This window comes from Acipenser ruthenus, chromosome 16 (genome assembly GCF_902713425.1).
Source record: "Acipenser ruthenus chromosome 16, fAciRut3.2 maternal haplotype, whole genome shotgun sequence".
Taxonomy (NCBI): domain Eukaryota; kingdom Metazoa; phylum Chordata; class Actinopteri; order Acipenseriformes; family Acipenseridae; genus Acipenser; species Acipenser ruthenus.
In genome coordinates, this window is record NC_081204.1 from 6,755,021 (window position 1) to 6,879,356 (window position 124,336).

The window sequence follows — 124,336 nt, forward strand, 5'->3', positions numbered from 1 at the left end:
ATTAGCTCAAAGAGTCAGCTGCCCAACGTTTGTTGTACATAGCTTTCTCATTTTGGGTAACTGGGTAAATCACACTTTTAATGACACCTGGTTCCTAAACAGAGCAAATTAAGCTATTTAATTTAGGTTTAAACATATTTAGTTTCCCATATATTGTAGACCAAATACAACATAAACTTGGAGAGCTGTGTTTGTTTCACCATAAAAACCCACTCACCCGCCTTGAACAATCATGTAGTACCCTTTCTTTGTAACATAATTCATATCACCCTCTAAATGGTGTTCATCACATCCTTTATACCACTTTAATAGATGTATTATTAAATATGTATAAATCAACAACTCAATTAAAGTGTGTATCCTTTCACCAACTTAGTGTTCTATAAATCTAGCACATGGAAATGAACATCATTAGCATACTGTAATAAGCCACTAATCCTGCAGGGAGTGTAGTTTGCACTTTGTCAGCATGCTGTAACAAAGCTACAGCACCCTCAAGGAAAGGACAGTGTGCGTGTTCTAGCTCAGTACTGTCAGTACTGCAGTTTTGCATTCTCTAGCATCTTGTGTGGCTCTCAAATAGAGGCACTGAAATGAACGAAAGCTTTATTTATAACCCAAGAAAGAAAACACAGGGGGCAGCATTACTCTAAAAAAATGATGCTCCATTTACTTTGCAAAGCAAAATGTAAGCTACAGTGTGTGTATGTGTTCACTATAAATCATACCTGCAGTATATATTTATATATCATTAAATGCATTTTTTTTCTATCATATGGCATTGCATTCGTGAGCAAATGTTCATTTTGTTTGTTTTGTTGCTATACATTAAAGAAAAATGAATTTTAGATAGCTAGCACCAAACAGTTTTGACTACATTTTCTTTTGACACATTATTATAGCTACTTTGCCACTTTTCTTGTCCCGAGGGGATTTGGCAGATTCTGTTCATGCATTCATTTCACTTTATATTACAGGCAGAATTCAGATTAATTCAGATACAGTTCGACGACTCTTGGAACTGCTTGTTTAAAGGCACACTACACTGTATAACAAGTGAGGAATAATAACATTTTGAATTGCAAAAAAAAAAAAGAGAATAACTGTAAGGCAACGTAAAATACATTGACAAAGCCTTCTCATTGAAATGCATTTGTACATTGCATCTATGATATATTAATATTATTCAACTATTTTTCTCTTTTCCACAAATTCATCAAGCTTCCTGAGGTTTCAAATTTGTATTAATGTATTCATAATAAATGCTGACTCAAAACAGCATTTATCATCCACCCTCCAATTAATTACTATGAATACAAAAGAAAGGTAGAATCGTATTTTAAACAGTAAGCCACTATTGGAACACACCATAATTAACAAATATTGTAAGTTGCCTTGGGTTTCCATTTTCACTCGTTTAAATGTACAGAATTCCCTGTAGCCTTTCAAATGAAATTTTCACGTATTAGACAGGCAGTGATACACCTGCTGTATCACTTTATAGTTATATGCTTCAGGAGGTGGCAACATCTAATTATCAGCCAACCTTAAACAAATTAATGTTTGCTTGTGTTTTTATTTTAATTGGAAAGACTGAAAGGTCACAAGCAACTTTTAATTCGTGTGTCAACCAGCAATATGAATTTGTTTTTCTGATCCTTTCTACTTCCTCTTTTTATAATGAATTTCTTTAAGAGGCATTAAAACATTACACGACAAACACTGTGGCATAGGCCAGTCACTGAATTATCGGTGATAGCTGTTGTAAAATATAACAAACCCATCTTTACAAGTGAGCTGTAACTACATATATAACATTAATATACTGTAGATCATATCTGAGCGAACATAGCATTGTCTTGCAATTGAAAGGAGGCGTATATACTGCTTTCCTGCTTGGTTAGTAATTGTCTTATGGGCATCTGTAGTCAATAAATGTGTGCTGGATTCCTACCAGTCAGTAGAATTCCTAGTTTAAGGATCTTGGTGTTGTCTATTTAAATTTTTCTTTCCTGTCTGCTTCTGATTTTAATTTATTTGTTCAGATACAGAGAGCCAGAAGTGTCTCTCTGTAAGAGTTTGCAAACTGTGGTAAGATAGGTCACCAAGGTATCTCCGACCGTCTCTCAGTTCCTTATCTCATTTATTCTTTCATATAAAATGTTATACAATAGCCTCTCGAAAGACGGTCGATGAATAAAAGGAGTAATTGGCTAAAACGTGTGTTCCTAAAATAAGTTTCTTTTGCAAACACCAATTCCGACCAAATTTAAACAAGAAGAAATCGTTTTTCATATATGCTGTTTTGACAAAAAGTACAGACTGCAGTATTCCCAAACATGATGTCTGTATTTTAAAACTAGAAGTGATATAATAGGTTACGTGCTGTAACATCTTTTTGAGACACTTGTTGGGATTACTATTGATTAACAAAGGTTTCTTTTATTACTAACATGGAGTAGCATAAAAAACCTCAAATGTAAGTATGGCGTTGGGAGAACAAATATATTAGCCAAGGAAGCATGTTTAGCGAAGTGTCTACCTTTCCAATTACTAAACGCGTTTGAAGCCAATACTTATTTGTTCAATTTCTTGTTAGGGATGCACAGGAGGTGATTCAAATAGATTTTTAAGTCTTTCAATTGCAAGTAATCCAGCCAACTGTGGTCTTATTAAATGGTTACAGATCTTGAAATTATATTGAATTTTTACTTCAGTGAAAATGTTCAAGCACTTAACCACATCCAAGTGATAAACAGGTTTGTAAGAACAGTGAAAACTGGCTCAGTAAATAGTTAACTTAAGTTATTTCAGCAAAAAAAGATATTTTTAATCAAAAATAGCTTTGTTTTCCAGGTACAAGTATAATAAACAAAGTTATCTGTCCTCCCTACTCAAACATTCCCAAAATGGAATTTTCCCAAACGGTTAAAAATTCTCGGAATTGTTTCTAAAAGGGTATACCCTGTGCCGAATGTTTCCAGGTCACGCCCTTCAGTATGACAATCTTGCTTCCTATAAACAACAGTACAGTACACAAAAACACCAGATACGGTGATTTATATATAAAACACACTTGTGCCATTCAGCAACGAACATGGACATTAAAGGTCTATAGAGCAGATCGTTCTTGCCACAGAACAAAATGGTTCTGATTGGTAGTTACAAGAAGAAACTGGTTAATAAAACTCAAGGCTGCCCACAATAGTTGCTAATTAAAGCAAAATTAATTTAACTTCATGCCACCACTGTGTTTTTGCTTCAGTGTGGTTTTACATTTTCTACAATGGGCATTGCTGTATTTTACAGCATACCCCATCCATGGAAACAAATAAAATAATACTTAACTTCTTAAAATTCAGGTTAAAATGGTCATTTCATGTTTGTATATGGAATATATTGCTGCTCACAGACCATGAAATATCCAATTATCTGGTCATTTGTCTTATTTAAATGGCTATTATGCTGCCAGAGATAGACATAAATATTTATCTGATGTTCTGGTATAAATATCTGATGATGGCTGTGGCTGTGTGTGTGTGTGTGTGTGTTAGAGGTAGATTGTGCACTTTGTTTGCCTTTTGTTATTTTATGTGTAGAAAAAGTTGCTTCTGTCAACTTATTTGTGCACTTGTAATAGTTATAACTATTATTTATTTCAAACCGAAGACCATCAAATTCTTGAACAACAAAGATACAATGATCTGCTCTTCCTTTCTTGTATTCTCTAGTGAATGACACAGAGCTTTATGCACTGGATCCTTCTGAGCCCTCCTCTCTCAGATACTGTAACACATCATTTATCAAAATGTTAGCTTTCTGACAACAGTCTATTTTTGCATGCAAACTCGCAAAAGTCAGGTTGGTTAATGTGTTTTTGAAGGATTGCAGTTCTCCACTGTACCCATCTCAAAGGCCAGCCCTTCAGGTGTCCGCCTGAACTCACTAGGCTGGCCGGTTGGGTCCGCTGTTGCACGATGAGTAGAAACAGTCCCTGATGGTTTTGCCTCCCTAACCTGCAGGAGCGCCAGAGCCAATGTGATGCACCCTCTGGAGTCCACAGCAAAGACCTGCGACTTTGCACAGCCAGGATGCAAACTTGTGCTCCCCTGACTGTATGACTCACCCTGCACATCACACAGCAGTGCTTTTACCAGGGGAGTCACCCAATTAAAACCTTTTCAAGTCATTTAGAATCAGCCTTGGTTTGAATTACCACATGGCAATTATATTATGATTTCACTCTGCTCTTTTCTGTTAATTGAAATTGATTTACATCATGTTTTTTTTGGTTTCCCTTTTTCTCTCAACACACTGCTATGTAGCTCAACTCTACATAACAAATCAATCCTTCAATCAACACTATACAGAGATGAGAGTATGGATTTACAAAAAAAATCGTGACAGCAAGGAGAAACAACAATGAAAGGAAAACAAATCCAAATTAAATCTGTGACAATAACAAGAAAGGTGTGAAATCAGGAAAAAAATCTGAACACTGCCATGTCTGAAAATAATAGATGGCATTCTTCCATGTATGGGACTTCCCCTGCCCCACACAGGCAAAAATGTACAGGAAGTGACATCACTTACCGTATTTATTTTGCTACATGTATTGGAGGAGCTGCACCTAGCCCAAATGGACCCAAGAATGTCAAATTATTCAAGGTGTTGCACTTTACCCATTTCAAGGGACACTTATCTCTTAAAGAACAGCAGTAGAGCTGACAAAAAAATATATTGTTTTGAAGTGTAAACTGCTGTTTTTTTTTCTGAGCTGCTCTGACAGATGGCCAGTACACAAGAAAATGTTAAATATCCCTCCTTGAAACAAGCAGACAGACGCATCAAAATGGTTTACCTTCTGATTGACTTGCAAGGAACAGCATGCGGCCTGAGATAAATGGAAAACCAGCCAGGAAAGACCAGTGAAGCATTCACGCAACAAATAACAGAACTGGGTCTCATTTATTTTTCAAAACAGGTTCCTGAATTATTCAGTCCTTTATTTTTCTCTTTGAAATATAACAGAAGATGATTAGCTTTTTCCTTAAGTGATATGGACTTCAAAAACACATTCATGATTAATACAAAGTTAACACCATGGATTAAACTGCTATTGTGGAAAATAAATCCCCCCAAAACACATTGTGTAAATACAAATCAAGATGGCAAACTCCAATGAGAATAAAGATGAGACCATAGATTTAAATTGGCACCACATCATACAAGGATAACATCTGAATAGGAATCTAAATGGCACTTTCTTTTCAGTTGTATAAAGTGTTTTCTTTAATAATAAAAAGGTTAAACTACAGACTGTCAACCGTTTATAATATTAGCTTTTTATTTATAATCAGAGAAGACTATAAAAAAGGTTTCTTTCCTTTTAAAAAAAGTTGGATAAAGGATTGCAATTTATCCATTTTAAGGCAAGAGCATCTTGTTACTTCTATTATTGTTGAAGATTTGAAAATAATGGGAAAATTACTTACGACCGCAAAGATAAACATTATATTATAGCGTGAAAGGATTTTAATTCAACTTGGTAAAAAATGAATTAGGGCTTGATATACTGTAACTGTTCTTCCAATGCAATCATCTATAAGACCATCAATGAAAATATTAGACTGATTTAGTCACAGTGACAAACAAGACACATGTATATTAAAACAATAGTTAAAAATTAGGAAAAAGAAAACAAAACAAAAATGTGTATGTATTATGCAGCTTTAACTGTGCTGAATTTACTTTGTCTCATGTGCCCAACAATGTCATTTGACCGATACAGAGTAAGTACCAATATTTGACAGAGCGAACGGTATTACAGTGCGGCATGTGAAATCCTGGTCTGGTTGGTTAAAATATTACAGTAACTTCGGGAAGTAAGTGGTGGTTTAGCTGTTGAGAATTCTTTTGGTAAAACAAAATGAAGGATACATTAAGCATTAAATGCGCACACTTCTTCTATAAAGTAATATTTGCAGACAAAAAAAATAGGGAAGGGATTATATGATTAGAACAATGATGCTAGTGGGAATTTCCACTTGAGGTACAGAGGGTATCACAGGCAATCTTCTTCTGCACAGCTACTTCCTGGTAATACTGGCCACTGCCTTCCGTGCAGCATCGTCTAGGTCACTAGCAGCAGTGATCGGCAGTCCACTCTCACTCAGAATGCGCTGGGCTTCCTGGACGTTGGTTCCTAGAGAGGAAAAAAATGAATACCGATACTCTAAAACAAAGGAAACACAAATCGCAAGATTTATCTTTTTGCTCCATTTTGGCAAAACATAAATGACTCTGTAAGGCAATGTACCCTACATGATATATTGAAGCTGTATGTATGTATTCGATTATGTAGGTTTGAAGCTGAAATTGTTTGTATTTCCGTCACACAACAATGACCTGTTTAGCATAACATGTTCTATTTCCAGCAGCGGGCTTTCTAAAATTGGCCAAAAAGGACATTGCCAATCACAAGGATGACTGTAAATCATAAGAGACATGGCAGGGAGTAAAGAGTTTCACACCATCAAACTGCTGAGTGGTTCTCATAATGGAGAAACACACAATAAAATGAGGATAGATTAATTGAAAGAGATGGTCAATTGTCAATCACATTCCCAACCTATCAGTTTGATAGCACTATAACGAGACAGGTTGACCAAAATGTGATTTTATGTTTTTAACCTATAATATATAACATAAACCGTCAACACGGAAATACAGAACAATACATATGTATAACTCATTCCTCCAACAAAACATTAATGCCAAAATATATATATATAAATTATTTCTATTAAAATCAGACAGTTTAGACAGATTAACCCCTTAAGGTACACAAAAATGGTTTCTTCTTAAAATCCATTTGAGAGTGACTCGAGAATCACGAGGAAACTGAGTATTTGGATGACCAGATCCAACCTGTCACTACATTATAAACCAGCTTTTTGCACCTCATTGCAAAAATAAGAAAGTCAGCATACTTTTTATTTGTAGGACACCTATGACCTTGTACGTACCTTAAAGGGTTAAAAGAATAAGGGGTAGATGTACTAAGATGGGCCAGTCGCAGCGCAAACATACCATAATTTGCATTTTCATTGCGACAATTCGCAATGTATACATTTTGTCGTATGAACTAAGAGAAATTATGTTAATGAAGAGAGTCGCAATATACTAATTTAAATATTTGTTGTTTTCTAAGTGAGATCTCTAGCATTATACACTGTGAGAGTCCTGCAACATTGTTCAAATAAACAGCAGGAAGTGAGTTGTGGTTTGCTGCAGCAGAGGGTGCCCAAAGGATAACATCTATACATGCAAGGGTGCAAGAATTAAACGTCATCTGTAGAATGCATTCTGTTCCGTCTTCATTTCCCCAAAAGTTTTTCATAATCATAGAGTAGCCCCTCGCTAAACCGGACATGCTTGTCAGACATAAGGAGGTGTCGGGTTTAAAATCAATACAGTACAATAAAATCGCACGCACATACATTTATAGTAAATCATTGCACTGAAATAACAGTAATGTGTTTTGGGTTTGCTACATATTACATTATGTACATTTTTTACAGTAGGACTATACACTATAAATGTTTGCGAATTAATGCAGGAACGCCCATAATTACATATTCATCTAAGGTTGAACCACAAAGAAAAACTGCTGCCGCAAAGCATTCCCTAAAAAGTCGCTAACAGCATTGCGCATGCTTAGTACATTTCACTCTAGACTTCCGACTTGTTTGCGACAGGAGCAACACTTTAGTACATCTACCCCTAAATGTTTTAATTATTCTCTGAATAGTCATACATTTTCTTATATATGACTCATTACTGCCAACAAAGGTTCAGAAAATAAACACACACGTGTCTTATGACTGTACATGAAACAAGTGTTTTCATTATTATTATTATTAGATACAATTATAAATCATTAGTGAAGGTTAAAGTGGCCACAGCAATGTATTCATTCTTCTACTGTAATCTTTAACCGATACATTGTTCTACATCGTTTTCATTGCAAACACAGCATAATCTACTGGGTTATAAATAATTAATCTCTCTACTTATGAAACAATGAATAACCACCAGGGCTTTTATTTAATGATCTATGCAGATGAACAATTCTGGAATTATTACTATTATTTTTTTTCTTTACTTTATGCAGTCTCATGAGCCGGCAGTATTCTCAAGACAGATGAAAGCTTCAATCTTTTTGCTATATTTTTGTCCGGCTGCCACCAGAGTGTAATTAACTATGTGTACAATAATTTAAATTCTCAAGAGTCCTGGTTCGTTAATCAATAACAGTATCAAATGGGATCAGATTAATGCCAGCACTGAAGGACTGCTAATAGGTCATATTTTGTTATGCAAGTGGAAACTAAGGGGGCATTTTAAAACGTGACACATCATAGAAATAATCAATTGCCAGTACTTCTTTGTACCATCTACCACGACCATTTATGGAAACTCACCTGAGATCTCAAAATTAAAAAAAGTCAATACTTTTCTGCCTCCTTCGTCACTTCAAGATGTTAATTATGTGGCTGGTTCACCAGTTGTCAGATTTGTACTCTGCCCACCATATACAGTGTTGGTAATGGTACCGTAACTTACTGTTTTTCAGACTGGGTGATGGCCACACTTGAATGACACAAGTTAAAATGCTAAATGCATGATGTATTCCTCCAAAGAGGATTACTTTTTTTATTTTACATAAATCAAAACTGTGCTGCCATTCTTTGTTAACAAGCAATATATCTGCAACTGGCATGTTCTGTAAGCATAAGCTTTGAATTAATATCATTTGGCACACACCAAATGATTGAAATGAAGCCTGTATGTGATACACAGTACAAGAAAGAAAAAAAAAAAAAAAAAAATGATTGACATTCCCGGCAAATGCCATTTTACATAATTTTAATAAGCAAAGCCTTCCACAAAATGGCAAAATTAAAAAGCAGATTTTTGAAGCAGGCTGAATTTTCAGAACAAAGATCACAATTTACATGTTAAATGTAGCCTCGGTATAGCAATTTTGCAAATTTGAAACAATAAGGCTTAAGGTAATATATTAGAATTTATTTCAAGCACTGGAGTTCTTTTTCCAAGAGAACATGCAAAGTCTGCAGCAATAGACCATTGACTTCCTACCACTGGGTGGTGGCAAATACCAACAGAATATACTGAATACTGTTCTTAAGGATTAGAATGGTTACTTTTAGGTTAAGGATTCAGAGATGCCTGCCTTATATACAGGCTGTGTATTTGGCTTCTTTATAAATAGATACCTCTAATGTTGCTTAAAAAATGCTTATAAAGCCTTTAAATAGGTTTTGACCAACATTTTCTTAATTGCCAAATCTTCAATTGAATAACCAGTAGCTGAACATACCTAGGCAATCTTCCTTTTAAATAATATTGCATGTTATATACATGTCCAACTATATATATATATATATATATATATATATATATATATATATATATATATATATATATATATACAGTGCCTTGCGAAAGTATTCGGCCCCCTTGAACTTTGCGACCTTTTGCCACATTTCAGGCTTCAAACATAAAGATATGAAACTGTAATTTTTTGTGAAGAATCAACAAGTGGGACACAATCATGAAGTGGAACGAAATTTATTGGATATTTCAAACTTTTTTAACAAATAAAAAACTGAAAAATTGGGCGTGCAAAATTATTCAGCCCCCTTAAGTTAATACTTTGTAGCGCCACCTTTTGCTGCGATTACAGCTGTAAGTCGCTCGGGGTATGTCTCTATCAGTTTTGCACATCGAGAGACTGAAATTTTTGCCCATTCCTCCTTGCAAAACAGCTCGAGCTCAGTGAGGTTGGATGGAAAGCATTTGTGAACAGCAGTTTTCAGTTCTTTACACAGATTCTCGATTGGATTCAGGTCTGGACTTTGACTTGGCCATTCTAACACCTGGATATGTTTATTTGTGAACCATTCCATTGTAGATTTTGCTTTATGTTTTGGATCATTGTCTTGTTGGAAGACAAATCTCCGTCCCAGTCTCAGGTCTTTTGCAGACTCCATCAGGTTTTCTTCCAGAATGGTCCTGTATTTGGCTCCATCCATCTTCCCATCAATTTTAACCATCTTCCCTGTCCCTGCTGAAGAAAAGCAGGCCCAAACCATGATGCTGCCACCACCATGTTTGACAGTGGGGATGGTGTGTTCAGGGTGATGAGCTGTGTTGCTTTTACACCAAACATAACGTTTTGCATTGTTGCCAAAAAGTTCGATTTTGGTTTCATCTGACCAGAGCACCTTCTTCCACATGTTTGGTGTGTCTCCCAGGTGGCTTGTGGCAAACTGTAAACGACACTTTTTATGGATATCTTTAAGAAATGGCTTTCTTCTTGCCACTCTTCCATAAAGGCCAGATTTGTGCAGTATACGACTGATTGTTGTCCTATGGACAGAGTCTCCCACTTCAGCTGTAGATCTCTGCAGTTCATCCAGAGTGATCATGGGCCTCTTGGCTGCATCTCTGATCAGTCTTCTCCTTGTATGAGCTGAAAGTTTAGAGGGACGGCCAGGTCTTGGTAGATTTGCAGTGGTCTGATACTCCTTCCATTTCAATATTATCGCTTGCACAGTGCTCCTTGGGATGTTTAAAGCTTGGGAAATCTTTTTGTATCCAAATCCGGCTTTAAACTTCTCCACAACAGTATCTCGGACCTGCCTGGTGTGTTCCTTGTTCTTCATGATGCTCTCTGCGCTTTAAACGGACCTCTGAGACTATCACAGTGCAGGTGCATTTATACGGAGACTTGATTACACACAGGTGGATTCTATTTATCATCATTAGTCATTTAGGTCAACATTGGATCATTCAGAGATCCTCACTGAACTTCTGGAGAGGGTTTGCTGCACTGAAAGTAAAGGGGCTGAATAATTTTGCACGCCCAATTTTTCAGTTTTTTATTTGTTAAAAAAGTTTGAAATATCCAATAAATTTCGTTCCACTTCATGATTGTGTCCCACTTGTTGTTGATTCTTCACAAAAAATTACAGTTTCATATCTTTATGTTTGAAGCCTGAAATGTGGCAAAAGGTCGCAAAGTTCAAGGGGGCCGAATACTTTCGCAAGGCACTGTATATATATATATATATACATACATACACACAAGTAAAAAAACAGTATGAAAAACTTCTTCCATTCCAACATATTCCTTTTTATTCAAACTATGTAAATCCTGTATAAGCAATATGCGTGTCTCTGGAGCACTTTATCAATAACTGGTTAGAAGTAGATTGGAAATTCCTGCTATCACTTGTTTGATTTTGCCTTTACAAATCAAAACTGGAATTCTATAGTAGAATATGATTTTCGATTCATCTTTTGGATAAACAGAACTTTATTCATAAAAATGAAATGTATTCTGCACAAAGACTTCTCAGACAAAGGGAATCCTCTACCTGCGAACGTTTTTCAACTTTCAGCAGCTTGAAGCCCACAGGCAACGTGCCACCACCTTCCCTTTTCCTTGATGTATGGCTTGCAGTTTTAGCCTGAATGAACACCCTCTGTGCTCTTGCCCACAGATACCTCAATTACAGCCATAATGATTTAGTCAGCGGACTCGAAGTCATCATGGATTGACCTCAAGAGCGACCCAATTTTAACCATTTTTAAAAAATGGTGATATCTGGAAAATTTCTCTAAAGACAACGCACAGAAACTTGAGAAGACAGCACTACAGCACATGAGTTAATAATTACAAACCAGATGGAAAGCTCATCCTTTCAAATAAAACAAACTCATATTTCCATATCCAAGCACTCATCCCTCTTGCAGTTTTGCTGACACAGAGCACATCACTTCCAACATCTTAAAAGCACACCTCTTATGCAATTAGACGTATACATTGACTTGCGTGATGTATTTTTTGAATTGCTGGATAGGTCTTTTTCATAAAGATGCAGGTTCCCACAATCTTTTTATAGTAAAATATGGTTACTTGGCATCTGCTGTCATTCCTCCACACTCATTGGTTGACCGTCTCTTTTGTTAACATTCATGAAAGGTAGCTTCAGCTGCAGGGACAGAAGTTTGCTCTGCCACCCCCCTCCCCAAACTTTCTTTCCATGACAGTACAGTCAGTACCATCTGTAGTTTTTTTTGTTACAGTCAGTAACTACAGTACTGAACTGTGTAAGTTGCCTACTGATATTTTTTAATTTGTTAAGAAACTGAATAGTTAAAAGTTAAAAGTTTCAGTACTGTATCATTTGATAAAGTAAAACATAAAAACAAGTACTAGGCACAGTGCTGCTGCTCTCATAAGTGGATTTGTTCTTCATATTGTAAGTGCAATACAGTCTTTATATATATATATTTTTTCATTACTGTAGGTTTGTGTTGCAAACTGTAGGTTGGTTGTTTTTCACTGCTTGCAATGCCATCAAAATACAACACAATACAGAACTGGCGTTTTCCAGTACTGTCATTCAGTATGTCATTCCGTCAGCAAAAAAAAACAAAAAAAACATCCAGGTTAATACAGTCCCACTACCATTAGGAGAATTTTAATGTTCTGAAAGAAACCTAATGCCCCAAATTCTCAAGCTATTTACTGAACTTGTTGCTTGCACAATTGTTTTCAGACTTTTCATTTAGTAGCTTGATTGTAGTGTTACAATTTATTTTTAGTTCACTGATATGCCTCAAAAATATTTTGTAACTATTCTTAAAATCGTAAGGGGGCACCTTATCTTTAGGGCACAAACATGTGTCTGCCCAGTATAACCGATTTTGTTACTAAGAGTTTTATCTCAGGAGTTTTGGATTGGGTGTTAATGCTTTGGATGCTTGGAAAATTAGTTATTTGTATGAAATTACCATATAACATGAGTTGACTGACATGCTGCAAGGCTAAAATGATTTAAAGCACAGTAATCTGATTCTTACTAGTGAGTACAAATGAACCAAGTGGCGGTTTGTAATTAATAACAGACAATTTTCACACAGCAGGGTAATCCCTCCTTTATCCTCTTGCAGAACAGCTTGCAATTATTACATCACTTGAACACAGAGACTTGTCTGGAAATCCTTCTTACAGCCAAGCAGATTTGATTGATTCAAAGTGATTTCTGATTCACAAACAGCACACATAATGACTGGAGCAAGACCTGTCCCAAATACTGTAGTTGAGGACTGATGAAGTTTGTAACAGACTAAACTCTTCTCATTTGCTGTAATTCCATAAGGCATTGCACTTGTGAAACCTGAGAAGTATTTACAACATCAGTAACCTCGGATTTTGGCATTACATTTCAGTTTTTATTCACTGTACAGGATGTGTATGGCTATCCTGCCAGTAAAGCCTTCCACCTTGATAAAATCCTGAGCGCTTACGAGCTGCCATTTTGCAGACAGGTTCATGTACCAATCAATATGTAGTAAAGACATTAAACACTTCCAGATGAATAACCTGATAGCCAATATTGCTGTTGTGATTCAGTTGCAAGTGAGGAAAGAAAATACTTTATTGATTAGCCTCACATCTTAACCTTTAAATGTAATACTTTAAGATTGGCAACGGCTTGCACTCTGCAAATGCTATGGTTTTTTTTTTAAATTCTTTTGGAAAACAAGCCTGTCTTAACAACTGCTTGAAAACCACACAACCTACTTAAAAAAAAGACATTCATCAACATCCACACAGCCACGTCCTTCTTCAGATTCTTCCCACCTTGCATCGGACAGAACAGGATTGTCATTTTAAATTGTTAGTTATCTGGCTCCAGTATACGTCTAGTATAAGTCTAGTATAAGTCTAGTATCTCAGTGCCCTAATTTGTAGAGTATACATGGGGCACTTATCTTAGGAATCAAAAGTTTGCTAAAAAAAAAAACTATACAAATACATTTGACTGTTTTAAAGAACAGAAAGTAGTCGGTGCCAATTGCTGAGAAATAATTTGTCCAGAAATTAAATGGACATTTCCAATGTCAGGTTTCGTACTGACATTTAGAAAGTAATTTGTTTTTTTACTATCAAGGAAACATTGCTCTCCCGGAAGAGAGATTCTCTGGTGATTAGTACAGTACTGGAAGGAGCAATTGCTCCTGACAGTAGGAAACAGAAGAACAGTTATAGTATTGTATTAGTATTTACTATAGAATGTGCCTGTACTCCTCTATATCTCTGCCAAGCTTTGGCTTTTAAAAGCTCTGGCTCATGACCGAGACCCATTTGCAGACAATTTGTCTCTGTATGCCCTCTCATTTGAAATGATATAGGTTTCTATGCTTTAGCAATCGTGAAAGCATGCAGAACCCTGTTCAGATACCACCGATACATTTGTAACATGATAACTGGACTGCATCTCTAGATCTGGACTGCAATCTGTGCAACAAATATATAGGTAAACAAATATAAATATTTTAAGCACTGTATATACATAACAAATAGAAAACTTGGGTAGATGTTTTCAGCAGCATCCACATGACACAGTCTCATCCAAATCCTACAAATAATTCACCATCATCTACAGGGCCAGTAGCCAGAAAACACATGTTTCATCAAATGCTGGTGAGTGAAAGAGCAGATTCTTGCACTTACCTTCAAGTCTGACCACTAATGGCACCTTCAACCCAAGTTCCCTGCATGCCTTGGTGATACCATTTGCAATGATCGCACAGTTTACTATTCCACCGAAAATGTTCACAAGGATTGCCTCAACCTAAGAGAAGACAAAGCCAGATGATTAATTCCACAAGATACGCAAACATGAAGAATCAGCATGAAGAACCTACCAAGAAAACTTAGTAGGACGTTGGAGGCAATTGGCCGTTAACATTTAAGATGCATCTTCTAGACTAGCCTTGAAATAAAGTCATCATGATGAGTTAAATATTAGTAAATTACATTCTGCTTTGGTTTTCCAGATTCATGTGATCAGTGCTTCTGTGTCATTTTCCCAGGGCATTTAGGGTTATTACCTTTAAAAATTCCTGCAGGGTCAGACACAGATATTACTGTATGCCATATTTGCCATATTTCTCGATTCAGAAAAACTATGCAATTCCGTTTTGCAAAATGTTCCTAATAGTAAAGTATATATTTTTTAGATATGCTTTATTACATAAAGCGTCTGTACAGTTTTAGCTATGTAAGAAGTGCTTGGGAAATTAATTTAGACACATTAATAACACCTGATATTATTTTGGAAAACTGGTAGCAGCTTCATTCATACTGCAAATGTAACACACCATCCACTTCATACTTAGTTTAAGAGCTTTTAATTTTCTCTCTCCTGCAGGTGTCAAGAGAGGCAATCTGCACCAATAACACTGTACTGTGCAATCAGGTTTTTATATTCTTAGTTCTTCGTAAGTATGTCAGCAGATGATAGAATGAGAGCAGAACTTTTGGCAGCATATGAAAAGCAGACCCATGTAGGGTAAGCATTCAGCACACATGCAGATTGTGTATCAGGGGAGTGTTGAAGAGCAGTACAAATAAAGTCAAAATCCTCCATGAAGAACTGCAAGACCAGATAAACTGAAAACCTGGATTCTGCTCATATAGTCGTTCCCTAACCCATATAAAACTGTGACGGCAACAAACGCCCGGAGGAACCTTGCACCACTAAATGATAAAAAAAAAAAAAGTCATGAAAAGAAAAACATATCTTTCCAAATGCAGCTCACTGTTTTATCAAAGAGCTTAACTGTATATTGTACAATTAGTCGGTTTATGAATTAGCATGTGGAAAAACAAAACAAAAAAAAGACGATTCCTTAGAGCAGTTCAAATATATTGATGACTGCAGCTGCATTCTCCTCAGCTGATACGTCTTCACTCTTGCATGTAACATTGAACAGATGGACAATTAAGTACCATCAGACTAATTTTTGGAAGTGTTAGAACTGCTGAGGCTTATCTGCGGTTAAGCACCTTTAACTTCTGTAATTGTCTATTTCCTAGACCTTCATTATATCCCCTGCAATAGGAATCATCTGTTTCTATAATGCACACTGGTGTCTTCAAAACCACAATATCAAATGAATGCCATCATTCATCTGTATATAATGTAGTGTGTTAAATTGCAGGAGGCTATGGGGTCATCAGCACATGATGGGGTTCTAGGGTCAAAGCTAGCAGGCATCCTTTTAAAGGAGTGTGAGCTGTTCTGGTAGACGTGGCCAGCTGTCAGGGTTCAGGAGGGGTTAATGGGTAAAGTAGGTGTGCAGGTTAAAAACTTCTATTATCTTTACAGTCATGCCCACATTGAAAGTTGAAACACAGCAGTGACAAACTTTGTCTCGTTCTTGTCTTACATGAATTCAGACCATACCGAAGTGTGGAAGGCTGCTGTTTCTATCAGCTACTATCTTAGCATTTGGCATACAAGTAAAGGGTTTGACAACTGACAGGGGAGAGCAGGATTCTGGAGTCCAGGCAAAAAGAAAAGATAAACTCATCTGTAGTCAAGGCACAAGCTACACTGCAATACATATATCAAAAGCAACTAGACCATCTACTGTACAAAAACACTGAATTCTGTTCAGGGTTTAATACCTAAATATGTTTGTAATATTGGGGCATTCCTTTACATGCATTCACTCAGTATTACCAGACTGCAATGGAGATGCGGATCCCAATTTTCCTGGCATTTGGAAGGGATCTTCAGTAAAATGTATGAATACGTATCATTTCAAATAATGCTCACATATTGGTATTACGGCTACATCTCACAAGGCACCTCAATCGAGTCAATGGCTGTGTTGCAAAATCCTGATATGCTACTATACCTCTGCTGGCTATTTAAAATACACGGTATGTTGGCAGTGTCTACAGTTTTGATCCTTTGGCATTTTTTGGACACAAATTCTAGGTTGCTGTTCACATCACAGGTCTGTCCATCACATACTGTAACTACTGAGTGCAGTCGTCTACAGAGCAAAGATTAATATCCTATGTTTTTTTATAATCTCTGCTAATCCAGCAGACACACTACACAAGACATGTGCCAGTAATTATGTTTACATTTTTAAGGAGAAGAGTGCGGATTTTAAGATAAGCATATGGACATCTTAATTTAGTCTACATCCATATCTATGAAACAGACCATTTCTATTTATCTTTTCAAAGCTACTGTATGCTGTAATATTGAATAAAATCTATTCCTGGCTACTAGAGAAAAAAAAAAGTATTTGAGGAAAGTTAAATGTTATACAGCCAAGTCGAGTGAGTGTGTCATCTTTTAACTGTAAAGTTTTGTGTGTAACAGAATGGGCTTAAAAATCAGGACTGCTTCACCTCACCACGCTACAGTGGCCCCTACTGGCCAGGCACTGGGTGAACTTGAGGGGACACCTACAGGGCTGGCCTTTGTCTCACAGGGGCTGGTAGCTCGCCAACATCTGCTGTTGAGCTCCCAGGTGTAGAGAGCTGAATGACTTGGAGCTGGAATTGGAGGACACCCACTGACCTTCAATTCTCCTGAGAGGATGTGGGGAGCTGCTGCGGTGTGGGAACATACAAATCTGACTTTAAATACTTGTACAATCTAAAAATCCAAAAAAGACACAAACTACTTGGGTACAATAGCTTGTATCATATTACCAGGTAGATATTGATCTCGATATAATTCACTGTCCCATCATTGCTCTTATGCTGCATTCAATGAAGTTTCACAGGGCTCACTATCCATTTATAAAATCGATAAACCAGACGTCAAGCTGTCTACAATCCATATAGAGTGACCTATTGAGCCTTCCAGGGGAGGAAAATAAAGAAAAAATGCTGCTACTTTGAGAAAGGTCTACAAAACTTTGTTCTGTCTGCACAAGAGTCATTGAATTGATCATATATATTACACTGTCCATTTCCTACCGTAGACAGGATTTAGTCAACAAAAAGGGGAAAAATAGTCAGCATTTCCAATGCTCCCACATGAATACAGAATAGGGTCTCTCAGTGCTACCTTTAAATGGCTGAACAATCCTTTATCAATACCGTGATTTGAGAGAATATTAAAGGGTACATAAGGACCTTTTTATTTTATTGTGTTACATGTTCCCATGTGTTGCTACAACTGTGTACATAAGGTGTGTGTATTGTTTTAATTTTTTTTTATTTTTTTTTACATTTTGACCACTTTTTTAAACTTTTAAATTGCATTCCCTCCCTCTAGAGGATGATGGGAAATGTAGTTCTGAGAGGTCCATACGGGGTACATGGGAAGCCATCTTGAGGCAGGGAATGCAATTTAAAAGTTTAAAAAGTGGTCAAAATGTAAAAAAATAATAATAATTTAAACAATACACACACCTTACGTAAACAGTTGTAGTAACACATGGGAACATGTAACACAATAAAATAAAAAGGTCCTTATGTACCCTTTAAAGTAACCTGTAAAAGCAAAAAACAAAAAACAAAATGTGTTGCTACAATATTCTGGATGAATTTTGACATTGTCTGCCCTTTATACAGGACTGGTGCTGAAATACAGAGTTTGTAGGTTACTTTTAACACAGTCGTGTGTTATTCCATTTCACCTGTCAGAACTCAAGACAAATGACAAAGGTTTAAAGAAAGAATCACCTTCATCACTGTCATGAATGATATCAGCTGCTTTACCTCAGCGACATGTCACAAGTTATATTTATAAGAATCGTTACACAATTAAACAGTGCTTGCATCCTGTTATTCATCGTGACCTCACATTTTCAAATATGTCAGAATATTAATATAGATTTTTAGTTTCTGTGTATTTATTGAACTCTTCTCTTGTTCTTTATACACAAGAGTTGATTGTCTTTCTGTTGATTCTCATCTGGGAAAGGTACAGTAATAGAATTCAGCAAGGTTCAAAGTCGTTGTGCCTATTGGCTTCTGTCAACTGTTCTATTCCTTCCGTTGTCATTGATTGAGATGAGCATAAGCTTTGATAGATCCTAGTTTAATGACAGTAAAGATTACTTCTGATCTTTATAAAGACACCATCACAATAAGGTTTCTTGGTCCACTATGTTTTATCAATCTTAATGCAAAAATGTTCAGACAAAGCAAAAACTTATTGAATACATATTGATGTTTTTGACTAAAATGAAATGAAGGCAATGTCACAGTGAATCCTTCATGTATCAGTGACTTTAGTTTTCTTTTTCTGTATTATTTTAACTACTTGAATAAGCATTTGAGCTAGTGAGTGGTTTTCAAATTATTTCAGTGACATCGGTACATATTCCACTGATCCTTCAAAAAAACAGAGTATGATCAAAGACTAATAACATGAAATACACTATTGCGCACTACAACCAATTTGATATATCAGTACATAATGAATTCAATTCCAAGCATGAACAGCTTAAAACTGTAAATGTATTTTCAGCTCAAAGCATATGCTCAAGCACATGACAGACAGTAACAGAATCTAATAACACTTGTTTTAAGAGTCTGACAATCAAAGCTTTTACTAACCCGACTGTAACTAAAAACTTCAAATCTAGCCCATATTAACATTATCTAATCTTACGGCCAATGGAGAAAGAAATCTGAGGGATTCATTTTCAGGCTGCAATCATAGTCTCGCAATGGACCATGTTCTTAAAATCACTGATATCAGTGGCTGACCCTGATGTAATCCGCTGCTCCGAGGCCTGATCCGTTTAGTCTCCAGAAACAAGCTCCTCAGCAAATGTCACTAAACCCTGTCTGCTGCGAATTAAAAAGCAACATCGGCAAATAACTCTTCCGAGGCTTACAGTGATTAAAATCTGACAAAACCCTTACCACAAAGTACCAGAGTGGATTGATTGACCTTCTTCTTATAGGAAAGGAAACCTACTTTTGCCTTTTCAATCATGTTCAAATTAAAGTGTTATGCTTTGCAGAACAATTTCAGCAGTCAAATTAGGAGTCGCTTTGCAAAGTATTTCATTACCACTAAGTAGGAAGATAAGAAAAGGCAACTGTAATTTTAGATTAGAAGGTGCACATTTTTTTTATATATATACTGTAATAAACCCTCGATTTAATGGTACCACAATGATACATTATGTACACTCTTTAGAAACCCTATTAAATATTGTATTGATAATTCTGTGCAGCTTTAACATCAGTCAACAATATTCATTTATATCCTCATAACAGGAAAAAAATAAAACATGGGCATGCTTTGTCTTACACATTTAAACATTATACTTAGGATGTAAGTCTTATACTAATGGTAACTAAAACAAGACAGGCATATTTCACTCAAAAGCAGCTTTTTTCATGCCTGCTGTAGTCTTTATTTGGTTCCCATACATATCCACTAGAGGGCAGAACAGATCAACATGCAGGAGCAGTGACCGAAGAGCCATATTTAAGGCATACTGTCAACCCTAAATGTCTACTTCTTCAATCGCAAATTTCATTGATTTCTATTTTCAGCTTTTACAGATACTGTTTTCTGTTTCACAAACCCTGATTACCACTAATCTTGGACAAACTTATCTAAGGTAAAATTCGTTTTGAGATGAATGCTAATCGTGGTCTGCGAAACTAGCTGTCAATATAAGTAATTATAGTTCATTTAAATTGCGAGGGTGTGTTTTGTGCAAATATTTGTTGTTTCTAGTTTTACATTAGGAAAACTAGAGGGGATATGGTAGGGAATACAAAGGCCATCTATGACAATGGTTTTAAACATCTTTAACTATCCAGTAACACTGCAAGCGATTTATATTCCTGAATATGAAATGTTAGGGGAAACATATTGATATCCAACATTTCAATTAACTTAACGGAAACTTCAATTGGAATTACAGAGATACAGTGTTATGCACAAAATGAATGGGATTGATTTGAAGGAAAAGAATATTGAAATTCCATAAAATAAATATTAACAACACTCCATATAAACTATAATGAAGCAAGATCAACGGTAATTACAGAAAACACTGCATGGAGAAATCATTTGTACTTTACCATAAACTTCAGAATAACATATGCCTTGTAAATATGTATAAACAGCAAGGCCTTTTCACAGAGTGGCCTAAAGTAAAATACTAAAAGTGTGCATGTTACACATATATATAGTACAGAATAATTATTTTGCATCTAGAATGTGTAGGATCTTCTTAGTAATTGGTACATTTACTGTAAAAACAGATGACAAAAAAGTTACAATAATTGAACGCCAACTACATCAGATGCAAAGCATGTCCCTGAAGACACCAGTAATTTACCATCAATCAAAAATGTATCTCACACTTGCTCACATGGTAAATAAGTTCACTCCCCCCTCCCCTAACCAGCAGCTGTAAGACTACCCGTGAATCATGTTTTCCCATAAGTAGCATTATCTGTTGCATATGACCTTAGGAGGAATGATGCACCACTGAAACAACAGACATTCACCTGCCACCCTGCTAACAGTCTTGGGAGTCCTTCACTTTTTACTGTGTAAAAACTGACAAGAATTCCCATGTGCTTCTAAAACAACAATTCTTGTATAGTCCTGGCTAGATTACTATTTTGTACCACAGTGTCACTTTTCTTGTCATAAAAAAAAACCTGAAGTGAAGCACCAGAACTATAACACAAACACAAAGAAGCTGAAGGTTATTTTAACACTGGAACAGATTGAACCCCCCCATCAAGAAAATAAAGCACTACTCTATACAATATTTAAATGGTCCTTCAGAAAGAATTGTCTGAACGCTTCTATAAATCACTTTTACAATGGGTGAAAAATTAAAAACTCAGTCATGTCGCTCCCATTGTCTTATGTATTAACCAGTTTCAGGTATTGACATCTGAAATAATGTATGTCTGTTCAGACAGAGAATAATGGCACCAGAGAATACTGGCACAAGCAAATCTGAAAACCTGTAGGCAAATGCCGCTAGTGTGATGGACAGTGAATATCATCACAGCAAGTACACATCTGCAATCACAAAGTGCACTTATTTATACATTCACACAGTTTCATTGTTATTGGAGACCTGCTTTTAATATCCAGTAGAAATACTTTAAATCCAAACTGCATCTGAAATGCAGAGGAACAACAACACTCAAACAAGAGTGCAGTTGGGGAAGGGGGGGGGGGGGGGTATTTAGTCTTCAATCTTTAAAAAATAGTAAAGGATTTATACAATGTGTGTTTAGAAAAGGACACTTGCATATTAAAGTTGGAGGTCTGGAATTCAAGTGCTTCCAGGTTAGGAGCAAAAGAATCAACCGAAGATAAATCCTTCTGTAGAGATGTGAAAGCTGTGATTAAAAATGCAAACATCAAAGGCAAGCTCAGATTGCAGCACTCGTACAATTAAAATGTTCAAAAACTATTATAATCTACTACACTCTACAGATGAAAGGACAATCTGCATCACAATGGAAGTAATGTGATGCATTACATTTTCTTTGTTAAAGAAAAAACGGAGAAGGTTGTAATAGTCAGTAATTTCCAAGCAACCATTCTCAGCACTAAATATGTTTACTGAGAAGTCGCCATGGAGCAGCACAGCAATGTAATTAATCATTTCCCTATCTAGTCAAAACAATAGGAAATAAAAACTTGTCTTTTATTTTACAGTGATGCCTATGAATGACTATCTGAATTATCGTCCAAGTACACATTTACTGCTGCCATTCACGCTTAACAATACCATACCCTTGACGCATGTTTGTAATCTGTCTCAAAATTCATGTATCCTTTGTAATAACTAATACAATTTGCTAAGGCATTAAATGCACACGCTCCATGGCCTATTAAAAGCATTGTTCAAGTTTATCTATTAATTGCAGGCTTCAGTTAAAGTATTCACTTTCTAGAATGCTAATCCTGTATTTACTACAAATGGTTAGAAGAAAGCGATACAGGTCAAGGGTTAAGATCAGCTCTTAGAAAAAGCAGATGCATTCCAGTCTAATATTCATGCCTCATAAACACAGGTTACGAGATGCCCCATGTCTTTATGTATATGTGGTCTGCACCCTATAGAATTAACTCATTTTGCTTCATAAAGTCGAATGAAACCTGATGACGAATGTTACATTAACATATTGAATTGGATACTGCTTGGTAGTTCGCCATATAGTTAACGAAAAACTGACAAAAATTGAAAAATATGACATTTCGAAATCTATCATGAAATACTGTACTAGTATTATGGTTTACGGCAGACTTTTGCGATATCATTTTGAGGTTTCGTTGATTACATGATATTAAATAAAAGATCAAAATTATGTTCATATTATTATTATTAGTATTGTCTCAATCCTAAACCTATAGATGATGCAAAAGTTTTTATTACTCAATAAAAACTGTTCCTAGCTCGCCCCCCCCCCCAACTGCCCCCCACAGAATCTTATCACATCTCTTATGTTTTTTGAGATATATTTCAAATTCTAACAGCACACATGCTTTCAAAGTGAGGAAAGGCCCCAGCTTTTTGTTGAAACTTTTGATTTGGCCTGGAAGAGGGGATAAGAGAGAAATAATTATCCAGCCTGTTGAAGCATGACAGCTCTTCCTTGCTGAAAGTAAGAAAGATGAAGCATTATGTCTCAGATCAGCTGCAAGAGAGAAACCTCTACACAGCGTGGCCTTACATTTCTGCCAATGCTGCCTTCCTGTTGATAACAATGGCAAGAAAATATGTTAAATGCAGGTGCATCATTAAAAAAATGGCAGAACCTACGATGGCTCATCCATTTGACTCACAAAACCAGTGACTAAGAAATCACTTTGGACCCCTAAGCTTGTACTACAATAAAATATAAACCTTGCATCAGGAGGCAGCAGACAATGACCACCAAGACTCCAGTACTGGTCAAAGGTCATGTAACTGTGTTATTCCATTAAATGCCCACCTATTGTCTCAAGGTGTGCTTCCATCATCTGCAGTCAATCACAAAATAGGTAAAGTGGGTGAGCTCCTCTGTATAACAGTGCATCTAAATGTGAATACTCATCACCCAATGAAGTGGCTTTCATTGTAAACACTTTCCATTGCAGACTCACAATTCATTCCATTTAAAAGTACAAGTGGATGGAAAAAAAAAAAAAAACTCCCCTTGTATAACTGTTTTATCCAGGCTTTTACCATAAGCTTAATTCTTCATAATAAGCTCAGATGGGTCTAATTTAGCTCAAAGTAAAACCTGGAATGGCTCACATTGGTATACAATGGGAGTCTTGCTGTACAGAAGACATGTATTCAAGGTGGCTTTTGAAGACTGCCATGAAATTACTTGAACACTGTACCATGCAAGTGTCTGATTTGATGATATTCATTAAGTTCAACCTCCCTTCAGGTGTTCCATTCTGGTTACAACTTGTAAATGCATTTCATTTGTAGCGGAAGTAAAGGAATTAATCAACTAGAAACAAAAACACCCTAAATTAAGAAGATGGAGTGCATCACAAACACACAAGACTGAATGAATGACACTCAAGTGGTTCATGCTGCATCAAGGTCTGCATGTCTTGTAGGGCACCACAAGGATATGAACTGTGTCAGCTGCCTTTACTTGCCCATCAAGGGGGAGTAAAGCTTTTTTTTTCCACTGAAGAACTATTAATTTCCAGAAATCATGTCGGCAATACAAAAGAGCTTCACAGATTTCTAATGAAGTACATTCAAAGTCACACTGTTTTATATTGCTTTAGACCGAACTAGCACTTTGTCATCTCCATGCCTACTCCACCTACACACCAAGAAAAAAAAAATCAATAAATAAAGAATAACATTAACTGAAATTGTCTTGCAAGTTTTTCTTTACTGTAAGAACAATTGTTATCTATGTTAAAATAGCAGGCTATTCAAACAGTAAAAGGACAACTATTGTACACCGAGGTCATTATTGAAAGGGACTCTGGTTCTTACTGTTTTTGTATATCTTATCCTCATCCCATTCAAGCAAGGCCTTCTAAGGAGCAATTCACTGACAACTGTAAATTCGTCAACATTGTCACCAAGGCTTTGTAGTTCGGTTTAGTGGTTATTTAAAGTTACATTATTCATTACATGACACTGCATTCCCTTCTTCCTTCTGCACTTGCAGTCTTTCATTTTCCATTCAGTTCAGTTTCCATGATTATTAATTAGATTAAAACATTCAAAGGTAAATTCAGTAGCTACCTCTCAAGTGCCTCCTAGGATTTCACATTTTGCTTAAGGGTTATCTTTCCTTCTACACAGTTTTTTTTTGTTTGTTTGTTTTTTTTATAAGATCAAGACAGGCCACAGCTGACGCAGTTCTGCCTTTCTTTTTCAGGACAGTAAAAAGAGCAGCTTTCACTTTTGATAAACATGTTCTACTATTGAACATTATATGACAAGTAGAATCTCTTTGCCATTGACTTTCAGTCTATTAAAAGTGAACTACACTCAACCAGATGATAACTTACCCAGTCCCAGGTATGCCACTATATGGTTGTGTATATATATATATTTTTTAATGCATAACACACTTAAACTATTTACTGAGAATAGCAAAAGGTGTCTTTAAGAGTAATTGCTGAAAGAAGTCCAACAAGACAATGCTACATTTGCCTTGATACAGATTGTGAGTTGTTTTTCCCCCCCTCATAAAACTAGATATCTGTATTACTCATTCTCACAAAATGTATGACCATTCACTAAACTGTTACTCAAATAGCATTCCCAAGCACTCAACACTTTTCAATCACCTCAGGAAACTTGCATTCTAAAACTCTGCTTTTCCGTTCTTTACACTAATTATTTTATCAGATTTGAGGAATTTATAAAACACTAAATGGAATACATAATCACCTCTGAGACTCAACATAACAAACTAGAGTTGAATATAAAACACTCAAATTTTACTTTGTTCATAATGTTACATGGCCAATCAAATTTAATTTATTCTAATTTATTCACACAGAAGGTCAATTATCCAAATGATTTTAATTCAGATTGCACCTGATCTTGGAAGCCAATGAGCCATTTAAAGGGCATCTGTTTTTTTTTTTTTTTTTTTGTTTCCTAGGTATCATTTTCTATTCCTCCCCTCTCCCCTTTTGCATGAACAAACAAAATAGGTAACTAGTAATGAAAAAGTGATACGAGGGGTGCTAACTACTATAAAGAGCAACTTGAAAATAACATTTTAAATAAGACTGTGTTTCACTTAAAACATTAAATCAAACTTTACTGTTTTACATAAACAAGTGACGAGTAGTCCCAGCTCAAAGTACATGCTAACTCAGCTGTATTTACTCATGTAATACAAGGCTGGTACAATTACTCTCCCTGGATTCATTAAATGTGTGTTTTTTTTTTTTTTTTTGAAGACAGGCACCTGGATGCAACTGTCACAGTTCACTAAGGACTTTTAAAATAGCTGGGGCAGGAATCTCTCTCTATCCACCTGCAAGCATCAACAAATACTGTACAGGGCTACGATAAACCAGCAATTGACATTAAATAAAGCTATGCCTCAATGTAAATGTCTGCAACAATATCACAGTCCTGGAACATCTCACTAGTCGCAGCAGTCCTAAGAATTATGTTTGTCTACAAGAGGAAATAGATGGTCTTTAACTGCATCGCTTACTTCTGGTCCTTGGACTCATACATGACAGTTGTTTAATGTGTATCTCAATACTGATACTACAGTACTAGACAGCTGTATTAAGTATTGGCCTGGATTTCAATTTCAAACCTACCAATTTGATCTAAACATAATTGATCCCAAAGCTACTGAAAAACGAATTGTTCTACTGTCTTGAAATAGCAGACCACAATGAAAAAAAAAAAAAAAAAATCCTCATGTTCAACACTTTGAATTCAATAATGTAACAATTTCACATAGCAAAGCGATGTTTAAACAAGTAGATGTGTCCCCCTTTTGATATCCTCTTGATTGAGACCAAACATACGGTAACACAAACTGTAACATGTTTACACGACAGCTTTATTGCAGTGAATGTGCTGCAACTTGGAGCTTGCCATTCAAAATAAATTACACCTTTAGAAAATGTAAGTCGGCTAAAACACAATTAAATGACTCTCTTTTCCCAGGGTAGATAGAATGACGAGTTCTGCAGTGCTGTGGAACAATTGCCAATTACAGTTACATATAGCACTAAAATCATTTGATTCTCAACACTGTGCCGCCACATTGTGTAATACAGTACATGACTTACTGTAGCAGACGACAGAAGAAAGACCGAGGAACAGTTGACAAAAACTAGTTCATTTCATTCTTCGTTATTTATAGTTACGGAGGAAAAATAAATAACGAAACTGCAAATAATGACTGAAAAATAAACATTACATTTTAATAGGAAAAGTTACAAACCCCCTTTCCAGTCTTTCTCACATGCTATTTGGTAACTTTGGTAAAACATCATTAAACCCTACAGTATGTGCCACAGCCCTCTGAATGTATTTGCTTAATTAAGTCACTTATTAAGAGACCCACAAGGACTCAGTAAAGGGTAAACGGATTAGTAATTTACTGAACTGGAAGCAGTCAGGGATACTCTTTCATAGCAAGTTTCAATTCATTTTCTTTCCTGCCATCCAATATTTGTCCAGGTGAACATTTAACCCTCAAGCTTTTGACAGGACGCATTTGGTGTAAGAACCCTTCTTGAACACAAATCCCAGTGATTACAGTGTGACAGTTTTCTAATTATTCTGTCAAACATCAATCTCAGAATGTTTCAGGTTCTTCAGAGCTGTGACTGACAGTCTAATCACTGATATACTTAAAATGTAAGTATCAGTACTCGGTGGCAGACAGGTGGTGACGGGCATTGAAAAAAATGTAATTGTAAAGGCACTATTAACTGACACTCGGAAACTCTGGGTAAGGTTTACAAACCCACAAACTGTGTAAACATTTTGGTTTTACAAGTGTTGGCTTATTACATTTGTTCAAAACCCTACTCTCTCTTAGGTATAACAAGAAGGTTCACAGATTCACACAACACGTTTTTTATGTCACAAAGTGACACAGTATGTGGTGTCAACAACAAGCATAAAAATAAATCGACTCAAAACTTGATTGAATTACTTTAACAGCTGTTATTTTACAGTGCAAGGTGCACCTGTGATATGTAGCACACAATTCTCTAAATGACCATTTGTTACATCAGTGATTCTTTTATCCTAACAATATTATGTCAGCAAACCTAATATACTTGCAAAAGAGAGCACGTAGCAGGCAGTAATCATGCAGGGTGTTCTACGTCCTGGACTTCACAACTTACTGCGTAGAACACAGCTGCATATTTCCAGTCCCAGCATCCCTGAATATATTTGGGGCAGTAGTATAAAGAAAGGCATTGTCAAGTAAAAGTGCCCAAGGAAAGAATACACATTCCCTGATTGATTTGTTCTGTGCATATGGCGTTTATTTTATTATTATTATTTAAACTAAAACAAAGAAAAACATGGTAAAAACAAATCTAAAACATTTGTGTTTATTTCACATATTTTTTTTTTCCCAAATGAATACATCATTCCCTGTGGCTTCTTGTTTCTGTTATATAGGTATGCATACATCATACAACTGTTTCATAGCAAATCAGGTTTAGAATAGCCAATTATAGTTACAGTAATCTCTATGAACAGCAGCCATTGTGGTTTAGCATACAAAATACATCACTGGGGAGAAATGCTCCCACCTGGATGGAAATTACAGAAGCCTGTGGGCAGGAAGTACATTGTTCAGTTCACCAAAAATAAATACAAATACACAAGTTGCTGCTTAACACTAAGAAATATTCATTACAGAATGTCTTCCTGTGGTGAAAGCCAATATTACAAAACAATTTGGCAGTACCACCTCTATAGATGAAATAAAGTAAAGAAAAAATGGGAAGTAAAGAAAAAAAATCTGGCTGTGACATAACTCATAGCTTTCTGAGCTAAAATGTTTTGGTTCTAACATGTGTGTATATCACCAAAGTTTCGAAATCGGTAGGTTACACTTCAAGTCCGAGTAAAGATTCTGGACAGAATCCTGGATGGAAGAGAGTCATAATTCAGTATTCAGTTGCAGATGTCAGATTTGACTTGGTCAGACAGGACATCCAGTACCATATCAATGTGATTATGGAGATTCTATCTCAAATCACAACCACAGGAAAAGTAGAAAACAGTTATGTGGCAGAGCAAAGTTTAATACCAGAGGTGGATGTTAATCATTTTCAACCACAAGCAAGTGCTGCAAACCCTTTGTGAACTTTCAAAGACATTGATGGCAGTTTCATCCAGTATTTTAATTTGGATGTATTCCACGTTGGTTTGGTACCCTAGAGATAGAGGATGTTTGTGCTCTGATAACGACACTCGTGTTTCACCTCTTTGACCTGGATTTGAATCCAACAACTTCTAGAATGTCTGAATCTCGTTTCTATATGACAGCAAACAGGAAGCGTATGACAGTCTCAGTCCAGATCCTAGTGGAAGGGGTTGTAAAGTATGTCAAACAATCAGGCTAACAAGTGGAATCCACACAAAGTCTGAGTTCACAGAGGGCAAAATGCGATGAAAGGGAATCTTGGGTAGCCTATTGGAATTGAAGACTTGGCAAACATGAACAAATTAGTACAAGTTACTTCTGACACTAAGCAGGATTCTTTCATTTGACAAATAAATACACACCATGTTGCTGACATTAAAGCACATTTGTAGAGTGCACTAAAGAAATGAAGATATGAACAGCTTTTTTGTTTTTACCAAATACTGTTGAGCAAGTGAGGGAAACATAAACATGACAAATTCCCCACAAGTGCTGCTTGGAAATGATAAGTCAAATCAAGCTAATACGTGGAACTGGATTCTAGTTTAATGAAATAAGGCCCAAGTCAAACTGACGTATGCAAATGATTTCCATTCACACGGAACATCTGTAGCTAACTTAGAATTTTAAAATATCTATGCTTTTGATTAGAGCAGATCGATGTTCACTTTTATGGTGTACCACATGTATTTCTAGGATTCATTGTCCCTTTAGGAAAATGACTCAGTTTTGGAATATGTTATGTGTAGTGTGGGAGTGTTGGGGTTTATGTGTTGGTTGGCAGGGATGGGGTTAATTCCTTGCCTTGTCAAAATACATTTGAAAATGTGGGTTTTGTGCACAGCCACAGGTTTAATTGGTTAATTGTTGTATTAATTTAATTAGCAACACCTGCTAGTAATTTAGGCAAGTGTATATAAGCAGGGCAACACATGGAGAGGAAGCATGGGTGGTCAGACCTGAAGATATGTGTTTTTGGTACCGGTAAACAGCTTCGCTGTCCAATTATAGGAAAAACTTGAAATGTTTAGTTAGTACTCCTGGGTGGAGCTAGGTTTTGTTTCGTTTATTTTGTTTTTGTGTAAATAAATAAATATACAGGCCCCACCCTGTTAAAAAACCTACATGTGATTTTGAGTGCTGTTCCTTTTATAAGAAAATGACAAACTTACCCCGGTTTGTCACAGTAGTCATACACATGTAATCTATTCATGTTCCAGAATGACTTTCATAAATAAAACAAATAAAAAATAAAAATAAAAATCTACTTCTTGTGACATTTATTTATTTATTTAGTAAATCCTTCACAATCCAGAGAACACATTCTCAATCACCAGTTGAGGAAGAATACCTCCAGAGAGCAGCAGGAACTAAACCATTCTGATCAGGTTTCTGTGACTTTGAGGCAAAAGGTAATTTGTTCTTTTATAGTCTTCAATGAAGAGTCATGCTTTGTGGTCCCAACCCTTTCAATCGAATGATTTGCTGGATATCCGACTTTAAAGATTCATCACATACCTATTAGATATCAGATTGGTCATGGAGTTGTAATTGCATTATTTGTTTATTTTCACTCCTGGAAGCTCCTGCGATGACAAATAAAACAATGCCCCATATAAAAAATTTAAAAAAACAGATACATTTTATGCCAGTATGAACCATTAAGACCATTCTGCACACCAAATCTGTTAAGTCACTACCCTTTAACGCACAAAAAAATAGTTTTGATTCCAAATCACAATGTACAATAAGAAATGCATGTTTGATCATATTTGTTGTGAGTCGAAGATGATGATGATGAAGGTATTACCCACATGCATACTCTCTGTTTCCAATATACATTTTTTTTTACATACTGCAGGGTAACATCTTCTTTTGACAGGGAATCCTTACCTACATTTGAAATTCAAAGGCCTGTGATTTTAATCTACTCCTTGCACTTTGCATTTAACACTATAGCATCGGGCGTCTCCCTTTATTTTGTAGCACTGTGAGAACTTCAAGATTTGACCAGACTTGTCTCCAGGACTATTTGCATACAAACACAACATTCAATTGTTATTTTATAGTGAGGTGGCCAAGGAACATGCTTGTGGCATTCATTAATTGGAAAGGCTGTAACAGTTATGAATTATGATAAACCTAACGAACCTCCAGTGGTCATTACCAGTATCAAGACCACTGCATTTGTTAACTAATTGGGGGAAGCTATAGGTACAAGTAAAGTCTGTCATACAGTACATATATTTTTGTAGAATAAGAATACAACAGAGTGATACAGGATAACAAAAAAGGCTACCTGTATATTAGTGTTTTATACAAAATCCAATTTTGGCGAGTTACGTATTCATTTCTTAAATGTAGTGTTCCCGTAAGATGTGAACATGCAGCCACCAAGGGAAAAAGACGTGATGATAAAGTTACCCGCTGTTCAACACATTGGGCTAGTTTCTCAAAGCCATATACTCCAAATTGTCATTGGCATGAATTTTCAGATAGCAGAAATGCATCCAATAAAGTTACCAACTCAGAAATAGACAACTCTGGCATTTAATGAGGGCTTGTAGTTAGTCTAAAATGGTTTATTAATTGTTTTCTTGTTCTGTCAGACAAAAAAAATGTGTTAATGGCGATTTGGGCTAAAACAGTTTGAGAATGTAATTCTTTGTGTAGATCTGCACGGTTTACCTTTTTACCAGCTGAATGCAAGGCCAATCCAGCTGCGTCCAATTTTTAACAAAACCACCACAGCAAAAAACCTCTTCATAGATTAGGGAGGGGCACTGCAAGATCCATCGATAGAGAGTTCAGTACAATTTTGGGTTTTTTGTAGTACTATTGAATATTCATACAAGATCTGTGTTTGGTTGAATGGTACTAAACAGCTCAGTTTAAAACGGTTCACCTGGTTAGTCATCTCACTGTGGACTGTGGATTGAATTACACCCTCTGGAAAAAGTCTCACTCTTTTAGATAATCTCTGGCTTTACAGTTTTATAATTCGTATGAAGGCCCAATGCCAGTCTTACAGTGGTACCTGTCTTGCAGTTAAATGGAACACATAGAGTACATCTTAAATGTGCAGTTTTGAAAGAAATGACATTGCAAACAGGCGTTTTTTTTTTTTTTAAAGAAAACAGCTGGTACTACACAAGGTAAAAGAAAGTTCTCCGTTTGTTTTCCTTCCCTTCCAGAAAATCTGTTAGACTTGCACAACCTGGGTGCACAGCCATGAATATATACTAAAAAAAAAAACCTCAGATTTATCACAGGCCATAAAATGAAGTTGTAAACCTACTTGTGTCAAAGTAATATCATAAAGGCATGTCAATTACTTCACACCTAACACCAGTGCAACCAATGAGACAAATAGCTCCTCTGGCAGCGAGTTACTTTCCAGCAATGTGGTGCCAGAACTCATGGTAGTTGTCACAGAAGTCTGAAAGAGCTCAACTTGAAATACAGAGGAAAATGAGTCTGGTGCCCCCGGGTGCCTCTTTTCACTACTAGAGAAATATAAAGCATAAATGACATTCCAGATGCAGTGTACAAGCAGAAAACAACATAGCACTGAAACGTTGCTCTCATTTATTCGATGATGATTCCCAGTGTGTGGTAAAGTACCAAATTGTCTCAAACTATAGTCTTACCCACAGATAACATACACAATGGGAATATTAGTGTGTGTGTGCCACAATAATTCTTTGAAATGAGTTGGTAAAGAGTTGGTCAGCAACGTAAATCTTATGTAATACATGCTTCATACAATAACATAAAGCAGGATTACAGCACATGGAATGTGTCTTTAATGTGTTGCACTACAAACTAATTATATGTGTGCCCATTTGAGGCTGTTGAAATCAATACACTTTGCTTAACATCAATCAGTTCAGTTCAGCTTGACTCATGTTCAGTCATGGATTGTGTATGACCACTGCAAGCATCTGAGACATTTTGAGTTAATTATTAAAACTGTACTTCATAAAAATACACCCTTGGTTAAATCTGAACCACCATTAGATGGACCACACTCAAGGGTGGTTATGTAAAACCATTATTAATGGATGCTATTGAACGAATCAAAAGAACGGAAAATTATTAACTGATAAGGAACCTGAAATCTCCTAAATGACGATACTGAAGAGATATTTAAACTGAATTTGACAATTGATTTCAGTTAATGATTTAGATTTATTTTGTACAGATTACATACATACAGTTGGATTATTGATCTTTTTCAAAGAGTGTGCAATTCATTTCTAGAGTCAACAGTAACCCTCTGTATTCCTGGAGGCAGACAGACCACTTTATTAATCTAATACTTTTTTTTAGCGCCACTGACAAAGCAGTGTTAAGCTTTCCACCTGTATGTACCCCTGCTTGTCCCAGACGGGCTGTTGTGATTCTATAGAAATAGATTCAATATTATCAATAGAAAGTATTTGAGTATTTGTATTGCATTTAAACACGTTCAATATTGCAAACAGGCAGAAGTCATGGACAGAATACTGTTATCAAAACTGCTATCACAGTCTACACATGAGAACCGCACAAATCAAACTAGTCTTAGGTATGCAATCATATACAAGTTTAATTACTAGTGCTGAAAAGATTACATTCCTAAAATAGCAACTGAACAGCTGATCTTTATTACACCCTCCAGTGTTAATGTATTAAAGAAGAAAAAAGAGTGATATTCTGAACTTTAGTTAATTAAGTCTGTGTGTTCCTTATTTTATTTTAGACATTTGTAATTAAAACATAGAGGACATCGGTTTAACAACCCCAATGTGTGCTTTAAAAAACCAAAAAACAAATGAAAAAAACAAAAAGAAAACACCTAAAAGGAGAAGACTTGACTACATTGTAGTACATTTTGGAAAGGCAGTGGAAACCAGTAATTTTACTATACACAATGTCTTTATGGGACTGTACTATCTCTGTATAGCAGAGGTCTAAAAAGTCATCAAAATGGCAGTCATGTTAGGCCAGAGGTTAATGTCATCATCATCAACACATGTGGGTGACTCATTCTTAAACATTTACAGCAACTTGTGTGGTTAGTGCGAGTTAATAAAACCAAGCAGATATGAAGTCCCTGTCTAAAATGGTGCAGTTTTGACAGCATTTGTTTATCTTGTACATTGTAACTAATAAAATCATAGTTTTAAGATATGAGCATTTAACGTTTTAATAGTCATGGTACATAAAGTGAATTTTGTAGTCATGTTGTTCAAGCACTGTCCTCGTTTTCTAATCCACTGCACATATTAGACATATTAAGCTATCATTTAAAATTGAAAAGATGTACTGTTCTTCTGTAAAGATGGAAGCAAATGCAATATTGTGTTGCGAAAATAATTAGTTGTGGAAATGCTTTTTAGTCCTCGTCATGTACTTAGCAACATCCCATTGTTCCTGTAAGGAAATAAAAATGAACCAATCAAGTATAATCATACTAATTAAAGTCAGTTCATTCAAATTACGTAACTAAATTGGATGGTTAACAGCCCTCACCTAATCTAATTCATTATAATAAAGCCAAACATGACTGAAGACTAAGTACAAGAGAAGATATTTGCCAAGGAATAAAAAAGGACCCTTTAAAATTAAAGGTATTGCCATTTGTTTGCTGTTGACAGCTGTTGACTCACCAACATGATAAACATGTTTCTCTAATAATACTATTTTCAGCTTAGATATGATTTTGCAATTAGATAAAATAGCTCATTGCCAAAAACTGACACGAGTCAGACATGGATGTGTTTCTTTTATAGTAGCAAAGGGAATCTTTATCCTGGATTTCTCCTACTCACTATATAAATAATTTGGTACTGAATGTCAGTGCTTGTGACAGGTATGGGGGCTAGACCATCACTGCATCGCAATTACAACAATGACAGGTGAAACCACAGTGTGAATCTTCCAGTGCACCTCAACCTTATTATCAATCTCTTTTTATCAGAATTTGTGTCTGTTTTTATCTTAAAAAACACGTGACATAACTTACATTCCAGCATGCTATGAGAAAAACAATGTTACGAGTGCACAGTACACTGATTCTGTACAGCCTGATATAGAGATGGCTCTGCTGTATAACTCATTTTAGTATTTGTATTTTATTAATGCAGACACTTTTCATGGAACTCACATTTATCAAGGGTGCATATGCTAATATTATCTACTGTCACTCACAGTGCATATACCTCAGGAACACAGCACAGGCTAGCAGGCAAAATACTTTAGGGGTTTTATTTATTCATTTTCTTTATTACTGTACATCGAAATACCCAAGGGTTGTGAAAAACAGCTTAATGCATCACACCACTTTTTTTTTTGTACACTAATGCTAAAAAATGACACATGTTAACAGAATTGATTTAACTGTTCCACCTGAGTTAGAATAAGGTTGATTTTTTATATACTTCTAGTGCTAATAAACATCAGTGAATATGTGCGGTTAGTTAACTGTTCATAATGTACCATCATTGATTTTTATCACCTACACTTTTTTTGCTACTACACCCATGCCACCAGCTTCACAAAATGTACTGCTGAAAAATGTAATGCATAGTCCATATGTTAAGTAATTAATTCCAGATCATTTAATATTTGTAGGTGTGCCTTTACTTTGTGAGTGTCAAAAATATGGATACAGTATTTGGAAGCAGCACTAAAGTTAATGAAGCTATGTTCCAAATCACAGTTATCCTATAATTATCAATATGGCAAAGGCTGGGAGTATGTAGTTTAAAAAAATAATGAATGCTCCTGATTAGCTAGCAGCTTCTGACTCCCACTTTCCATTGGTCAGCACAAATGGAATTCTGCCTGTGCCCTGCTTAAACTCCCTTTAACATCAACGGAAAGGAGCAATCCCATGCAAACATAAAGTACTTTGCCCTTGCGTTTGTAATTTTACCATGTATCACCAAAATTGTGACCTCAGCCTCTGAATGAGTATGTCTTCAACAAACTTAAACCCTTTCGACAGCCAGAAGTGTGACATACAATAGCACAAGAATGAGGCAGAACCTCAGGCACTTCCATACTGTAAATTTTCAAGATAGATTTCTGCTAGCTGACACTGATTTCTCCCATCAGTGCTATATTATCTACCTGTCAGTCAAAATGCTGGTCAAAGACCAAGAGAAGCTGCGGTTCAAGTATCCACATCCCTAAGCTGCTTCTGATTACAGGTTTTATACATAATTCACAAACCACTATTATGTCTGTAATAACAGTTCCTTGACCTGTAAGTCATATCCACAGAAGCACTTACTGTGACAGTATTACACTTAAGAGCTTCTTTGAGACATACGGTTTTCCAATATCTACTATAAATTCAAAGTTTAGTTTATTTTTAACACATTTTTAAGCTTTGTTATGTACGTTTCCCCGGAAGGACATTATTAACTCACGAGTGGCCGTTTTTTTTTTTTTTTTAACTGTAATCAACACTGACTGAACCATAAGATAACACAATGTGTTGTACAACAATGTCCTAAAGCATGTACTTTTCTTGGCTGTCACAAGATGATGGCATCAACCGGCAAACTGGCGACCCCGCACACTGCAAGCGAGCATCTTCACCTCCTCATCTCATCTCACCGACAGGGGACAGAAACCGTAACGGCAGTGTATCACACAACACTGCCCTTTATACCTATCTTTGCCTATCATAGTGTAGTTTTAGATATGTTTACATTAGTAAGCCGTGAACCTTAGGGAAGTAAGGGGTACAAATGGAAAATAAGCTAGTTAAGAATAAAGAGGGTTGTACGCAAGACAAAAATTAAGCTGGGACCATGATGGTTATGACTTATAATTTATCTCCCCCAAAAATTGGAAGAATCTCATATCAAACCTTATGGATTTATAGATGCAGTCTGTGAAGTACACTAAGCATTTGTATTACATGAAAGAAAACTCAATGAAAATATAGGAATATTAAGATACTATATTTGTGGAAAAAACTATCTGATCTAAATGTAGACATGTTTGGAAGAAGCCTTTCTTGTTACCCTCCACAACTCCCAATCAAAAGACATATCGTCTGGTTAATAAGCAAAACAAAACACATCATCAAAACAAATGTTTCAACAAAAAGCCTTTGGCCATGTCTCCTTTGGCTTCAACACATTTTCTCTGATGCTCCCAAGGATTTTTCAAACAGATCCTGAAAACCACCTTTTACCTCGGACCTAATCTAGTTCAATGAAAAGGTGACCTTTGGAATACCTTATAGTTAAGATCAGGGAATAAATGTTCTTATATTCTCTGTAGGCAATCTCTATAGTCTGTTTGAAGATGTTGTAAGAATGCATTGAGCCCAGACCCAAGAAATATGCCTCATTTCCATCTACCAAGTTGGAAGGAACACTTCTCCAGCATCAAGCCATTCTTGACTGTGTGCCCTGAGTGGCCATGACATTAGTACCACAGAAAACTTCATAGTAATGCACAGCACGTAAACTGAAAGAAAGAGGAACCAGGATATTTTTTACCTCCACTGGGGAAGGTGTGTCAGAGCCCAAGGGGAGCACATGTCATTGTTCCGGTGTTTTTCTGGAACTTTTTGAATAATCCATGTATCTGCCACTTAGTTTCTGGCATGTGCTCCTCCTAGTCTCTCAAGTAGTGCTTATAGGGGAAGAAGCTCATTAATAATCACTTTGATGGATTTAGAGGAGTAAGACATCCAGAGTCGGATAGTAAAGAAGTGTTAATATTTTTCCCTTAAAAACACTTAACAAGGAAGAGCTGCGTTTTAGTATAATCTATATTAAGGGCTTCTGTTTTTCATTTGTTATTAATTTCATTTTTCAGTGCTTTATTTTTAGTTATTTTCGAGTTTTATGTAAATCGTTTCTTTTTTCGGCGCTTTCACTTTTTATATATTGTATGAAATTATTGTTTTTGGTTACTTTCCAAAATTCTTGAGGGTTTTTTTGCTGACACAATATATATTAACTCGACAGTATTTGCACACCTCATGTATCTTCTTTCCTTTGCTGTCTTCCACAACAAAATCTTTATGGTCACGTGCATATTCTTCTGGGGTTCTTGTGTGTTTAGGCATTTTTTTGCCAGAATTTCACCAGAATTTACAATTCTGTTTTAAGTTCTTTAAAATCAGAAGCCCTATCTATATTTCATACATTTTTAAGGTTTGAGGAGACAAGTCTTTTATCTTAAAAAACGGGTCACAGACTTCAGTCCCCTAGGTGTTTTATTTATTTATTTATTTTTACGACTTTTTGTTATCCAATACTGTATGTCATTAAATTTCAGACTGCATTTTCATTTTGACTGACAAATGATTTGCCAAAACTATAAAGTCACGTAGACAAATGTTTCAGCTAATGCTTTCATCAATGTTATGAAGTATGCTTTGTATCAATACTGCAGCATTCTGACTTTAGAGACCTGCAGACATTTTGCTGCACAGCAAAAAGATGCAGCTGCGCGTGTGTCACGGATTGCTTGTGTGGTGATGTCAGACCAGGAACTGAATGACACAGAGTTATGCAGTGAACGCGCTGCTTGTGCCAGTTTATTAAATGAACAAATAAAACATTTAAACAAAACACTGAACACAAATGGCATGTTGGCCAAAATAAACAGACAGACAAAACAGACAGTGGACGAACCCCAAACAAGTATCATGCTGGTTCTCTCTCTCTCTCTCTCTCTCTACTGCAAACACACCAACCCGAGTGAGTGATTTGTGCATCTATATATACAGCTGTGCTGGGATTCAACTGCTAATTAATCATACTATTACATATTTTAATCTGCACGTGAAGTGATTGTGCAATCCCCTTGCCTAAATACAAATCTATAGTTTACATCACTCGTGCTAAATATCCCACATTATATCCCGTGCACCGATATATATATACACATCAACAATAACACATCACATACAGCATAAAACACAAAATCAGCACAGGGGCGGAGCATCCTGCCACAACGTGTCAGATAGTATGAGATGATACTGTACAGGCTGTCCTTACAAAGGCAACACAAAATTATCCTGTCAGGACACTGCACTCTGATTGGCTATCATATTATTGTTAATAAAACAATGAATAATCCTCCCACTACACCGAAACTCTATCCTTAAGGTCAGTATCCTATACTGCAGTCATTACATATCTAAAGTAGTTCAAGTTTGGCAGTGAATAAGTGGTTTTGTTACTTTAAAGAAAAGATACTGGAGGTGCTGACTTCCTCAGTTGTCCTGACAGGAACATTTCGTGGTGCCTTTGTAAGCACTGCACTGTACAGAGCTTTGTAGACAACCCTGATCTGAAATGAATTATTTTATATACAAATTGAAACGCTATCCCATATTTTTGTAAAGCACTAGTACAGGCATGAGTTTACTGAAGCGCTGTAAAATTAGCATTCTAATATAAGCTATGGGATTATATAATAAACCCAGTTCTTGACTTATTAAACTGAGCTGACATTATAAGTTATTCTCAAACACTGTAGAAAAAAACATATTAAACAGCGATTTTTAATAAATAAGAGCTACACGAGTCTTCTAAGACATTTCATTTTGCCATTTCTTAGATATGATTTAGAGGTATAAGCTCAGACTAATGGTGGAATGTAGTCTCTTGGGTTACCCAAATAAATAATAATAATAATAATAATAATAATAATAATAATAATAATAATATAGAATGTTTAAAGGGACATTTTAGTCTCTTTTTTTCACTAATTTACACCTTAAGATGTTTGAAATCATTCTGAGAGATTCTATATTCGTATTTTCCCTATGGCTGTTTGTAACTTTTATCTAAATTAACTGCCAGATCCAACCTTTCTCTAACAATTTTATAGAATAAAACAAGTAGAGCAAACTTAGTTGAAAGGTCATACAGTCACTTGAAATGTCCTTTGACTCACCAGACCAGACCAGACTTGTTTATGAGTGCATGCCACAGAGAAAACACACTATATTACACAGGAAATACATTGTTTAAGGTTTTTTTTTTGTTTTTTTTTATCAAAAGATTTATATCAAGTCCCAACGGGTTAGAAATCAGGTGCAGGTTTATTAGCAGAGCATGACAAAGACAGAAGCCACTTTAGAAAGTGTGGATTTAGACTTTGGCTTCAACCTCCAGAGAAATAAGAAAGGCATGAAAAACATGGGAAAAAAATTCTCATGCTGTGCAGGCAGGGATCAGGGTAATGAGATGTGGAAGGAGTACAGAGTGTTTCAAATGGATGATGCAGTCTTTGTAATGATGACAAAGATACATCACAAAGTCAAATCCTAAAGACAATTCATGTGCTGCAACTTTTACATCCTCCTCTCATCAATACTTTTTACGGCAATCAAGAATCTCGATGGTGAATGTGGACATGTAGATTTTTGTTTAATCTACTGTACAAGCAGAATTTTAGTCTGAGAAGCTTGTTTCATATCTTCAATAATACTTGTCCTCCACAGAAAAAAATGGCCAGAAGAAATACAAGTGACTCAGTAATGTGATCATGTTTACATTAGTAGGTGTTTAAAGCAGGCAAGTGACCAGAACCATATGGAGAAAAAATAATGTGCATTACACTGAACACCAAGTATAAATAATTACAAGTTAACCTTACTAATATGTAAATACATCTTACGTTTACGGGATGCCAAATTCATGAATAAAATGTAAAGCAGAACCACGCAACAAACGCTGGTGGTCAGGCTTTGTTGGAGCCAGACGATTTTTACTTTAACTGCCCCTGGTAAAAGCTACAAAATGTCATAAATGTCATAAATGACTATTTTCTTTTAGGCCACAGCAAATTATTGTATGCCTTGGAGCCGTAAAGCACCGAGAAAGCCAGCAATTTAGTCAGTATAATTAATCTACTCCACAATATATTACAACAATTAGAAAGGTCATACATTGCATTATATTCTCTCCAACGCAGCTGGAATGCAAGTGTCTATTGAAATGTAAGTCACATATTATACATTATGTTCACTTCTTGGAAGCTGTATAATAAAAAAAAAAAAAATTACAAAACCTGTTTGATACATAGCTTAATTGCACAAACCCCTAAATGCTATTATTTTGTCTTCCCAATAGTGGACAAAGTAGTATTTGAATAGCAGCTCAAAGGCTATACTCTAAGGATAGGAATCAAATGTTAATCATTAGTCATATAATAACAATCTATGTGTAGCTCAGAGAGATTGCTTTGTACACGAATATGAGCTGCATGCATTGTTTCATCAGTTTTTGAAGCATGTATGGATGATACAAGTGATGATGTAGTCTATGTGACTAATATACAGACATTTCAATTGAGCACAATGGCGTGTGTTTAACAATTATCAATAAATAGTAGGGATGACATAGGGCCCTCGGGTATCCGGGTTACCCGCTTCTTGATATTACTTGAGTCCATTTTCAGGATTCGATTCCTCTTAGAATCCCTTTTTGTTAAAATCGAACGTATATATCTATCTATATATATATAGATATATAACAAAACACTTATTTTTGACTTATTCTGCAACAAGCTATTTCAGGGCCAAAAAAAAAATATAATAATAATTTAAGGATTATACTGATATTTACAAAGGAAATATGTAATATATAAAACACACAAAATAAATAGGTCAGTCCTTTGATTTGTACAGCACAAAGTGTATGGATTTATGTAAGTCCAGCAGAATAAATACAGCACCAAGACCATTATAATTAATCAATATCTAAAAAAACAAGAGAACCAGAAAATAGAAATTCATCACTGCGTCGTCTAGTATTTGCTCAGTACTTTCTCACAGTAAAGAGCTATGCAGATTGCATTTACTTGCAGTGCGCTGGGATACTATTGTCTTGCAATAGTTATAAATAAGTATTTTTTGTGGTTGATGCATAATATGAACGTCGCCAATGACATCAAATACCGTAATCATTTAACATTCAAGAATGAAATCAATAAATGAGCACACTAATTGGTAATTGGCATTCTAAGCATTTAAACTTTCTTTTAAGCTTAAATATATGCAAATATAATGTTTGATATTCACTCAGAGACATTAATAACTCTAAAGTTCTCACTGGAGATGAAAATAAGAAGAAACCTCAGCAGTAAGACTTGTAAGGTAGAAGTCCCCCATGCACTGAGATTATATAGAGAGCACAACATGGGTATGATCCACACGATCCACAGAATCAAGTGCAATGTCTTACTGCTCACACAAATATAACTATAATGAAACCTTAAAACTTTGAGAAACTGATTTAATAGAAACGCACATGGATTCCCTCCCTTTTGCTATGATTTCAGGACATGCTGTTTTCTGCATACTGTGTGGTGGTCTCTGAATTTCCCAAGTGCCAACTATAGTATGCCCATCTTCACAATTCATTTTGGAGCTTAGCACCGCCCCTTACTGTACTTGCACAAACGCATACATCTTTGTTATGCCATGCGATGTCAGATTAATAAGAGTATTAAAGAGAACTTGCAATGGAGGTTATTTTTGTTTCGCCAGATCTTTAAATGGAGTATCTTTGGTATATACAGTACAGTACAGCTATGGACAAAGGTTTTGTATCACCTAGAACTTTAGGACAATTAAGTCTACCGGAAGCCACAATAGTAGTACAGTACTTCATGTCAGATTTAGAAATGTCACATTTTTCTGTTTTTTTCGTGAAGTATATGGAAAACTACAAAGTGGTATGTAATTCAATATGTTAACGTAACATTATTCAGCAGGTTTCATTAAACTTTATAAAGCAAAATGAGTTAATTCTACAGGGTGATGCAAACGTTATGGCCAGCTGTAGTTGTGTTTGAGATTGCTTGTACATGTCTTATGACTACAAATACCTTGGGGTCAGCAGTAAGGAGTTTAAAAGCCTGATAGACTTGGCTCTCTTGCACACCTCCCCCCAGATCCAGGAAGTTGGCTGGCTTTCCACCATGGAGATCAATAATATCACAGGTTGCCATTGCCAGTCCTGCCCCATTTACTAAAAATAAAAAAAATAAACATATTAGAACATTTCTTCAAGAACAAGCAATATTATTTAAAAAGTACTGGAAAAAACATTTATAAATGGATGTCATTAAGCTAGTTACCATCTTTGAAACCAGACATACCAAGAATATAACCAGTCACAAAGAAATGCACTTAATAATAATAAAAATAATAATAACATACATGTATAATAAGACATCATGCAGCAATCTAATTAATAAAAATGAGGTACGAGTTCACTGTCATCAACAAATGCCTGAACGAAGCCCTGATTGGACAAGTAAATCTACTCCATGATCACAAGCAAGTTTAATATCTGCGGTCATTAGTGCCTCACAAAACAGCAAAACAAAAAGAATGACTTTCACAAGAATGTTCCGCTTGACCCAAGGGAGCCAAGACAAATAAGTGACCCAATCACTCCCTGCTAGGCTTACAATCCATGTCTAATTACAAACGTCTTACTTCATTAACTTTACTGGTGCTGAAACGGCATTATGTAAGCAGTGTACATAGTCTTCTGAAGCTTAATAAAAATAGTGTTTGCTGAAAATGTATGTTTGTGTTCATTATAATCAAAAGCAATTTGTATATGCTACCCGTTGAAGTGCCCAATTAGATTAAATTAATGAAATGTAAAACTACAAGATAGAATCATGTGTAAGTAGTACATGTGCATATATTTTTTGGGGGGGAAAAAACTGTATTATACTAAAACCTTAAATTGTTAAGTTTGAACATGTTTCTCTTTTTTTGTAATGTATTCAGTGGGAGAAACTAGAAAGGATTGAGGATTTTTGTGGAAAATGAATTAATGTTTATTTCACAGGCCTAAAGCAAAACATTTTTTCCAAGAATTGATTTAGGCCACCAATTATCATATTACTCCATGCTGTATGTGATTATACTGCACACTTGCATACATGCTTACATGAATGATTATTACACAGTTGAACAATAGGTTTGACTGTAGTTACCAAAGCAAGCGATATTGCCATCCAATCCAATGTACTTGAGGTCATATTTGGCTGCTTCTGTTTCAATTGGATCCCCCTCAGATGTATTGTCCATCGCAAAGATTTCTTTTTGTCTGAACTCTGCATTGTCATCAAAATTGATTTTTGCATCAAAGCACACAACTGTGAAAGAATAGCAGGTTAAATTAATCAAAATATGACAGTGTTCAAGAGAGAAAGCATCTGTGCACATCAGGCTGGGTTCTCTATTCCTTTCTAGGATATATTGGGGTTACAGAAATAATTCAACAAATAAAGAATAATAATAATAGCATCATTAAATGGCACCACGTGGACTCAAAAGTTGTGTTAAATTTGAACTACAGGAACTTTACATGTTAGTTACAATATTTATAACAGTAACTGGCACGTCACGATTTGTGTCCATCTTATTTAGTGCTTTATTCAAAACATATCCCTAAACACACTGTCCTTGAATTTGCAATTCTCATTAAAACAAAAAAAAAGAAATTAAATCCACCCTCATGAAAATGAAACAAGCATTTCTTTACCTTGATGTGCTACTGTTATTTTTGATAGTAAGCTGTCCTTAAAGAACAGAAACAGCATCACAAGTAACACAAATGGGAAGTAAAAGAGAAACATACATGTGCAGTTCTTTATTACTTTAAACCTTTTCTGGCCTGCATGTTGTTTCTCTTCTGTTATTTTGATTTGCTAGCGTGTAATGTGATATCACTTTGTACCAATATTATTGTTTGTTTGTTTTTTTTCTTAAAAAGAGTTTGTAAAGAATAATCATTATTTATCTACCAAAGGTTATATCATCATGGCATTGCAATATAAAAAAGAATATATTTCCTTTTGAACAAATATCAAAGACAGCTTGTCATATCCACAGAGACTTAATTTTGTAGCTGCTGTCGGTCTAAGGATCTGTGAACTGCTATTTTAGCATAACAGAGACCGTGCATTCTGACAGCTGTATACTTTGATCTTGTTGGTTTAACAAAGAACTCTTCAAAAAAAAGGTGCAAGAGAAAACATAACCCCTTAATGGGGTTACATACATGACACTGAAGATCAAAGAGATAAACCAGGAGATGCACCATTATCAGAATTATTAATGTTAGTCACTCAGCTGAAAAAAATAAAAATACATTATATTACCTTACTTCTGACAACTATGTTAATTAAATCAATTAAATTATTTGTTTAGTTCTAGAACATCCAACACTGGGTTCTAATTCTGCCTCACAGGCTCTGAAAATCATCAAAAGGCTTGCCTATGAGGTGTTCCTTCGTTGGTTTTTGGATGAACAGTAGTATGACACGACACCAGTATTTTACCATTCAAGAAACACAAACCATTGAGCACTGCAGAGGTTTATCAACATATACATAATCGATGTAACAGAATGTACTGAGCCATGTACACCACACAAACAGACTGCATTTAGTTTATCCATTGCCTACTGCAAGTTCTACATATAACATGTAAAAAGCATTGTGCGTTTTTCATTGTGCTGTACCTACACAGTTGCACTGAATTAAAAGTCAAAAGCTGTATCTGGAAGAAAAACAATAGGTCCTTTATCTGAGAAGCCTTCAGGCTGCTTTCCCTTCTTGCAGCACGTTTTTTTTAAAGATCATTTAGAGTACTGCAAATGAAAGCAAGCTTTTCTGCTTCAATTTCATTTGACTACTTCACATGTGTGCTGCCAATCAAACAAGTCCTAAGGCACACTGATCATATGTGCATCTGCAAATGTTTATGAATAGATTGTTACTTTTGATTGCCAACGTTTTGCTTTCTTCTGATATAGTGGTGTACTGAAGGTAATGTACTTGGGTGTTAAAATATAAACTTAGCAATTTAAAAGCAGTCAAAAACATTTAAAACATACATATGCTTTTTATTTTCAAAATACCAAGCTTATTAGTCTAGTAAACTGAAGTTCTAGATTGAAAATGAGCAAGCCTATATATGTGAATACTACTTTAACGAAGACTAGCAACTGAGAACTTCCTTCCACAAGTATTAACATCACTTCCTAGAACCACTTTTGCCGTGACACTTACAAGTTCTAATTTTAGTTGACTCCCAAAAGGTACAATCGATTATGAATATATCCAATAGAACAAAACAACAACAAACCAAACAGTTGGACATTTCCAAAGAATTACGTAGACTAGGCCTCATAATCTCTGTTTAGCATTCTCCAGGGCCAGTAGAGGGTGTAGCGAATATATGGCTCCTCAGTACCCCTAACAGAAGATCTACTTACAGGAATCCTTGGAGGAGTTTCCGTTGAGAACTTCTCTCCCCCTTCTGTCACTAAATTCATTTCTAAACTTCATCTTCGTGATTGATTTGACAATTGTGATGACTATAAAAGTATTATTTTCAATCAATTTCATTCTTATAGATGTTAAGGTGTCCAAATGACAATTTTTCCTTTACCCCACAACAACGTTTTATACGTCCAGCGGTCTATAAACCTGCCATTACAATGTATTGTTCTGTCCCCACCATTTCAAACAAGACATTAGCTTTTAATGACGAGAAAGTGCACTGTACAATGTTTGCCAGTGACCTGTAGGAAACACAGCCTTCAGTATTACTAAGCACAGAAACTCATTACTATTTGTTACTTCCATTTGCTACTATTTTGTTATAGTGGTCAGTTTTTATTGTTATTTTTATTATAAAAATAAATCCATATTTCCCAACACTGAGGTTCTATACATTGTCAGAGAAAAGTATTTCCATTTTTCTGTGGCTGCTCTGCCTAGTGTATGTCAAGCTTTCCTAGAATTATCGCCAGTAATAATTTATATAGATAATTACAGTACCTTACACTGCTGACACCTTTCTGCTGACAGGCATATTATTTATTTTATTTATGTGTTTTAGATCATTTTGTGGTGTATCAGTTTTACCCCAAAGTATGTATGCACAGTAATACATGGCTATATTGCAGTAAATGTATGTATATATTGTACTGCAGCATACACTGTATACTGCATCTGTTAAGTCTGCTGCTCACCTAAATTACAACATTTTAAATGACTGCTGTCCTTAGTGCAGGGAAGGCTTTGTTTTTCCAACTGAGATCAATCAATCAATCTATTTTATATAGCGCCTTTCATAGTGGACCACCATCACAAAGCGCTTTACAAGATGCAGTAACAACAAGAAAATCCATAATACTTTAAAAAGAGAAATGCAGAATACATGCAATACAGTAAAAAACGATGCATAATACATGAAATATAGTAAGATCATTCATTTACTTTCTTTCATTTCTTACCTTGTCCTTCAGGAGTTTCTCCAAGGGGGTTCACTTCCACCTGAGTTGCATCAACTTTCAAAAACAGATCATAAAGCTTCTTAATTTGATCTGCCGCCTACATTTTACAAAGGAAAATATAATTAGCAAATAAAAAGGTAACCAATATTTAAAAAAAAAAAAAAAAGCTAAAACGTCCGGGTTCAATTGTACTGTTCTTAATGTTTTCGACTCCAGACAGACTGGTTTAGGAAAATATTTAATAATACTGTTAAATAGCTTTGAAGTAATGATGATCAGTAACGGCTAGCAAAGAATCATTAGGTGATCTTCATAAATACACAGTCATATATGAATGTATGACAAAAAAATATTGGTTACAGCACAGCATTTTAAGATAATACACACACACACACACACACACACAAAGAAGTCACTGCTGGGGCCCACAATTGACTGACCAAACAAAACAAAAAAAAATTGAATTCATATCCTAAAACATAGCCTGCATTGATGTCCAGTAACTGCAAAAGTGTATTTATTACCTGTCGTTCTAAAGATCCTCTGAATCCCAGATTAGCTGCCATGCAAAGTGCCTGCTCATCTGTAACCCCTTGGAAAATATCTATTACTTCCTGTTCAATCACAAAAGCAAAGAAGATTTGATATTAAGTTTAATTTGACAGTTTTAAATGAAAAGGCTATTCACATTAATTCAAAAAGCAGTAATTAACTGGTGTCAGGCTGGCAGTTACAGTTTTCAATCTCAAACCACTGCCTTAAGGATGGTTTGAGAATTAGCAAACCATCTACTGAAAATGATTCAAACACCTTTATTTTGACAGTGACACAATGACAGAACCTGACACCGTGTTTCACGTCAATGTCTGGTATAAAGTGTATGAGCAAACATTTCATATTTCATATGTTTGTTAAAAGAAATTACAAGTACAGTAGTTTCAGGCCGAAGATGTCTCTTCAGAGATTACAATTCATTATGGGTATCATTCAGAACACATATCAAGGATCCACTTTTAAATATTTAAAAATGTGTTGCAACTCTCTATCTAAATACTATAGCTGTACAAGTAGCAAGATGGAAAATAACTTATATTTGCCTAAGCTTTTGTAAAGAGAAATAATAGCTACCATACAGCAATGTATTTGGAAATTCTGACTTTACTGTGAAGTTGTATAATACCAGCAACAAAAAACAAACAAACAAAACATGGCCTGGCCCTTTATCCTAATTGAACTGTTTTGTTTTTTTAATTTTTTTATTCTGTTTTTCTCCTGCATGTCAGAGTTCTAGCACCATACTGAGTTTCATAGTACTTATCATGTAAGTGTTTTATTGAGGACATTACTTCACAGATTGTTACTTTGATATTTTTACTCCCAGGGTACACTGGGAGACCCCATGGTCTTATGAAAAATGGCCAAACACACAAGACACAAAAACCCATGTCCCCCTTAACATTTTAGCCATGGTTGCGCCTATGCATATAAGCAAAGGGGTTTGTGAATTGCTATTTTTTTTTTCTGTATAGCTTTGAGATTTGAAATGCCAGCCAAACTATACATTCTTACTGTATGTTCAGGTCCTACAACAGAGAAGATAATAGGCAATTACAGAGAGTCTTGCATATGTAGGAAACCCTCTCTTCCAGCAGGGGTCTCTGGAGAGTATCAAAAGTACACATAAAAATGTGTAATGTGGTATCCTAGTTTTTCAGTGATTTTCAAAGAACAGGGATACATGTTTTTAAGACGTACATTCTTTAAAAAGATAGCTGTCCCCCACCATGGTCAACGATCATACCTTAAAAATCTTCTCTGGGCTAGAAGCTGCCACTTCTTCAATGTCAACTCCTCCTTGGGGGCTTCCAACCATAACAGGTCCATTACAGGCTCTGTCCATCAGTATGGCAAAGTATGTTTCCCGTGAAATATCCAAGGCTTCTGCCACCATCACCTGCATGTTGAACAGCAGACAACTTCAATTAAGAACAGCTCCGCTAAAACCACTGTAATATAGATGATGCAAAATGTCTTTTAAACAAAACCCTGCTATGACATTCTCGGCTCACAAAAACTGCAGCCTGTATTTTACTTTATTAAATGACTGGGTACAACTGCATAAGGTTATGCTAGTGAATCACATTTAGATTCCCCACAGAGAATAATTAAGTATAAAAACTAATTAATTTCCAGTGTTTATGTGCGCAAATCAGATATTTCCTTTGTTCGTGCATCAAACCTTCTTGGATCAAAATGTGCAATGTCTGGAAGGCAATTAACACTGTATAAATTAATAATGGGTAAAACTGGAAATACTGTAGCTGAAAATAAAGAAACCATGCCTTTTTTTTTTTTTTTTTTTGATAAATGCTATAAAACAAATTTTCTTCAAATTAATAATGTCATGAATTCTTGCATTTCCATCCTATTATAATGGCCCTTGGTGTGTCACTACTTGAATCATTTCAAATTCAGAATACAGAGCAACATGTTGTCAGGGGAAAAGTTTTATTTCCACGATGTTATTGATGAATATGAGCCACTTTACCAAACTGATTTTTTAATTAATTTCTATGGGCTACAATGTGACTTGTCAAGATAAAATGCTGATGCAAACAGAAAATAAACTAGCTTCGAACAGTTAAAAAAAAAAAAAAAAAATAGATCACAGCAATAAAGGCAATTCTAATTTTCCAGAGGATTCTTAAGGCTTAAGGCAGTGACTGCAGTGGGAAGCATGGCTTGCACATTTTAACTAAACAGCTGTGTCAAGTTAGTTTTTGCAGAGGAAAAAAAAAAACTTCATAATCAGCCCATCGTATAGGACCATTAGCCAATTTCACTCTAGAAAATGGTTCTGTGAAATAATATTTCAGCGACTGACAGGAACAAATGTGTAGAGTGAGGCAAAATTAAACAGTGGGAATGAACATCAGCTAGTCTTAACAGAAAGCTCCAGGCCATTTTAGACTAATAAGAAAACTACTGAGTGCTAAGTTTCGGGGGATTTTATGGCCAGGAGATATTTAGAAACCAGCAACACACTTTCAATGTTTCAGCAATGGCATGCCTACAGTCTTGACCACTATTAATCTGGGTTGAGTTCAATAGGAGAAATGAAGAAGCACAATGATGGGATGCTTATGAGACACCAGCGTGCATAACTACAGTATGTGATGCCCATTTGTGTATCACATATGTTTACAATCCAGATTGAAAAGCCAACATTTCATATGCATTTTGTGTTGCTGGTCAGATCTATACTTTTGTGTTTGGTAAATCTGGATTTTTCTACTTGGTTACTTCAGCTAAAAACAAACAAACAAACAAAAATGCAGTTATCGGCAGCACTGAAACAAGTGTAAGATGAAATCCGTAATGGCAATACAATTCTCTTTAAACATCAAGTAACTGGTAATTATTGTTTCATATTTATACCCATATCTTTGACTTCCTGGTTAGCTTTTAATGTTATAATGCTATAATGATTTTTTTTTTTTTTATAGAATTAAAGACTTGTTATTTTATTTATTTTTTACATTACATATTACATAGGCTTGATCATCCAAGGTGCCCTCATGATATTTTGAACCATTTCCATTTCACTAGATGGTACTAGTTCTTACTACACTGGGGTAGCCTATGTTATGCATATTATTCAAGCTACTTACTCTTTTATGACTTAAGAACCATGTAAAATCCCTTAGAAATCAAAAGCATTATTAAATGGTGATCCACATTTAATGATGTTGCCTAACGTTGCTGCACACAACCCCCTCTTTACCGTGTTCACTTTAACACCTTCCTTCGGGGTCTGCTTGGTGGTGAGATTAAACCCAAGCATCTGTTTTGCCAGCTGACCAACAGCAGCAGGGCTGCAAAGACAGAAACACAAACATACATCTGTATTCTTGATTCTATTTTACTTGGACATCAATTTAAAAAAAAACATTTTCTTAAAGAGAAGGGACTTGCCCTTCCATCGTGTCCACAGAACACTTTTGTTTTGTTTTTATTTTTTATAATAAGGGTCAGGGAGTGTGAAACCCATTAAGGGTACAGGATATACTGCGGATGCTGGTGATAGTGGTAAACTAACTCATTGTTTTTGTTCCTGGATCCTGTTGTTCCACAAAGGTGTCTAGATTTTATGTTTTTCAAGGTTGGGAACCACCTGTGTGTTTTGTTTTTGTTTTCTCTGTGAGCCCACTTTGCATTCCAACATGTACCTGAATTCAAGTTGGCAAATCCTGCCTTAATGTGACGATTTAATGGAGTGACTTGGGTGTACTGTACATTTGTTTTCATCAAATCATGAAGTGCCCTCTGCCACCAAATTAAGCTGGCAGTGACTCTACTTTTTAAATGAGTTCAATGCAAAAATACAGATTGTTATAAAGGTCTAGTGCATTGAATAACCTGTCAATATGGATGGAACTAGGTCATATTTATCAAAATAAATAAATAAATAAACAAACAAACAACTGTAGCACAGCGTTTCACCACAGTAAAGCAGGCAGTCACACTCCACAGTTTCACTAAAACCTTTATCCTTTTTTTCCTATTTGTCAGATTGAGCTGAAATTTTCTGTTTATCCATCAAAAGAGCAGGCCTTGAAATTGACAACGTTTCAAAAAAAATATGAGCATTTCATCCTGGAATACTTTGGTATGAGATGGAATTGCTCCAAATACAGCCTTAAATTGGAAGCAATGCTTTTCAATTATATGCTCAGGGAAGCATATTTCAACATTGCCACTAAAAATAAAACATTTATCCTTTATAATTTGGTCGCTTTGGTTTGATTCCTGGAATTTAAATGAGATTTAATGTTACTATTTGGGAAATTCATTCTTGGTTATACAACATGCCGCATAGCATGCAAAGAAACACTGGTTGCACCAACGACAGAACAGTTTGCCATTTTTTCTATTTGTGCAAAGTGCTGCAGGCTGCATGATTACATACAGATCAATCAGAAAAAAACATTTTATATTCAACAATAGCATTGAAGAAAATAGATCTTAAATAGGCCAAAGTGATTTCTGTATGGATTTCTGAAATCTTTGAGAATAAATGTAGCTTAATTTGCCACATTGAGGTGTGGAATCAGAAAAAAACAAGTTGAAAGGTGTTTACAAACAAGGCTAACATTATTATCAGAGCAATTTTGTAAGTGAGATTTTACAGTGTGGTTCTGAAAAAAATTCAATAGAATGTTGCTAGCATTGATATCCAGGTCTACAGTGTTTGGGTTAAAGAGTAAAGTAGCGGGGATCCGAATAATATAGTGTAACACATCCCCACGTGTTGCTACAACTGTTTAAATAACATACCTGTACGTTTTCTTTTCATTGTTAACAGCTTACACTTCTAACTTTAAAGCCTGTTTCAAAGCTCTATTCAAAATGTCTGCTCTAGTGCACTGAGAGTGTAAAGATTATTGTCCACATTGTCAAACAGGTAACACAGCAATAACGATCCATGATGTGCTATGGAACAGAAAAGCCAGAGCACTTGTTATGTTTTTTTTTTTATTTTGTTTTAAATCGATTTAGAGGACAGCTCTCAAACCCCAGTGCACTAGAACTGAGATTTTGAAACTGAAGTTATAAGTGTATAAATTTGTCAAGATGTTAACAATTAAAATAAAAATGACAGATATGTTATTTAAACATGTTAGGACATAAAACTTTTCGGAACCCCGCTGCTTACTCTTTAAGAGAAACTGGTCTGTTGACAATGACGCGAAAGATCTTATCTTGTTATTAGTCCGAAACTGTAAAGTCATCTAGCATATTGAACCATCATCCACATCAAAAACCACCATATCACTATGTGTCTCTTGTTCTGCTTTTTTTCTCTCAAAGATTTTGTTGAAATGAATAAAAACACTTACTCTTTAGTTAAATGTACTCCTCCTTTGAGTCCACTGGTGAAGACACCCTTCCCTCTTCCACCAGCAAGGATCTGTGCCTTTAAAACAATTTCTTTGGCTTCTGTAAGAAAAAAAAGGGGTTACCTGCTAATTCCTAAGATCACACTTTACACAGAAAACAGCATGCAAGAAAAGTTTTAGGTATAGGCTTGCTGCAAAATCAGAAACTGAGTTCCCAACTGAAAACCCGTAGGGAGGTAATAGGAAGATGCATGCTCTGATCACACTATAAAACTATCAAATGGGCAAATAATGGTGGTGAAAAGTTCATTTACTCTATGTTGATGGACTAGCAGAAAACAGCTACCCATGATCAATATGGATTAGAAAGTGTTGCACCTGGATGTAAATCATCAATTTTAAACCTGGAAAGAAAATCACTTCCAATACAATATTGTATACAGTGTTTAGAAGCAACTTTTCAACAGTAGCTGTCTTGAAGTATGACAAACTTTCTTCTTTATATATTAAGATTAGAAAATACAGAAGAAAAAATGTTATACTGATAACTACCAACACACACAATACTGTGAACAGGAAGAAAAGCAACCAATGCTCATTATTAATCCTGACAAATACTAAGACTGCCACTGCCACTACCTCAGTGCTAAGCTTACACCAGTAAATAACTCAGGAGATTAATTAAAATTATTTTATACAATGAAAAGTCCAGACAATGAAAAGTCCAGTGTATGAATAAATTAGCATTAACATGATTAAAAAAAAAAAGACAGAAAGTCTCAAACAAACTACTTGCGAATCACTTTTAGGTGAATGGTTCAATGCTCAACAGAACGTATGGCAGAGGGCCTGCACCACTGAGTGCCGGAAGGGAGAACCAGGACTGAGCAAACAGTAACAGCTGTCTGCAAAGTTCAGGCAGTTGACAAGCACCTTCTTCTTTGATTCCATCTATAGTGGCAGGTGAAGAAGAGACCGTGTGTAACCAAGGTGACAAATGTATGTGCAAATTTAGCACTCCTTTAACTGGCCAGGAAATCAAGTGTTTTGTCAAAACACACAAGTACAAAAACACTAACATACCAGATAACACCTGATACAAAGAAAACACACTTTTAAACCAGCACTGTATACCACAGAAGTGCACTACACTACTTTATTGATTTAAAAAGGCTGGCAATGTAAATTATTACCATGAATGGACCCCATTAAGATACAATTTCAAGGTTCTGATTTTAAAAAAGGCAATGTTTTTCCTCCAAATCAAATACATTCAGAAAAAAATGGGTGGAAACTTTGCATTCACAACACATAACATCCATTTTCAAATTTCACACACTGCTACCATTTTTGAAATAAATATTATATATATATATATATATATATATATATATATATATATATATATATATATATATATGCATGCACACACACACACATATATACCATTGCAACGGAATTAAGTGAAAAGTGCTTACTTGCTATAATACAAAACTGGAGACTACATGAGTTAAAATGCATTGAATTATTCTTTCATATGCTCTCATCTAGCAGCTGGAAACAAACTATACATTTAAATGCACCTCTGCAAACAACTCGTTTTCTCAAACAATTACTCAATTAATAATTCGTACAAACATACATTTAGCTGTCTTATAAATGGCAAGTGTAGTTAGAATGTAAGGTTTGCACGCTTTTATAGTCAAAAGTAATCTTGCCAAGGGTTACAGATGATCGAGTTCATGTGGTCTGATATTTAATTAAGCAGTAAACCATCACACTGTGGGAGAATATAAAGGAACAAGGCAGGCTCCAAGCAAATCAAGTACATGTGGGCTATGAGGGGAGTACATTTCCCTTGTGCCATGTGTGTGCCAATTTACAATTTCAATACAAGACAACTAAATATAAAATAAGAAAAAAAGATATAGTTAATGAATATCTTTACAAAATGCATTTAAAAAATGTAATTACTGTATCAGAGAAAGACTCACCATGCTATCAGTATATCAGCAAGATTTTGCAATACTTATTTTTTATTTCTTATAGTGAATAGACAAATAGAACAAGTGTCCTTGCACAAAAAAGGTTAAGTTGCATGCAAATAACCTTGAAAATAACCCTGTAATACTGTGTTTATATAACAATATGATTAGATGTCTACACAGAGTGAGCCCTGGTTTCTCTGCTGTGTATGCTCATGCCATTCACACACACCTACAGTCCATTAACAAGAAAGCTTATTCCATTGTTACAATGTCCAGACATTATATTTGAATATCGGCTTTTATGCAATGGATAGACCTTACAATGTAGATGTATTATTATATATTTTTTTAATCAAATGTGCCTAAGTTAAACTAAACATTTTTAAAAAGGTGAACATGTGTTCCTAAGTTACAGTACACAAAGATTCTGCCAAAGTCTTATACCCCTTTCACATGGACAAGTTATGATGGCTCAGAACCGGCACTGATGTGGCATTTTGGTATGTGTGAATTGCCTATACCGTCACAGAGCCGTCCTGTGTGAAAGGCTATGCCTGCACTTGCGCACTATAGTGGGCGTGGATTGAAAGTCAGCATCCCACGTGACTGTATACCGGATGTGTTGGGTATTTTTGTCGCTGGTGTTACGCGCTTTCATTTTTTTTTAAATACAATCAAGATGATCAAGAAAGAGGCAGTAATCGGAGACTGGAAGAAGTTAAGGAATTGTTAACTTTACAATTCTACGAGTGGCAGCTACTAAACAGATGCGGCACTTTGAACTGTGCAGTAGAATTTGGGGGCACAGACCCTGCACAAGTCCAGTTAATGTGATCAGAGAACTTCTCGAGAATACAGAGGAAACTCAAAGTGAGCAACAGACACAACAGGCTGTTTAAAAATATATACTGTATATAAAAAACAACGCATATGCATTTTTTTGTAGCTGTTGACAGTTTATGCAATAGGTAGGTTTTTTTTTTTTTTTTGATGGTCGACAAGCCTACAACTTTTAATACACGGCAGTTGGTATCAGACGGCTGAATGAAAATAATATTAATAATGTGTCCCCACTTAAATATTTTTATTTACATTTTCCACATATATACATATATATTATTAATAGAGAGGACAAAGCGAGCACAGGGAAGTTTACAGTACATTACAGTTCTCAAGCACCATTCATTAAAAGATTGGAAATTGATATATATACAACATTCTTTTTTTTAATGTAGCTTACCCACGTTATTCTGCTTATTTATTTATTTATTTATTTATTTGTTTTGTTTTGTTTCTGTTGCCATGAAAATGACCTGTTGACTGACAGGCTTGAACATTGTACTCACATGATCCCTTTGGCTGTGTGAAAGGGTTGTGACGGTATTATACCGGCATAGATTGCGCAATTTTGTGCTGTGTGAATGGGTATTTTAATTGTTTTATTTATTTATTTATTTTTAATTTAGTAATCGCAATTATTTTTTTTATTATTTTCTCACAGTTTAGAATATCCAATTATTTTTAGGCTCAGCTCACCGCTACCACCCTCGCGCTGACTCGGGAGGGCGAAGACTAACACACGCTGTCCTCCGAAGCGTGTGCCGTCAGTCGACCACTTCTTTTCACACTGCAGACCCACTATGCAGCCACCTCAGAGCTACAGCGTCAGAGGACAACGCAGCTGTGGGCAGCTTACAGGCAAGCCTGCAGGTGCCCGGCCAAACTACAGGGGTCGTTGGTGCGCAGTGAGCAGAGGACACCCTGACCGACCTAAGCCCTCCCCCCCTTGCCCCCTGGACTCAAACCGGCGACGTCCAGGCTATAGGGCGCATCCTGCACTCCATGTGGAGCGCCTTTACCGGATGCGCCACTCGGGAGCCCCCACCCCCCCACTTAAATATTTTTTAAACGTCTCTGAGACGGCTCAGTAGCGCCATATAATATAATTTAGATCTGATGTTCTAAGAAATCCATTTGACTTCATACTGTGATACTGCTCAGTATCATAGGATGAAGCATCCTCTGGACTTCATATAAAATAGCTTGCTGTGATCAAAATCAGACATAACTGGTAAAAGCATACTGTTTTGTTGCTCAGCATGGATCTGGATTAAAATGTCTTTCACAACTACCAGCTGATTAACACATCATTAAAAAAGAACATACCTTGGCCTGTACCCCAGGTTGTCAGTAATGCTGATGGTATGTTTGAGGATATCAGTAAACAAGCAGTGAGATACTCATGGGCTGTGATAGCGCACACTTGAGGTGCCAGCCAACTTTTGGGTATTTCCTGTTCACTTATATTAATTAACATTTCATTTTAACCAACAGGTTATTTTGCTAGTGGATTCGTTAATTATAGCTTTCCGTTTTATAACTATGCTGTGGATTGGGTAACCTTGCAATTTGTCGACATGAGTACTGTAAGTTAATAACAGGTTACAGAGTTTGAAAAACAATTACTTATCACTTTGGACCCATGGAGAAAACCAAGAAACTCAGCTGCTGTGTGTACACTGGATAGCATATGTTTTAAAGTCAACAAACACATTTAGGACCTTGAGGAAAAGGAAGGAAAAATACTGCCTACAATTATCAAACATGAACTCTCCTGGATCTAGAGACTGTTTCATTAAAAAAACACGCATATCCCAGAAGGTTATAGTTTGATCACTGATTTAAAAAACATCAGTGTGAGGCATACACTGCATGACTTAAGTATTTGGTAGGATACTGAAATATGTTTGAGTATGCAGTATATAATTTATACTGACTAGCATATGAGTAACACAACAGTTATAGGACATATTTTGGTCACTATATGAGATAGTAGTAATAGCTAGATTACAAAAAAACTGTCAAAGCAGTGACCACTTCTTGGAAATGAAACATTGTCTAAACAAAATGTGTGTTATCTAGTCGATGTCTGGAAGATTAAAAATTGAAGTTCTTTCATTGAATGCTGAAATAGTAAAAGGGACACATTGACAAGTGTCATGTGTTCTTGTCCAGTGGTCACCCCATAGATTCATGAAATTGAAATAGGTTTTAGGCAACAAGTAAAAAAAAATGCAGTCAAAACAAAACAAAACAAAAAAAAACACTACACTACAACAGAACAGCTTCTGCAGTACCTGGAACATGATACATCCCAGTTCTTGATAAATCAAACTAATGTTTTTCAGTTAAAAATCAACAGTTCAAAGACAGACTGGACAGCTGCATCACAAAAGCACAAGAGCAACATTGAGGAAGGGTAATGGGCCTGTGCAAGCTTGGGGCTGCGTCTCTCACAATGGGTGTACAGCAAAGTCATTTGGTGAAAACTGAAGGTTCCTGACAGCTGACGAGTAAAAACAACATATATTGATCAACCACGAAATTCCAACAGTTCTGCATCTCAGAGGACAACTGCTGTGCAACAACCACAGGACACAGACCTCAAACATGCTGATATTATAGCAGCAGTATTAGTAATACTAAGTATCAGCAGTAAAATTCAAATACATTTTTAATTCTGTTAAGAAAAAAATATTTTTTATCCCGAGGTATCTTTTAAGCAGTGCGTTATGAAACTTGCATATCAAACAGACAACCGAAGGTAAATTGTCTACCATACTGAAAATCGGAAAAGAAACAGGGTTTGCGGCAGTCGCACTCACTCATGCTTTTAGGCTACCTGGGAAATGTTGAGTGCTAATCCAATTCTTAGCATAGAATAAAGCTGTTCTTATTACAGCCTGCACACTGACAAAGTACCTTACCTTGTCTTTTGATTGAACAGAATATGTAAATAAAATAGTCAAGATATCGGTACATATCTGGCATAAACTCACCCACTAAATCGACCCTTTCCTCATATGGTAACTATGCATCTTGTCAATTGAATACTGGTATGCTTACCTGTTCATGACTCCTTTGCAACAGATCTTTACAAAGTATGATTTAGTAAAATAGCCTTTTGACAAAACTGAACTATTCCATTCTATTAACTATATAATGAAAAGCAATATATGGAATCAGAAATCTAATTGGACAACAACTTACATTTTGCGAACAGACTAATGCAATCTGTTTTTTAATCACAAATAAAAAAACAGATGCATGTTTTTAACTAGTAAGAATCAAATACAAACTGCTTCACTGCTGTTGGCCTTGTACTTTTTAAATTATTTATAACAGCATGGTGTCAAGAAAAGGTTCCAACTGCCGGAAAAGGCAAGAGGTTATTGCTCTGTGCCGAAGCCCTCATAACATTAAATGTATTTGAAACATTTTAGAACGATGGTTGCGCCTGTAATTCAATCAAATGGAAGGCAGGCTATAACCCTGATTCCATCAAGCCTAACCTAGGTTACAATTACAGTTTATTAAAACACATGAAAGGTCATTTTATTATCCGGACATGAAATGCATTATGAGTTTGTCCTTGAAAGGTACAGAAATGCTGGGAGAATACCAGCCTTCGCTGACAAAATACTTGAAAGTATTCTGCAACAAACATGTTCCTTTTGGTTTACTCAAGTTTTTTTTTGTCCTGTGCTACATTACTGGACTGTACATTATTCCCCAAATCTAGCCTCAAGCATACTTGCTGTGGCAGGTAAAGATGCCAAGAAGCCACACAAAGCCATCAGTCATTCAATGTGACAATTGAGACCAGATTTCTCTTACATTGATGGCTTTCTTGCCATTCTCAACAGACAAGCTGTGAGTAACAGTGTGCAAGGGGCACCTGCACTTCCCAGGGCAAAACATGAACCTTGTATATATATTTTTTTCCCTAAATAAAATCATCACTATTTTTTTTTTCAAATTTAATGTTGCATGAAAGTGAACGTTAACATATACACTTTGTGCTGTATCAACTTTCTTTTGGCTTGTTGCTGTCTGTCAAAAATCATCCTCAAACTATGGTGATAATGATCTAAAAATAGTTATAGCTAAATATTAGTTCAATATCAATAGTGCTGGGTATCGCACTGTATTGCATGTACTACTGTTGTGTCAAAGAAAATGCATGCAGTACTTTACGAACAGCAAAGGCTACATTTCAACCATTTAACAGGTAGGGATTTCCCCATTATGTAACCATGACAGCATATTATTCTGAGCAATAGAATGATAAGAGGCCATAAAATAAAATAAAAACATTATATTGATGCTGTGAAACTTTGCCTTCATACTTCTTTTCATTCTTATTTTATTATTAAATATTAATCTCTAATGATGTATTTTTGTCTGATGACATTGTTTTGGTGTCATATTCCGGGTCCTGAAAACAGAGATTGTTTCCAAAGTATTTCCAGTGACCGACTGCAAACCTATTAATGTTTGTCATCTTTAACATAATAAAGTGCCAACCATCCACTTCTATTGTAGACATAGAGAAAATAGCAAGACGGTTGACGGAGACCTTTATTTACACAGAAGCATGTTGCAATATGGCATTCAGACAGCAAAATGAAAGAGACAGTTTGAGAGGAGGGCAGATAAATTACTCCCAGTTAATTAATGACCCCGGACATGTGCATAAAAATACCACAAATGTGTTTAAAACATTGCTTGAATGTCAAGGGTGTTCTCTAATGCTTCAAGACAGTCTTATTTTAAGGGAATTCATACTTTATGAGAACATATTAAAAATCAAAGTCACAAAGTCTGCTTTTGGAACTTCTTTTGTAATGTTGTTTATTACAGTGTACAATATTCCGAGCGTATATTCTCCTCATTATTAATAAACAGTGACAATAAGTGCTTTAGATGCTAATCTATAAAACAGCAGGGCTGTATAAAATGAATACTGTACTCATGTCATTCTCACTTATTTTCTTTTCCCAGTAGGGCCAGGTGAGTAAGAGTGCACAAGATGAGTCTTCAAGGGCATGGAATGGTCAGGTGATGTCTGTTTCTGAACCAGAGAAAGAAACCTCCACCAGATATGACCTATAGTCTGTGCTGCACACTGACTTATATCCCTGCAACATATTCCTGTCAAAAAGAATACAGAATCATTCCAAACCCAAATGACTTTTTGACAGACACTAACCCTTCTTACAGTTTTAACATTATTTTTTAATGCTGTTGAAGTTTATGGAAAAAAAGGAGGAGATGACACTCTGATCCAGCAGGGTATTGAACTGTACAAGAGATGTCCTCGCCTTTACTGTGACACAGTAGATTATAAGGCATGAAGCAAACACATTTTATTGATATTTCACTAGCACAATGAAACGTTCTTTTAGTAAAATTGGGAAGCCTAGATGACTGAACAATTCTCAGAATCTTACATGCAATAGTTCAAATTCATACTGATGGCCGCAGTCTTCAGAGAGCCGACGTCGACCTCTTCTAGTTGAGGGCACCTTGTCCTTTGCAGCTTTTACAGAAAACAGGAATACAAACGATCAATAAACAAAGAGGAGGAAGATGTTCTCTACATCCAGTCAGTTCACATCTAGGCTTTGAAGACAAACAACAGCAAAGGTAACTGGAGACGGAAGAGGTTTGCAAGTTCAGTAAAGGTTGTTTTTAGAGGTTTCGCTTTGGATAGTCTGCGTGTCTATTGCTCAACAGGACAGGGTTAGAAATAACCGGCTAGCAATACAGACAGTGCTTCGAATAAATTATTCTCTGTTGTCGTCCTAATCTCTGAAATATCCTTTTCAACATAATCAAGTTTGTCTTGCTATATTTATTTATATGCTCAGTGTCAATCAATCAACTGAGGTTAAAGACATTCAGGAATTCTTTGCAGGAGCTTGCAGCAGAGGCTTTCTTCTAAATGTCACGTCCCTTTTGGATGCACGCAGATATAAGCTGCTCTTTACCAACAAGTTGATCGACGATCCTGGACATGCCGATTCAAATATCCAATGTACTGTGATTCTTTTATTAAAGTGATAATAAAAAAAGAAGATATTGAAGGGCTAAGTGCAAGAGGCAGCAACGGTAAGTCATTTGCTTGTTTTTTTTTTTTATTTCTTTTATTGAAATGTGAGGAGGATTATTAGATTTTGTGAAGATCTAGTATACTTTCAGACGTCTTCATTTACAGACTTAAGTATACTTTACACAGCCTGTCTCAGTGACAGACTTTTCAATATCTATGTGGTGAAAAGCCTTCTCATGGTGCAACATGTGTCATAGTGTCCTATGTTCCACAATCAAGGTCAATTAAAATCATTTATTTGTCTCTGACACTTGACTACATTTGGCAAGTCTTACGCAACCGTGTTGCCTTACCAGTTTCTTGGTTTGTATACATTTCCTTTAAGGTGGGAGACTGGGGAACCTCCTAATGCATTTATTAAAACTGTAACATTTTACAGAAATCCCCTATAAAGCTGGTATTTTCAGATTAGGTTTACAAGGCAAAAACCTTCTTGGTGTAAATATGTGATACATATATTAAAACCATAGGGGGTTCTACCCTATTAACATTTTAAAAAACCAAAAACACAGAATAATGTATTAACATTTTAGAAATAATTAAATTATATATAATTAAATTATTTATAAATTATATATATATTATATATTTATATATATATATATTATATTATATATATATTTATTATATTATATATAAATTATATATATATTTAATTATATATATATATATATATATATATATATATATATATATATATATATATATATATATATATATTTGTATCCTGGGACACTATCACCCTTCATTTAAATGTGCTTTATTTTGCTCTTATCTGCCCCCTATTTTACTGCATTTAATCCTGTACTTCAGAATACTGTAATCTGCCAAGTGTTTAACCTGTAGTATTTTGTATTTAATCATATCCTGATGTAACTATCACTATTTAATCATATCCTGATGTAACTATCACTATTATCTGCTGTATTATTGAATTGTGGTTTGTCACACTTGAACAAAAGTTATTGTATTTCTTGCTCTTATTGTATTACTTGTATTGTAACACTTGAAATGTATTTGCTTACAATTGTAAGTCGTCCTGGATAAGGGCATCTGCTAAGAAATAAATAATAATAATAATAATAATAATATACTACACTGTAACAGAGGGAGGAAACGAGGAAAGGCAATCTACATAACAAAAAATGGAGAGATTAACAGAATCCTTTTTAAACCCCAAAACAAACCACTAACATGGACCACAGGAGCAAGGAAGTCAAAATAAAAAGTAATGCAATTAATCACACAAGTCAACCACATACTGTAGAATGTATGGGACAAACTAACTAAGCCAAGAAGCTTAAACTAGGGCTAACAAGAACAAGGAAAACCATAGGAAGACTTCAGTATAAGTTTGCTGAATAGACTGCCTGGATTTTATGAAGCTGGTATAATGTCCAAGGGAGGCTACTACCAAGAATCAAAAATGTAATTCTTATTTGAATTTTCTGCTCTAGTTGATAAATGAAATTATATGCAGTACACAGCACTCATGTACCCTTCAGAGTTACACTGTCATATGCATAAAATAAAAGACACTTGCATACACATCCTGTATGAAACTGTAACCCATGTATGTATTATACTATAACAGTAAACTTGTCAAATGTATGCATTTTATACTTAGATGAATGTAACACAATTCTAGTGGGAAAACTCTCATGAAATGGAACAGCAATGAAAGCAAGCCATTGGGGAAACAACTGGTGGTGACACTGAGCACATTCATAATGCTGTGGCAACACGGCCAGAACAAAGTGCCCACGATACTACCCCCATCTCCATGGTCTACAGTCGCTACCTGCCAAGTTTCTATAACATATACAGTAATACTTTTAATTCCACATTACGGAACTGTAAACAGACATGTTTTCCCTTTAAATACAAAGAAGGGATATATATTACAAAATACAGGAATTGTCTCCTGCTACTTTCTTCACAAGCTCGTCACAGGTGCAGCACAGTGGTGTTGGTATGGATAACGCTGATTATTCTAGAAACATTCCCTATCAATCTTAACACTAAATGAATGTTAATGAGAACAAATACTCGAGACAATATCTGTGCGGCTATTTCTCTATTACTCATGACTTTTTACAATAATAATAATAATAATAATAATAATAATAATAATAATAATAATAATAATAATAATAATAATAATAATGAACCCAGAGGATTAACTAATGAATGGCTGCATGTGTTACAGTTAGGGTTTATGTGTGCATCCTTTATGTGTGCCAGAATGCAGTTTTATAACAATAGCGCTGGCATACCAAATGGAGGGTTTCCTGTGCAGAAAACTCAATGCACTTACTATGAAGTTAAAGCAGGGCTGAGATAAACATTTTAGCAAGCTACCAGACATTTCATTAGGGTTTCTGTGCCATGCCTGGGTGACAGCTAGCTCAAGTTTATTCACTTTGGTTTCCTGCTACACAGTTAGAACATGCTTCCAAGCCCATCGCATACTGCATGTTTCAGAATCGAATTGCGGTGATGGCATGAAAGGAAAGTAATGGTCAAGAAAGAATCAGCATTTTGTATAGCTGAAGAAATCCAAAAGCAACCCAGAACGTTTGAGGATGAGCTCTGTCCTTATTAAATGTCTCATCAGCATTGGATAGTTGGCAACAAAGGGTAGAGAGAATACCTGCAAAAAACGTGGTTCAACTATCCCTGAAATCTATGTTATTTATATCCATGCCTGTTCTGTGCTCTCTCCTGACACTCTTCAACTGGCCTACAGAGCAATATGGGCTGCAAGCATGTAACCTGCCAACATGTTGTGACTTTCATCTGGAAACACATCACTGCTGTAGACAAGCACACTCCCTGTGAAACTGTTAACAGTGAAGCATCTGCTGCTTGAGTGTCTGGCTGGAGATGGGTCCACCATAACAATGTGTGCTTGAAACCCTGCATCAAGCAAACAGCAGCGTACTATGATCTGAATGTAGCAATTCTGGCCTGGAGTCATCAACCCTGGAGAACAAGGGTGTGCTTGATCCCTTACTGTGCCAGTCACTTGCAATCATTCGTTGAGCCTAGATTTGTCAAAAAATGACAAAATGTCTGGCTATCTGATTTACTGTCAGGTTTTTAACACTGCAGATGCTCTTATCCATTCCAGTCAGAGGCAGCTGCCCTACCTGTGACAAGCATATACACAGGTACAAAAATAAGAAAACCTAATGAGAAAAAGAAGGAAAGACTGTAATTAGGCTTATTTTATAACCAGTCTATTATAGTATTACACGGACATAAGAGAAATGATCCAAATTGCCTTGTAATATGCATACAAAGAAACGTTTCACCCAACAACATACACAAGTAACATAAATCATGAATACAAATGCTGCTCCGAATAAACAAAAATATTCCATGAATAAAAATAAAATCATAATATGTAACATGGCTATTACTCTACATACTAAAAGTAGGTAATAATGCAGAATAAAAAAAAAAAAACATAGTTCTTAACCATTAAGAGAAATGTTAGGTTTGCAGCCTAACCACCACCATGAACAAGTAATATATAATATAATACATCAGTATTCCAATTACTGTCAAGCACCTGAAATTAGATTTTGATTTGTTAGGCTCCTGACTGTAACTATTATTTATTTAAGTATATTTACAGAAATCATCTACAAGAAATCATCTATAGTCAGTTGTTTTACAATATAATTCCAAACACAGTCTTTCATTCACAGCCCCTTATGACCCATAAACTGCAAGAAACTATTATATTTAAGCACAGACTTCAGCAGTGATAAAACAGCCCTCAGATTACAAACTCGCTGCAGAAAAAGATCTTTGGTTTTCGACAAAGTGTGGTGAGGGCTGATTTTCTTTGGCTAAAACAGAACTCTATAAAAGTTACACTTAGCAGAGTCAATACAACTCATCAGGTAAGTGTGACAAATATATAGATTCCAACAGTTAATGACAGACAGCAATAACCTAGATTTACTAAGTCTTTAAACTGCTGAAACAATGCTGTCGTTAAAAGCCAAAGCTTTGAAATAATGCAAACATGAAGAGGATGCTCAAAAAATAAAAAGTTGAAAATAACAACATTGTATTATAAAAGGGATGATGGCACCACCATACTCATATGACAGTATGGATAGTAGAAATAATCACATGCTTAAACAAATGGGATTACTGGTTTTCAAGTAGTCTACAGAATTAGACCCTAACTGTACTAAGATGATGGAATGGAGACAGCACAACAGCATGATTGGGAGAAGAATGCTTACCATCATCACCACCACAAGAGACCAATTGAAAAACTGAATCGAATATAAAACTAAATATATAGATATGTAGGAAAAACAATCTAAAGCAGCACATGGCATTGAGTAAGACATCATACATAACAGACAACGCTGTAAGGACTACGAATGAAATCAGAGACAACCAAAACAAAATATGGTATAGAAAAGCTAACCTTTGTTTGCAGGACCAATATGCACCAAAAAGGCACTTTCATATCATTTTAAATGTAATACTTTCAGACATTCAGTATTTACAAACATGCAACACACAAGCAAAACTACAGTATAGCCTAAAGTGTTATTGTCATTCAAAAAGCATCACTATTTCCATGCTCTTTTTTATCCTTGAACTAGTTCTTTAAGTGAAAAAGGTCCAACAATAGGAAGATACAAGAACCATCCATCCACGCAAATGAAGAGGATGTTCTTCCATCAATTTAAAACAACATCAATGGTCTTTCTGTATCATTAGTTACACACAGGTGAACTAGAAAATTCAAGCTGCCTGTGTTCTTCTGAGACATCAGAGGACTTGGAGTTGAACTCATCTTGAGAGAATCATCCAATCCTAAAGGGGGAGTGTAAGCAACTTCACTAGAAATCAAAAAACAAATTACACTGCAGAAAGGAAGAAATGTCAGTATACATGTAAAGACAATTCAGTGAGACGAATATACATTTTTGTTTATCTACACTGTGCTTTAATTGATAACAAAAACTGTACATACTGTAAGGGTGTCATGACATGCTGTAAAATATAATGCATATGTTTCAAACATTATATTTAATGCAACGTGGGAGACATATTTCAGCCAAGCAAGACAATGAAATCATGTCCATGCCTTCTAGTTTTTCCCTATGCTCACCTCCCAGAATTACTCAATACTGCTTTTAAATTGCATCTCTAACACAATGGATTTGGCCTATAAAGTCTTAATGCTACAAGCAGTTTACCTGAAACATATAGACTGATAATGAAATGTTTATTTATTATTCTGCCTCTGCTTCTAAAATAAATATGCTTTAAAACAAATGTGTGGAGGCACAATGATATGATCAATTGCTTTATTTAATAAACTGTGGAAGAGCCACATTATCCCTGTTATTCATGTTCTCATTCAAGGCTTATTAACAAACATAAAAGATTACTTGCTTCAGAAATCTGACCCAAAAGTCAAATTTATTAGCATCTTAGCTACAAAAAGTGATTTAATTTAATTACATTTTTTTTATGTAGATAATACAATCAACATGATCAAATGTACAGGTTGCATACTTAAAAAGTGTTACAGAATAGATCATCAGACAAATCATCAGAATCAGATAGAATTTAGGGCACAGAGTTCATGCAGGTTCTGGTCTCTAAACTAACGGCCAGTTATCTACGTGTGTCTCTTTTTGACTATGATCCTGACAGCAAAAAACCCTTATCTATAATAATATGTCTCTTACAGTAGATTATCCTAAAATAAATCCCTATCCCCTCATGAAGAGGCTCATATTCACAGCTGATTTGTTATCAGTTGGTTTATGATGGTACTGCAATTTAACATGATGCTGTTTTTGACACTTTATGCATGATATCTCTCTAATAAGTACACAGGAGATTTAACTGTCATGCTCACAACAGAACACTGTATTTTGAATATTCATGCTACTGCAATGTGAACGAATTGATTAATTTCCCTCACTAATTGCTCTCCTGCAGCAATGGCAATACACACCTTAAAGACCCTTACCTCTCTTCTCTTAAACCAGACGTCCACTACTGAAATGTAAGAAAACTGTTGTTGTACAAAATGAGACTCTACACTGCCTCAAGCGCTGATATAATTTGGGTTTATGAGCATGGCTTGCCCTTTGACTTTGGTGTACATCAGAATTTGAAGTAAAGAGTTTAGGGATTTGTAAGCATAGATCTGGGAATATCAAAGGTAACTAATAAGGTGCAAACACTAAGAATTACAATTCACAGTAGATAAGATGGTAAATTTTTCCTGACAAAAGACCTTTGGTATACAGTAAGCTCAATGATAGGCAAATTTAAAAGGATTTATGATACTTTTAGAATACAAAGACAAATCTGCTGAAGGCTATGAACAATATTATTTAAACAGACAACGTGACCGTGAACATAAAACTGAAGAGACTTTTGCATTTCTGAGAAAGAAATGTTCTAATACTTACTTGAATCTGGATGGCTTTAGGGTTTTTACATTTAGAAACAAAGTTTTATATTAAATTCAGAAGCATATCTTTCCTAAAATTAGTTGATTTAACATTGAGACCAAATTTATTTCATCAAATGTTTGCAATCGGTAGACCCATTGTATCAAACACGATTCGACAGATGTGCATGTCAGACTGAAGCCTAAAAATGCCAAATACAGGATAAATCTGTTTTATGAGGTTTCAAAGTGTGGTGCAAATCCATCTAGATTTATTCAACAGATGCATCTGTCAACAGGTTTATGAGTTATACAAAGCAACCAAAAATCTTGCTATGGGTTTTATTCTAAGAGATTTTGAGCAAACAGAAAAAGGAATGTCATCATTTATATTCATTACTGAGGGCTGCATTGTCTAAAAATATATATTTCTCTATATATATTTGAGTAAAAATTGGGCAAAACACATATAGTATTGCAGTCTTTCACATACCACCAAACTTTTCATGCCTAATGACAAGAACAATGAAGTATTAGAGCCCCCGTTTTGTAATATCTGCTTTTCAGGTATAATGAAATTATGCAGCATATAATACTGCATTGTAGAATGTATACCCCGCCACCCCACCAGTTCAGTAAGCTTTTTAAATCCATGGACCACAAATTGACTACAAGGCTGTACACACAATACCTCTTACCTTTAAGTTTTAATGAATGGCTTTTTTAGTTCAGAGATACTGATATGTGGCTCTGGGAGTATGATGTGATCGACACACAGACCAGTTATTGCGATGGAACCCCTATGATGTAATGTATTTGCCTCTGGGAATGAGAGTGCTATAATGACTGGCCACTATGCAGTTTATGGTTAAAAATATCTAAATGCTTGCAAGGTAGTTTTTCCACAAATGTTGCATTCCCTCAGCATGAAATGCTTAATTAGATTTATTACAGCTACTGGTAAATAAAAAAAAAAGCGCATTAACCAAACCCCAAAGCTGCTTCCAATCAGGACATGGAAACAGCTTATTTTTATCTGCTTGTACTACTATGCTTATATTTAGAGTAGTGCAGACTAGCTGCATAATCAGATCCCTTAACACAGTTGATAAAGCCTTGCTTTAGACTTAGTGCTCTGCTAAAGTACTTGGCATGCTTGACAATAAGGAAAATCATTTAAAACCTTCAATTCTCCCTAGGCAGAATTAACCCATGCTTGGAATTTATTTAAGGATTGAGTGTGGAAAAATAACAAGTTGTGCTTTTATGATATTCAGCACTGTTGAGTATAGACATTTAAAAAAAATAACTGTTCAAGGTCCTGAACAGTAATATGTTGTACAAAACTGCCTTATTTTAATGATTTTTTTTTTAAGCAGTAGGCCTAATAGTTTTTAATAATGCAATCATATTCATTAAACCTACTTAATGTATCACACTGGCAATTCCCATTAGGAATTATTACTTCATGAAATTCATCAGGAATAACAATTGAGTTCATATGTATTTCTGCCACTTACTGTGTTAACAACATTTCCAATGCTTTACAAACACATCACAGGACTTACTCAATCTTTTAGCTGCTTCCAAGGCATCCGTGGCAGTATCAGCAACAAAGAACCTCTGGACCGCCACCCCACTGCTTTGCATCAGTTTCTTGCTCTGGTATTCCTGCAGGTTCAGCCATCGTTGGGGGTTTATCCGAACAGACTACAGAGGGGGAGAAAAGGCTATATTTCATATTCAACTTGTATGATGCAATGCAGGAAAGGAAAAACTTTTTTATTTTTTTTTATTTTTCAGCAACCACTTGATCAAGGTGCAACAGTCAGTACTTAATTGTACTAGCATTTTGTTTGCAGCGTTACAAATTGAATGAAACTCTTAACACAGTGATAACACTGCTTAAAACTGTTGGGTCATCAGGAGAGGCTACTGTAGGACCCAGCTAATATGTTTATTAACAACACATTCTGTCATCTTATTAGGCAGTGGCTTAGTAAGTTACTGGGCCCCTATTGCGCTCATCCCAAGAACATACTCTCATGCTATGTATCCCCCCCTGTCCCCCCCCTCTTTTTGAGACAAGAATTTCAGGAAAAAGCCTATAGGTCACACCGGTGTATAAGTCGCTCCCCCCTTTTTAGGACCCCCTAAAAATACCTAGTTAATAGACTTATACAAAGGTTTTTCAGTATATGTGTTTAAGGATAAGGTATTCACCATGGCTAAGGATATGATAAAATCATGGAGGTCACAAGCCCATGTATTTTGCCATTTGTTTCTACTTCCACTTAGTAAGTGAGGAGTACACGTCGTTTAATTGGCGGCACTGTAAAGTTATCAAAGAGGTTAGCAAATGTCAATTAAAGGCGAATACTAACACAGAACTAGAAAAAAAAGTGGAGAAATTACGTTCTAAGCAACGAGCAAAGCAAAATATCCCAAATAATTTCATGAAAGCAGAGCGAGCAGCTTTAAAGGAGAAACAAAACTTTTCAAATTAACCGAAGCCTTCTGTGCAGAATATACGTCTGCATAGCCTTGATAATGCAAAACCTAAAGGGAGGAGAGTTTATAGTTTTGAAGCATGAAACGCAGATTTGCAGCTCTTGCAGTAGTTGCCCTGCGGTGCTTAACAATACCTGTCAACAGTGTAGATGCAGAACGATCCCTCTAATCTTTTAACAAGGTGCTCGGGGATGACAGATGTCGCATCAAAAGTGAATTGTTAAGGTTAATCTTGTAATAACAAAACCACAGCTGTGTTTAACTTTAAATAGACATCAATGAAAAGGATATTGTTATGAAATCCAACCAGAACATTTACTTTAAAAATGTAACTTCCGTGTTCAGATTTTTTTTTTTTTTTTTTTTTTACCTCATACAAGGAATGCATGTTTTAATGAAAAGCTAAGCACATTCCTGTTACAGTTGTTTGAAAAGCTACTGTTAAAAATGTTTTCATAAAATACAAATCTAATGCTTACTTTTGACTAGGTCCATGTGTTAAAAGAAAATGCATTGAACATGTAACAAACATTAAATAGATGTTTGTTTAGCACAAATATTACAATATATCACATTCATATTATATATTTTTCAAGTTACAATCTTTGTACCATGATCATTCCGATTATCAGCAGTGAATGTGCCGTGATTTTGACATAGTTTTACTGTGACAAAATTTTATGCTTAATCACGGCTGCCTATGTGCAGAAGGATTTTATTATTTTATTGTCATTTTTTTTGTTTTTATAAATATGACATATACCTTCTTAAGCTTGAAGGGCAACAGGATTCTTATCTCCAGCCCTGTCAGTTTGCATGAGGTCTTCATGCAACACTCCCTACTGGCAGTGCAATGCAACCGAAAGGCATTCCCTGGAAAATGACAGAGACTCTAAGCTGATCATGTTAGGGTATTATGTTATGCACTGACAACATAACCTTACTCTAACTGCACAAGGTTAAGGGCTTCAAATGCATCTTTCATTTCTCAGGCGATTGTAGCTAAACACTAACCTTTGGTCATTCACACGCAATGGAGACTGGTTCTAGGATGCTATTGTGTGGTGAATTCTAATCAACCCATTAGAACCCACTGTTCTAAGATCGAAATACATTTTGGTAATGCATGAAGCTAATATGAAGAAATAGATGCATACAGTAGAAAACAGCTACAGTAGAGATCTATTAATAACTGTTGTTATGAGAAGCAATAAAATGAAGTTACTGCATGCTAACAGGCAACTGAAACAGAGAAATGACCTCATCCACTGTTCCCTTTGATGCTTGATGTGCAGTGCTCTATAGTGACATACAGTATTCATCGCTGCAGTGCATAGTTGTTTTCGTGCACATTTTATTCCATTAAATGTCCAGGGCTGATTAATATATAAAAAACAGAAGCTTTTGCATCCACAGATGGACATACAGCACGGCAAACCACTCTTTTGGAACCATATTAGTATTGCACATCAAATTGCATGCTGTACCAGTGTTGCAGACAAAAGACAAAGGGTTACTTTTTAAAATTCCAGTTAGAAAAACTTTGCACAGCAGCAGAACCATAGTACAGGTAAACATGTCCTTAGTACAATATGCAAGAATGCAGCACTGTTAGTAATGATTACAGACTTCATGGTATGTTTCTTTATTCAGATTCGTATCAACAAAAGAATGACAAAAACGGAGTAAAACTGTACAGTACTTGGCCTAAATAACGGACTGCCACAGGACTGTGTTTAATTAATTGTATTGGGTCATGTCCCATTGTTGTGTGTGTTATCCTCAGGCTGCTACAGAGAAATCCATTTTCATTTGGGACTCCCAAAAGCACAACATACTTTAGCCATATCTTATCTGCCAAACTGATTTAATTAACCAGCACAGCTAGATACTAAGACAAGATGTTAATAAAACAACCCTGGAAGCAACTGGAACAAGGTTGTCCTGTTTAACTGTTGTCAGTGAAGGTTGCAGTAGCTGTACATTGTTTACTGCTTCCAATGACCTTTATAGACATTCTGAATTCCCTAAACAATGCATACTGCAGGTGGTAACCCCATATGGCAAAACTCCAGAATTCTTAGAAACCTTTCATCAGAAACAGATACAGTGTTCATTATCGGGGTCAACCACAAATAAATAAATAAATGACACACACAAAATACAAAAAAAAAAAGTTTTTTTTAATGAAATTGCATAAGCTAGATTTGTACAAATACAGATGTATCCACCAATTGATGGCAAACTGTATAAAATGTATAGGAAATAGTAAAATGCCAATCATTAATGTTATTAAAATGAAGCAGCAAAACTTTTTTTTTTTTAAACAGAATAGCAAAATGAGGTGTATCATAAATCAAAAGTACTCTAGATTTTTTTTTTATACCACACAAAAATCTTTACACATTTTGAGTATCCTACAGTAGGTGGATTCACTGAAATAACTACTGTAACATTCTATTAAGCACAGGCATTGATTGTGTTATTTTGAGTATGAATGTCCTGCCAAGGCCAGATTGATGTCCGACATCCACCCCCAATAACACACAAGCAGAACAGCTTTTGAGAGAAAATAAATAAATAAAAAATTGAGAATAATCATCCCCGCAACTTTACTGGAGAGAGGCGCACCATAACAAAGCAGTCTTTGTTGCTTTGGATGAAAGTTTTCAAACTTGCCAGGCCATGTCTTTGTTGCACAGGTCAACTGATTGAAAGAAAGATGATTGAAAAAAAAAAAAAAACAACATCACCAGATCACTGATTAGCCATGCTTGTCTTTATTATTATTATTATTATTATTTATTTCTTAGCAGACACCCTTATCCAGGGCGACTTACAATTGTTACAAGATATCACATTATACATTATTTTACATTATACAGATATCACATTATTTTACATACAATTACCCATTTATACAGTTGGGTTTTTACTGGAGCAATCTAGGTAAAGTACCTTGCACAAGGGTACAACAGCAGTGTCTCCCACTGGGGATTGAACCCACAACCCTCCGGTCAAGAGTCCAGAGCCCTAACCACTACTCCACACTGCTGTCTTTAGAGATAATGTGTCCTTCTGATCATGATCACAATCTTCTCACCAAGGGATTCGTTCAGGATCACGTTGTGAGGATGCTTCCTTAGCCACCATTTCCGTAAGGCTTCAATCCAATCAAACACTTCAAACATGAGTCAGGTAGGCAGCTCAAGAAGGTGCATCACTGTGAGACAACAGCAAGATTGGTCTGATCTGCCTCATTCACACCAGAGGAGGTCAAGAATACTGCATTTTACAGCCTGCAGCAGCATGCTCTCTTTGGAGTGTCTTTTGTCCACTATGCTGTAAATGCAGGGACATTGCTGTTTTGGGTCTATATGGCCCCAAACCATTTAGGCAATTCATTATTAGTAGAAATAAATGTTTTCCTGTTTTATATGCGGTGTAACATTGTTGTGTACTTCAAATAAAATAACATAAATACATTTAAAAATTGTTGGTTTCATATTGCAATTTCTGAATTCAGCGTTTATGTTCACACACTTTATTGAAGAACCTTAATAGATAAAAACACAAAAAAAGTACCCAAAGTAACGTTCAGTAAAATTAAAAAAAAAAAAAAAAAAAAATAGAAAAGTTATGCAACACTGAACAACTATTTTCTTTACATTTTCTCCTGTGAAGACAGCAGCATGAAACTTCAACAAAGATTAAAATCTCAATGGATGAATTCTGAATCCTTGTCAGACCTGAAGTGCTTAACCTAAAAGTGATTAACCAGAAGCAGAATAATTAATTATTCACCCCAGAGCAAATGACATATTAGGGAATATTAAATGATTTTACCCTCTAGGCTTCTTTCAACTACAGCAAACCCTGTCTTTATTATAACTAGTGGCAAAAATCCTTAATCAAATTATCTTTTGATTAATGTTGCAATCTTATTTTTTTTTATATAACAAAAGATTGTATTTTTACTTGATCCTTGTGGACCTTTTTGCAATAATAATACGATAAGTTATTGTTTCAAGTCTGATTTGGATACAAAAGTGGAAAACAAAATCAATTATCTCCTGTTGTTTCCATTTATCTCTTTCAAACCCTACAACAGTCTATTATGAATCTTGCTTTTTCTTATGTAAAGACCTGATGCCACCCAGCTTTCATTATATAAAAAAAAAAAAAATCTATCTATCACTTGCTATTATGTCAAAATAAAATGAATTCCCTAAAGAGCGCAAGCAAGGACACAACCCAGATGGTTTTAAGGTAGCCTAGCAACGTGGCGTACCTATTTAACCTGACATTACAATCCTGTCTTACACAACCTGCCTGTTTGAAAATCAAAAGTCTGATGGTAATATTCAAGTCACTTACGACAGCGCAAACATCTGATTATTTAAACTTATTTTGAACCTTCAGTAATGTTACAAATATTAATTTGTTTGCATGTAATTACACATATTCTCTAAACCAGTTATTACATGGATGTCACACATAAAATAACTACATACAGTACAAACAAAATACAAGAACAAAAAAGCTTTGGTAATCTCAAGATTATTAAAACACATCAATTAAAAATAATAACTCATTTGAAAACTATTCATTACCATCAGCTTCCAGCTCTAGCAGTCCTTTATCAGACAGTAGATGCCGGCTGGAACTTAAAACCAATCTGCACACGTGCCGGCTTTTTCATTTTGACTTGCCTTAATGAAAGCTCAGTTCACAAATTGTGGACAGCAAATACTAAACCAAAACACAACTGGTCCCAATTTATTTCATTATCCACCAAAACTTACCAATCAATACTTTGCACCAGCGAAAGCAACCAGTCCCGTACTCGCAACTGCCGAATCAGCCAATCACAATCTGTCAGCTCGACTGGAGCACTACATCTTTCAACAACAACAAACCGAGACACGGCCGATTCAGAAATATTGCTTTTCAGCGGAAGGGTACCCGACATATCACTGCAAGTTCAAGGTAAATCTAGGTTTTAAAGTGTTGTTTTAAAGAAAATAAAAAGAAAATGTGTTTTCTAATAGCGTGCTAGTTGACTTTCGTTAGCGCCCTTGCCTTCGTTTCGGGACGCATAACTCCAGTCGCGGTCAACTACCACGCGGTAGAGCTGTCATCAACGGCCACTATCGAGCAAATCATGTTGAGGCATAAGTGTGTTAAAAAGTTGTTTAAGTTTAAAACTCAATGAAAGCCTTTCCTAGTGGGTAAAATATTATACCACTTTTTACAATCTTGTTGATACTTAACCTTGAAAAGTTTGGCAGTAATGATATAGATATTAGTACAGGTCAGAAACCAGCATGGTGGTCCCTCCCCTCCCCTCCTGACGACAGCGATATACTGTAACTAAATGTGTGGCTTTAAATACCTTAAGAATTAGAGTTTAATAACTAGGCTTTAAATCAGAGATCTGCACTCACCAGTATGTGGTCACCAGTGCTTTCTGAAAAAGCACAGCAGTTCCATGTCATCAAAGGCAAAGAGTTAGAGCAGAACATCTGTGAGAGTACCCTCTGCAGTCTTCCTCCAGGGAAATTCAACAACACAAGCCAGCAGGCTTTCAAATGCTTTTGACAAGTCCATGTGCCACAGGCCTGCAGTGCACATCCATTGGCAGGAAAAAAAATAAATATATTTCTACAATACATGACAGAATACTTTGTCTTTTTTCTAGTCAAGGATGCATAGTAACGTCACAAAATATATTACATCTGGGTTTTGGCTACAGTAGCAGTCTTCTTCATCTTAAAAATCCACCTCCGCCAAACTGTTTTCAGAGGAAGAATATGCAAACCCTGTCCGCATAACTAAAAGGAGGATATGCTTCACAAAATTCTACAAAAGATTAGGTTCATGGTGCCTTTTCCTTTCCATTCCTCATAATTGAGTATCATCTATAGGTTTAAAAGTCTGCTGTGGAACCTACTTTTCTTCTGTGAACTCCTTCCCCAGAACAACAGGGCTACATTACATTAGGAGGGAAGGAATATCCCAAATGGAGCAGAAAGCTTAATCAGTTAAGTTCAGGCCCTAGTGTTGGTAAATATTGGTCCTACAGGCACTTTCTGATGTGTATTTTTCTGGCTGGGAAAATGCAAGAAAGGGCACTGGGGGATGCAAATTACATTTACAAGCAGAAAATGTACAGTTAGCCTCCAGCTCTGCATTGATATTTTTAATATATGTGCCAGTAGAATGTTGGAGAACATGGACGTAATCACGGAATTCTGAGAAAAAAACTGAATTAGGCACCCAAGGACATTACCACAAAATCAGTTTAAACAAACAAAATATATATATATTTTAAAAATTACATTGAAATAGCACGGTGTTTGTATGACAAGAGGCTTCAAGAAACACACGTCATGGGAATGCATGAAAAAACTATGTTTGCACCTCTCAGCCACCATACACGACCGGGATTTTAACTGTAAAAAAGCACTGCCTCTCGTGCCACTTCACTTGCTAGCTACAGTTATCGTTTATGGGAAAACGACAACCTATAAGTTATTCTGAGCAGATAGTACTGTCATGACTACTGCAGAATGTAGTGTCTAGTTGCTGCATTTTTTCTCCAAATTTCTCATGGATATATTACTAAATGCCTTTTTATTAAATTAAAATAAATCAAAATATTTAGGCTTTTATTTACACTGTCATTAATTATTAATTAAAACATTACATCCATTTTGAAATGTTATAGTTCAGCTTGTGTTTCAATGTTCCTAGTTTGTTTTTATTACATTCGTACCCTTTTTTCTGAAAGCACTTTTATTAAAACGGTTTAGAAATGGGTTTTTTTGGTCATATTTTTCATGCATTTCAAGCTTCATCATTTCTGTCAATGTATCAAACACTTGTGGTTATAAAAAAAACTAACTAACTAACAAAGTACAGATTTTTAAAACCGAAAAATCCGAAATCAGGAAAAAATAAACCTGAAAATTAAAAAATATATAAATACGGATTTCATAGGGCCCTACTAATCCACCCTGGCATTTTTGTAACTTTCTGGAACGTTGAATAAAAAGAATACTGAATGAAGAGGTCTCTAAACCTCTCGTATTGCATGCTTATTTTTTTTTTTATTTGGTCAAAGAAGCTTGCCAAATATTTCTCTCTAGTTTGTATACAACGACAGTATACTGTAGTTGTACAGGAGTGGAAACAAGTTGACTGACTTTTTGGGGCCATTCCGAACATGCTAGTTAGCAAATTAGCCAAATGATTACAGTACCTTGATGATAATACATCTGTTTACTCTTTGCTGGTTGCATCCTTATTTAAAAATGAAAATAAATTGGCAAAGATTGATCACTTACCATTAATCAAGTTCTATTTTCAGCTGATTGGTTCAGAAGTTACAAAACCATTGCTTAAACTTAAATCCCCGATTCCTTATAAAAGGTACTACACAGAAGAACCAATGAAGCTATATCATTAAAATGCCTAAAGGACTGACCACTAACAGCTCACAGAGGCAGCTCAATTAAAACCTGAAAGAAAGCATACTTCAGCCATCAATACTAATCATCGATTAGCAAAGCGGCTTTTAAGAAAATCCATGCTACAGTACCTTCGCCCTCATTATAAAGTAAACCATTTCCCTAGCATATTCAAGAAGGACAATCTGCAAATTTCTATTGACCTGAACCTACTTTGTAAAGCAAATGCAGAGCTTATGAACTGCCAATCAGCAGTTTAAAAAATATTAATAACGCATTAGTTTTATGTAATAATAATATGCCATCTTAGCAGCTATAGAGTAGCTCTTGACCATTTGTGTTCAGTCAGCCTAATTAGTGATGAGTCAATGGAAGAGTGGTACACACTGATTTACATGAAATAAGACATTTTAAACTACAGGTATATGGGAAACCTAACCTAATTCACATGAAGATTTTGAAGTTACAAAACTAGCAAGAAACTACCTTATTTACAGTACAGTGTGCTGTGTTGATAATACAATAATACTGTACAATAGTTTGGGAATTTTAATATAAATATGTGTCAAGGTCAATTATAGCATTCGGCAGCCTGGAATCTGGTATGTATGTACAGGGTATTTGCTTTTTTGCATAAGTACATGTCACAATTTATTTTTTGTTATATATATATATATATATATATATATATATATATATATATATATATATATATATATATTTCACCTGCCATGTTTAAGGTTTTCCCTATAATGAACAAAGCAGGTCAAATGAAAGTCCTTAGCACAATTACAATGTCATTCTGCAGCTACAACATGTTCCAGTACATCTTCAGGTTGCAACACCATAGTGTAAAGTGAGATACGATTCATCTGCAGCAAACACTGTGGTTTGCAGTTTTATATATTCAGCCGATTTGCATCTTGGCAGGTCTAAAGAGACTTAATCCAGCAAAAACAGAAGACGAAGACAGAATGCAACTCTGTACTCATATGAATTTAGCAATTAGCATTGTTAATAAGATGCATCATTAGGTAACACTATTGCACGTGTCAGGTCTAAAGCAAGATAAGTGTGTGGAAGGGCTTACCGCAAATGTGTCACATCACTACAGGAAAATGGTAATTATTTTAAAGTTACAGTATAGTATATTTATTTGGTTTGTCTTGTTATTCTGGTTAAAATAACTTTAAAAGCAATTACTAAATAAAGTAAAATGGAAGGCATTAATAAAGACTTATAGTCAAAACCTGTGTCGTAGAATTGTACTAGTGTGAACAGATCAGCGCCACGGCCCAGGTGTTAACGGCAGGGAGAGAGACTTAGGTTTAGGTTTAGCATTATGCTTAGGTTTAGCACTATGACACATTTTTTATAAACAAAACACAGGAACAAATGAAAAGGCACAAGGGTCAAAACAAACACTTTAACAAAACCCCCAAAACTGTTCAGGCTGGGCAGAAACAAATTGTCAGGGCTTCTCTCCACACTAAGGAGGACAAACCGAGCCTTATCTAGCATGTGGCTGAGGGGTTGATTGATCATTAATCATTCAATCAACACCACCCAGCCACATGCTCACATTGAGTTGGCAGGGATGGGTTTTAACCCCATCCCTGCCAAACTTAAATAAATAATGAAAACTTTTTTTTTTTAAACCCCCACCAAAACACACTTGCTTACAGGGCAGGCCTCAACCCTGCCACCAGATGTTAACAAGCTAATGTGTACATTTCCTGTACAATTTCCTGTAGCATCTAGCACAGTTTATTGAATAAGTATGTAAACCATTCATTAAATCAGACTTTGAAAATACATTTTTTAAATAACTCATGAGTTTAAGCTTGGTGAATAGGGCCATTAATAGGAAACAGCCAACATCTTTGTACAGTAGCTTCCTATTATCAACATGAATGATTAAACTAAAGGTAATAAGGGCTGAATTATTTTTTGTATTATTATTATTAGGGGAGGGCAAGAGCATATAACACTACAATTCCTGTTTCTTAAATTAACTATCCATTTTGCAATACTGTATTTCATTGATTTCTGTAGTTGAGCCCTAAAATTATATATTCATTACAAATACCTCTCTTCAGAGACTAGAATATTGTTCTTCTACCCTTTATCATATCAGTATCAAGCAAATTGTTGAGATACCTTTACCCCACATCACCCATGATTATAATAAATAAAGTGCTCTCTCATCTGTTAGAATGAAAGATTAAAGCAGACAGGCTGTGTCAATGTTCATGGCTTTTACATTTTTTATGTAACCTTATTAAATATTTTGTGATCGCTCAATGTTACACTAAAAGTTTAATCACACTTGAAACAATTCTCTACAGTAAATATGTAAAAATCTAAGAAAGAAATACTGTACAATCAGTCAGGCAAACAGACATCCCCGATGGCACAAATGTTCCTCAGGCAAGTACACGTGACCACCTGCACTATATGTTTATATTGCCATGCATAAAATACCAGCTTGAGTTAATTTCATGCATTTTACAGGAACTAATTGTATTTCCCCCAAATCTGCTAAGTTTCTTCCTTGGCTACCTCCCAAAAATGAAACAACAATCTTGAATAAGGGTGTCAACAGTAGGGTGTATATATGATAGCCAAGACCTTAACCACACAAGGCCATTCTTCAGCCAAAACCAAAGAAGTACAAATAAATACGAAATATCAACCTTACTGTAGGTGAGTGGTCTTGCTGGCAATTTCTATTAGTATAATGTACACTGCATGGTAATCTTTATTAAAGAAAGCAGCTGACAGGAAGAACACGTAATCTAAAATGTATCCTTTTTAATATTTGATAGCAGCTGGCAATGTTTAATAGCTCAGCAGTTCCTATACATCCTGCATAGCATGATTGCACTTAAAACGTATTTCCCACTGTGTGTATGTTGAATGCAATTTATTTTTTATATTTAATATTTCACAATGGTGCTCAGTTTTACTAGTGTTCTTAAGCCATAAGCCTTTTTTTCCCTCTTTGTACAGCAGTTCATTAGTACAGTTTTTAACATTTATTGGCAACGGATGTTGCCAGGCCACTGAACCCTGCGGCAAGGCCCATTTTGGACAGTTTCTGCTTACAGTAGCCACATCACACGCATGACCAGTCAGGGTAGCTGGAGCACGATTAACTATGTCAAGAAGATTTTCTTCCTAGCCCACATCAATCAAAAGGCTAATGTGGCATTCTCTGTGGGCCACCTGCCAAGATCAGCAACTCTAAACAATCAGGATTCAAATAAGTCACCTCCTGATTGCAGGACACCCTCCACTCCATCTGCATTTACCTGATGATGTATACAGTACAGCACTGTCCCAGGGCAGGCACCCTGCACACGAAGAGGGGTTTTTGTGTAAATGTATATTATTGTAAATAGTGTGTATTTATTGTAATAAAGTAATAAGTACCTGATGCTCATGGGAGAGCCTGCCAGGTGTAATTACCAGGTGTGGAATGTAAATCAGCAGGTAGGTGTATTCTAGCGGGGCGCTACGTATAAAAAGGTTTCATTTATTCACCTTAAAGCTGGATAACGAAGAGTGAGTAATAGAATATCATTGAGTTCACCTGTTTACATGCAGTCCTTGCAAAAATTGCAACAGCATGCAAGTGTATGTTTTAATTGCACTTGCATGAGAGTTACACATTGTGTTCCATATACAATGGCATGCTGTCTGCATGGAAGCTCCAAACACTTTTCTTCCAGTTTAATGCAATGGCCTTTTCAATCCAAATCTCACCACTAAGTATCTGCCACAACATCCTGGCAGCAAAGATTTAAGAATCCCAGTGCTGCAAAATGACATTCAAGCTTTTTTTTTCAAGCTGCCAAATGTTACATGGGTTCATTAAGATCAGTCTTAGTCCATTTCACATAGGCACTTATTCAGAGGAGGTGTACAGTAGAAAGTTACATTTAGAAAATATGATGAAATGGTCTTTCAACAAAGATACAAAAACAGTCGTATTACTTTTTCCCATAAGCACAATTTAGAAGAGCAATACATTAAACAACCTTTGTATTTAACAATTTAATCAGAAGTTGCAAAGAGATTCAAATCTATTTTACAGGAGACGTGGCTGGCATTTGTGTAAATGTAGTTGAAATTAACCCTTTGTAATGTCATCAATAGTCAACTGCAACACTTTCCTTTCTCTTTCTCATTGACACAAAACACAATACAAAAGCATTAATGAAATTACCCCACCTTTCCCTTTTGATCATTCATGATTTAGAAACCCTCCAAATAAACACGTCAGTCAGTTTGACAGCCAAGCCTGAAGTGCAGACTTCTCATGACTTATTGATGCAAAGTATTGGCACAGCAATGCAATACTTTCATCAGCCACCTACATTACAGTATTTATTTGATTCACAACAATTAACTGAACCTATTAACAGAAAATCCATAAACATAAATAGCCACAGCTACCAGACAATGCTTCACTTCTTCAAAACCAAGTCATCTATTCAGGGTCAGTCAAGACCAAACAATATGTAGTGTCTGCCTCTGCACAATGGTCTAATCCAGGCAAGTAAAAGACCCATGAAATCAATCAGATTTCAAAAATCACACATCTTCCATGCTTTGTTCACTCCTGTCATGCTGCTGGCAATTTCATTAACACTACTACAGTGGGCAGACCAACATTTGCCAGACCACTGAATTCAGTCATGACAATAATCAATTATTAAGCAATCAATTCCTCCTCACATCCCCCAGACTGCAAGTCTCATAAACCAGAGAAAGTCAACCAGCCCTAAGCCCGGTACACACTGCCCGACGCGAACAATTGCAACACGCATCGGGCAGTGTATTATGCTTTGCGATTTTACAGGATAGGTCGGTCGATTTCAGTCTGCTCACAAAGTTTAAACATTGCATCAGCTAGTGTCTTAGGCGCTGATCACATTGGGCAGTGTGTACCGGGCTTCAGAGTAGGTTTAGGATTTACACATAGCAGTAAAATCCATATGTGTTTCTATGGTCCCACGGTCTGATTTTATTGGAGAATTTGACAATTCTGGAAAATCAGCTTGAAATCCATCAACCACCTACCTGTGGGAATCCTGAGATTGACCCTAAACAACAGTGATCGATGATCAAATCTACCCTGACTGGAGTACACGAGTCAAGAAGGTGCTATAAAGTTTAAATGTTTGTATATTAATGTATTATTTGTTTTTAGTGAGGTATCTGTGAAAAATAAGTAGCATGTTAGCTAAAGTAAAAACAAACACACGACCATTAGGATATTTTAATACATAAGACACAGGTGTACTTTAAAATGTTGTTACAAAATAAACAAGGCTTACAGTCATAGAACGTGTGTGTGTGTGTACTAAAAAAAAAAAATGTAAAAACTCTTCAATAGCAGTACTAACCTTTACTCTCTTACTTCAGCAGTGCAGTTACAGGTTGTCAGCAAATTATTAACTAACAAGACAAGTACATAATGCAGGGCTTTCGTAAGGGGCAAAGGTTTGCAAAAATATGCTGTGCATAAAAAATGATGTGTTGTATATAACTTTCTTTTTCTAGGTAACATAAAAATATACATTATATAAGGTTACAATTTAACAGTTAACACCATGTGTAGGTGTATTATTTTACAGCTACTGCTATGCACAATACAAATAAAGATTCATTTACCTAGGATTCCATTACAAGTTACAAAATCATGGTGACATGTTTCGATTGCAAACTTATAAAACTATTACCTTATATTACTATATACCAATATGATATAACTAACTGATTAATAGTGTAAAATGTGTTATCTAGTTGTTCATGTTACATGAATAATCCAGTAACTATATTACACAACTAGCGCAAAGGTCACCCATGCAAAAAGCAGTAGGCTAAGTATGTGCTTACTATAGTATAGGTTGTATTGACACCCAAAACCGATTGACTAACATTTTAAACTATGACACATTATCGTGTTATTAAGGAGGACAGATGTCAAGGGCAGACATTAGCTTATACTACGCTCCTGTGAAACGTGTTTTAGGCTGCAGCAATAAATACGTAAAATACAACTATCAGATACATGTTTCAATCAAATTCATACATAACACTTCAAATTGTTTAGCTATAAAAAAAAATGTCACAGGCGAAAAATCCTACTTTCTCAATGTTGTATTCTGCAACGTACTGTGGATTTGCATGACAGTGCAATTAAATGATGACAGCTCGCTTTCATAATATGCATGCAACTCTTGGCTTGGAGTTGGTTTAGTGTCAGTACCTTGCTTTTGTCGAGGAGCACGTATCTAGCTGCCGCTCCACGAAGACTTTTCCCTGCTTGAGCTGCCATGGACGCCGCCATCTTGAACCGGAAGTATGAACTGAAATTAACATGTGAACAGCAGTTGACTTTATCAACTCTGCGCGGATAGAGGCGGGGATAGTGTGAGAGAAGGAGTTTGAACATCTTTAGCATACATTTACTTTCCGAAGTGGAGGTTAGCAACCAAAAAGTTCTGTCATGTGCCTCAGGTGTCCAGACTGCAAACAAAAAGCAATACATACTATAGCCACTGTAGTTATAAAGCTGGGGGTGTTTATGTACACGGACAGTGTTAACAGTACAAATGGTAAATCATTTTTGGGGAAAATGTTAGTTTTTTAATTAAAAAAAAATGTTGCTCTAATAACAAAGAGTGTAGTTATTTATAAATTTATATATGGGAAGAATACATGGATTTAAAGATTAAGCTATTACAGGGTATGGTTTTTAATCCAGTTATGAACATTTCTGTAATCTGCTCAAATTAAAACTACACATGTTCTGCTTGCTGCAAGAAAAGCAATTTTTCAGCGGGTTCCATAGATGGAACACATTGCAATACAATGAGACAAACTGTTGAAGTCAACAGTGGGAACCCTAAAAGATGTAGTTATTCATCTCTGCATCTGCACAGGCAGCACATGAAAGCAGCGCTTGGAAATTAGCCTGTTTTTCATCTGCCACAAATTTCAGTGAGACAACTCAACAGACTGCATCTGTTATGCTAAATATGCTAAATCCATAGTCACAGAAGACTGAGCTTGTGTTGAGCCAGGATAACTTCACCCTGAATTTAGTGGAAAAAAAATCCCTGCTCAGTAGTTATGTGATATTGAAAACATCCCAACGTGTAATATTGGGAATCAGCAAAACCTACTAAAATAGCATGTGCTACCCCGACCATGTAAATAATGTAGCATGTACATTAGTCCAACATCTTTAATGTATTAAAGGGCAAAGAATCATACGACTGACATGACAGCAGGATGAAATTTGCCTATACCAATGCTGAGTCAATGCCAGCAGCTCTGCACTGAAAGTGAATGTGATGAATAATTTACCAGTAATTACAGAATGCCTGTGTCAATAATTGGTGTGTTTTCGCCTCCTAGGCAGTGGCTTACAGACCCTTGAGCCATGGTAGTTTGTTCCTTGACCTGACTGCTACCCTATAGTTCTGTATCCACCAAACTGTACTGATAAATGACCAGAAGTGCCTGGTTTGTATCTATATTTTTTGTACCCCCACTAAATCAGTGTATGTGGTGCTTCCAGGAATTTCTTAGACAGATCAACCAAATCACCCAAACAAGATGTAGAGAAGATTGGAATGTTTAATGCCACAAAACTTTTTAATGAAGGTTCTCCCAACCCAGTGACCAATGTAAAATTGTTGTGTGTATCTATATAGGTATTTATTTATTTATTTGTTTATTAGCAAAAGGCAAAGAGCAACCCTTAATGCACTCATCTAAAATCCTATCACACCCCACCAGTTATGTAGTGCATGTCTATTTCTAAATCAATTACATTTTCATTTTCAAGTTATTGAATCTCTGATTGCACCAGGCTGCCTTAGGCTTACACGGTGAGACTTTAATGCAGCAGGGTTTTCAATAAGGGGTAGGGTAGGTAAATATCACAATCCCCTAGCTTGACAAATGTGGCCACAAATGAGCATGAATAGCTGCCTGTATATGGGGGATCCAATATTTGGAGGGTCCCTTTAGTTTAAAATTCTACCTGTTTGTGGTCATTCTTCAACATTCGCTCAGCCTTTTAAATCTCAAAGTTAAAATAAGATGTATGTTTGCTACTGAGAGATTTACAGCATCCTTTAACAGATGTGCGCCTATAAAAGGTACAATACTACCCTTGAATGTTTTCCATGCAGTGAAAAACAACAATTGGTACATAAACTAGCTGCTCCTTCTTTTCTAGTAACAGTATGATCGAAGGCAGAGCATTACCCTTATTCATTTTCAATTTATAATACTATATAATTATAATATATTTATAATAAGTCCTTAAGTTCCATTGCTTCCTTCTTCATCCCAAAAGGCATACAACCACAATGCATTTTATTACATGTTTACTTACAGCTTTATCAAGCATTAGATGGGCACTTTAGGAGTGCTGAAGGATTCGTGTACTTTGTATGGCTAAGACTCTTCTAGTGATTGTAATTTGGAGTTGGATATCCGGGTAACTAAGAAGCTGAAACATTGCTATTGACGCAACAAATACAGAGCTTATAAAGTTACAGAATGTATGCACTGAACTGAGATGATGCAAGAAAGTATTTGCTTCAAAGTAAAGTCATTTAGATCCAGTGTAGGAGTCCAGCATCTGTGAATATGTGGGCAGTATGACACTTTCACTTTGTTACAACAGAAGAGAACAAATGTATTTTTAACACTGGTATGTTTTTGTAGAATAGAAATCTAAGGGAGGATAAAGGCAGCTGGACAGTTAATGGAACAGAAAAGAGCCCAAGCAACTTTCAACAGATTCCAGTATAGAGTAAAAAGGAGCTCAGCCTGTTTATTTTTAAGAACTAGATATATAGAGGACAGCCTTTCCACTGGCAATTGCACAATGATTAAAACATCTTCTTGAATATTTAAAACAAGAGAAGATTAGTGTTGCAAGGACCCTGGAGTTGGAATGGCAACTGTATAAATTACAAATAAGTGTGCTAGTGATTTATGCAGACATCATTAAATAGCAACCTGGAGATGCATTCTCATGTCAACCTCCAGCGCCACCTAAAAATATTCATGACCATAAAATAAAAGAGCTGTGTGCAGAATACATCAAAATCCTTTTTGAACTTGCTTTACAAATACAGAAGTACCTTTTGAAAGAAACTATAGGGTTTTGTTCCTTGTACTGACATGTGATCTGCAACCCACAGGTATAGAACATTTGTAAAAGGTGTTAAAACCCCATTTTAGCGAGTATTAACAATCCCCCAAATCTCTTTGGTAACCTTTATCATTGCATTGCTCTATAGTTGAAAGGTTCAAATTCTGCAATAAAGCTATTGTATATGAGTTACAAAATATTTTCAGGCAGCGTCAATTAAATATCCTAAGCAGGCATCACATAGTTCACAACCCGCTAGGGAACTGAGCCTAATTAACTTTGTGGATACATTTTCTGAAGCAAGAGTTTGGGAAAAGGGCTCCTCAGTTTACTGTAGTTTGCTTTGACCCTGTGGAAAACATAAAAGACGACAGTAACAGGATTAACATAACATTTTTTTAGCACTGACATAAAACTAATATTTGTTGCAAACTTCAAATTATAAAATTAAAGGGCTTCACTCATCATGAAGTAAGGCTAATGACATCTATAAGCCATAGTAAATATTGGGACCTACCCCACCCCTCATCTCTTTCATGTTTAAACTCTTCTTTTAGCAAAGAACACTGCAGCTAGAGTAAATGTGTTATTGATACAGTATATACATGTCGTTGAGTGTTGGATAATTGAATGAATAACTACATTTAAAGACAATCGACTCATTAATTTACCTTGCTGTACCTTAAATAAGGTAATCCAAGATATTTAACAATTATGTTTTTTTTTTTTTTTTTTTAAAGATATCACAGCACCCTACTTACGTACTGAAATGTAGGTACTGCTACTATAAAACATGTGTGCATTTGAGTGAGTTTAACATGCTAACATTTCTAAGGCAAAATGTAGCATGGTGGATTGAAAAAAAAAAGGATTCTTTACTTGTTCTGTGCCTAATCTGTGATTACCAATATGCCAAGTCTCAATGATAGGATATGATCAGGATGTGTATAAATATGTGTGCCTGTCAAGTTGTTTTGACAGCATTTCCCACCAGTCCCGCTATCAGAGCTTTTTCTTCCCTCCTACTGAAGCAACACCCTTGCAGTGCTGTTACATTTAGTCTTGTTAAAGCAGAATTGCTACACTGTTAGGGCATTCATGAATAGAATGTATGTGGTGGGGTTTCCCATCCCGAACACACTCACATGGTCATACTTTTTGATAAATATACAGGATATTTATAAAGTCAACTGGCCACTTTGTGTTGCTGCTTCAAAAATAAATGTTCACTGCAGAGCATGACACAAAACAACAGACAGTATATATATATATATATATATATATATATATATATATATATACATATAGTTGCTTTAAGTGTGGGTGGTGAGTGGGAATCACAATTTATTATTATTATTTATTTCTTAGCAGACGCCCTTATCCAGGGCGACTTACAATTGTTACAAGATATCACATTATTTTTACATACAATTACCCATTTATACAGTTAGGTTTTTACTAGAGCAATCTAGGTAGAGTACCTTGCTCAAGGGAACAGCAGCAGTGTCTCCCACCTGGGATTGAACCCATGACCCTCCAGTCAAGAGTCCAGAGCCCTAACCACTACTCTGCACTGCTGCCCTTGGGTTAATAACCTGGTTATTAACCCATGCACAATGTATCTGACTTGGTTTTACATAACAGTTGCAGAAACGACATGTACAATTAGAGCAGCCGCACAATCCCTAGCTATTTAATGTAAACCCACCGCCTCCAGGGTGCTGTAAATGAATCCTTTCAATACATATCTGCTTGATGTAGTCTGCATCTCAGTGGCCAAAGCCTGCCCAAAGTATCTTTATAAAGCATTCTCTTCTGACCAGCTTATCAGCCAGCTGTCTTTCTTCCTAACATACCACAATGGATTCCCTTAACGTATATAGGTACAATATGATATAAACCACACTGAATATTGTATATTCAACTATAAGATGACATTAACCCTTTCTTGAGTTCTACACCATGCAATAAAATAAACGGTGTAGATGTACAGCAGGTATCTCAGTATAGTATGCAGGTTATCATGCCAAAAAATAAGAAGGAACATGTAGTTGACGCAAACACATTCAGCTGCATAATCTGAGTCAATCAAAAGGATAAAAAAGATTTTTGCTAAATAGTTGATGCAGTGCATCAAATAGAATAAAATTGTAACGTGTTTGTACTGCAGTATATCCACAAGCAGGGTCTGTTTCTGCATGTTTTGGTAGAGGCTGTACCAGCATAGAGTTAAAATGTGTAAATAAGGTTGAGATTTGGAGCAGTATCATTAGTCATCATTTTCAACTTAATAGTGCATGCAGACTTGTGGCTGTGTTGTACGTGTTTAATATTTTCTCTATCATTACCAGCAGAGTATTTACAGCCAGTTGGGTTGTTTTTGACTGCATGAACATAAAAGTACAGATCTGAAGTGACTGGCATCAAACAATGACTATTTAAAAAAATAAAATAAACTCCACAGCATGCACATTATGCATTCTTTTTGTTTATAATTCAAGCATTAACAATTACTTTTTTTATTATATTAAAGAAAAAACAAGCTCCTGTGATGCTGATCTTCCAAATGTGAGATGCCATCCTGTAAGAGAGTAACAGTGCCGAACAGTCATTGTTCCTGCTTCTGATCTATAATTCTCTTTGTACTGTGTTGAGAGATGCTGACAATAAACACAATGTGATTTACATGAAGGTTTCACTGGATCACCAGTTTCTTGTTTGAAGGCCTGAAGCAGGACTTATTTTTCAAACCAGTGCCCTTTGAGGACATTGATCACTTTCCTTTTCCATTCTACATTCCTCTCCCTTTTTGTTGCTGTGTTTGGAAATAGAAAAAATCTACTTCCTGACGGTATGAATGCATTTCTGGTTTCTAAGGAACAAGTCTGTACTACTGGGAAGAAAGGAGGGGTGTCCTGGAAAAAACTGGAGGGGTGTCCTGCAATAACACATGTTCATTTTCTTTACATAATTGGTCCTTGCATCCTAATACCAACAGAACACAATTGTCCAAAAACTGAAACAGTACTTGCAAACTGAAATCTTGGCACAGTAGCTAAGTGATGCAATATACATACATTTGATTTCAGCTTGACATGTCTCTTCTAACATTAGCTGCATCATTTTACATTTTACAGGAATAGGAGTTCAACCTTGTTATAAAATTGCTATTCTTCTGCTAAAGGAAAGATTGTATGACTTTTCAGATACATTTACTGTATACAGTGGTATGTCAGGTAATGTAAACACTCATCAACCTTTTTGTGACAATTAAACTAATGTCACATGATCTAAGCCAGATACAACCCCAGGCCTTGAGAAGTGAAAAGTCATAAATGAGGCCACTGCACCACCTAGCCTTCGTCCAAACTGTTTAATAACAGCCTGGTTTGCTTCAATATTGCAGTTCAATAGCTCCACAAAAGTCAATGCATGTCTTTGCACTATTAAATAATGGAAATGTATTTTGAATAGACATGTGGAAAAAGCATATTGACTTTAGCCAGAGTTGTGCCAGTGGCACAAAAAACATGTGATAATTTCGGTATAGCAAGTCATGGCGTTTTTTGTTTTTGTTTTATAGATGCTTTGTGATTCCATACATAATTCGTTATTAGTAGTTCAGACAATATTTCAATTGTTAAATTCAGTTTTCACCACTTGTGAGAAAGCTACCCGGTCTTGTCATGAATTGAAAATGTAACCAATGTTAGGTGTGTTCAATGTACAACATTTCTATAAATGACACCGCTCTTGGAGTAACTGTTAAGTGATATTTGAAGCCATCATGTACTTCAGTGCTACTACTTGTATAGCAGTGCTAATACTGTTTTTTTTAAAAAATCTAATCCACACTTTAATTGCAATCTTTATAGACTAAATATATATATATGTAAACTACAATGGTAAAGGCTACTGTATATCAAGACAAATAAGATAAATATTACGTACAAAACTGAGCAACTGTAAAATAGTTTGCATTAAAGGGCTCAAGCATCACAAATCCATAAATGCATGCTTTTGGTTAAATATGAAAATATTTTTGAAAATGCAGAGGTTTTTCTTTATTTTTACGAATTATAATACAGTTTATTCCCTTAGTTTGCATAATTTTCTTTTTGCAGAACTCTCCTAACTTGACATTAATTCCAATTGCTAGAATTTGCTTAAAAGAGGTACTTGATTGAACCACAGAGACTTAATCATGCTCTTATTCCAGAAGAGTATCGTCTCTACAGATTAGTGTGGAGACAACAGAGAGAAATTGTGAAGTCAAGTCAAGCAATACACCCACACTTAACTGAAGCCAGACAGCCGGCTGATGAAAGTACAACAAATTTAAATGGCTATTAATCCATTTTTAATCAGCATTAATGCATTTTATTATGGACAATAGAAGAGAGATATACCTGATAATATCCACACACACACACACACACATTCTCTTCATGGTTAGGGGAATGTATGTACTGTAATACTTCAAACCTGGAAAAATGCCTCAGGCATTTAGGTCAAAACTGTCAGCTTTAACACATGGGGTCTCCAACAAAAACATACACAAAAAGTGAAGGCTGATCCCACACTGCAACAGTACAAAACCCCTTCAATTTATGAACACTTAGCACAGCTCAAGTGTTAATATTTTTCCTTTTTAAATCTGTCTCATGATTCTTTCTCCATGCACGTTTTTATTTTTATGTTTAAATTAATAAAACAAAGTGGATTAATTTGATTGATTAATCATACCTATTTCCATTAGAGTTAATCTATGTCATAAAGACATATATAATATCAGTAATTATACATTTGTGTGGTTTTGTACAGCATAGTTTCTGGGCCATCACACAGCAATTTGAGACCTTCTCCACCCACAAGTGAATGGTACTGCATGTCACAAAAAAAGGCATCTTTATTATTGATGCTAATACATATCTACGGTCTTCAAGGAAGATATTACAGTACCAAAAATGCAGTACACAAAAGTATAGCATATTGTTTACAGTCTTAATGTAGTGTTGTCTTTAGCAGTCCTGAGCCAGAAACCCATTTTGTAGGGTAAAATGAAGAGAACATGTCATACCCAGTCATTCTGCATTGTTAATAAGTGGATCACATTTGGGGTATTATAGAACTTGTGGGAGAAACTGTTCATTAATATCTCTGGCATATTTTTAAATGGGAGACGATTTTCTATTCAGGAATGCCAAGATTTGGAGTGAGAAAGTAGTCTGAGTGAAGTTATCTGGCAACAAACTCCCCATCCCCAGTTATACCGCTTTACCATTCTACTTGTGATACGTATATCTTGCTCGTTAAAATATTTAGCATATTTTTAAAGAGGAGACAATTATCTATTCAGAGATACCAGGTATTTAGCAATGGGTCAGAGTGAAGAAAAATGGGCAATACAATTGTCTTGCTGTAAATAATTTGTTGTTGGCAAAATTTGTGCTAGTATTATATAGGTGTTGTAAGCAGCAGGCAAATATCAGATAAGCAGTGCTTCAGTTTAGTTATTTATAACTGAAATTCATATTTGTACCTTCAGTGCCTCCCCCCCTCCATTAATGTGTGCTGGGCTCTCATCCAGTGGATTGCAATTTTATTTTTCAGCTTGCTCTCTTTCTGAAAGAGCTTTAGCCTATTAAGGTTTTCTTTCCTGTCTGGTTATGACAGTTATTCTCAAAGGACTAAAACTCATTTCAGCACAATGTACTGGAGACCTGCACAAGTAAACTACAATTTATCTGCCCTGGGTAGCATTCATTGGTCCAGAGTGAAGCCAGATAACCTCAATATGACCTTTGCCAGTGGATGTTTATTTAGTTTGCTCCTGTAGGTAAGGAAGGGAAATTGTAAACAGTGAAATTACTGTTTCATGCTTTCTGAAAAAATTGGATAGATAACACTAAAGAAAATATCATATTGTACCACGACATTTGTATGCATGTCTCTTTGTTTGGAGCAGCAGTCTGACTCTTTGTGTGCTATATACAACAAAAACCCAACATACAATAGTTGTATATTCAAGACAACAATATAGTGAGGAGTCAGGCAGGTCGCTTGTGTGGGACAATGATTTACTGAACACTTTTGGAATGTTGAGTATGTGTAAGAAAATAGTTTTTCACAATAAGGTTCATAATTGTTCTTCAGCTACACAGTAGATTAGGTGCAAATATTGCACAATGGACTTTATTTGGTTACTCATCCTATGGTATTATGACCTGCAATGGATTACCAGTATATACTGGATTATATCATTGGTATACCATGTGTTTGATTAATATGAACATGTTACCAGAGTGGTAATACTCTTCCCATGGGATATACCATTGTTATAAAAAAAAAAAACTGTCAAAACAGATCCTGAGGTCAGCTGACTTTACCTAATTATTATTTCCTTTATCACTGAAATACATCAAAAATATATTTAAGGGCCTATGTTAGTGCTGGCATTTCTATGAATATTGACTATAAAGTTACTACAGTATTTAAATGTCTAAAACAAACACTTTCAAGGTTACTTTGAAAACACTTGATCTTCCGAGCATAATTAATACAATGTAAAGTCTCAAACTGAAACTGATTTTATCTTAAGCAACATGCTGAACTAGCTACAAGATCTAAAGTGGCACTAAAGGGACAATACAAAGATAACACATTTGGAAGTCATCTTTGGTCTTTCAAAACATTTACACAGTATAATGCAAAGCAGACTTTTGAAAAAAATGATGTTATTGGTATGGCATGGCAGAAGTTAAGTCAGATAGCACATTGGAAGAGTGTGAGGAAAGCTTCCAAACAAACCTCTCTACTTTATCATGCAACCGCATTGTACAATGCTTTGGTCCTGATGCACTGCGATGAGAGTATAAGCTCAGTATTATAGCATGCTATAGCATATAGAAATCTGAATATACAGCAGTATACACTGATGTCAACAATAACACTATACTCGTGTCCCGTACTCATATTATATTAATAAAGAAGTTTTGATGTGATTTGTATTGATTATTGTACAGTTCATTGGATTTGCCTTCAGTCGGAAATGAAACCTTATCAGTAATAAAAAAGTCAATACAAAGAGAACATTAAAGGTACCAATCTATTTCAAAGTGCATTGAAGAAAGGTGAATATGTTCACTAGACCGGTGCCCCTTTCTACAATAAACAGTAAAGACACAGTCTGGTTTCAACTTTTAGAGGAGATTGCAATACGAAATAACATTGCCCAGATCCATGGCAGCTTTTGTTGTAGTATCCTTTACACTGGCTGATTCTCAACACCTGCTAGTTTCACATTTACTGTGCCTGCCACATCTCTTCTGCAGTAATTTGGATCTGGAGCAACACGCTGTAAACCTGCACTACAAATATTTTTAATAGAACCAGTAAAAACTGTTTCTGTAATATGAAAATGTCTACTAACTCAATAGCAGCTGCTGTCCATTTTCAGTCCAAGCCAAAATGTGTGAATACAAAGCAATTTAGGTGTAATACAGGTGTAATTTCCCACCTATGTGATTTAGCAACCCTGTTTTAGTGCCCACCCGGCAAGTTAGCGTTATCGCTGGACATGAGCTGAACTTTAGGGGAGTGTCCTCATTTACATACAGATGAAGTGATTTAGCAAACCATCAACAGGACATGTGAAAACCAGGTCTAAACTCTGTGCAAATTACATGGTCGACTATAAATATAGCTGAAACTACCAGGGAAGCAGGTAAAGAAAAGAGAGAGAAAAAAGAGAAATAAAAGAAATATTGAGTGCGGACTGGATTTCTACATGGCCAGACAAAGAGAGAGGAGGAGGAGGAGGAGGAGAAGGACAGAAGTCATCTGTCTTTTCTGAGCCTGTCTGACACACAATGTATGCAGCAATTTTGCCTCAACACACAAACAATCACTGACATCTACCAACTGCTTCAGGCTGACCTGGAAGGAGACATGCGGAGAGCACACTGTTTGCCTGTAGCAAGGATACCCACTGCACTGACTTTTTATGCCATTGGCTCATTCCAATGTAGTGTGGTTTACTGTAAAGCCATAAATATTTGCGACCAAAATATTTTGCGAATAACACCCATAAAACCTATTTTGCTCCAGAAATGTTGGCTACCTGTTGCAATATACGAAGTATGCATTGTTAGTGGAATTTTATTTTGTGGCAAAAAATTTTGTGTTTTTTTTTTTCATATGCGAAAAAAAGCATATAAAGGCTCGCAAATATTTATGACTTTACAATATACTGCAGACATGAGCCAGTCGGCTGTGCAGTGTGAGATGTACCTGCAGCTTTAGTAAAGTGGGCAGGATAATTCATTCATTTCCCTGTCTCTCACAAGCTGCAACAAAATATTAAGTAGGGTTTTCTTGGGAGGTATGGGATAATATTATTGCCCTTTGCAATTACTTGCAACAATGGTTTTTTAATCACAGTGTCCAGTTTGCATTCCAGATTTCAGACTGCTCCCAGCAGGATTGAAAATCTTTGCCCGATTCTGCTTTCAGTGGATCTGTCCATCTGAACATTGTAAGTGTGGGTGACAGTTTCAAACACCTGATACCTGCAAAAAACTTGAACCTCCAAAGAAATTAAGTTGGTTCTATCAAAGGACAGTACATTTCTACAGCACAAGCCTTCCATTCAAAAGGAGTAATCACCTCATACAAGGGAGAAGGGGTTTTAGGGTCACTTGGTACAAAGTAAACGATAATGCAGCCTCTTGCAGTTTCAGTTGCATAGGGAAGATGATTCAGAAATGTTTCTCCCTTAAGGGCATGAGAAAAATACTTGACCTAGTGTAAGATCCATTATAAAAAAATTAACATTACTAAAGCAGTATACACTAAGAAAATTTATATAAGGCCTCAGGTTTTTACTTCTTGCTTCCTTCATTTTTTCTTTGTATTACCCCCACATTTTATTAATGTCATTCACTGGGAAGAATATTGTTGGAATACAAAATTTTTAAGTGCATGTTAGGAATCAAAACAAGAAATCGGCAGACAGGCTGCAAACGCTTGTATTAGAGAGTCTACCACACGTTTTAATGTCATTTCATTGGTGTATCTTTAGCCTGGTATTTAATGATAGGCGCCTATTCCAATACAAGAAACAAATGGATCAGATAGTGTCAAATCAAGACTGCTACTTGATCCTGTCTAGTCAGGCTAATTCTCCTGTCTCTTAAAGACAACAGTCAAATGATTTGTGTCAAAAATTGATACATTGCTGCTTTGATGACACTGAACACTAAAAAGTCACCTTCCATTGCAGAAAATGCCTCATTAAACATTATGGCTTGGTCATGAGATAGGAGGAGGCCCATTGAACCTTCAGTTCTCCTGAGCTGTGTGGGGAATCGCTGCTGTGAGGGGAAAAAAATAATTGGACATTCTAAATTGGGGAGAAAATCTAGGTTAAAATAAAGAAATACATGAAAACATTTCCATCGTAATTCCTCTGAAAAGTGCTGGCCTTGCTGCACAGTTATTATTGTGCATGTTATCTCAAATTATGCTCTATTTTCATTTAAAGATTTCTGACTACATTATTGATGTTATTAAAGATATTCCAGTGAGATACGTAAGAAATAACCCAAAAGTACAGTAAGATATGCCTACCCACCCCAGAGTGGGTTATTGCACTTATGAAATGGCTCAATGTTTATTTTGTGAAAATAAAACAAAAAAACAATAAGATTGTAAACTTTAAATTAAGCTTTATTGAATGTATCCTTCCGTCCGTGCAAAACAGTTCCAATACTTTGTCTTTAGAAGTTATAGATCTGCTGAAAAAAAGTATTACTTTTTTAGTGCATATTTCCTTGATCTATTTTTTTATGAGCAGTTTGAATGTAATATATATATATATATATATATATATATATATATATATATATATATATATATATATATATATATCTGCTTTATACACTTTGGTTTAAAGTTGACATTTGAGGGCTCCCGAGTGGCACATCCAGTAAAGGCACTCCGTATGGAGTGCAGGATGCGCCCTATAGCCTGGAGATCGCAGGTTCGAATCCAGGCTATGTCACTGCAGACCGTGACTGGGGGTTCCTTGGGTGCGGTGCACAATTGGCCGAGCGCCCCCCGGGTAGGGAGGGCTTAGGTTGGCAGGGCAATCCATGGTTCACTGCGCACCAGCGACCCCTGTGGCCGATAGGGCGCCTGTGGTTCTGCAGTGGAGCCATCAGATCTGTGTTGTCCTCCGGCACTATAGGTCTGGTGGCCTCGCTGTGAATCCGCAGTGCGAAAAATGACGGATTGGCAGGAGCACGTTTCGCAGGACGCGTGTTGCAGCCTCTGTTTCTCGAGTCACCGGGGGGTTGCAGCGGTGAACCGGGATACAAATAACAACTGGGTATGCCAAATTGGGGAGAAAACCGGGGTAAAAAAACAATGGCGACGACTAAAATTTGAAATCACTGTTTACCTAATGTTAGGTAGGATGCTATACACTTGTAACGTAAAACAGGTGCTGTAATAGTGTGTGTGGGGGAATGTAAGGTTGGTAGGGATGGGGTTAAATCTGTCCTTGCCAGCAATCACAGATGGCCATTGGCCATTCCCCAATTATGTAATTGATGCTAACTGGGGAGTAGAAAAACGGCAGCACCGATCAAGGGGGAGTAGTCTAAATGTTGCATGCGAGACATGTGCATTACCTATTAAATGTTACTTAAAGTTCAATGTACAAATAAAATATTAATTTGTATAATTTGTTTGAGAAAAATCAATATTGTAATTGGTGTTCCGGTACTTTCAGATATATTGTAGGACTACACCACTGCTCCAGAGTTTCCCAAACCTAATTTTCATAGAAATGTATTACCCTGTAGACATACACTAAAGTTAGTCATTCACAACATAAAATACATTAAAGGTAAAAAAGACAAAATGCATAACAATGAAACATGGGTTAAACATGCATTTCCAGGTATAGAACACGTACAAATGTAATTAGAACTTATAGTATGTAACCTTCATGTAAAAAAGTGCATTCATAAGAAGACCACTACACCGTATTACTGCATCTGTGTTCCCCAAACAAAACTGTTGCCAAGGATGTTAAAATCACTACACGGAATGTTGTAAAATTACAACCGACAACAGAAAATGTGTCTTCCTTTCTCAGCAACAGCAAACCTCAATATATATATGTATGAATTATAAATGATGCCAGATATAAAAAAGGAATGAACACACTATTTTGGTGAAAGATATTATTTTATTTATTTATATATTTATTTCTTAATGAATTTTTTTTCTGCCCTCTAAAAAGCTATTACTGGTGCGCAAACAAAAGACAGAAGTGGCCTGTTTCACCGGAGATGTTCACAATGTTCAGTGATATGTGAATGCAGCAGAAGATTCGTGTGTCAACAGAGTGTCAACAGTAAAGGATTTGCACCTGGAAATGATGCTGTAATGCTTTTCAACAATTATCTCAAACGTATTGATTTTAGAATGTGGGTGCCTCCGACCATGTTAGGCTGAGCCTTAATTGTTTCCAGAGGGCTTCCAGTTCAGACATTTTGGTGCCGAAAGCTGAACATCTACACTGTCAATATTGAAACTTAATAATGTGTAGCAAAACACCTCTAAAACCCAAACTACCCTTTTTTACATGACCCTACAACTTAGTTAAAAGCTACAGTATGTGTTTAATTCAGTCCAGTAACTGTTAACGTAAACACAGTGCTATTACCTAAGCTTGTCTCCATTTCTTGGTTATAAAATAATCACATTTCATGAAAGGAATATTAACAATGCTTATAACTTCTTAAAGTACAATAGTTGCATATGAGGAACAAACTATTCTACACAGTTTCCTGGTTGCTGGAATCATGGATAAGTTCCTTAGGCTTCTGCTCTCTCCTAGTATCATTTTCCAGCAACAAGCAATTTAATTTTACTTCCTAGCCATAAGATCTATCTTGAAGTGGGGGGGGCTGTTATTAAAATAGTGACATTTCTAATTTTAAAATAGATTTAGATTAAACACAGATTCAGTGATAGTTGTTAAGTGGCTCACTGGTGTGAGGCTTGGCTTGGTATGGGTTTACCCAGAATTATTCACTCAATACAACAATTAGTCAGTTTAATACTAATGCTTTATTAAACTTCAATGACAGCATGCAGAACCACAGCCTTTACTTCATTCTTCCTGCTCTAACAAAAATCTCTAAATAGGCCTATGACATATTGAACTTGCTTCAACAACCCTTTCCTCATTAGCTCTGGTTATATCGTTCCGTTTGCTTCAAATCTTTGCCACTTAAGCTAGTAAAACAATTCTAGTTCACACCAGCATTAGACATTGTGACCTTGCAGGTGCAGCAACTATTTACATGGACTTTTCCCCTGGATAATACACCCACCAACTAAAGATACAAAACAATGACACCGTCTTACCCAAGATTATTGTTTCACTGTTATGTGTGCAGCTGCTGACTAACACTGCTAACAGACATTTCAATATAGCCCAGACAGCCTTCACACACAATAGCCTATCTTTTCACAGACTTGCCTTTACCTTCAACTCTTGTTTTTTTTACCTCATCCAAATACCACCCTAAGTTAAATAAATATCATTAAAGACGTATTTAATAACTCAATGGCAACTTTAGTAGTCACAAATTAATATATACAATATATAGCACTTACTATTCCATAGGTGTCAAAAATATATAGAATAAACACAAACACAGTGACACCAACAAGTTACTCTTTTCCTAAATATTACACACATGCACCTTTCAGTTAAACTTGTCTGGCTCAAATGAAATTTCAACTGCTATTCATGAAACTTAAACACCATGTTTGACCTAGACATGGTCAAATGAGCCCTAGCCCTGTGCTATGGGTTACTTTGTAACACTGCTTCAGACACATGGAAAGGTAAACACATGCTTTTTTTTTTTTTGTAATACTGGACAGACTACTCATGCACATTAATTGCATCTAAACAAAACAGCAACCCTTAAAATACATTTTTTTTCAAATTGCCGTCAATGTACAGAATGTTTCTATGGTAAACCAAACCAAAACCCTTAGAATTGAAATACTGCTGAAATACTTGATATGCTGCCTGGATTTAAACAATATGCTGCCTGGATTTAAACAAAGGCACAGTGCTTACACAGTCCTTTTTATCAGCAGAATATTGAGTTCATCGAATATTTATGATATTATAGCATAGACTTGTCATGTATGAGGCTAGTACAAGATATTTTCCAGCTTGTAGTTCAAGAAATGTCACCTCATTATTGGTTACACATTCAGATTCCCCATACAACTAAACCAATTAAAAATAACACATACTGTACTGTATACCGACGTAGTTATTCTTTTGTTTAAACCCCTTATTTTGGCCCTCGTACTGTCTTTATTTTGTTCCTGTGTTTTGTGTGTTATTTTGTTAAATAGACATGCGCATACACGCTTAAAACTGCAGCTTTCTGTCTCTGGGTCTAATTCCTGTCGGTAGCCAGCCTGGGCCATGATGCTACCCTGTCACAAGTGAGAAACTGCCCCTTGTGCCAGTCACTCCCCAATCAATTACCTGTGACTGCTGGCAGGAACAGATTTAACCCCATCCCAACTAACCTTACATTCCCACACACACACCCACGATATACAGCAGTACAGTGACATACAGTTTAAATATCCACCAACCACAGTTTGTAAAACTAAAACTTAAACTAGGTGGATAAAATGGATGTTACAATTTTTTGTGAAGCATTTTTCGCTTATAACTAGAATATGGAAAGGAAGTAATGCTGCTTTAAATCACATTTATGATTCCGTGGTAGGTCTTCTTAAGTGCTGAAACTCAAGCGAAGACTTTCTACCTGGTTTACTGAAGTAGATTAGTATATCTTTTTTTAAATATAAGCCTAGTATATATTTTTTTAAATATTAGCCTCACATACAAATCCAACTGAATTGTACCCAAACCAAGAAAATAATGATTCACACAAAGGAAAACAAACAGTGATTTAATTCAAACGGGCACAGGGATCTTACCTATGGGAGACATCTGGATTTGTGACCAAAAGCCATGACAACGTGAGGATGGTACATTAATTAAGTTGTTGTGCTTTCAATAGAATTCCCCTGGCAAAGGATGTCAATAAAAAGTCAAGGACTGACGAGATTGATTTTAACACAGTGCACTGACCCTCAATATCAGTAGGTCGTTAAATGTGAAAGACAGCTCTTCATAGCTTACCAAATGATACTTAACGGCAATGCTTTTGGCCCACAATGTCAATGTGTTTTGAACTAAGGGGCAGGGAAAGTTGGAATAGCCACAATGGAAGTTACAGTTGAATGAGCCATTGGTAGACCCACCATGATCTGAGAAAAAAATATCTTCAAACTAGGCCATATGGTTCATTTTTGGGTTTCGTGGTTCAACTTCATGTACCCCATAAATACCAGAAAGTGACATTATTTAACAATGGAATTACAGTCTTTTATGGTTTATAAGTCCTTCTTTCTTAATAATATATTAATAATATACACAGGGAAGCTGCAGTTTAGTGAACATTTCAAATTCTAGCTGGGGAAATTAGATAAGGGTTCATTGAAACCATGACATCGAAATACTCTGTTTAGACTAATTGGCACCTTTCTTTTGATTCTCAGTTCAGGAAAGCCAAAAGTACAGAAAGCTGTTTTAAATTAGAATCTGACACTGACACTGGATAGGTCTCAGTGGAAGTCAGTGTTGAGGTGTGATGAAGTTGTCCCTGTTGTTATGGTACACCTGACCTTGATAATGCCCGGTTGTTCCCAGCTGTCTGGCACTGTGAAGTCTACAACTTAAAGAGCACAAAAATGACAGTGTGCAACAGTGTGCAATCCATCTGGGTGGTTTGTGAAGTGAATATATTTAATGTATTGCATTTTTATGGAAATGTGTGAACACAAATTGCTCAGTATAGTTGATATTTTAAATTGAGTGGATGTGCAGTAGTATGAATTTGGATTTGATTAACATATTATCAATATTGTGTTTGTTCCATCCAACTGAATCTCTTTAGCAAGAAATTATGATTTCCCCAAATGTTCTGCCCCCCCTTGAAATAAAATGTAATTGAATCGTTCTCATCGTCAACCCATTTTTAATAAAGCAAAACAAACACAATAATGTACTTGTGCACTTGTTTTCATAAGCTCTGAAATAATTCATGTTTAGAATATAAAGCAGTGCCTTATTAAAAAAAATGCCAGCTTATAATGATTTCTTTATTTCAGTTAATATCTCATCATACCTAATCAATAATAAGGTGTGCTTTTAAAAATGAAGCTAATACATTACATATTTTATAATACATGTTTTATAATCCACATTTCTCAACCTTTATGTTTCACACTTTGATGACATCCCTGTGTTGATTAAATATTTTTAAGTTAACACTGTGTTTATTAGTATAATACATGCAGGCTTGCCAAAATCAAATTGGAACCCAAAGAAACAGAGTTTAATTGTAATTTCTACATAAACAAAAATCTATTTAAGATGAGAGGGGGTTATTAACAGGGTATATGCGACCTCATCCTTCCATATATGTATTAATTTACAAAGTCTCTTTCTGTAGAAATAACGGTATTTTTACAAGTTGATTAGGATTGTGGGTAGCACATAACTACCTAACACTGTTTCCTTTTTTACAATATAATGACCGATAACATCAGAATGGTCTAATATACTGCTGACTTGTGTCAAATGTCTTTAAGATGTAAAGACCACAGTGAGTTGGTTAGGTTTCTTGGTAATTAAGTAATGCTGGAAGTGAAACTAAAAACCTGCATTTGAATTGCATTAAGTGAATGCTTTTATCAACAGAACAGGTTAATGAAACAAATTAGTCTTCAAAGAAAAAAACCTGCTGGCATTGCAGATAATTGGTACTGGCTTAGCCTTAGACTGATAACACCAGTCAATTTAAAATTAATTATATCATTGTACTGTAGAAATTTCACACTGAATATAATTATTATTTATTTCATTTAACCATAGGGTTTATATCAACTTTAAACTATTGTTTAATGATTACCTTATACTGAACATACAAAATATTACACATAATCAAATCATTTATTAGGTGCAACACCCAAATCTATTATTATTTGTTTATTTAGCAGACGCCTTTATCCAAGGCGACTTACAGAGACTAGGGTGTGTGAACTATGCATCAACTGCAGAGTCACTTACAACTACGTCTCACCCGAAAGACGGAGCACAAGGAGGTTAAGTAACTTCACAATGGGTCACACAATGAGTCAGTGGCTGAGGTGGGATTTGAACCGGGGACCTTCTGGTTACAAGCCCTTTTCTTTAACCACTGGACCACACAGCCTCCTCCCAATGGTATGGTATCTTCTATTGCAGAACAAGCACATTTGGTCCACTGTATTTTTTTTTATAAAACATAGGGCTAAACTCTCAAAGCTCCTTAATCCAAATTGTCATCAGAAACATTTATTTTTCCCAGAAAGTAAATAAGCACTAATTTTACCCATTTAGGGGCTATAGTAAGTAGTTTGAAGTTACTTAATGTTTGTTTAAAAATTGTAATGCATGTTTTTTTTTTTTGTTTTTTTTTTGTAAAGAGCTAACCCATATTATTACTCTAAAACGTAAAGCTAGCTACTTCACATTAACATCACCAAATACCATTTGGATAGCGCAGATTGAGGTTCATGAAGCACGTGGAAATGGCATACAGATTATCACTGTGTCTATGGGTATACGCTACTGGAAGAATGGATGATGTCATTAAGCTGTTTCCATGAGATATAATCTTATCTATTAATTCTTTCATTATTGTAAATGATGCTTCTTGTAGTGACTGAAATACATAATGAGCAGAAGCAGAATCCCATTAGAATTTCTAGATGTTGATTACCAATGCAGATAACCCGGCTTTCCACATCTAGTTGCAGACTTTATTGTTCACACTTAATAGAGAATCTAAATCTAACATACATTTACCAAAAATGTGTGAAAAAATTGTATTGACATTTAAAAAATCAAAAACTGTCAACATTGAGTGCACCTGTAAATCCAATGGAACCCGTTTAAACCAAAGTGCTCCAGGCGGTCAGATGAGGGGCGTGTTCTCTGAGCAGAGTGGTGGTGGAAAGTGTTGTGAGACCCTCAGCTTTTAGATCATTATAATTATAACTACTGGAGTAAACCAAACCATTTTACCATATTTACACTACTTAAAAATGCCCACTTAACACACGTTAAAGACAGGGAACTGTCTCTTAGAAATGCATTTCTTTCAATGCAGATGTGATGTAGGAGGAATGCAGATTGCTAATGGCGCTATCAAGAACCCAAAATGCGTGATCTCCAGACTCCCGTGGGAACGTGCATCTGTATGTAATGTGGATTTTTAAGATAATGTATACAGTATGTCACGCTGCACAAGAGAATCAACCGGGTGCAGGGGTTGTGGGGTACTGGTTAACAGTGCCAATAGAGGAATGAAAAATAGAATACTGGCACAGAACAGAGTTCATATGCATATTGCTTACCCAACCGTGGAAAATACATTGTATCCAGTGTGCACCACAAAATATAATTTGGGCATATTATACAGATTGGAATGATACAAATGTTAAAATAATAATAATAATAATAATAATAATAATAATAATAATAATAATAATATGCCAAGCATGATATTACTACCCCTGGACAAATGATCATACAGACTTTAAGATTCACATGTATAGTCTTATGTTGGTCATTGGATATGTGATCCAAAAAGGATTCAAATACAATTCCATTTGACTACATTCAGTATCATTTATGGCACAGCAAACAGATAATGAAGATACCATTTCCTACATGATTAAGTAAGATTATATAAAATAAATACACCACAAAACTACACAATCCTAGAAAAAATAGGCAATACTCTGCAGTATCTGTGATGTTTTATTCATTTATTCATTCATGTATTTATTTATTTATTTATTTGCAGTGGTTACTTTGACTGGTCACAGACATATTAGCACAACCTCCTTACTTACCAACAAACACAATGGAAACTGTGATTAAGAACATTTCATGATTGTAATATCACATTTTCTTTGCTCAAATAACTACAAAAACACAATACTGGCATATTATTTTTTAAAGAAAATGTTTGCCAGGCCAAAAACACTATGTTCACTAAAGAACTGCTCTGTCCACTACAAATATTTTACAGATTCCTCTTATTATAGGGCCATTTTGTTATCAAGTTCCAGCTGTGTTTCCAAATACACTTATTTAATATTATATCCTCATCTCTTTGACTACCTTGGGAAATAACTGTAGATTTACTTCTGTCTTTTTTAGTTCTTTTGTAACTTTTGTTTGTAACCTTTTTTTTCTAAAAAAAAAACAAAACAAAAAAACAACAACATGCTTGATTGTATCCCCTCTGACATTTATGTAATGTGTTATTGTCATTTTCACAATGAAAAATATTGGCTTATAATCTTTTAAATAACTTTAAGGAACAGACAGTGGAAAAAGTTATTCAGCTTTAGCGTGGGTGGTTGCTAAGCATGAGAAATGACTGCTGGAATACATAATGGCAAGGAGATTTATAGTGTAAAGGTGGCAGGAATGCTTACATTTACCTTCTGCTAGTACCAATAGAAAAAAGTTAATGAGGCAGTTGTAGGTCAACACATACACACGCATAAACAGTGGCATAAATAGTGGCAGGCAATCAATGTATTGCTCTGATAATGATAATGGAGATAATCAAACATCCTAGTCCACTGCAGTTCTACAGTCGTCTACATTCCTTTTCAGAATTGTAGGTGGTTTTTTTTCAAGATTAAAATGTGTGAGTCTGTACTGCTCTGTAGGTGTTTTTAGAATCTCTACTGGTGGTATTCCCATGACTTCTAAATCACAGTCGCCTACGTAAGTGCAAGGCTGTCAAGTGGGGAAAAAAAGTTTCACTTCCTATCACGTCATTTTTTAACATGTTCCAGGCACTGTGTAATCTCAAATGGAATTAGGTATGGGGTTGCTTAGGTATGGGGTGTCTTAGGTATTGGGGTTGCTTCTTTATGTGAATAATAGCACTTCTCCCATGAAAGTTGCCAACCATGTGATTAGGATGGAAATGTCTGGTTTAATGTATAATATTTATGTGAATCTTCTCTGTGATTAGTCAGATGGAAACTTAGGACTTATTGTATCTGACATGGTAAAATGTGCTGATTGAGAAAGAAAAACATTTCTAAGAGACGGTTCCATGTCAGTGGCGAAATTAGGGACATGGTAGATTTTGTTTTATAAGCAGAAAAGCATTATTTTATTTGTATGGATGCTGTTATGTTGTATGTATAGCCATAACACAAATCATGAGTGCAATCAATGTACCTGTGTTTGCCAGTTATCGGATAATGTGGAGTTATTATCATGCTTATTATTGCTAAGATTCAAGGTGGGGGAGAGGCAGAGTTTTGCGACAGACACTGTGTTTTAAAGTGAGTTGAAAGCTGCAATAAACAATCTTCCTTCATTCGAAGTTTAAAATCAGTTGTTTGTCCATTTACTCAAAATAACCAGATGCAGTATGCTACACAAGCTTTCCTATACCTAATAAATAGTGTGTTTGTTTTTTATAACCGGCAATTACTGTTATTCTACATCTTGGAATTGTTTCAAATACTGTAAACTGGTCTGGCAGCCCTGCCCTGGTAGAGGCTCCGGAATCAAGTATTGCATGGGGCCCTCAGGGGTCAAATGCCGCCACTGTGTATGTGGAGTAGAACCCCAAAGTTATAAACAGGTCAATACTGGAGGTGTTCATAAGTCTGAAATGTCTAACTAATTTTTCAATTATTTTATGTATGTGTACTGTATTAAAATGTCTACATGTTTAACATGAGGAATAAGAAAAGTAAAAAAAAAAAAAAAAGCCTGTTTCTGATTTCAAGTGGTGTGTTTGGTTGACCTGGGCAGTTGTAATTGTGGTGCTTGTAACTTTGAGGTTCTACATATGTATGCATGTATGGATGGATGGATGTGTTTATTTATGTTTTTGATTGATAATAATTTACCCAGGATATCCTAAAATGAGATGTAATTGTCATCATGTTTCTTTCCAGTGACATACGGATGATTTCCATTGAGTGGGTCTGAGGCACAAGGAGTTAAAGTGACCTGTCCAAGGTCATACTCTTAGAGAATGGCTGATTGGAATCCAAACCCATGATCTCCTGAGTGCCAGTCTTCACTTCTAATCACTAGGTTATTACATGTAATAAGGTGCACATTAATAATTTTTGTGGTGCAATAATTAGTGTGGTGACTGATCACATACATTCCCACACATACAGTATGTGCTCTGTAGAAAGTTTACTTTTAGTTATAATAATTGCACCAATGAGAAAACAGGTATCTCAAGACCTATTGTTAATATATATATATATATTGTAATATAGCGGGTTGTGAGAGACGGCAGGGAGGGGGTTAAAACCTCCCTGCAAAGAAAAACTTGTGAAAATGCACCTTTTTGTTTGATTTGTATTGCTTTATTGTTTCACTTAATTTGCTAATTGATTTGCTTATTGTTTAGTTTAATTGTTTTATTGGTAATTATCATCCGCACCTGGGCGTTATTAAAAATTAGGTCCAGGTGCAGGAGTTTAAAAGGAGAGCAAGCAGTATGTAACACGATTGCCACTCCCACGGGTTCGTGCCCCTTTAAAAATACGACCCAGCACACAGAAATGGATTTTCTTGCGCGGTTGCGCTAATTTTTTAATAAAGACAAAAATAAAACAAATACACAAAATAAACACCTAGCTCTGTACGAGCACTAACTAACACACGGGAACACCCTTCCTAACACGGGACAGCTAAGCTGTTTTCCCGACTTTTCAAAAAAACCTCAAACTTAAACACACACTGGTTTGACACCGCACTTACTTTTTCTCTGGCTACTCGGAGACAGAGCACCTCTTCTGCCTCCTTCTACTCAGCAGCCTCGAGCAGACTGCCTGCTCTCCTTTTAAATCCCTCAATAAAGCCCAGGTGCGGATGATCATTAATAATACACCAATTAACAAATCAATTAGAAAATTAAATAAAACAATAAAGCAATACAAAACGGTGCATTCTCACATGTTTCTTTTTGTTTTTTCTTTGCAGGGAGGTTTTAACCCCCTCCCTGCCGTCTCTCACAACCCGCTATATTACACTATATATATATATATATATATATATATATATATATATATATATATATATATACATATATATATATATATATATATATACATATATATATATTTATATATATATATATATATATATATATATATATATATATATATATATATATATATATATATATATCAACAAGTATGGTTATATTAAGCACAATTAATCCACATTACCATTCCCGAATGATGTGCCTACAACTTGTGAGAAATACTATATAGGTACAATACCTCTTTCTATGAAAGGTTTATATGAAATTGTTTAGTTATAAAATGAAACAACCCTTTCTTTTAAATCCATCACTGGGTTATAACTTTTTATTTTTTATCACCTATACAAAATGAAAAAAAAAACATTATTCGTAGTCATCAAGGAAAAGGTTGGAAAAAATGAACATTTTACTGTTCTGTCATTTCAGTGCAAATGACACTCCTAAATGATGGCCAGTCATACTTTCAGAATCTATTAAGAACTTGAAAATAAGTGTGAAGGGATGCAGAAACCCAAAGGAGTCTTAAAGTGGCATTTATCAGGCGTGTCACATCAGTGCTAGTGGTAATGAAAGCATTTTTGTTTTATGCTGCTGTGTCCATAGAGAATTATTTCTGTGCAGAACATAAATAAAAATGATGTTGCTACATTCATCATGCTACTTGATGTAAAGCAACAGCCACTAAAAGCCTCAGAAATTGACTTGTTTTTTTCTGTCAATTAAACATTTTAATATTTCAGTTTGAGAAGTTTTACATTCTGAAATGGTCCAAGTTTTAATACTGTTCAGTAGCAAACAAAATAAATGACATGTGCATGTGATTAGCTTGCAATCAGATATCAGCAGTAGTGCATTTTTAAATGTAACACAATTAGTAAATGTTGTTACATTATGATTATATAGGTCTTTACCTACATTACGCCATTTAAGTCCAAACAGAATGGATTTCAGTGCTGTAAGATGTACAGTTTGAGATCCCAATTACAGTAAAGCCTTGACCTGTACAAACTCCAATTACAGAATTTCAGATTCCACCAGTAAAGATGGCAATTAAAATTTGTACTGGTAGGTATTTTATTAAGTTTATACAGTAAAGTTTAAATCACTTTATTAAGACATACCTGTATTGGTAATGCATCCCACAATATGATAATCATAATAATAACAGCACCAGGTTTGACTTCATTCTTAAATAGTTAAAGCAAGTAACATTTTTATAAAGCCACAACAGTGATACAGGATTTTATAATTTTGGGACGATTCAGCATTTTATGTTCATGTTCACTGATAGATGCACACAACACTTCAATAGTGGGCAAGGCTCAATATCTTTGTATCTTTTGGCTTCCACTCTGTAGATGATCATAAACAAATTGAAAGGTTCTTATACTTCTTTGGTGTGCCCTTTTGTAAAACAGTCTTTTTGATCAGCAAAGGACATTTCAAGTGATAGATATCACAGGCACAGCATTTGGGCACTGAATAAAAGGGCAGGTAGATATTAAATATAAATGTCTGGGTCAAACTACGTATTTGGGGCCTTGTCCAGTGAGACTGCATCAGATCAATCTGGAGGAACATCATTTTGCCATTCATCAATGTGTTTATTGATTTATTTGCAGTGGGGCCCTGGCTGTGATCTCTAAAAAAATAACAAAAATCACAGAAGAGCACATTATGAAGAGCACATTATGAAACCCATTTGCCACTAAATATACCCCTAATTATACAACAGTAGCACTGACTGCCACTCTAATTACTGGGATAAATTCAACATCAGAAAGGCTTTACTTTTCAAACCTCAACAAAGCTCAGCCTCAAGCCTCATTGCTTTTATTTTTTACTTAACTGGTCTCCAGTTCCTTTTTTAAAAACTGTTAAAGGTATGTTGAAAACAGTTGTCTCTCTCCCTCGCTAGTTTATCTATCTCCTAAACTCAACCATCCCCAAAGTTATTGCTTATTTATAGTTCCTCAAGCTTTTATGATATCATCGCCTTTGTTCAAGTTTATAAATATTCTGAATAACCACTATGTAACACAATTTTTGTTCCTGGGTAGTAAGTGTTATTTCCTAATTGCTTATGCCTCAAAAGTATAGAAAATGGCTATTATTCCCCACAAACTTTGCTTTTGTGACCAGACAGTGATATTTTGAAATTTACCTATTTCCAATGAGAAAACGGGCGAATTTGTGTCTTTTCGTTTACATAAAGTCAGAAAAAAACAACATATGAATCCAAATTAACATGGATTTATACTAAAGTAATACAAAAATGACTACAAAAGATTTAGAAGTGAGTAGTGTTTCGAGATTTACGATTATACTGTAAATCACTTTCACGAATCAGCCCCCAAATGTAGTCTCCCATCATGTTCTCGTTATACTGTCCTTGGTAGCGGCGTTCAAAGTCCAGTATATCCTGGTGGAAGCGCTCGCCTTGCTCCTCCGAGTACGCTCCCATGTTCTCCTTGAATTTATCAAGATGAGCATCAAGGATATGGACTTTGAGGGACATCCTACAGCCCATTGTGCCGTAGTTCTTCACCAGAGTCTCAACCAGCTCCACATAGTTTTTGGCCTTGTGATTGCCCAGGAAGCCCCGAACCACTGCGACAAAGCTGTTCCAAGCCGCTTTCTCCTTACTAGTGAGCTTCTTGGGGAATTCATTGCACTCCAGGATCTTCTTTATCTGTGGTCCGACGAAGACACTAGCTTTGACCTTTGCCTCAGACAGCTTATGGAAGAAGTCTTGAAGGTACTTGAAGGCTGCCGACTCCTTATCTAGAGCTCTGACAAATTATTTCATAAGGCCCAATTTGATGTGCAGTGGTGGCATCAGCACCTTCCGGGGGTCCACCAGTGGCTCCCACTTAACGTCGTTCCTCCCCACAGAGAATTCGGTCCGCTGTGGCCAGTCCTGCCTGTGGTAGTATGCCTTGGTGTCCCTGCTGTCCCAAAGGCAAAGATAGCAGGGAAACTTGGTAAAACCGCCTTGGAGACCCATCAGGAATGCCACCATTGCAGCCTCTTGATGCCATCTCAGAAAAATGCAGATATGTATCCACTTAGGCAGCTGGAACTAAACTGAACTGGTGGGCTTAAGGCCCCTGTATTTATACTACTATTTATATTACTGGAAAGTTCTAGAAGTTACTCCAAGTTTACTCAGCACTGAATCTATCTGGAATGTTCTTGGAAATAGGTAAATTTCACTGTCCTGGTCACAAAAGCAAAGTTTGTGGGGAATAATAGCCATTTTCTATACTTTTGAGGCATAAGCAATTAGGAAATAACACTTACTACCCAGGAACCAAAAAAAATAAAAAATTTGTTACACGGTGTTATCCGTCTGTAATATCTTATCCGTCTCTGTCATGGAGATCAATATACATTCTAAATGAGCTCAACCTTAGCCACTAATATAGATGTAATCAAATTTAATGGAACTTGAGTTAGTTTAACATTTTGCAAGGAGCTTAATTACGCTCATTGAGTCAAGATTAAACCATGCATTGTTCATGATATATTTTTTACTGTACCACATGAGAACTTAATGGCATACTGAACAAATATGTAAATGAGAACTTAGAATTTGTTTTAATTAACACTGTCTTTGGCAGTAAACACTGCAGAAAGCCAATGTTTGGAGTAAATAAAATAACAAATATCCCAAACAGTTTTTTTAAGACTGGTTGATAATCTGTTTAGGGATACCAAGGTTTTATAGAACAAGGAGTCTTTGGGATAACCCTAGACTACAATTCTCTAATTCCTTAAGATTGATCCTAGTGTATTGTTTTTTTCATTAATCCTGAAAATACCACAGGAGGTAGGATCCGTTAACATTGTTGTTTCACCCAAAAGTGCCATGAAATTAAGTTGATTGTATACCTACGCAGGGATATTTGCTACTTGAATCTACCTACTTGTCCCCGCCTAGCTCAGTGATACTATGTTATATTTCTCCAAAGGTGCAATTTACCAAACTACTGCAATTCCACTTACACTTATAATGTGCTGCCTGCAAGAAAAAGGGACAGTTGAAGTTACAACATACTGTAATAGATGATTCTGGTATTCATTTACTTAAGAGATCAACACATATAATGTATTGCTCAGAGCTGGTGCATGGTGTTAAATCAAGAACTCTTGAATACGCTGTTGATCCCCTATAAATATGTTATGATAAAAGCTGATGCTTTATTCAATTAATATCAAAAACCTTTTATACAACAAAACGGGTATAAATGAGCTTATTTTGTTGTTAACACAGACAGCAAAAGTACCAGTCCAAAGCTGACACAGAACTGACTGCATTGTCCCTTGAGACATCATTTTTTGCAGACAGGTTGATTTCACATTTATCCAGTTATATAAAATACAGTGTAATGAGATTTCCAGGCATGCTGGTTGTCATCAAAACAGCAATATTTCATTGTCTAATGGGCACTTACGGTCTCAACAGCATTGGGCTGTCAGTAACCATAAAACTAGGTAGTCTACAAAATGTAAAATATTTCCGGAAAATAGCATTCATTTCACAAATAATGCTATGGAAGGTTTACTGTCTTTTGTAAGGTAGCTTAACAATAGTTTCATAGTGGATGTACAGACGCCACCCCTTAATTGAAATAATTCCTCTGTATCATAGTGTACATATTATTTAAAATGTCTATTTTCACAAAGATTCAATAAACATTACATTTTGTTTTGTATCCCCAAGACAGATTTAACCTTCTTCAGTAAGAGACACTCAGACAAGACAACACCATCAATACTTTGTACCATTTCTCCATCTAATGGGAATGTCAGTTATTTCTGTGTCCACTTTCTAGATAGTGTTTAGGGGAGTTTATAGCTATAGCAACAGCTATAGAGTTTAAAAGTGGCTGTCCTAATGCCAGACGTCATTAATAAGCTACTTCAGTGACATGCATACAAATTAAATTGTGCTTTTTGGACCACCATTTTTTTCTGGAACAAATAAGACAATTTTAATGTTAACTAATAAATGAGTTGCACATACTGTCATTGGGCCACAGATAAAACTCAGATATTATGAATAAAAGCATGGCATTGTCGTTTCGTGATTTTTGTCACATAACTATTTGGGGTGTGGTGATAGTTTCCGAGTAATTACCTTTAAGAAGTATTTGTCGGCAGGTATTAAATGTTGTTGTGCTTAGGATTCATGTTCTTTGCTTGTTTTTTATGTATTAAGTGATATTAAGATTTTCAAATCCCACGCTATATATTTGAAATGTTTTCACTGGTTCTTCCTGCCACCATCACTTTCTGTGCGGAAGGTTGTTTCCATTATCAGGCCTCACCTCCATGCTACTAAAAGATTTAGGAATGGATTTTGCCTCAGTTATTACACCTTTAGTCCGTTCAGAACTTAGTGCAACTGATATCATGGGGGGGGGTAACAAAAATACAACTGGCAGCCACTTATTGCGACTCATGAGTCAGTATTCTGTGGTTTTTCACATATTATTTATGCAAGCTCTGGGTTACAACACTTCCTCACATGCTGCATGTGTAATAATTATTTAATTTACATTTATTGTGCCTAACACAGTCCTGAATATTATTTTAGGAAATCCTCAGCCACCTGTAATTAACACTGCATTTCCATAGGCTTGATTTGATTCAAATTATGTATAATACAAGTCATGGTTTTTACACTCTGTTTTTACATCTGCTGTTATACATAAATGGGCAACTAAGCCTTCCAGACTTCCACGGTTTCTAAAATGTAAGTAGTAAGCAGAATGTATGTTTGCTTTTGTTCTAAAAAGAAGAAGAAATGTCTATACCGTACAGTACTAATGCTTTTATTCCTTTCAGGAGATCTGATGATATATATATATATATATATATATATATATATATATATATATATATATATATATATATATATATATATATATATATATAGTTCATGAGAACTGAGTCGTTTGTCACGAGAAGCCAGGGAGCATTACATTTTTTTCTTTGTTTTTTTAAGAAGCAAAGCTGGGCATTAATTTCTGGATCTTCATTTATTTCCAACTAAGAAAGGTCCAACTAAAATAGTTTCAGTTCGATAATGAGTAATGTTAAACAGGATGATTCTGGACTTTCTAATACAGATCCAAGCAGTCGTCTGCTGGAAACATATTTAAGGTTCCAAGTATTTTTGGCATTGAATTCAAGACAGTCCTACACAAAGAACTAGATTGAGTTTAGTCCTACAATCCCTGAATATCACAGTGACGTTTGATGGGCAGAGGGAGCTTTTTTTAATCCTACTTTTACAATAAGTGTCTGATCTCATCAAATGAAAGCGTATCCATTTCAAGGAATTAAGGACCTTGCCTGTCATCTTGAGGGTCTAAGTTCAAATTGTAAAGATCTGCTTGTACTGTGTATGAGAATTCCTACCAGCTGAGACAGTTTTAGCTCACAGTGCAGGGTTCTCTCTTGGTGATTGTACACTTGTGGTTTCAAAACTCCTTGCCTTTCTGCTCTAATTTGGGGAGTTTTACTTGATCTGGTGACATTGATCACAGTAACGCAAAAAAAAGAAGAAAATCATGTTCTCATTGTCCCTCTTGTCACATTTATGAGTGTCCTCAAACAGATTCATTTTTTGAAGATATTTATAAAAGATATAGCCACAGAGATGGAACATCTCATTTTTAATGTCACTATTTTGCAGTGACAGTGAAAAGGAAAATCTTTAGACACCAACTGATCACCTGCACAAATTAAGATGTACTGTCTTTATTCAAGGATGATCAACCTAAAGTATAATTATTCTTCTATGGTTTCAAGCTACCAAAGACCTGACATATGAGCTGAAAATGTCTCTGAAAAAAAAGCTTATAACATCTCTAACAGACATGTTCGATAAACAGGTCAGGTATCACCTGCTAATTGGTCTAAAAAGCTAAATGTAAAGTCATTTAATAAGACTTGTTTCCCTGTTTCATAAGACTGTACAGTCATTTACAAGCATTTAAACATAACTGTTTTTCATTTCCTGAAGCATTTCATTCACAGGCACCAGTTACATTACGTTTTTTTTTTTAAATATAAATAGATATGCAGTTAACCTTTGTCATTGTGATCATAGGCGCCACATTGGCAAAACCTTAATAAGTTTAAGATGTATTTCTGTGACACGTGACTCTTATTAATTGACCTTTCATTACTTAAAATTGTTTTGAAAGATTAATAAGGTTATTTTCTTCTTGAAAGAAGGCTATCTATTGATTTCAGTCCTTCAGTGCACTCATATTTAAAAGCTTTATCAAAATGTTGGTTATGTAAAACAATTGTGTTACCATAGGCCAAGTACTACAGCACCCAGAAGCAAACACAGACAAGGGGAACATACTGGATGTTGTGCTTTGATGTGTGTTCCATATTTAATTGTGTTGAACATTCAGCATTATCAGTAAATATAACTAAACAATTAGCTGAACATCAAGTGGAAATATTACCTTATTACAGCATTTGCTGAACAACAATTAAAGAGAACATTGGGGCTAATAAGTATAGCACAACCCATCATTAAAACAGGGGTCAGCTCTGTAGAAATGGCCATCTACCACTGATTGGCTAAGCAGACAGTACTTTTAGAAATGATCTGTTATATTGTTTCATGGTAAAGCATAGCATACCACATGATACAACAGATAGAATATGACTGTTGAGTGGAATAACACGAAAAACCAGCCAAGGAGGTTAAATGTGTTTTAAACCTTCCCACTGTCACTGTCTAATAAAATCAATAAGTTATGAACTGTTACAGCATACTGTACTTTGTTGATAATACATAAAACATAATTTACTATTCTGACTGCAAGAAACATTCATATTTACAATAAATGTATTTTATGATTAAGTTAGATTAGGGGGTGACAGCTTTAATTAGAATAAGAGGTGACATGGTAAAAGATAAATAAAAGTACTCCTTCACAACTAAATCATTGTAGTTGGATTACTTTTTAGTTGTAAATTAGCATATTCAATGGAATTAACACATTCCATAACACTAATTGTTTAATTAACAGGATATTTTCCACCTTGGCAGTAGAAAAGCCCCTGGAGGGCCCCTTTCAGGACAGGGCAATAGTAGCCTAATGCATTATTGGGATGTCACCGAAATCACTTCTAAATACTCAGAATATCATAGTCTACTAACATCATAAACTAGTTTTGCAAACTATTTCACCAGTCGAGGAGGTGGCTTTGCAGTACGAATGTGCACAGCACATTTTTCTATATATCTGGAGAACCACATATCTAATTGTCATGAAACTTGGTAGCAACATTATTTAGCTACAGTTATGACAATATCAGATCCTGGGGATATAGGGGGTGGTGGTATGTTCGTCTATCTGTACTGTATATCATAGTTACATGGCTTATCAAACTGTGATGACATATTTCATTGCTGATTCTTAAGCTATACTCCTCTCTATGTACTTGTTCATCAATCTTTTTATCATACTGATAGCTCTAATTTAGAATTTAGAGCCGTGGAGAGATTACTAACATGATTGGTTTTTTTTTTACATCCATGCTGCATTTGTACAAATGTCTCTCTCTCTCTCTCTCTCTCTCTCTCTCTCTCTCTCTCTCTCTCTCTCTCTCTCTCTCTCTCTCTCTCTCTGAGCACTGATTCAGACCTTTGCTCTTAACCTACTATGCAAACATGTTGCCCCTTCTGAAATGAGCTCTCAGCACCCTGAACCCTTTCATAAATGCATTTTTATTCCAGTTTTGTATCTGCTGATTAACCCTAATCATATTGAAACTTTGCATCTCTAATCTGAACTGTGTGCATCTGTGGCTCGGGGCAACTTACTGTATGTGCCCCGGCGATAAAACAACACATAAAAAAAAAACCCTTGCCAGAACACTCTCCCTGTCTGTCACTGAATCAAATTTAATAGCCTCTCCATTGCAATTTTGGCCAACTTACTTGCAATGGCATATTTTTCCACAAGCACGGTGCTCTCCAGGCCCTACAGCAATCTATGAATAACTGCCCAACAGATGCTGCTTATGAATTGAACCAATGGCTTCCATGTTTCTCTTTTTCTCACTTCAGCAATTTTCTGTTACCTTCCAATGAATATTTATGGTCCTACAAAAGTACATAAAAATTGGGAACAGCCTCTCCTATGCATTGTGGCCAGTGTGAGTGCAGTCCTAATGGGTTCTGGCTCACTGGATTTCATAATGTCCTGCTGATGGACTGAAAGGAGGTTGCAAATTGTCAATCAGTCTATGCTATAATTCATGCTGTAATTTAGCAGGGTCAGCACAATGATAGAGGCAGCTTCACAAAAGCAAGGGAAAATGTTGTACAACAGGCCCTCGCTAAACCGGACATGTCGGGAGAAATAATGAGGTGTCTGGTTTAAAAACAAACAAATAAATAAATAACACACACATACATTTATGAAATAGCATTCATGTGTTCTCTATACATATTACATGATGTGAAAATCTAAATCTGTACAGTAGGCCTCTACAGTACACAGTACAGTAGTAAAATCAAATGAATACCTTGCGCACTTTCTTTTTACCTTAGCCTACTGGTAACACAAAATAAATCAAGCTGCTGCATTGTACACATTACTGTACAATGTGAAAATAATAACTGATTTATTTTACATTGAAACTAAAAAATTTGAGTGCATTCTTTCTTTTTTTTTTTTACGTAGCCTACTTAGTACACAAAACAGATAATGGTGGTGCAGTGACAAGTTATGATATTATACAGTATAGAAAAAGAGAGAACCACACACTGAATTGTGCTCCAAAATTGTATATAATTAATTCATAAAAACATATCACCAATGTTTTGACACAGAAGTGCCTTCATCAGGGTGCAAAAAATGTGAGTTTCTATACCGTATCTTACATATACTGCACAGACTTATGTCCTCTTTTAATCATGTACTTAATTTTAGCAATTTAGTTGATTTATGTTTAAAATCTATCTTTATCTTTGACCAGAAAGCAAACTCATCAAGGCTTGAATTCTTTAAAAACTTGACAGTACCTTCTATAGTAGACATATGGGTCCAATAAGGGATTGGGTTAGTGTGGGGCCTCCGCGTTTACTGTCACCATTAAGCATGATTATGTAGTTCATTGCAGCACTGTACCGGGGGAGACATTTCAGAACAAATACGTGGTTCAACTGAGCGCAAATTTAGACCACACAAAACAAATTAACTGCACATAAAATTCACGCCACAGAGTATTCAGAAAACAATGTTTACAGGACAGGTCATCTCTTTTCTGTTAAACATTAAATCTCCATATACCCCGTGAATGACTGGAACTGCCATTAGGAAAACCTTCCTGTCACACAGCAGCATCCTCACATTTCCAGTTACAGTTCAACGCCAAGTAACTAGACTGAAAGTAACATTGTAAGAATGAAAACTATTGCTAGCGGCTGCTTTCAAAGCACACTGCTACCAGTTATGAACCTTGCTAGCCATAAATAAATGAATACATACATGTTTTATTGGGACCAGGTTGTCGTGTGGTTCATTGACACTCTGGTTAATAGGTGCAACAAATTATTGAACAAGGACAAGCCCGTTGTCACTACAACTTATTTTAGTGGAATCATTTTTAATACCCATTTACCACTGGGCAGGGTGCTTTGGTAGAGGTCATGGCATGGTGTAAATGTACTTGCCCTTACCTTAAAACACTACACTATACAGCCCTTAACACCCTACACATTAATTTGTGCAATGTTGAGTAACTGTTGAGGCTATTTTTGGAGCTTTACACATAAATATAGACATGCATATAAATTAACAGAAAATGTTTATTTCTTAATCAGCATTTCTTTTTTTTATGTGGCTTTAGGGTTGTATTTTATTTTGTATGTTATGTTTTTGTCATCAATTATACAGTATGGTGAACAACGAGATTCTAATTAGTCTTCTCCCAAATGTTAAACGCAAGCAGGAAGCTATAACATCTTTATGGCAGTGTAACAAACTTTAATTACATACTGTATTTCAGTATTCAATGTAGGGAAAGGCAAATCTTAGGTGAAAATATCCCTAGTCTTTATGAGCCAACTAACCTTGTGAGACGAGCTTTTAAAATCCATTTACTAATTAATTTCCAAAGCAACTGAAGGCAAAAAAAGGAAGGTGGTGTTTTTACTACATTTGTGTCTGTTGCTGTCAACCTCTTTTTTTCACTTAGCTGAAATGATCTTAGCTGTACAATAGAGAAAGCCCCCTAGTGATATTGTCCTCTAAAGTCACTCGAGATTGTTTCAGATTTTGCCAATTAAGCCAAGCAAGAGAATACCAAGTTGCTTCAGCATATCAGTGTTAATTAGCAGAAAGTCTTCAATGCAATACACTTTTAAATAAATGTTTCTATTACTTCTAGTAATAATGTGCAATTAACAATCACCTAAAGGTATTACAAATATTTACTTTAATATCAACTAATCATATTTAGAGACACAAGAGGAATATGAAACTTAGGTTCATGTAACCGTTTAAGATATAGATTAATCTATAATTACAACTCTATTAACTTATGGATATAGGCACATGAGACGTAATCAGTGATACTTCTGCAACATATAATTAAAAAGAGTTCACATAGTTTGCTTCAGCTTATGATTAGATAGCCTTCCCATGATGCACTATGCTTACCATTGATTTTTAATGGAACTGCTGCAGTTATAAAGATCAGGTTTAATCTAATTATATTAAGCAATATCTATTTCTGCTAGTATCACACAGCTATTGCATTTAACTGTGTACATACGTGGTCACCATTTATTTGAGAAAGAAATGAAGACAAAGGAAATGTAATTATATTTAATATTATTGGTGCTGAGAATTCATATTCTAAATGTTGCTGGTGTTTTCTATTCTACCTTCAGTTGAATCCACAGATGTCTTATTCTGACTGGTTTCAGTTTGGTGGAATAGTGACAGCTGTTAAAATATAGTGAACTGGAGACTCAAAAGGTGAGATAACAAGATCGGATAAGCTCCTGTGATTTTATTTTCCTCCATAATTTTATTCTCAGGGACAGTAGGAAAGTCATTTAAGGTGAAAATTTTAAAAGGCAAAAAGCCATAGCAATGCTGACAGAATCACTCAATATTGCAACTCTAAACTCTGACAAGCGAGCCAACAATAAGAGTGGCACACACGCTTGAGAAATATCACTTCCATAACCTCTGAAGTACACTGGCTCCTTCCCCAACCCAAACAACCACATTACCACTGCAGTCGGGTGGGAGAAGCAACTTGCTAACAGACCCCTGGGTCCTTCCCTACCTCTTCATAGTCAGTGCAGTTCCCTGGAGGAGGGCCCAGGTCATCTGTACTGTATGTCTCTTTTCATCTGTGACCAAATCCTGCCTATACCCAGATGCTGCAGGTTTCATGCTAGATATCTATTCTGTATAGTATGTATAGTTTGTGCAATTGTTGCAACCAAGTGTTTGTTTGATGAAGCCTGGACACTCTTGGAAGCGAGGCAGAATTCTTAGAGACTTTGTGCACATGCTTCTAAAATGGTTGGCATTTTTTTTTGGTATTTTTTTTTACTGAAAAGTTGTATTGAGTATCTCTCAAAAAGGCTCACGTGATGCCACAAGTTAATCACCCCCTTCTCATTACAAGCAGAACAGTTCCAGGCAAGTGACGCACAAGGAGTGCATATACTCTACTGACGTATTATCACTCTGGTAACAATACCGCATGGGGTTATAGAGCTAGGCTGTTGAGTAATTTATTTAGATACAGGTTAAATGGTGAGAGAACCAGAGGCTTAGCAATCTTCCGTACAGACATCTCATAAACTATCTTTGTCAGCCAGACCAGTAGAGGGAGCTCATCAGTAAACATAGTTTAGAAAGATCTAGTGTATTTCCGTTATGGAAATAAAAAAAATAAAAAAATAACTTTTACTGCAAGGTTTTTATTATTATTATTATTTGTTTATTTAGCAGACGCCTTTATCCAAGGCGACTTACAGAGACTAGGGTGTGTGAACTATGCATCAGCTGCAGAGTCACTTACAATTACGTCTCACCCGAAAGACGGAGCACAAGGAGGTTAAGTGACTTGCTCAGGGTCACACAATGAGTCAGTGGCAGATGTGGGATTTGAACCGGGGACCTCCTGGTTACAAGCCCTTTTCTTTAACCACTGGACCACACAGCCTTACAAAGTAAATTGAGACCAAAATATATTATCACAGCAGACTGAGGACACTGATGTAAAATGCAACTGGCAGGAAAGCACTCCTTTATAATTACTCACACAGATGTTTTTATACATTTGAGGTTGAGGTTCAGGTAACATTAATTATATTTTTTGCTGCATACAGCAAATCATTGCTACTGTACATTTGAGTGACCCCCAGGGTAATTATTTTTTATCCTAACCCTTTAAAACAAAAAGTTCTCTTCATCAAGGTCATTAGCTGCCAGGAAATTGTTTCTTTACAAGCACAATGTTGATTTAGGCATATCAACTACACCTTTTTCTATTGATAGATTATGATATTCAGTAGGGTTTTTACAAAAATCAGTTGGTGCTTCATTTACAGTTATTTTAAATAGTTTAACATTTAGTTTTATATTTTAATATAACATATTATAAAGATATACAAACATTATATATATTATAATATATTATAATTATATATATATATATATATATATATATATATATATATATATATATATATATATATATATATATATATATATATAGATATATATATATATATATATACACAATGTCCCTCTTGAAGTCTTGCTTCACCTGCAGTTTTATGCAGCCAGTGTCAGTGTCAGTGACAGGGTCAGTGTTCTGCAGCAGCCTAAAATCGTAACCTGGTGTGTCACTATATATATATATATATAGCTATATATATAGCAATCTTCCGTACAGACTTGTGGCTGTGCAAAACAGCCACAATACCCACATTTTCACATGTATTGGCAGGGATGGGAATTAACCCCATTCCTGCCAACCACCACCAAAACACATAACCCCAACACTTTATTTACATTCAGGACTCTGTCCTGCCACACACACATGTATAATTTTGTTCCAACATGCAAAGTTTGCAAATGCCATTCCTACATTGCCTTTTGAACTTGTGAGTTAAAAATGCTAAAATTGTACTTGAACATCAGAGGTTTTAACAAACACGAGTTTGATTAAATGGTACAGGACTATATTACAATGTAAACATTAAGATTTTGTGGTTAAAGAAGAGCATTGCATCTGTTAAAATGTACATTTTGTAAGGGCTTCATAAACATAGTTTTTGATAATATGAATCTCAGTTTGTAAGTACAGTATATGCTCTCTAATGTTATAGTGAAATGAGTTTAGTTGTCCACTTCACAAAACCACCACCCAATTATGTACAATTTGTAGTCTTTGCAGGATTTGGGGTGTTCTTGCACAGCTATAAGGGGGAGCATTCGTGGTTCCTCTCCTTTTGCAACATTGAAAAAAAAAATGTGTAGAAGCAGTATTTCATAGAAGCCAGTTGTCAAAAAATTAACCACCAGAGAATGGGTAACTAACCTTAAAAGCACAATAACCTGGTATAGTACATATAAAAATGGCTGATTTCTTTACAATAAATAACAAAAAAATATTAAGTTCTGTTTCTTTAAAATCATTGTATATAGTATGAGAAAGTTATAAAAATGAATAATATTGTGATACACTTCAGAACATGTAAATGAAGGATGATGACCTATAACGATTTCAAGCGGTGCTTTTTGAAATAAGATTAACCTATTTTCTCTTTTGCCATAAACTTATTTCAAGAACAAGGAATACTGTTATGATTTATTTTGTACAAGTAGCTGCCATTCATCACAAAGAAAATAAGTATTTCTTCTTGCTGAAGTTGATCCTGAAGCACTGACACAGATACAGAAACTGGGATACAAAGCAAAGATATTTTA

General features: G+C 35.7%; 1 protein-coding gene across 1 annotated transcript; it reads right to left on the reverse strand.

Annotated features, from left to right (window-relative positions):
- Nucleotides 1–4,967: 4,967 nt before the first annotated feature.
- On the reverse strand, nt 4,968–85,270 carry LOC117411893 (succinate--CoA ligase [GDP-forming] subunit beta, mitochondrial). Its single transcript, XM_058988616.1, has 11 exons — nt 85,138–85,270; nt 70,443–70,584; nt 53,481–53,580; nt 51,365–51,455; nt 49,382–49,534; nt 48,105–48,194; nt 47,581–47,677; nt 44,267–44,428; nt 43,139–43,281; nt 14,618–14,738; nt 4,968–6,205 (listed from the first exon to the last, which is right to left on the reverse strand). Exons 1-11 carry the CDS (start codon nt 85,216–85,218, stop codon nt 6,090–6,092), a joined length of 1,296 nt encoding a protein of 431 aa, XP_058844599.1. The 5' UTR covers nt 85,219–85,270; the 3' UTR covers nt 4,968–6,089.
- Between the last annotated feature and the right edge of the window lie 39,066 nt (nt 85,271–124,336).

Excerpts from the sequence above, each read along its gene's own strand:
- LOC117411893 (XM_058988616.1), bottom strand. The coding sequence starts at position 85,218 with ATGGCGGCGTCCATGGCAGCTCAAGCAGGGAAAAGTCTTCGTGGAGCG. Across the intron at positions 70,585-85,137 it reads TGCTCCTCGACAAAAGCAAG|TCTGTTCGGATAAACCCCCA; the intron begins GTACTGACACTA and ends CCCCCTCTGTAG. Across the intron at positions 6,206-14,617 it reads ATTAGTGGTCAGACTTGAAG|GAACCAACGTCCAGGAAGCC; the intron begins GTAAGTGCAAGA and ends TTTCCTCTCTAG.